The 142,347-nt window shown below is 53.9% G+C and overlaps 2 protein-coding genes across 3 annotated transcripts in view; both read right to left on the bottom strand.

Moving 5' to 3' along the window:
• The window catches only part of PARVG (parvin gamma), a 20,330-nt gene extending 7,658 nt beyond the window's left edge, over positions 1-12,672 (bottom strand). The window contains exons 1-9 of the mRNA XM_068561572.1: positions 12,594-12,672; positions 10,958-11,022; positions 9,535-9,637; positions 8,825-8,965; positions 7,876-7,991; positions 6,653-6,708; positions 3,785-3,807; positions 1,605-1,663; positions 1,315-1,383 (exon numbers count right to left, since the gene is read on the bottom strand). Coding sequence (XP_068417673.1) covers positions 1,315-1,383; positions 1,605-1,663; positions 3,785-3,807; positions 6,653-6,708; positions 7,876-7,991; positions 8,825-8,965; positions 9,535-9,637; positions 10,958-11,022; positions 12,594-12,672 — 711 coding nt within the window. The remainder of the gene's footprint in view (positions 1-1,314; positions 1,384-1,604; positions 1,664-3,784; positions 3,808-6,652; positions 6,709-7,875; positions 7,992-8,824; positions 8,966-9,534; positions 9,638-10,957; positions 11,023-12,593) is intronic.
• Positions 12,673-24,022: 11,350 nt separating this feature from the next.
• PARVB (parvin beta) lies at positions 24,023-140,558 on the bottom strand. Of its 2 annotated transcripts, XM_068562080.1 has the most exons (13): positions 140,369-140,558; positions 81,272-81,361; positions 77,691-77,761; positions 63,498-63,600; positions 55,716-55,856; positions 53,887-54,002; positions 50,668-50,726; positions 47,833-47,852; positions 41,277-41,338; positions 38,716-38,784; positions 33,769-33,870; positions 28,327-28,399; positions 24,023-27,061 (listed from the first exon to the last, which is right to left on the bottom strand). In XM_068562080.1, exons 1-13 carry the CDS (start codon positions 140,481-140,483, stop codon positions 26,985-26,987), a joined length of 1,098 nt encoding a protein of 365 aa, XP_068418181.1. In that variant the 5' UTR covers positions 140,484-140,558; the 3' UTR covers positions 24,023-26,984. The 2 variants fall into 2 exon arrangements, with proteins under 2 accessions (XP_068418181.1, XP_068418182.1); XM_068562081.1 differs by lacking the exon at positions 33,769-33,870.
• Between the last annotated feature and the right edge of the window lie 1,789 nt (positions 140,559-142,347).

The following is a 142,347-nucleotide window of genomic DNA, read 5'->3' as shown; positions in this document are numbered from 1 at the left end:
CACAAATGTATTGTTTATTATGTGTAGATAGTGTGTCAGGTAATACACAAAACGCCTGGATGCTCATCATCTCATTTATTACTCACAGTTCTATGAGGTTGGCATCCCTGTACCCATTTTAAAAGAAGAGGAGCCTGAGGCTCAGAGAAGTCCAGGTCCAAAGCCACACAGCTAAGGTGGAGAAGGTGTCCTCAGAGCCCAGGAGCAACACGTGCCCATCTGGCTTCAGAGTCTGCTATCTCCACCCTGCAGTGTCACCACACCACGTCACACACAGACTTCTCACGTGGCCGCCGTGCGAGGTGGTGATGGAGCACAAACTCTGGCCTCAGCAACCTGGGCTTAAATCCCAGGTCCACCAGTTAACCGCTGTGTGACCTTGGACAAGTTAATTAACCTCTCTGTGCTTAATGTCCTCATCTGTAAAATGGGATAGTATCAGTTCCCACCTAAAGAGTTTGTTGGGAGGAGTCAGTGAGTTAATGTATGCAAAGCACTTTGCTCAGGGCCGGGCACATAGTGAGGGCTGTATCGGCTTTAGCTACCGGGCACAGGGGTATAGCAACCCCGTTCCCCGCTGGCTAAAGTCAGGCTGTGCCTGAGACATCAGCAGCTCCAGTGACCAGACCTGACCTCACCACCTGCCCCCAGTCATGCCGTGTGAGCAAAACCCACGTGGCCCGAGCCCTGCACCACCACGCCCAGTTAATGTGCCCAGGGTCCAGCAGGCTCCATTGCTGCCCTGAAGGCCCTGGGCTGGCAATTAGCTTCGCAGCTTCTCTGCGCCCCACTGTGTTGAGGGAAACCACAGGGCACAGCATCCTCGTGGGAGGCCACGACCCACTGGGGAAGGCTGACCTCCTAAAATTCTGTTCCTGCCCCAGAACAGTGGGCTGGGCAACTCAGGGAGTCCACAGACACGGGGCTGTGTCGGCACCTACAACCCCTCCTGGCACACGGCACAACCTAATAAACGCTGCGAGCGAATGCAGTTAGGGAAACCTCATGTGCTTTGAGTCTTGGGATTGGATAGACCAAGATTAATTTTGAAAAAAGAGCTGAAAAGTGGTTATTTTACAATGAAAAGTAATAACAGCGTAGACAAACCCCGAGATCCCCACTTCACAGGATCCCCGTCGTGCCCCTGATTGGCAATACCGCCTACCAGCAACATCCCCATTGGAGAAGAGGACCCCAAGGTTCCAAGAGGTGACACACGCCAGGCCACATAGGATGGGCTCAGGCCCCCAGTGCCCTGTGGAACCCCCTCCCCATGCCCCTTCCCTGCCCCAGACCCTGCAGCTGAGTCCCTACCTGGGTGTCCAGATTCTGCACGGACAGGCCCAGGCGGTCCAGCTTCTGGTTGACGAAGTTCACGATGGCCTATCCAGGGAAGAACAAGGGCCCCAGGTCCCCAGCTTGGGTTTGCGACCTTCCCACTTGGGGTCACAAAAAGGCCCCCGCACGGCACCCGGCGCACAGCAGGTGCAGAGTGAGGTCCCGATTCCTTTCCCTTTGCCCCACTCCCATCCCCAGACTCAAGGCAGGTGGGCGGTGGGTGGGCGGGCGGCAGGAGGTACTCTTGGAACTTTGACCTCTCTTACCTCTTTCACAGCGTTCACTTTCTCGGGAGCCAGCTTAAATAATTCATCAAAGACATCCTCTGCAGACAGATCCATTAAACACCTCATTACGATGCTATTATCTTTGGGCCAAACAGGGACATTTTTCCACCAAAGTTTCTCAGAATAACCAGTCTCGAGTGAGATGTAGTTTTATCTCAAGGTTCTTGAATTAAAGAACAGGTCTGGGTCAGAGTCACTGCTCCCCTGGCTGTGTGGCCTGGAGAGAATCGCCTCCCCTCTCTGGGCCGTGTTTTCCTCATCTGTAAAGTATGGCTGATAATAAATACTAGGTGGGGTCATTGCAAATATCCAGTTTGGGAACAGATAACACATTTGTGATGGTGGCTGGGCACACAGTAGGACTTAAATAAACAGTCATCTTTCCTGCCGTGGACACCAACCCTTCCTCTGGGAACTTGCCCTGCCTCCAGCTGGTTCCCTGCTCCACCCACAAGCCCACGGGAACTGCCATAGATGGCTGAGCAGGGACCAGCCCCGCACTGACTCTTGGCCCAGAGGTCTCCTCCGCGGCGTTTGTGGATTGGCAGAATAAGGGCACCCAGCCCTCCCAGAGAGTCTGGACTTTGCTACAGCGCACAAAAGACCAGCGCCCTCCACAGCTGAGTCATGCCCACGGAGCTGCGTCTTAGCAGCTCAGGCCACTGGTCCAGCCTCAGAGGTGCCAAGTCCTCAGACTAACGCCCTTTTCCCACAAGCTGCATTCCTACTATTCGCAGCTATGCAGCTTTTCACCTTCCCCTGGGGAGAATGCTCCCCAGGCACTGAATACCCAAACCGAGTAGAAGAATTTCCCTCTTGATTCTGCCAATCAGCTGCTGTGTGACTCTGAACAAATCACTTCACCTCTCTGTGCCTCAGTTCCCTCATTAGTGAAGGGGGAAAAGTAGCACCAGATAGCATCATGCACGTTAAAATGCCCCATAAACCAATAAACATGGTGGAAACACCAGTGGTCCCTCCCAGACCTCTTGGCCTGTGGTCAGTGAAATTGTGTCCCTGAAGGAGCCAGGAATTCAGAGGCCAATGTGCACTCGGATGGCACAGGCCAGAACAGGATGGACATGCTAGAAATGGTTTTAAGGAAGCCCTTTTCCGTGTCCCTGCCCCTCATTGTGTGACCCAGCCTCATGCAGCCCCCTAACAAACACTGCTCCCTAGGCAACCCCTGTGTCCTCCGGCTGCCCCTCCACACATGCACACACAGACATCCGACCAGCTTCCCTCCTGCCTCCCCTCTCCTCCCTTTCCCCACTCAACCGTCCCCAGCCCCTGTTCTCAGAAGCCCCTCGCAGGTCACTATTTCCTCCTCTGCAGGTGAGAATCCCTTGCCCATACAGCTCTTTGTCCCAAGTGGGTAAGGTTCAAGGAGGAAAAATCATGTTAAGATGGATGGATGATGAATGGATGGGTTGGTAGATGGATGGATGGATGGATGGATAGAAGGATGGATGGATGGGTGGATGGATAGAAGGATGGATGGATGGGTGGGTGAATGTATGGATGAACAGATGAATGGATTGGTATATGGATGGATAGATGGATTGGTATAAGGATGGATGGATGACCAACTGGCCAGGCAGACTAAGGAATGAATGAATGAAGAAGGAAAGGCTGGGTTAATCAGTTGATTGGTGAAGATCTCTGTCACAAAAGTAGCAGCCCAATTGGTGAACAATCACTATTAAGCACTCTGTGCTAAGCACATTCACAAGGTATCTTTTCACCCTCACCACCATTCTAAGAGGTGGGTGCCGTTATTAATCCCATTTTACAGATGAGGAAACTGAGGCACAGACCGGTTCAGACACTTGCCCAAGGTCACGTGGCTAATAAATGGAGGAATTAGTGTTTGAACCCAGGTTGCCTGGCTCCAGAGCCCACACACTGAACACTCCATAGTTGCTGCCGATGGGAATTATAAATCTCTCTACCCATATGAGCAGTATCATAAGAAGGAACAGCCAGCATCCATGGACAGACAGACAGAAGGAGGGACAAACGGACAAGAAGGTTCGAGATACACATAGCAGACCACAAAGGAACTTTGAGCGCACCCAATAATCAGCCTGTCATCATGACATGTTTCTCTCCACACGTATCCAGTAGAAAAAGATTCCCTAAATTAGGAAAGTACTCACTCGAAGGTTGGTCCTTGTCTGTGCTAAGGGGAAAATTGTAGGGGGGAAAAAAGGAAACATATGGTTAAAAAAAACCATCCTCAAACCTGTAGTCTCTTCATATGACAAGACCCGGCAGTGGGAAGGTTGACAAAGAAACTGGGGAGCTGCTTTTTCCTGGCAGCTCTGTAAGCAGGCAGGGCCCTCGTGGAAAGCAAACGGCAAACGAGGTTCAAACCTTCCCCTGAGGCTCCCACACCTAGAAATGTCTGGATTGTGTCCTTTCTGTGGCTGCTGTTTTAGTTTGCAGGGGGCATGTTACACACACAAGAAAAACACACGCATCCTAACTTTAGAGCTGGTGCATGTTTACATATGCACACGCGTGTGTAATCACCACCCCCAACAAGGCACAGAACCTTCCTAGCACCCCCAATGTGCTCCCCCGTCCCATTACACCCCACAAAGGTTACCACTGCTCTGATTTGTCTTGTTGGCCTTTCATTTTGTCTGTTCGTCTATGAAATGAAATTGTATGTACTCTCATGTGTCTGGCTTCTTTCACTCCCTTTTTATTGTTTTCGAGCGGTTTTTCTTTGACTTTGTTGCTAAATTCTCCGCCCCAGCGCACCTCCTAGAAGCAAGGTTCTGGGCCCCAAGTAGGCCGAACTCTCCCTGGAGAGCCGGGCGGCCCCACCGACCGTGGCCCTGGAGGGTGGAGAGGGCAGCCTGAGACCCAGGGCTCAGCACGGAGGCAGCTGCCAGGAGGGGCACACGTCCCTGTGCTGCCCTCACAGACATTTCCGAGCTCATCAGCGGCTGAGAAGGGTGATTTTAGGGCTATGAAGGGAGAAGGGGTGCAGCGCCCATGACCGCTAACTGCACCCTCCCTCTCAAGTTCCCCAAACTCGGACCCTGAAGCTTCAGCCTTGACAGGGCCCCGTGCAGAGTCGCTCAGCGGCTGGGTGACAGGGAGGTCATTTAGCCTCCCGAGTCGGGGTGGGACTGGGGTGGTTCGACGGGGGAGACAAGCCCTCCCCCCAGGGTGACCTTGGGAGGGTAAATGGGCCAACGAGCGCACGGGCCCCGCTGGCAGGAGGGACCAGCAGAGGTCTGCTTCCTCCGCCGTTGGCCATGCTCGGCTCACACACGCCTGGACCACAGACCTTACCCGTCATCAACTGGCAGAGGTTTGAGCCCTTCTCCCCACCCCATCCCCAGTGGACATCCAGGAGCCGTAGACCGGAAGGACCTCAGGGCTGGGGGCGTACAGGAGGGGGAAGGTCCCCTCACATACATCACCTATAACTCTCACAGCAGCCCCAACAAGTAGGCATGGGTCCCCCTTTATCAGAGGCGTGAAGAAGCTCAGAGAGGGGGAGTGACTTGCCCAAGGGCACACAGCTCAGACATGGCTGATCTGGGATTTCAGTCCAGGTGGGGCTGGCTGCCCAGCCTGTGAGCAGAAGAGAACTGAACTCACCCAGCTGGGGTTGCCGAGGGTAAAATGGGTTAAGGGAGCTGAAACAGCCCCGTGCCCTGCACACAGTGGGCCTTCAGTAAGTGTTAGACCGGAAAGGAGAATCCACAACTCTCCTGCAAGGAGCCCACTCTCAGACCAAAACCGGAAAGACATTTGGACCAGACAGGGGTGGGCTGCGAAGTGGGGAAGCCAGGCAGCCACATGTGGCAGAGTCTGGGGAAATACTGCCCGGCAGGGAGAGCCAGGGCCCCTCCGCAGCTCTTGCAACTTTGCAAAGATGAGAAACATTCTGCCTGTACCCAGCAAAGATCCTACAATTCACGGGGCAGAACCAGCCTCCCAAACCCAGGGGCCTGCAGCAGGGCTGGGCTCCCACCCAGGGAACGGGGCAGGGACCTGGGCAGGTGCCCGGAAGTGTGAGCCTACAGGTGGCAGGAGGGAGGGACCCTTGGCTGAGGTCAGTTACAATCTCCAACAAAAGGGAGTCCAGTAATGCAAAGCGGCCGCGTCTCCCTGGAGAGACAACGCAGCTGGGGTGTTGGAGGGCTTGGGTCGGGGGTACGAGGTACATGTATGGTTTCCTTTACCACCCAGGCAGTCAGGAGTTTAGGCCACAGGCCAGCCTGGTCCCGCGCTGCTAAGGCCCTTCTAAAGGTTGAACTGCGGCCTGCAGTTCAGAGACGCCTAATGGGACCCCCTGCTTCTCCCAGACCCCAGGACTCCGAGGCTCTCTTGTTGCCGAGCGCACGTGCCCGGCCCTCGTCCCGATGTGAGTGTTTCCACCTCTGCCATGAAGCACATGCTGTGCAGGTGGGTGTCGAGGCAGAGGGGAGAGCTCGTTGGCTGATGGACTTCTGGTGTCCTGCGTGCGCGGACAGACGAAAGGCCGACAGCTGGCTGACCTGGGCACTCCAGGTCCCAGCCCCACCCCGTACACAGTAGGTGCTCACTAAGCGCTGGTGGTATGAGCGAGCCCGCGGCGCCCTTGCCTCCTGGCACCGGTTGTAAGTTTCACGCCCGGCTGCAGAATCTCCCCACCATGGATGAGGGAAAGGCTTCCCGGCAGCACCCGGATCCAGGTGTTAGGAAACCAGCCTGGGGTTGGGGTCCAGAGACCCCAGTTTCCGGGTCCCTCCTGGCCCCCAGTGCCTGCAGTGTGACCTCGTGACCGAGGGCCAGAGCCCCTTCTGACCCCAGCTCTGCCTGTTTTGCCGGGCTTTGCGGAGGGTGGCGGGCGAGCCCTGTGAGGGCCAGTGCAGGCCCCGCAGCAATTAGAGGGGTCGGCAGAGTGAGGGCCCCTCCCAAGAAGGTCAGGCAGGTCTGCCCCACCCCCGACCCCAGGCCCCAGGCTCCACCGCCCATTCCTGAGAAATCACAGCCGGCCTCGCCCCTGGTCCCTCCCTCACCCGCACTCAGTGAGTTGCTCCACCGCCATCTCCGACTTCAGGCCACTCTTGGTGCTCTAGGAAAGAGAAAAGGGGATGGAAAGGAGGAACCACAGAAAATTCTAGGACCATGCCTGCCACTAGAGGAGACTGTAGTGGCCAAAGCAGCCCCGAGGGACCCAGTTTACTCTGCCTCATCTGCTCCTCAAGGGGGCCTCCTGGGCAGCCCTCACCACTGCGGCCAGCTTAATTGTCCTTCTTCCCACAGGCCTTGAGCCCCACGAGGATGGGGACCGTGTCTGCCTCGTTCCCCAGGTATCCCCAAAGTCTGCCCAGTGCCTGGCTCACAGGGTATCAATGGACACGTGTTCATCTGAATAACAAATGAATGAGTGGGTGAATGAATGAATGAGTGAGTGGGTGGGTGGGTGAATGAGTGAATGAGTGAGTGAATGAATGAGTGGGTGAATGCATGAAGGAATGAAGTCACTTCTGATTTACATACATGTAAACAAAGCCATGACACCGCTCAGTGGAGAATTCAAGTCCAATTCAAGTTTTGAACAAGTAAGAGTGCATTCTCCCGAGTTTGGCTGGACTCAGCGTGTTCTGTCGGGTGGGTTAAAGGGAAGCCGGCTGGCCCCCAGGTACCCAGGGGCTGGGGGAGGGGAGAGCGGGGAGCGGAAGCAGGTGGGGCCTGTTTGTGGTGCTCGGGGTCTGTCTGAGAGAGAAGGCATGGACTCCCGGGGCATCAGCTACAGCAGAAGTCCTGCACGTGCTAGACAGGGAGCGCCCCGTGGGTGGAGAAACCCAGAAAGGTCCCTGGAACCTTTGTCACGCCCATCTGTCGAGGGATGAGACCATCACAGTGAGAGGGCAGGGGCTGTGGCCCAGTGGTGTGGAGACTCCAGAAAGGCCGTGAACAGATGGTCACTTACGGCCCACGTGGTTGCCGTCAGCCGGGACCTTCCTGATGCCTCAGGCAGGTGCCGTCTGCTGAGCAGGTGGGAGTGGCCGGCCCACAGCCCTCCTCGTGGCTTCACTGGCCTCTCAGCATCTCCCGCCCACAGCTCCGGCCCAACCCCCCACTGCTGTCCTGGTGGGATTTGGTGTTTCTCGTGGCTCCCTGGAGCTCACCCCAGTTCAGCCCCCGCCCCGTGCAGCACGCCCCCACCCAGGGTGTGGCGATACGGCCCCGAGATGTTCCGCCAGCGTCAGGCATCCTCCGGCGCCCTGCGCCTTACCTCCATGATGATCACCTCCACCTTGACATTGGTCGGGAGGGACAGCTCCGGCTGGAAGCGCTTGGCCAGGGCCACGAGGAGATGCAGGGTGGCCAGCAGGTCCTTGTTGAAGATGCCTGGGAGGGGAGGGGGCACAAGGTCAGAGCCCTGGGGGACGACCAAACCTGGGGCCACATGGTGGGTTCCTTATCGTCACAACCACCCTCTGCAGGCCGAGGAGCTCTGTGTCCAGCCTTCAGGAGAGCAGAGGTCCGGAGACCTACATTTGGAACCTAAAAATAGTCACACTTTGCCCCAGTCATCCCTCTTCTGCAAGTACAGCCCAAGGGCACAATCCACCCTGTGGACGGGGATTTTAACACACAGATGTTCACTGCAGTGCTGTTTAAACAGCGAAATGTCCCACAGCAGGGCCCTGGGTGAACAAATTGTTAGATTTATGCTGAATGCGACCTGATTCAGGGCCAACATTACAAACGTCAATTACTGAATGTGAGACTTGCAGTGGCAAAGGTAGTGGCAGGGGACCCAACAAAAACCGGGTTTGAAAACTGTTACATCCTCACCACCCAACCTTGGTGAAGCTATTCAATGTCTCTTGGCCTCGGTTTTCTCATCTGGAAAATGGGGAAGATGTAGAGGTTGGAATGGCAGGAAATCATACCAAATGGTTAACGGGGTGGGGCTTTGCACACTCTCATTTCTTACAAGCAGGCACTGCAGATGCAACTTAGCTAAATTAATGAAGCAGGACGGTTAGTGCCCATCTGAAGAGGTAGATGAGGGCGTGTGTGATGCTTGGAACTCAGCAAGCAGCGGCCGCATTATGGACAAGGCTGCGTTTTATCACCCTCGTGCTATGCTTCAAGGCAGCACCCCCCGCACCCCGAGTAGGGGGGCTGTGATTCTGCCTCCCCCCCCCCCCGGCCCCGACACCAGCCCCACGCACTCTCCACGCTCCACTTGGCCTGCGGCTCCTCCACCTGCAGGCTCTGGCCGGCGGCCTCCAGGACCACCGCGAGCTTGCGCCTCTGGCTAGCCGCGGTCAAGGCGATCTCCTCCACGTCCAGCTTGACTCCAGTCAGCTTCTCTGAGGGCAGGAGAAGGAGTAAGAGGGAGAGAGAGGGTGGGAAAGGCTGGCGGGGGGGGACAGTTGGGGCCCCTGCAGGGGACCCACAGCTAGTCTGCTTCCTCCAGGGAGGCAGGGTGCTGCCCTTCCTCACGGGGCACGCAGGCTGCATGATGGGGTGAGCTCTGCCCCGGGCCCACCTCACGTTGACCATCCCTGTGCCCCACCCCCCAGCCTCCCACACATCAACGTGCTTCTCATTCCTGTGGGGCAGGGTGGCCCAGTGGTTAAAGCCGAGACCCCTGGCTCCCCCACTTTCTTCACGGTGAGACCTTGGACAAGGTACCAGTCCTCCCAGAGCTCAGTTTCCTGGTCTGTAAAACGAGCATAGTCACAGGACAGAGTTGTTCTGAGGATTAACTGCACCTGCTCCGTAGCAAGGGCTCAGGAAGCCGTAGCTCATGGGACTGTCCTGCAGCCAGTCTGCCAAGGGCACCGCAGAGGGCACTGAGCAGGCCCCAGGCTGGCCCAAGGGGAGTCGGGACCACCCAGCCCTCCAGGACTGCCCAGCTTTGGAAGCAGCCACTTACGGAAAAGGTGGTGCAGGATGAGTCCGTCGAAAATATCCTCCTCCAGGCTGCGGACCACGATGTGCTCGGGCAGGAGCTCAGCATTGATCCACTCCATCAGCACCTGCGGGCCCCGAGCGACAGCTAGCCCGCAGCCACTCCTCACCCGGCCTCTCACCAGGCTCAGCTCTGCCCTCCTCCCACCAGCCAGCTCCTACCCATCCTTCAAGGCCAGGAAAAGCATCACCTCCTCTGGGAAGCCTGCTCTGATCTCCCAGGCTGAGTCAGGGGCCTGCTCTGGGCTCCCGAAGACCTGAGCACTGCGGGCTATTGTTTGTTCTGTGTAAGGTTTTGGTAATACACGGGCGCTGGTGTCCCGCCCCCTCCCGCAAACTGCAGCAAAGCCCGAGGGCTGTCCCTGGAGGTCAGAAGTGCAGAGAAGCAGCACCCCATCCCTTTAAGGGAGCAGCCCGAGCTACACGGGACTTGGTGGATAAACACCCCAGCTCCTCTGCCCCAGCAGGAAGCCTCCAAGGTGCCCGCTCCATACTGGCTCCCAGAGGTTCCCAGCCGGCTTGAGCTCTGACAACCATCACCTGCTCCATCACCCACCCTGGGTGTCTCCTTCCCACCTGTCTTACTTCCCTGCTCCCCTTCCTTGTCTCCTGCGATTACCTCCCAACTCAATATTTGCACCTGAATCTTTAGTTCAGGATCAGCTTCTGGAGGAACCCAATCTAAGATGAAGTGTCAGCATGCCACCAGGTTTTCTTCTGTGTCCCAGGGCCCAGTAGAGGGAAAAGTGGATGGGGGGGATGGAGAGAATGGGAAGGAGGAAGAAAAGGATGGAAAATGGGCCACAAATCCTCTAGGGGGTCAAAGGTGGTGCAGGCCAGGAGGCCTCCTTGGAGGAGGCAACAGAAAGGCCCCATGGAGACTACAGAAGTAGGGCAGAGGAAAATGGAGGTCCCAAGCCTGTGCCCAGCTGGTCCTACAGCCAAGAAGAGTACCAAGAAGTGGGTGATGCACGCCTATCCCTGCCCACTTCGCCAGCTGTCCTTTGCCCTGGGCAGCTGAGCCAGAGAAGGAGCACAAGATTGGGGGCCAACAACCTGGGTCAAATCCCAGCTCTGTCACTGGCCAGCCATGTGTCCCCCACAGGTCAGGTCACTTCTCCGAGCCTCACCATCTGCTCCCTGGGATGCAGGTGCCAACAGATCCCTCTCAACTGCCGTGAAGTTTGCTGGCATCATGTACGTAAAGGCACACAGTCGGTGCTCAATAAATATCCCTTCACACAGCCACTCAGCAAGTCTCCCAGGGGCCTGCGGGATCGCCACCCACCAGCCTGAGGTCGGGGAGGGGAGGGGGCGGCCTGTGGTCCCCACCCCAGGAAGACAAAAAGACTCCTCCAGAGAAAGAGGGTCAGAGAAGGATGCCACACCTTTTGCAGTTCTTCAAATTTGGGATCCTTCCTGGAAGTGGGTGGCAGGAACTTCTTCTTTTCTCCTGGAAGCAGAGATGAGCATATGTGCCTGGGGACCCTGCAGGCCGCCCCCAGAGCTGGCACCTCGACCACAAGAGGAAATCGGTCGCGCTGCTTCACACGCACACACACACATGCACACACACGTGCATACAAGTGCACTCACACACACACACTCCTGCACACACACATGTACAAATGCATAGATGCACAGACACATGCACCCACACACACAGACACACACAGTCATAAACACACAGGCGCACACACACACACACGCACTCGCACACAGAGACACACACAGACACACACACACACACACCCTGAGCACCAAACCTCCAAAGAGATTGATTTCCCGGACACGCCTCATCCTCTGCACCTCCCTTCCTTTGCCCATGCTCTTCCAGCCTCCCCCGAATGCCCTTCCCCCCTGCATTTCCCTCATGAACACCAGCTTATCCTCAGACACTGCAGTATTTATATTTTGGGAACATACTTAAGTCGAAAACTATTTCTTGTCTATCTGGAATTCACATTTAACTGGGCATCCTGTTTTACCAGGCAACTCTACCCACATACATAAGAAGGAGCCACGGCTCAGATGAGCCCAGATTCCTGGGCTCCAAGGGGCCAGGACAGAGTTCACCGGCATCTGTCTGGCTCCCCCATATGGGCACGACACTGAGGCTGCCTGGCTCGTCCTCTGAGCCCTAAGACCTGGGCCAGCATCTCCTGCAAGTTTAAGAACCTCAGAACCCACAAGGGTCAGGGCCAAGGGGGACCTGGGGATGGGGTGGGAAACTGAGCCACCCAGTGGGGCCGCCTTGCCAAATCCACAAAATGCATTGCCTCTGTGTTCACGTGGCCCAGCTGGAGACGTCTAGACGTTCTGAAAACCTTTGCGTACCACCCAGCCCCGTGTGTTCTGCCGAGAGGAGGGCGGGCCCTTGACAGACGCTTGGGGAGAGAGCGAGCGAGTGTGTGAATGGCCGTGGCCCTTTCCTGGAGCAGATTTCTTGCCAGTCTGCATCATACCATGTTCCAGCTCTGCCTGCCAGAACTCTCAGTATCTCTAAACCAACTCTAAAACAAAAAATAAATATTTTTTCAAATCACTAAGCCCTACCACCCGAACTGCAATTTTCCTCATGATGCTTTCCAACCCGAAACCACTTATAAACCAAGAACGCCAGTTAACGGGGTCAGCCCCGCGACCCTGGACTTGGTGCTCTGCTACGTTACTCCCTGTGCCTCAGTTTCCTCGTCTGTAAAAAGGAGGTAAAAACACCCATCCTCAGAGTAATAGGTGAGGTGCTGCGTATAAGAAGTTCTCAGCACAGCCCCAGCCCAGAGTGCGCACACACAGCAATCAGTACCCTCATTAACCTGGAGGTGTGCGGTTATGTGGGATACGGGGATAACTCTGGGGAAGGTTCCAGAAGCAGGGGGTCAAGTATAAAGCAGAAGGCATAGGCAGAGGCTGGACAGAACCGGGTGTCCAGCTGACAACTTAGAAAAGCAATGCAGTACCCAGCACGGCTTGTTCGGTTCTTACAAGGCAGATCCATCCCCCCACCCCCCGCCGGCCCGGCACCTTGTGAGAGTGTCTCCCCGGCCGGTGGGTCCACCCTCCCGGGGACCTGCAGCAGGTTGTAGAGGGGCTCCGGCTCCATCACTGCCTTGCCGGCCCTGGGGATGCAGGAAACAGGACATCACCATCCGAGTCACTCTAAACTCACTCTGTGTGTCGTTTCCTCCAGACCAGGAGGCACAGGGAGAGAGAGGGTGGGAGCTGGCTTTGGATGGACAAGTCACCGCGCTGCCTGGGCAAAGGGACGGGGCCTCTGGTGAGAGGGAAGCTCGGAGCCGATCCTTGCAGGACACAGGTGCGGAGAAAGGCAGCGACTGAGGTCTCGACCTGGGCAAGGCTTGCCCGGGAGATGGGGTCCTTGGTCGGGTGCAGCGCGGCCAGCCCATGGCCCCACTGCAGCACACGGGAAGCCCACCCACCCTGGGCAGTAGGACCAAGGGAGCAGCCCACTTCTCAGAGCTTCATGGATCTAGAAGACCCTCGGGCTGAGCTCCAGGGGGAAATCTGGGCGGGCCGCATGGAGCCGCTATGGCTGGTTGCGGTGAACACACCGATGGGTGCCATCTGCAGACCAGGAGCTCCTGCGGGGGCGGGGTTGGGGGACAGCAGGCCTGTCCTCTCTGGGCCCTGCGCCTGAGTCGGGGGGACATAGAGAGGCACCGCAGACTGTGAGTGAGTGGACGGGGCTGGCGTGCAGGCTGGGCTCTCAGGGGGGTGGCCTGGCCCTGTCTGGCCCCAATTCTGAGCTCGTCACCCCGGTCTGTCATGGTGGTTTGGGGGTCTCTTTGCTTGCCGGGAAGGGCCAGCATTCCCAGAGCCCACAGGTACCCTTCCTCGTCCTTGCCGGGGGCAGGGGCCAGGCTCCCCCCGGGCCCGGCAGATTCAGAACCTCCTTCCTGGTCCCCTGGACTCACTTCCTCTCCTGCTCGGCTGACGGCCCTGCCCTCCCACTTTCTCTCCTGCCCCCCCACTTTCTCTCCTGCCCCTGGGTCTTCCCCAGCACTCCCAATCCCAAGCGGACATTCGGGGCAGGGGCCTCATGCAGCCGAAGCTGGTGGTCAGCTCCAGCCCCGGGGAGGCCTGGCTGGAGCGGCAGGGCCCAGAGCTGCGGTGAGATGGAAGCATTCGCAGGGCTGTGGCCACCCTGTCACGCTGGCAGCCAGCCTGGGGACACCGGGGCACTGTCTGTGGCTCCGTCCTGCCCTAAAGTGTGGGAGGGGGGAGAACACAGCCATGGGGCCAACTCCATCCCCTATATTACCAAGCTTCCTTTTGGACGGGATTCGGTTCAAAGGGTGTGGCCAGAGGAGAGGAAAGATCTTGGCCTGGGGGTTAAGAGATTGGGTTCCAGGCTGGCTCCTCCTCATTCTGGCTGTGTGACTTTGGGCAAATACCCCCCCCTCTCTGGTCCTGATATTTCCTTACAAGGAGGGGCTGGACTCGATGCTCGCCAAAGGCAGCTGAGTGGACGCAGAGCTGGGAGCGGCCTCCAGCCATCAGCAGCCCCGGGCAGCCCCTTCCCTGACCTGGGCCTCTGTTTCTTCATCTGGAGACTGGGGCTGGCCTTTCTCCCCAACACATCGGATGAAGCTTAGGGGAGATGACAGGGTGGAAAGGGAGACTCTTGGCCTGGCTACACGAGAGGTGGGCAAGGGCCCTTCTGGCTGTCTGGGCCTCTGGGGCGGGAGGAACGGCCGCCTCTAAGCCTGGGTGGCGAGAGGGCCACCGGGGCACAGGGTCTGCCTTGCCGGCTCCCTCCCGGTGGCGGCTCAGCTAAGCCTGTGCTCTCTGGGCTGCGTTTCCACGAGGCCCCTCGGAGCCCTCCCTCTCTCTGTGCGAGCTCAGGCTCCCGAGCATTACGGCCGAGCAGAAAGCCCCAGAGGCGAGGACTCACCTGGCTGCTTCCTCCACGCCAGGAAACCAAGACCACGGAGCACAAACAGTGGTCCCCGGATTCCAAACCAAAACAGGTTCCGGGTTCCCTAGGTCGGCGGGGGCCGCGGGGGCCGGCTGGGAGGCAGGGGCAAGAAGCTCACTTCCTCCGGGGCCTGTGGCTTCTGCCGGGCCCGCCGGGCCGCGTCTGCAGGGAGCTTCCTCCTTGCTGGGCTGTAGGGCCTGATGCTCTGAAAGTGATGCCGCCGCAGCCCCACCGGAAAGCTCTGCCCCGGGGGCCCAGCCACACCTCTTTCTCTCCCTCTCGCCTCCCCAGTACGCAAACCAAGCCAGTTCCTGAGGCCAGAGGCTGGGAGTCGGCTTCCCCCCGAGGCCCACCATCAGCAGACTGTCAGCTCTAGCTCCTCGTCCCCAGCCTGGCCAGGCCCCGCTTCCCCTCTCCTGGACCACGCGGGAGCCTTTAGTAGCTGGACTTACGTGGCCAGCTTCACTCACACCCCACCTCCCGCCCAGGAGTTGTTCTCCACAGGCGACCAGAGGACCCACTTCACATCCCAACTCGCTCAAAAGCCGTCAGTGGTGTCCAATAGCTCTTAAAATGAAATCCATATAACTGATTCACTTTGTTATAAAGCAGAAACTGACACACCATTGTAAAGCAATTATACTCTAATAAAGATGTTAAAAAAAAAAAAAAAGAAATCCAGTCTGCCCAGCTCAGCCCCTAGGTCCCCATGTGACCCGCCAGCTACACCTCCATCCTCATCTCGTATCCTCTCCCGCCCTCGTGCCCTCCCAGCCACACTGACAACCTTTCTATTCCCTGAAGGTGCCACATACCTTCCTGCTTCAGGGTCTTCACACTTACTGTGCCCTCTGCCTAGACGCCCCTACGCCAGCTTTTAAAATGGCTTAGTTCGCGTTATCATCAGCTGAAGTGCCTCCTCCTTCAGGAAGCCTTCCCTAGCTGCCTTATCTAAAGAGTAGATGCTCTCATGATTCTTTACCACAGCTCCGTTAAGGTTTCCTTTGTCCCAGTGCCTAGAGCAACGCCTGGCACAAAGGGGGCTCAATGGATAAATATTGATGGTTACTGTTGCCTAGGTGATCAGGAAGTCTTTCCAAAGGGGAAGTGGGCTTTGACGGATGTATAAGAGCTTGCCAGTTGAAGAAGATGGGTAAGAATGTTCCAGGTAGAGGGAACGTGCAAAGGACTAGAGGAATTCCAGAAGGAGAGATCCCAGGACAGCGGGGCAGACTCAAGCTGGTCTCTAGAGCTTGAATCTTCATGAGCCAGGCTGAAATCGCGAGTTTCCATAGCGACAGGTGACAGTGCTGGGTGACCGGAAGCTAACCACCCCTTCTCTGCGGACAGATCCTGCAGAAAAGGGGGCAGAGCAGATGAGAAGCGTGCAAGCAGGAAAGGGTGGCTGTTCATGAAATGCTATGAAAATGACAAAAGCTATTACTGAGGTTGCTGCTAATATTTGTTGAGTAACTGACGAAGCAAGCGTAATCGTCAGGGCTTTAATTTCACTAGAACCCAGCCTCAGAGGCAGGCGCTTTTATATCCCCACGTTACAGAGGAAGACACAGAGGCGCATGGTTTAGCCTGCCATTCTGATGCACCCACGCGAGACTGGGACTCGTGACAAAATGCAGTGAGAAGGAGATGTGCCTGGACACCCATGTTGCTGGGGCAGGTGCAGTGGGCACAGCGTGGCTACGGATCCCATGCTTGGGTGGCAGCTTCCTGAGCCCTGGATTGCAGCCCAGTAGGTGCATTGCCCAGGGTCCCGGCAGCAAAGAGATGGCACGCTCAAATGCGGAAACTGGAGAGTGTTTAGTAAAGGGACTGCCGGGGCAGGGTTTAGGAAACCCAGAAGACATGGCACCGCACCCCGAGGCTAACAGCATAAGGAGCTGTCCCAGTTCCAAAGCCTAAGGGGGCAGAGGCAGGAATGGATTCCAGAGCCCAGGAAGAGAACAACACATGCGCGAAGAGGGGCCACGGCTAGGGGCTGTGCCTTCCGGTAAAGGATGCAGCCAACCCCCCGTGGCCCAGCAGAGGGGCAGAGCCAGATGGATAAATACCCTGACCTCACTCTCCTCCAAATGCCTTTTTCCTGCCAGGGCCTCCCATTGGTCAAATCCAACTGGAAGTCAGAGGCCAGAAAGCCCACTGATGCAACAGTCCATGAGGTCAGGGTGGGAAACAGTGGCGAGTGGATCTGAGAGGTGAATAGAAAACATCTGGCCCCGAAATCGTGCCTCTGGAGCCAGCCAGCCATCATTCGGGAGCTCCATGGTGGTGGCAGAGGCGGCCAGCGGGCAGCATTATTCTGAGTCACTGCTGGAGGGCCCCCTCTCCAGCCTGCTCCCACAAACTTCCATGGCTCTGTGATCACCTGATTTCCCGTGTTATGTTCCCTTCTGCTTCAGCAACTAAAGTGGTTCCAGTTACCTGCAGCTGAATCCCAATTAACGTAGGATTGGTTACCAGAAATAATTGCAGGCAATGTACCCTCAGGGATGGGGATCTGGAATTGGTTACTAGTTCTGGTTGATTTCAAGACAGTGAGGACCTAGTAACCCTCAGAGAATGAAATCTACTAGGTCAAGGCACACGGTGGCAAAACCGTTACCTGTAATCTCCCAGAGCTAAGTACCTATTAAATCCCTAGCTTTGGCAGACTGCGTTGTGGTTTCCATACACAATATGATAAGCATTGTTTATTCAAGAACTGTGGATGAGTTGTTTCTTTATTGTCATACCAAAGAGTTTCTTCAAAGTAAATAGTCCCAGGGCTTTAAATCCTCTGTCCAGGTGACCTGGTACTCCTCTCTAGTTAAGAGTACCAGGGAGTTCTTATAATGGCCCTAAAAGAATTCCCGTCTCTTGGGGATGTTACAGGGCTGATACAGCTGAAAATCAGATGCAGAATCTAATCCTGTGTGCTGCAGGCTAAATCCACAGCCTCGCCCAGTTTCCTGTGTGAAAGGCAGGGCGTCCTCTGGGGGAAGAGAGGGACTCCAAGGATGGAATAGTCACCTGCAGTTAAATCCAAGCACCCAAGCCTGAATCCCGGCAGCAGGCGCAGCCCTGCCCCCATGGCTGACGGGAGAGGCTCTCCCCTCCCAGGAAACTTTGTAGTGACCTCATGGAGGTCTACCTTGCAGGGCAAGCTGACTCTTCTCACGCACCATCCCTGTCGCCCTCCCAGCCCCCAGACTTAAAACTACAGTCAGTTCCAGCCTGTTCTGGAGGGCAGACACAAAGTCAAACCTGGGGGGTGAGGTTTATATCTTTTTAAAAATGGTAAACATTTGCTAATTTATGTCATCAAAAAAGGGGAAACATGTACGGGAAGGGTGTTGGGCCAGGGAAGAAGAGACATTCTGCACTCACTGATAGAGATGCACTTGCTGGGGAGTCTGAATCCCGGGGCACCAGTGGGACCAGCTGGGAGTGGTTCTAACCCACTTGCTAGGTTGCTTACTGAAAATGGACTTGGCATTGGTCTCCACTGAATGAAAATGGGATGACAGCCATACCCTGGTATAATGTGGAAGGATATTTGAGTTGATTTGTCACATGTGGCCATCTCCCCTGAGAAGACCCAAGGACACATCAGTGGCCATCCTCAGTAGCCCAGGAATGATGCTGGGAGAAGCTGCCATTGAGACGGGCTCCTCAAGTTCAGTGGAACTGAGGTCACTTCAAAATGGCAGAGGCCAAGGGGCAGCCTTTGTTCATCTAAGGCAGGGTGGGTGTATCAGTTAGTTTTTGCTGCATAACAAACCACCCCAAAACTTAGTAGCTCAAAATAACAGCCGTTCTATTTAGCGTGTGATTCTGTGAGTTGGCCAGGCAGTTCTAATCTGGAACAGCTTGGGTGACCTCTGCTGGGCTCTCTCACGTTTCTGTGGTCAGCTGGTGGCAGGTTGTCCAGAATGGCCTCATTCAAAGGTCTGGCCGTGGCAGGCTGGCGGTTGACCACATGGGCTCCATCTTCCAGCGGACCCACTCGGGCTCATTTACACAGTAGTCTCCACGTAAGAAGAGAGAGTAAGCCTGGATGCACAAGCTTCTTCCAAATCTCTGCTGTGTCACATCACGGGGCATCGAGAAAATGACAGAATTTGTTTCGCGTCTTGAACAGGTAAGGTTGCTTGGCCAGGGATGACTGGGAGGATCCAGAAGTAGAGGCTGCAGGGCTACAGCTTCCCTCGGGGTCAGCCCTGACAACAAGGGGAAAGCACCTTGGCCTGTGCCAGTTAAGAGGCTTAGTACCCAAGAGAGGAATACTTTTGCCAGGAGCACACAACCTGGCCGTGAGTGTGTCCTACTGCCACTGGGCCAACGGGTAAAAAAAAAAAGAGGGTTACCATGTGGGATGGGGATGTAAGCCTGATTATTTTAAGGGGAAGTAGGGTTACTGCAACACAGTAGGGGCATGGAGGAGGGGATCTGGAACCCAGGACAGTCTCTGGGGTGCCTCCTAGAACTGTCATGTCATGTGCTAAAAATGAATGGCAACCCAGAGCTCCCCCATAGTGACAGGATGAGGAAAGACTCAGAACCCTCAGAAAGGAAGACTGAGGTCCACCCCCCAAGGAAACAAACAGGGAGCAGCTGAAGTCCTGGTTGGTGGGCGGGGGGAGGCAGGGGTAAAACAAATCTGTAGTGAAAAGTAGAAGAGATCTAAATATAATTACAGCCCATGACCAGCTGCAGAAAGGACAGTAATAATTACCCATACTTCCTTCCTTGCAGAGTTAAACACACATACACACATGCACATGAAAGTGTACATACTCATATACACACCCTGCAGAACATCTCCTGGGTTCTTATTTTCCTGGTAATGTCTCAGTTTTTGATACCCCAATTCACAGAATGATTCTATCTCTCAATACCATTTTTTTTAAACTTGAACTTTATATAGGAAACTATATAATTATTTTATATAATTATATTAGAGTTATCTATCATAGCTACACTTACATAACTATATAAAGTATGTACATGATATTTACATCCCAAAATCTCAATACAGGTTTGGTTGTTTGTTCTATTTTTTAACATTTTACTACGTTTGCTTTTTCTTTCACTCTTTTTCTGAACCATTTAAAAATAAATTGCAGGGAAGGAACTGTGACATGTCATCTCTAAATATTTCAGAATTTATCTCCTAGAAACAAGGATATTCTTCTACGGGACACATACCGTTATGACACCCAAGGAAATTAACACTGAAATAGTCATATTTTCATCCATATTCAAATTTCCCCAATTATTATTATGCTGTTTACAGGGGTTTTATTTTTTTTACTGCAAGATCCAATCAGGATCATAGGTTCCACTTGGTGGCATTTGGCTGTCATGTCTCTTTAGAGTCTTTTAATCTGGAACGGTCTTCCATGACATGAATATTTTTAAAGAGCCCAGGTCAGTTGTCTTGTAGAATGCTAATTTCACCATCTCTGTCATTTCTGGATCTGCTTCTATTGACTAATTCTTCTCCTGGTTATGGGTCACATTCTTCTGCCTTGTATTTCTAGTAATTTTTTAAACTGAATGTAGACATTAGGGATTTTCCGTTGTTGGGAGAATTTCGCTGCATTCCTTTAAAGACTGTTGGCATTTTTCTGGCAGGCAGTTAATTGTGAATTACTGATACTTTTAAAGTTTGCTTTTAACCTTGACCTCCTCAAACTCTGATCTCTGTCTCCTCAATTCAGTGAGACCACTGGGCTCTCTCTGAGCTCCCACCCCTGCACCCCAGTCCAGGAATAACATCCAGGCAGGAAGGCTGGGCAATCGTAAGGTTTACCTCATTTGTCTCCCCTTTTTTTAAGGTTCATAGACCTGCCCTGCCTCTGGTCTAATGTCTGAAATAGTTTTCTCCTACATTTATGCCCAGTTTTCTAATTATTTCTGGTGGAAAGTTAACCCTATAACCATAGAAATCCTTCCCCCATGAGATAATTAGAAAGAAGAGGTACATTTTCAGTGAACAAACATGATAAACATCACCTTAACTAAGTAATCAAAATAAATATCCCAAGAAATAGGATAGATCAACGTGTTACGTCTCCTGATAAGAGGAGCTGAGAAGAACACATAGGTTCTGCCAAAAACGCACAACCCGAATCTAATCATGAGGGAGACACCAGACAAATGCAAGCTGAGAGACATTCTAGAAAATAACTGGCCTGTATTCTTCAGCATCAATGTCACGAAGAGTAAAGAGAGATTGAAGAACTGTTCCAAATGCATTTCTTTGGGGAAAAGGACATTATCTCGACAACTGGAAAAATAGAATTAAGGCCTATAGATTAGATAACGCTATTGCATCAATTTCCTGGTAATGACACTTGTACTAAAATTATGTAAGAGAACGTTTTTGTTTTTAGGAAACATACATCAAAGTATTTAGAGATAAAAGGGCATAACCTATGTGACTTACTCTCAAAGATTCAGGAAAGATAATTATCTAGATAGACAGACAGCTGATACATAGATCTCTATCTACATAGGCTGACTTATATCTAAATACCTGCATCTATATCTATATTGAGAAGATAGAAAGGATCAAGCAAATACGGTAAAATGTTAACATTTATGGGGATTGGGGTAAATATAGGAATTCTTTATACTATTCTGGCAACTTTTCTCTAAGTCTGAAATTATATAAATATAAAATGTTAAACAAGGGACTTCCTCTTTTAGAGGAAGGGGTAGAGTAGTGGGCCAGAACCAAGAAAAGCCCCATTTATGTGGAGCCTACAGACAATTTAAAATACGTGTGGAATTCCCTGGTGGTCCAGTGGTTAAGACTCCGCGCTCCCAATGCAGGGAGCACGAGTTCCATCCCTGGTCGGAGAACTAAGATCCCGCATGCCACATGGTTCGGCCAAAAAATATATATATATGAAAAGAAAAAGGAGGTCCTCACCTTCATCCTTGTTTAGTGTCACTGTAAACGCACGGATTTTTTTGAATTCAGAGTGCTATACTTTCTGATGCTCAATTGTCCACAACATGGACACGCTTTAAGACGGCTCCTATGTCCTGTGACATGTCCCATCACTCTTAGAATACTCCTTCTGGCTTTCTGGCACAATGTCAGTGCATGTAAATAACTGACGTGGTCGGAAATCTCGAGCTACATTCCGAACATGTAGAAAATCAGAATCCCGCACAGGTGTTTGGAGAGGCACACCGAGGGTCAGCAAAGGAGACAGGATTTAGATGTACAATGTGACTTAAACGTTTTACCCTATCATGGCTGTCCTCAGCCCATTGCTGGACCAAGCCACGGGTCCCTCCTAGGTCCGGGGGGGAGGGGGATGTGTGAATCATGGGTCCCAGCTCAAATCCCTCTGCCTCCGAAGTCTCCCACCCCACCTGCATCTCTCCAGTACATCACGGTCTTATTTTCTTCCCAGAACTTGCCCTGTCTGCACCGACCTTGTCCACACACCCCCCCACTCTGCATACCCTTCCACGCTCCAGTTCCCCAGGCAGTGGCTGTGTCCACCCTGTTCCAGGCTGCATCCCCAGGACGTAGCTTGGTACACGGTTGGCCCCCAATAAATACTGACTAAATGAATGTTCAAGCTCCTATCGTGTGGAGCTCATGGGGGCTCCCACATCCCACCGCAGGGTAACGCCTAAGCCTGGTCACTAGTGAGGATAATGACGATTTATTGAATCAAACGATACCCCCAAGAGTGGATTTCCACTTAAAACGAAAGCTGACAAAATCTGAACGTGCCCAGCACAAGACGCTGCCCTTGCAGAAGGAACAGGCCCTGTCCCTGCAGTGTCCGTGACCCTCCCATCAGTGCTGAGCTGGCTCCTGCCTGGGAAAGGCTTAAACAAGATGACCTCAGAAGGCCCCTCCTTTCTCTGAAATTTCAGAGTCTACAAATTCTGCCGAGGGCAGGTGGCATGTAATGTCACAGTTCCCCAGGGACGGGCCACTCGGCGGGGACCCTGACCGAAGCAGAGATGCCGATGCCCCCCACCACCACCCCCAGCAGCATCCCTGTGGGGAGCGGGTGGCTGGATGGGGCGGCTTTCCTTAGAGCACGCCACTCACGCCAGGGGGTGAGCCAGGAAGAATGGGGACAGAACTTATAAAAGCAGAGAACTGGAGCGTGCCCACCTCCACTGCAGGTCGACCTGAGGCACGGTTCTCGCTCCTTTTCCGGAAGTCCTCGCTGCCCCTCCCCAGAGAGCATTACCTCTCCCGGCCACACCCGGGGCCCCTCCAGCATCGTGGTTCTCCCTGGGAATTGTCCACACACCTGTCTCTCTCTCCACGGCTGTGTCCCTGGCCACTTGGACAAACCAGACCCTCGGGGAATGTCCCCTGAACAGGACCAACAAGAAGACCCCTGGAATGTCAGGCACCGTTGCTGGCCTGAAAGAACTGACGTCACAGGACGATGCTTTAGCCTCATCAATATTAATAGATTATCCCATCCAAGAAAACCACAGGTTAGACAGGCTCAAGCGCTTGGCGATTCACAGCAGGGCTTCTCAACCTCAGCATCTCGGACATTTTGAGCTGGGGGACTCCTTGTTGGGAGGAGGGGAGCCGGTCTTGTGTATCGCGTGAGATGCCCCTCCCTCCAAACTGTGTCCAGACGTTGCCAGGTATGGGGGGTGGGGTGTGGGGGAGAACCACCCTGGTCGGAATTTTAAGGGAGGGAGGGGTGAATTTGGTGAGGGGTGACTCTGGAAAGAGTGGGTTAATTAGCTCACCAGCAGTCACACGGGGACAAAGCCGGATGTAAACACAGGTGTCTCTCCAAAGCCCAGGATCTTTCTAGCAACAGTTTGTAATTTTTAGCATTTCTTAATAGCATTGTTGCTTCACCCCCCAGGCTAGCCATACTTTCATAGTCACAATTTTAACCTTTCGTAGAGAAAAGTTAGATACACCTGAAGCATCCCACCACTTCTGCGGGGAGGGTTTAGAGCAGGGCCAGTGTGCAGCCCCCAAGATCTGGCCGCACTGCGGGTCACCTCCGGGTCTCTTGCCCCAACGTGTAAGGAGGGGACCATCTCCCTGTAGCAGCCCTTTCATCCAGCCCGTGCCATTGGCCGCTGGCATCTCCCGCTCTGGTTTGGAACCAGGTGCATGGGCAGACTCGCCTGCTCTGTTCTTTATTATGGCTCAGCCGCAGCTGTGACTCTGCCACCCTCTTCTCCCCATGGCTCCCGCCCATGAAACCCTTGGTCGCAGCCCCCCAGGGCCCCATTCCCCACACAGGGCATGAGCTGGCTCTTTCCTCGTCCAGCTGGCAGCTCCCAGGGAGCAGGGCTGTGCTGGCATCCTGTGGCCCCAGCACCAAGCACAGGGCTGGCACAACCATGACAGCTAAAGGCACGAAAGAAACCACGGCAGCCAGACAGAGGCAGCGGCCTTTTTTGGGATAAACCACAGCACATCGTCTGGGTGCTGCGCCCCTGGAATGCGCCGGCTCCCGCCGCCAGCCCACGGGCAGGTCGACAACACAGCCAGGGTTTCAGTGGCTTTTATTTAATGTCCAGAAATCCAAAGTAAACACTGCTTAAAACAATTAAAAGGACAATAAAATATTGGCACACAAATCGGGGAAGAGGATTCGGTTGCTTTAAAACAACACAGCTCTGTGTCACATCCAGTTAGGACCTTAGGGTGCGTGGGGCTCTGGCCTCAGTGCTTGCATGAGGCCGTGTGGCTGTTCCAGGGGAACCAGAGCTCCAAGCAGGCTCCCCAAAACCAGTGGGGGTGGGTTTCAAAGACACGCCACCCTGAGGACAGTAAAAGGAGGCATTTCCCGGCCTTTGCCCGTCACCGCACAGGCGCCAACTGTCTTGCTTTCACTTAGTCCCTGAGGACGAGGGTCCCTCTTCAGGAGGGAAAACCATTCACTGAAAATGGGGGTCAGTGGAGGAGGAAGGGTTCCAGAACTTTCCTCAATTAAGGACTAAGAGGGAAGCGTTTGCGTTCCAAGGAGCCCCCGGCGAGAATCAAGAGAAAGTTGTTTCTGCTGCTCCAGTTACCCCAAGGTGCTCCAGCATGTGGCACCCCACAGAGGGGACACCCCAGGCCCTGAAACTCGCGTCCTGACAACTGCTGGCCCCAAGCCAACAGGGCCGATGGGTGGACCCCAAGGGGAGTCTCCCTACCGCAGAGTTCACCCTGACTTCTGCCCTGAAACTGCTTCACCAGCCCTCACCTCCACACCCGACCAGGCCCCGCTTTCAATTCTGTGTCAAGGGAGGAGAACGAGACGCCTACAGCCCGAGGAGGCCCTTCACGGGTGGGTGGAAGGCACACCTACACCTGTGCACCAACTTGAAAAAAAATAATTTGGAGACTAGATCACATTCTTTGCTGGAGCATGGCCTTAAACAGTCAGCATTATGACACAAAAGTGCCTGTTTATACTTTTCCCCACATATCTTATCATTCCTGTTACTCTCCTACTTGAAACACAGAGGGCTTGAAGTGGGCTCGCTGAACCCCGACCCCTATCCCCCCACCCAGGGTAACCAATCCCGCCCCTCCAGGGTGTGGAATAGGCTGGAGCCGCCCACCTGGGCTGAAGACCCTCGAGGCTTTTTTCCAAACCCCGACCTCACCTCCGTCATCCCCCCCAGGGCCCCCAGGAAGCAGCAACACCCTTGCCAAGCCCACCTGTGGACAAGGCAGGTGGATGGGTCTCCACGGGCCGCAGTCACTGTGATTCTACGCGTGTAATGAAGGCGGCCCAGAATGTTCCAGCCTCGGCTCTTTTGTTGGTTCTTAAATGTCACCGCATCCCGCAGGAGACACCGTAATGCCATCTTCATTATTTCTTTCCCCTGCTGGGTAACCACCTCCATCAAAACGGCTATTCTGAACCCATCCCCAGCCTGGCAGCTGCTTGAGCTGAGACAGAACATGAAAGTGTTTTCTAAGTCTTGAGCGTTGGTATTCAATTTAATATTAACAACTTCCTCAGGAGCTCTGATCTACAGCAGGAAGGCAAGAATCAAACAGTAGAGAAAGGCCCATCTTGCTGGGGCAGCAAAAGCTGAGCGAACTCAGGTGGTTGGCGTGTCATAAAAACCCCAGCTCGGGAGCCAGGGGTTGGGGGAGGGGGTGACCCAGCATAGGACCCGCCTCAGACCCAGCCTATGGGTCCCCATTTCTCTCCTGAGCCAAGGTGGGCGAGGGCTGAAGAGCGCGCAGACGAGGGATCTCATCTCCTTCAACAGGGTGCCCCAAAGGATGCCAACAGGGCTCCAGAAAGCTGGTACTCGGGGAGGAGAGAGGTGAACACTTCACATCTCCCTGTTATAGGCTGAGCTCTGCCCACCCCCCCCCGCCCAGAACCCACATGTTGAAGTCCTAACCCCCAGGACCTGAGAATGTGACAGTATTTGGTGACAGGGTATTTACAGAGGTAATTAAGGTAAAATGAGGTCATTAGGGTAGACCCCAATCCAATCTGCCTGGTGTCCTTAAAAGAAGAGATTAGGACACAGACACACGGGGAGACACGTGAGGATGCCTGGAGAGGACAGCGTCTACAAGCCAAGGAGAGACGCTCGGAAGGTACCAACCCTGATGACACCTTGATCTCGACTTCCAGTCTCCAGAACTGTGAGAGAATAAACGTCTGTTGTCCAAGGCCCCCGTCTGTGGCACTTTGTTATAGCGGCCCAAGCCAACTAAAACACCGTGCTTTCTAAGGCTTTTTAAAATGCATCCATCCCCAAACAGGAGCTCTGGGACTGGACACTTCCCACCGGAAGGTGTCTACAAGGCCACTGCCACTCCAGAGGCATTGTAGAGCCGATTCCGACACAGCCCACTCGGCCGTAGCAAGAAATAAAGAAATGCCTCAGAAATCCTTCCTCCCTCGGACCGTGGCAGCTGGGTCCTCTGGGTCCCAGGTGTCTGTGCAAAAGCTATATGAAAACAGCATGGAGTGGCCGAGAAGCAGGGATGTGGGTGGACACTTGGTCACAGCTAAAGCTTCTGAGACTTAAGAGTGAAGTTTTTAAAACTGCAAAACGCTTTTTAGTAAAAAGTCCTCACTGCCGAGGAGAGCCCTACCCAGGAGATTCCACGGGGACAGACAAGCCATTGCCACTGCTGCAAAGCTCCATCTCTGATCCCCTGTGGTCACTGACGGCTGTCAGCTGTCAGCTGGAACGCCGGGCGCCCCCTCCCAGGGGTTCTGGCCTTTTTCTTTTCCATCTTTTGATCAACAAGGGACAGCACCCCAGGACACCCCAGGTGAAGCCAGGCTGCAAACTCGAGCACTGGTGTTTGGAACCTGCATTTCAAAAGAGGCCGCCCGCTGCAGAATTACAGGGAAAGGAGGTTAAGGGTATCAACCAGAAAAAGGTGGGGTGGGAGTGGGGAACAACCGCGGGCTTGGCGGGGAGGCCAGGGCACCTCCCAAAGCACCGTCCCCGCCGCGGTCTCTGCTGCGCCGCGCCCGTCACTCCAGGTGCTTGTATTTGGTGAACAGGTTGTAAAGAACCCGCAGGGTGGATTTGAGGTCCAGGTTCACCACATCTGCAGAAGGAAACAGAGACCGTTTGGTGGATGAAAGAGTGCGCCCCAAGCCTTGGTGCCCCAAGCACTTGGGAGACACGTGGGACATCCTCTGTGTCCCCAGCAGGGCACTTCCGCCATCCCCCAAGATACAGACTGCCGTGAGAGCCCCCGGGCCGCTACCCGTGGGGTGAGCACCTGGGATGGCGAGGATGTCATCCCTTCTAGGATTTGCATTGGACAAGTCTGCGTGGCGTAGGGTCTACGACAACCGAGGACACTTACTGGGGACCAAACACTCACAGGCCCTCCTGCGCCAGGACCACGGGCCTCCTGGGGCAGGGCAGGTGGGAGCTGCTGTCCCACCCCCTCAAGGTCAGGCACAGCGTGTGGCCCAGTAAGTCCCAGCCGCCTTGTTTGGTGGGAAGGGGCTCTGTCCTCCTGGAAGTCGGGCACCTGTTTCTTCTCACTTGCCCTGTGAGCTCAGACCAGGGGCTTGGGGAGGGCTATGGGGATCGTGGGTCACAGGACGGAATCCCTGTCCCCGGACGGGTGTTCAGCAGTGGCTGCTGAGCCTCCCAGGGCGGGTGTGTGTGCGGAGGACACCCCGCCCAGAATTCACACCGTCACTGTAGGGCGGTGACTCCCAAAGTGGGGTCCCCGGACCAGGAGCACTCGTGTCACCTGGCCACTTGTTACAAACGGGACTTGGAGGGTCCACTCCACGGCCCCCAAATCAGAAGCTGTGTTTAAGGAAGCCGCCCCCCCCGCCCCTCCCCGGGATTCAGATGCCCATTTGCGTTAGGGATTCCTGGAATAGGTCATTTAACATAGGAGCCAGGTGTGACAGCGAGGTGGCCCCTCGCCGGGGCTCTGCGGGTCTCCACTGCCATTCAGACCTCATGGGGCATGACCAAGCCATATCCCTGCTCACGAGCATTGCCCGGGCATCAGGACATCGACCCGACAGGCATTAAACTGCAGTAAACTTTTAACATCCTTTCCAGACGTGAAGCGGCATCTCTAGTCTGAGCAATGGCACCTGGAGAGGCAATTAAATCCCGAGGCCGTGGAGCAGAGGCCACGTCCTCCGAGTCAAGTGGTTACTAAAGAATCAGCCTTGGTGGCTCTGCCAGCGCAGGCCTCTTGGTCCCCGAAACCCTGAGCACAGGGGACATGTGGGGCTGGGGTCGGCAGAGCCCAGCCTTTGAGCCACACGTGCGGGGCCTGAAGGGAGAGACATGGCTGGCCGGGCGGCCCCTCTAAGACCTGGGTCAGGGTGTTACCTTCGGGGCGAGCCTTGGGCTTCTTAAGGCCTCCGTCCAGCATCAGCTCAAAGGCAAACGACACATTGTGGACCTGCAGAGGAAGCCAGAGTTAGCACCGGGGCCGCAGCTGGTCCCAGGCCCGCCCGCTGCGCCCTGCGTTCCTTCTAAAAGGACGGGATGGGAGCAAGTGTGGACAGAGGGAGGCTTTGGAGTAACTACGCCCACGAGGACCGGGGCTGTCCTGGGCAGAGCGACAGGGTGGGCAGAGGGAGGGTGAGGGAGTCTTCTGAGGGTAACACACATTCACCTGGTGGGCCTCACTCCCCTCACCAATGATCGGGGGCTGCTGGGACATGCAGGGATGCGGGCACAAAGCCTGCCCTCAAGGGCTAGGGGTCCCCAGGTCCCAACACATCCACATGATGACAAGTGACAGTGACTTCCTTTTACAGATGAGGAAACCGAGGCTCAGAGAGGACAAGTCACTTCCCGAAGGTACCCAGCCCCGTGCACCATCCCCAGCATAAAGCAGCCACCCGCCATCTGCCAGAAGGGCCTCAAACGAGCTGAGTGTGACAGCTGTGCTCTCGGCAGGACAGCGGTGGCCCTGGTAAGGGGCAGGCACCTGGACCCCGCTGGAACTGAAGTCAGGCCGCTGGTGGCCGCGGCAGGGCTCTGGTCCTGGCCCCCACCTGCACGGCCCCAGAAGGGTGGACACATCCGCATCCCCACACGACCTCCCCCTCCAGCACTCGGCCCCCAAGGATGCTCGAAGCTCGCATTCTGCTAATGGCTGCCGCCGAGGTTAGACACGGAGCCTTCTCTGCTGTGTTTAAAGTCCACCTGAACCACAGAGGTGCTGGTGATCAACCAAATCACAGGCAGCCGAACGTCGGCTTCGAGCAAAGGCTGGTGCGGGGTGGAGGACCAAAAAATAAAATAAATCACCAGTGTCAGAGCTAGAAGGGACTTTAGGGCTCTTCATAATCGAATACCCTTTGAACAATAACATTTTCATGATTTCACTGCAAATGAAATCAGAAACATGCTAACAAGTTTACCTGCGATGTGGTTTAATAACCAGGAGAAAGACATTTGGCAAAATAACCGTCAGCTAGTCAAGCCCACAGGAGCTTGGGGTACGGCAGGGAAGCATCCAGGCCACAGCGGCACCGGGCTGCGCTCAGAGAAGCAAAGGAAGCCACGGGCTGCTGGGCGTCCACAGGAGCCGGGCCCTGGCATGGGACACACGGCCCAGAGCGGGCTGGGAGGGCTGCACATGACCAGAGGCTCTCAGGCCGTGCAGAGGCGGTGGGGAGACAGGAGTCAGGCTGCCAGAGCCCCACCTGCAGTGCCCGGAGCCGGCCGGGAGGAAGGGCTGCACCGGGCTGGGCCTCGAGCTGGGACGAGCATGGGAAATGGACGGGAGGGTCTGTAATCTCCCCCTTTACAGAGGAGGTCCCGGGGCTAAACGGAGGAGGACATCCGTGCCAAGAAAGGCGCAAGGTTCAAGGAGATGGGGCCAGACCCACCCAAGTCTGGATTCGGAACCTGGGCCCTGTCTCCAAAAGCATCGGCTGACGGCCGTCCAGATCCCCAAATTCATACACACACAACAGGCTCTGAGTGGGGACAGAGTCAAGATGGCAAAGAGGGGGAAATGGAACAAGCGTCAGGTTAGACCGTCAGCCCAGCATGGGAACGGATGTCTTCCGTGGCCCCTCCAGACCTGCAGGATCCGCCCCCGGCACAGGTGTGGAGTGCGGTTCAGTCCATGAGGCCCCGCCCCTGCCCCAAGGAGAGAATAGCTGGGGGAGAGGGGAGCATCCTTCCACGTCCCACTTCTCCGCAGCTGCTCAGCGCAACAGTGACTCGTGTTTTTTTAAGTAACAATACTTTGTAGACTTTTTAAAAGCTTTTATTTTACTTTATTTTATTTATAGATTTTTGGCCACACTGTGCAGCATTGGGGATCTTTGTTCCCTGACCAGGGATCGAACCCATGCCCTCTGCGGTGGAAGCACAGAGTCGTAACCACTGGACCACCAGGGACGTCCCAACAGTGGTTGGTTTTGAGCAAGATTTCCCCTCTGCTTTCTTCTCAGTCAGAGGAAACCGCCAGATAGGAAACTGCCCCCCATCCTCCTCCCATTCTCTCTCAGAGCCATGCCTCGCCACGCACAACTTCCCTGCCCTGGCAGAGAAGCACCCCCAGAGCCCAGCCCCACGGACTGGGCACAAAGAACAGCAAACAGCTCCGGATGAGGATGTGGGGTCACCTCCCTGACCGTGATCGCAGAGTGTGACACACCCCCCAGCCTTGAGCTGAACCCCAAGGCCCTACACTGCTGCTACAAGCCAGCCCACGGGCAGGACCCCAAGTCCTTCCTCTCTGCACTGCAAAGGATTCTCAAACACCTGGCCAGGTGAGAGAAGAGTAGAGGGTCCCGAAAAGGAGCGGGCTTTTCCGGCTCTGCCCCTGCTGACTGTGACCCTCCCCCCATGTCCCCAGCCCCCGTGTGAGGTCCCGATTCCTCGCCGGGGTAGGGAATCAGATGAGGAGACAGAAGGGGAAAGCGCCTTGAAACTGCAAAGCCCTTTCTGGGATTTGCTTCTAGGAATAACCTCCGAGTCTCCAGGACACACTCCGCCCCAGAGAGAGGGACGCTGTGGAATCTTCCAGAAGATGAGTGACGGGCCCAAGGGACCCAGCAAAGTGACTGGCACAGAGCAAGGCTCAAACGGCGGGCCTAAAACAAGAAGCCGTCGGTGGTACCCATGCCTCTGAGACAGTTCAAAGGGGCCGTTCATTTGTTTGCAGGAACCTACAGGGTCGGAGACGTCTGGTCTCGTCTTTTTAAAATCCAGTACAGGGGCTTCCCTGGTGGTGCAGTGGTTAAGAATCTGCCTGACAATGCAAGGAACACAGGTTCGAGCCCTGGCCTGGGAAGATCCCACATGCCGCGGAGCAACGAAGCCCGTGAGCCACAACTACGGAGCCTGCACTCTAGAGCCCACAAGCCACAGCTACTGAGCCCATGTGCCACAACTACTGAGCCTGTGCTCTAGAGCCCGCGAGACACAACTACTGAGCCCACGTGCCACAACGACCGAAGCCCACGCGCCTAGAGCCCATGCTCCACTACAAGAGAAGCCACCGCAATGAGAAGCCCGTGCACTGCAATGAAGAGCAGCCCCCGCTCGCCACAACTAGAGAAAGCCCGCGCACAGCAACGAAGACCCAACACAGCCAAAAATAAAAACCAAACAAATAAATAAATAAATTTGTTTAAAAAAATAAGAATAAAAAAACAAAATCCAGTGCAGTTGTTTAAAAACACAAGCCCACGATGCATCCCTGACTTTGCTCACTGAGCCTCAGTCTCCTGCCGCTGCTGCAAAGATTCCCAGCGCCTCGCAGTCTCGGCCCGGGAATGCTCCGTGACGGTCTCTCTGCACGTGTCACCACTGTCTGGCCACATCTGGACGAGGTGCCTGGGAGCTCGGGCACTGGGACCAGCCTGAACTGGGCTCAGGTCTGTGCAACGGGGAAAGGCCACCACCCGCGAGGTGGTCGGGAAGACCTGGAGGTTAATAACCACCATGGCTCACGAGGAACCTCCCAGCGGTGGCCTGGTGCCACGACTCCCTCTGGGGAGGAAAGCAGAGAATCCAGGGGTGGAAGCTGGGGGCTAACGTGGCCAGATAAGGACCCTCCAGAAGGCCGGCCTCTTCCGAGGAGAGCACCAGGCTGCGCATGGTCCCCGACAGCAGCCTTCCCTTCCTGGCTCCCGATCAGAGGCAAAGGTGGACCCAACAGGCCTCACACCTCCCAGGCCAGAGAGCGACTGACAGAGACTTTCATCCCATCTCAAAGGGAAGGAGACTGAGCTGGGAGGGGACGCCCCTGCCGCTGCACCGAGCCTGTCCTGGAAAGAAGCCCAGCTCCAGACGGCCTGACTAAATTCACCCTTCTTGCCAGCCTTCGTACTCATCTGAACAAAGAAAAGATCTCTCCAAAACAACGTTTCTGCAGCCAGCCACATGGCCGGGAAATGCAAGATGAGCCCCGTCACCCAACTGTCTTGTCTTCTTGCTTCCTGACCGGCCCCGCAGAGCCCTGTGCATCCCCGCTCACCGCGGACGCAAACCTGCCAGGACCTCGCTGATCCGCTCTGATTCCATCTCAGCAGGCAAGACGGCAGCAGCATTTGGCCACGAGCAAACTGCCCTCAAGGTGCCAGAAGTGGGCAGATTGATAAACACTGGCCCTGCTTCCATGTTTCTCTGACTGCTGCCACCCGCTTGCATCGTTTGCCTCCCCAACTCACCGTCTAGTGCTTCGGGAAAATAAAATGACAGATGCTCTCAAGTTCAAGCAATACGGCCAGTCCACGAGCCAAATTTCTAAAAGCGATGCGCTAAATACTGCTGGGAGGGATGGCTGGACCTCGGGAAGCCCTGGCAGGAGGCAAACCACCTGGTCACAAGGGCATCCCAAATGTGAAGGTCATGCCCTTTGACCCAGACAATCCTCTTTGAGGGATTTTCCTAGAAAACAATCCACAGGAATGAAAAAAATATACACACACATACATATGTGTGTGTGTATATATTCAAGACAATGCCTTATTGTTTTGTTTTTAAATAATTTTTTAATAGATTATTTTTTAAATTTATTTATTTTTGGCTGCGTTTGGGTCTTCATTGCTGTGCGCGGGCTTTCTCTAGTTGCGGCGAGCGGGGGCTACTCTTCGTTGCGGTGCACAGGCTTCTCACTGTGGTGGCTTCTCTTGTTGCGGAGCACGGGCTCTAGGTGCGCGGGCTCAGTAGTTGTGGCACGTGGGCTCTAGAGCACAGGTTCAGAAGTTGTGGTGCAGGGGCTTAGTTGCCCCGCGACATGTGGGATCTTTCCGGACCAGGGCTCGAACCTGTGTCCCCTGCATTGGCAGTCAGATTCTTAACCATTGCGCCACCAGGGAAGTCCCTGCCTTATTGTTTTAATAGTGAAAAAGAAACAAGTTGATCGCCCAAAAGTGGGGAACAGGGAGACAGTGACCTCAGAGCCACTCCATAGACTTTGTGCAGCCACTGAAGATGGTATATATAGGAAGCTCATGAAGCAGCAGGAAAACCAGATAGGATGTCCGTGTGTCATGAACAGGGGAGGGATTTGCAACTCTACTGACCTTTGGCCACAATTATTAAAACCAGCTTCGTCCTGGGGGAAAGACCCCGAAGAGAACATGGCACACGACACTTGGATGCGTCAGGCACTGCCCACGGGTTTCCTTCTTTTCCTGCGGGTCACGTCTAATTGCAACACCATTTTCTGGGCAGTACTTATTTTTTGGAGAATGCAGCTAGACTCCAGAAAGAGTGGTCGGGGGAGTCTACACTGTGCCCTTGGACGAGCGTGTCCCGGGCCACTCCCGGGATGGAGACCATGCACGCACGTACCTTCTGATCGAAGCTGTCTGGGGTCAGGTAGAAGTTGTGCAGGGGTACAAAGTAGTCTTCCAGAAGCCCCATGAGCAGAACCAGGTACACGCCATCTGCAAACTACAGAGGGACACGTGGTGATGTTTCTGGGCCACGCACGGAGTCAGTGAATGATCTGCAGCCACTCAAAGGAGGAAAATGTTTTAAAGTAAAAAAAAAAAAAAAAATCCATCCCCGTTGAGGAGAGCGGGCCTGCAGTCGGGTGAAGGACGAGGGTGCAAAGCACGTGCTCGGGATTGGATGTGCTGACCTGTGCGTTTGGGGTGGAGTGCCGCTGCGTGGAGAGAAGCAGACCACTGACCTTGGGGATGACGCTAGCTCCCAACTCTCTGGGTTGTCGTGGGTACCCTGTGGGGCGGGAGGGGGCGAGGGGGGGCAAGGAGCACCCAGCACGCAGGGAGCGCTCCATCAGTGAGCAGGGGCCTGTGGGCACGGTTAATCCACAACCTGCAGGGCGCCCTATGCTTTGGTTTGGGGTTTGCTGCCCTGTTCTGCTTGCTCACTTTGTCAGCTGCCTGAGCTCCTTCTTCTAGCGGTATTCACAGCATAGGAAGAGACCCTCCCATGTCCCGGTGATGACGAGCTTCTGTGTACACCCAGCACGCGGGTCCGTCCTAGCTGGGCCCTAATCAGCAGGCTGCAGCCTTACCCCACACCCCCAGCCCCTCAACCTGCTACCCGGCCCAGCACCACCTCCCATGCGCAGGAGGGGCCCAGGAATCTAGAGCAAAAAACTCTGCTCTTTGCCCGGGCCCCTCACCCCACCCCACTGCCCACCGCCCAATAAGCCAGGACAGGGAGCAACTGCTCCTTTTACAGATAAAGTGATGGAGACCAATGAGGGCAGAACAACTTGCCAGAGGGGAGGAGGGGACCAAGGCTCAGGAGGCAGAGCCTGGTCTCTGGGACATGGACCAGCCCCCCCACCACCCCCGGGGCGGGGCAGGGGAGGCAGGACCCGCCCATCCTCCCAGAGGGCAGACATGGTATCTCTGAGGTCTCCTGTGGATCGAGGACTCGTGAGGACCCCAGCCTCCAGGTTCTGGAACTGTGTGGTCCAATAGGGTAGCCACTGGCCACGTGTGCCTAGTGAAATTTTTTACGCAATTATTTTTTAACTAATTAATTTATTTGGCTGCAACGGGTCTCCGTTGCGGCACGCGGGATCTTTCGTTGCGGCGCACGGGCTTCTCTCTAGTTGTGGCGTGGGCTCAGTAGTTGCGACATGTGGGATCTTAGTTCCCCTGACCAGGGATTGAACCTGCTTCCCCTGCATTGGAAGGCGGATTCTTAACCACTGGACCACCAGCGAAGTCCCTTTACAAACTTTTTTGAATGATGTTGACTTATTTCGGTAAAACGTACATAACACGAAATGTACCATTTTAACCATTTGTCAGTGTGCATTTCAGTCATATTTTGTACATTCACGCTGTTGTGCAACCAATCTCCAGAACTCTTAAGTTTAAATTTTAAAAAATTTAAATAAAATACAAAATTCAGCTCCTCAGTCACACAGGCCCCATTTCAAGTGCTTGACAGCCACACGTGGCCAGTGGCTACTGTGTCGGATGGTGCAGTGATAGAACGTTTGCATCGCTAAAGGAAGTTTCACTGGTCAGCCCTGGGCTAGAAGGCTGCACGCAGGACAGCTGGGCAGCTGCAAGGGGCCGACACCCAGGAGGCTTTCAGCTTCCTGAGACCAGCGACCGCAGCGGTAGAAAGAGAACCTGCAGAAGCGAGGACGGTTTTATTAAAGGCAACAGCGGCAGCCCCCCCCCCACCCCCGCCCCACCATCACAGCCAGGCGGCCAAGGATAAAAAGTCAAAATCACAAGCATCCAACATCAGAAAGCCCTGTCCTCTGGAAGGGGAAGGGGACGCTAAGAAACAGCCCAAGGCAGAGAGACACACGATCATAATGTGTGAACGGGCAGGTCCTTCCTGGGGAGAGCGTTCCAGACCCTGGTTTAACGTGATCTGATTGACCCTTTGCCTGCGTTGTCACGAGGTTTGCGCTTCCACGCCATGCAGACGTCACTTACTCAGCTCCTGTTCTGGCCGACAGTGCTGGTGGAATGTACTGGCAGCTCTTGCCCCCTCCCCGGCGACACTGAGCCAGCGCACGCCCAAAACCGCTCTCTCACCAACACTGAGGCATTTCCAGGGAAACAGAAGAACCCGTCCCCATCACCTACCGGGAGGCGTGGGGAGTGGGTGCTGAGGCGCCAAGATGCCTGGAGAGCCTTTGCTGATTTCCAAGGCATCTTCTAACCCACCCTGGGACCCCCGTGTCACAGGAGTGTGGGAGAGACGGTCACGCAGAAAGGAAGGCAGGGAAGGGATGGGGTACCCAGGAGGGTGAGGGCCAGGCGGAGTGGGGAGGCTTATCAGGAAATAAGTGGGACCCTCGGTTTTCACACGCGCGAGAGCATTGGTCCTCCGACGGGGTGCCCTCACTCAGAATCCACAGTGCGGCTCTGCAGGAGACAGAAATCCCCACGGAGGCCCTAAGACACCATCACCGCCATCTGCATGCTCATGTATTACTGACCTTTCAAATGCACTATCTCCATTCCAGTGTAAACATGTGGGGAGAAGTTCAAAGAGGAACTGGCTCAGTATCACAGAGCTAGGAAGACGCCCACAATATAAAAGTGGTTTTACAGAGAAAGGAAAACACACACACACACACCCCCTGAGCAGGAATTTGAGCCTCTGACTTCCAGGACATCAAGACTTTAATGATGAACATATTTATAAAAATACCCAGATTCCTTTGCCACAAAAGGAAAAAAATCTGCATTTCTATGGCCAGTGATCTTTCCTGGTGGACCACTGGTTCAAAATATTTTTAAGATATTACTTCATATTGTGTGGTGATAGAAAAAAAAAAATGGGCATACTGAGTAAATAGAGATCAATGCAAATTGAAGTTTAGAGTCTCAGCCTAAGATGTCTGGCTATTAATACTGGTGTGCAGGCCCACCTGGGCAGTGACAGTCGGAAAGAGTTGGCGACAATGTGGGTTCTCAACAGCGCCAGTGAGAGTTTCAGGCGGGCAAAGCTTCCTGGGCCCTCCGTGTTACCACGGAGAAATGCTCTAACGACCCCATTTCTAGAAGTTTATCCTAAGGAAGCAGACAAGGGCACAAACAGCTGTGTGCAAAGATGCCCGCTGAACAGCTATTTACAAGATCGGCAAACGTCCCACCACGAGGGCTGGGTTTAATGACGCACAACACAGCCTTAGAACAGAATAGAAGGCGGCTATTAAAAGTGACAAACACAGACAGACAGACCAGACAACACAAAAAGGACTAGACAGAAACACACACACACTCACACAAAAACATGCCCACACTATTTAGTAACAAAAAACACTTTACAAAACAGCTGTACAGTACGATCCACTGCCATTTCAAAAAATACACTTACGCAGACAAACCATCTAGAAAAACACACATCCAACCATTAACTGTAGTTCATTACCTCTGGAGAGGATGACGGGAGAGTTTAGGGGGAGTAGAAAAAAGGACTATTGCTTTTCAATGAGTACACTTCTGGACTGTTAATATTTCAAGCCGCAAATAATCAGAGGCTAAATGTGCAATTTTTTAGTAAACGGATAAAAAAATAAGTGTGTTTGGAAACAATGCACAAATAAATATACACATTAAAAACGGACCATTCGTCTTTCAAACACAGACCTGTGCTGCCCGCAATGAGCTATCCGTGTAGAGAAATGATGTGGAATAAAATCCCCAGCACCGCTAACTCTGGGTGATGGGATTATCTCTGGGTGATGGGATGATTTTTACTCGTTTTGCTTATCTGCATTTTCAGACATTTCTACAATGAACCTGAATTACTTTTTTAATTAGAAAAGCAAATGAGAAAAGTTAAAGAAAGAGAAAGGAATGAATGCAATCACCCAGGGGTTTGAGAAGGATCAGCTGTGCATTAGAGAAATCGGCACTGAGAACTCAAAAGACGCCAAATTCAAGCACCCAGCTAATCCTGGGGAAATTATATTTTGTCTTTAATGCCTGCTGAGCGCTTAAAACATATTTTCACGATGGTGCTTCCGCTCTGAGTCGGGGTGGGGAAGTACACTTTCTATACTTACTGCAGGAGAAATACTTTGTGCGTATTCATTAGAGGGATATTAGCAAGCATTTGCTAGGTGCCAGCCGCCGTGCTGCGTGTAGGATGGCCACGGACAGCAGAAGAAGAGGGGGCCAGGACATTCCAGACTGAGGGACCCGTACACGCAGAGGCTCTTTGGTGGGGCTGTGATGGCACCTTGGAGGGTGTTATGCTTGAATTGTATCCCTCCCCAAAAAAAGATGTGTTGGGATCCTAACCCCCAGAATCTGTGAGTGTGAATTTATTTGGAAAACCAGGGTCTTTGCAGAAGTCCTCACGTTAAGATGAGGTCATTAGGGTGGGTCTTAATCCAACGTGACTGTGTTTTTACAAAAAGGGAAAATTTGGATACAACACCCACAAGAAGGCCGAGATTGGGATGAAACATCTAATGACCCAAGGAACGCCAAAAAGTACCAGCAAGCCACCAGGAGCTGGGGGAGAGCCTGGAACAGATCCCCGCTCAGAGCCTCAGAAGGAACCGGCCCTGCAGACACCTTGATCTGGGACTTCTGGCCTCAGGAACTATGAAGACATAAATGTCTGTTGTTTAAGGTACTAGTTAAGGTAGCCCCAAGAAATTAAGACAGAGGGTCTGGGAGAAGGCCAGGATGGCTGGGGCTGGGGCTATTTTGGCTGTGGGATGGGCATTCCTTGTTAGACAAACACGCTTTGTTCACACGGCCCACCGGGGATCAGAAAGCTGGCTGAAAATGACACCAGACAAAGTGTCCTTCAGCCCAGAACACAGCTTACCTGGGTCTCTAGTTCCGTCACCTCCAAATTCAGCTTGTTCAGGTGCTTGTTCACAAACGTGATGAGAGACTGCAAAGCAAAGAGACACGGGAACCGTGAGCAAGAGATTCAGCTCCCACGTTGGGGGACAGATGTGACATTTGCCATCACTGGCTTTATGAAACGCTTCCATAATCTCCTCTGTTTGCTAAAATAAAATGCTCGTGTTTAAAACAAAATGTTCTTACAATAACCCTTGGTTTTAATGGGATAATGCCTAAATCTATCCCAGCTGGAGAAGAAACGTACATCTCTGTCCCCCAGCCCATGTGCACACACGCGATCCACACACATACCGTATTTAACAACCCTACAGAAGAATGATCAGTGCCCTCAAGAAGGATATAACTGTCAGGGGGAGATAAATGCTTAAATGTAGGCTAGATGTAACCTTGAACTACAAAAGACTGAGAGAGAAAGGCTGCCTGGGGCCACACCCATCACAGTGTCCGTAAAGGAAGAAACGCCAGAGATTTTCTGAGCCCTGGTTTATATGTACACGGGCCCACTGGCTTCTCCTCTCTGGCAAAAGTTTAAAGCTTGCCACGTGTAACTCTTCTCGGTAATCAAACCCAACTTGCATGGAAACTCAGCACCAACCCCACCTCTGCCTACCCTGGACATGATGTCATCCCTTTTTCATTCCACCCCAATCTACCATGTGCCAGGCACTCTGCTTCGTGCTAGAGACACGAGACAGTAACTAAGACAGAGCCCCGCCCTGAAGAGTCTGAGGCACAATTCTCCATATACACACCCAGTGGAGGCCACGGAGAATCGAGAGAGACAGCAAAGCCTGTGAAACACACAATGTCGGGGCGGGGCGGGGGGTGTTGATGAGAAGTGTGTGGGTCCCTGGAAGATGTGGCGCGGGGGGGTAGCATCTGAGCTGGGGGTGAGCCAAGTGGGAGATGAGAGCGTGGGGAGAGGGCAGAGCAGCCTCCCGGGCCACGTGCACACGTGCGAACCCGCCGGCATCTTCCGGCTGGGGCTGGATGTGGGTGGGATGGGAGAGAGTTGGAGGGACCTGGAGAGGTGGACGGGAGCCCCGAACACAACAATTCCCAGTGTGGGAGTGGGAAAGGGCCAGACTGGAAGCAGGACGCTGTCGGGAAACTAAAGGATTTTGTCTTGGTCATTGCTGGGGTCCCCCCAGCAATCCTTTTCAAAGAATAAATTAGCGTCAGATCTACTGAAAGACAACATTACTCCACATCACATTCAACACCACCTAGCGACTATCTACTTCGAGCCGGGCCCTCGCTCAGGGTGGTCGCATTGTATTCTCACAGCGGCTGCCTCTGTCCTGACAGATGGGAAACCTGCCGCGAGGGGTTATAATCTGCCCAGGTCACACAGCTGATAAGTGGCGGGAGGGGGGATCGTGGCAGATATGACTCCTCTTCTTGTGCCTCCACTGAATGCGTTCCGTCAGGGTTCTGGGGGTCGGATGTGGCCGGGGGTGGGTCGGGGGCAATGCTCTGAGGCCCCAGGGTATGTCGCTCATGACCTGAGAATGCTAAGACACGGCTCCGCCCCAGAAGGACCATTGGGATGGTTCTGCCAGCCTTCTGCAAAGTGCTTCAAGAACTAACAATCTCATTGTCCCAGCCTGGACCAACATTTTCCAAACGTGGGTTCCATGGGAATTTAGTATGTTCTATCCCCAAATAAATAAACTGATCTCACTACGGACAAACACGCTTGGAAAATGCTTCCTACCAAGCCCCCTCTTGGAGAATTGCAAAGCATGTCAGCCTATTAAAGGCTCCGAGAAGTCCTGCATTAAGAAATCTGTGCGGGGAAACTGTCCAAGACAGAGAGCTCTCTCCCCAGGGTTAAGGGCTCAGATTTTACAGGCTCAGATCCATCCCACCGCTGCCTTCCTGAATGGGAGGTCTACAGATGCTCAGATAACTCGATGTGCAGTGAGTCTTGATTCCTTTGGAGGGAGAGCAAGGCTTCCGGGCAGATCCCCTTGGAAGCTCGCTATTCCCCAGCCCGACTCCGGAGCCTTGTTCACACGGTTTTGTCCATCCGTAGACTGACCAGCAGCCTGCCTGGGCTGAGGAAGGGCCTCCCCTTTGTGCTCCCGTCTGGGAGAGACGCGCCAAATGCAGCTCAGAACAGCTCTGCTAGCAACGCCTGCTTGTTTACCAGGCACGTCGTGAATGCAGCTTCAATGTAACGAGACCAGCACGAGCCAGCAAGCTGACACGCTGAAAAACATTTCCACATTGAAAAAAAGCCTTGGTTCGGAATGAACCGCCACCGGTGCTGGTGGGGTAATTCACTCCACAGCAGCGGGGTGGGTGGGCAGGAAGATACCCAGAAGCAGAGACGCTGAGTTAAAAGGTGCTAATTTTATGCACTGCAGTTACGCTTTTGAATAATTACACTTCAATCCATGTGGCAAACATTTCAGAGATTTCAAACATTTTCCCACCTTCTTCCCTGCATGGAGTTCATGCCGTAAGAAAAGCCCAGAGACAGAGGGAAACACAGCCCGATGGAGAGCTCACCTTCTTCACGACACTGAGCTTGTCCGGGGCGTGGTCGAAGAGCGTGTCAAAGGCGTCCCGCTCTGCAGAGACACAGAGAAGGGTTTAAGGAGACACGGGTGCTGCTCTAATCCCCGCCCAGCCCGGGGACCAGGCAGCTTCTAATCCCTCAGATGTTCAGCCTGCCTAGAATCCTTTGCATTCCTGCCAGAACCGAGGGGCGGGTGCTGATGGGGAGCAAAATCAAGGAAAAGATGCTTTGAAGGGTCCTTCTAACTTGGTTTCTATCTTTCAACCTACAATACGGGGGTAGCGTTTGGACAGCCGCCCCCATCACATCCTAGGACTTGAGGCGCCCTTGCCTCTCTCCCTTTCCCCACACTCCTTGTCTTATTGGTAAATCTTATCGATAAATCTGACCACCTCCCCCGCTGGTCATGGCTGCCACCCCCATACAAGCCCCATCTCCCCTCACGGCGGGGGTGGGCAGCTACAACTTCCTGCTTAATTGGTCTCCCTCCTACACGCCCAGCCCCTCCCATCCATTCTCCCTCGCAGGCACAGTGAGCCCCTTAAAGTGTAAAGTGGATCATTTCTTGCCCCTCCTCATCCCTGCCCTGACTAAAACTCTCCACCGGCGTCTCATCATTCTTAGAATAAAATTCACTCTCCCTCTCATGGGCCCATAGGGTCCAATGAGCTCAGCATCACCTCCCCCGCCAACACACTCGCCCTCCCTAACCTCACTCTACCCACCAGTTTCCCCCTGCTCCTCCATCACACGCCCACCACAGGGCCTTTGCACCTGCTGTTTACCAGCCTCACCTCCATAGGTTGCTCTGAGATGTCACCTCCTCTGAGGGACCTTCCAGGACCATCTGCTTCTAAAAGAGCACCCCACTTCTGCTATCTGCCTCTTACCCTGGTGCAATTTTCATAGCACCTGTTCGCTACTTGAGAGCACATTTTATTTTTCTCTGCTGGACTGTCAGCTCCTTGCAGGCCGGATCACCATCTCACTTGTTCCCTGCACTGTCACCAGCCCCAGAACAGCGAAGGGCCCACAGCCAGGGCTCAGAACAAAGGAAAGAGCCAAGAAATCCTGCTCAGAAACCCTCTCCAGCTGTTCTCCCTGGCGTGTCCGCCTCTGCTGGAACATCTGCAGGGCCTGAAGTGACCCGTTCCACCGTGTCCCAGGGACCTTCCTTCTGCCAGGGACCCCGACCCACTCTAACTGCCACTCGTGGGCCCAACCATGTCTTCCAAATTAACACAGGATCAGCCCCTTCGCTTTCAGTTGTGAGGTCACCGGAGGCCGAGGCAACTGGACAAGACAGGAGCAGCGCTGGCTGGAGGCCGGGGGCCTGGTTCTAGACAGACGCTGCCATGGCAGGTCACATGGGGGCAGAGCCCACTGTACCCTGGAGCCCAGGCAGGAGGGCTGAGGTCTCCAGGGTGGATACAGGACCGTGGGGAGTCGCTGCCAGGCCCAAGGGGCTGGGGGAGGAGGGCATCTGGAAGGCCCTGGGGCCCCCACTCCTGTCCTCAAGGAGCCACCCATCCCCCCAAGCTGCCTGGGGGTGGTATACGCTCAGAGGACCTCGGCCAGCAGAGACGCCCTCTATTACTTGCTGGGGCTTGGACCCAAACACTAGCATGGAGTGCTGGGGCGCTGGGGTAGGAAGACCCCTCCACGTGTCTGGAGGGGGCTGCAGCCCAGAACCAGAGATAACCCAGGGCCTGCTTCAGGACCACGCTGCCTGACCCAGGGAGAGGGGTGTGGGGAGAAATGACAAAGAGGAGGCAGGTCGGAACTGGGTGAGCCAGAGCTGGGGCTTCTGGAGGAGGCATCCCAGCCATTACCCCGAGGCTGCCCCAAAAGGCAGGCACTCAGCATCCGCAGGCCAGGGCCCCGGGAGGCGGCTCACGCCCTCGTCCAGCCCAGACCAGGCATCCTCCGACCAGGCATCCTCCTCCCCGGCCTCGGGGGCGGGCGGCAGGAAGGAAGGTGAGAGGCAAAGAGGAAGGCGTGTGTGTGGTGTGTACACACACGTGTACACATGGGTGGGGAGTGCATTTGGGGAGGGGCATGCCACTTCTTTCACCTAAAGGCCAACAGCGACCAAGAGGCCCGGCCCTGCAGAATTCCCTCATCCAGCTTGTCTACCGCAGCAGCTGTAAATTATTTTTATAGTCATCTAAGTCAGATTATACTCAAAAAGACAGTCTGCTAGGAGGGGGTGGGGGAAAGCTAAATCTTTACAAAGCAAAACACAAACTTTAAATGCAGCTTAAGAAAACCCCCAGGAAGAGAGCAGCCTTGACGTCAGCCGGGTATATTTAGCTGGGCCACCGCTGGGCTGGCAGAGTCAGGGCGGCAGGGAGCCATCGCAGGGTCTGGAGGCCAGCGCCCCTGCACCCCGCTCACCTGCGCCCGGGGGATTGGATGGCACCACGGCCGGGCGGTGTGTGTGGCCTTGGGAATGAAAACAGATCCAGCTGAGAGCCTGGTGCCCGTGGCTTAGGCAAAGCGCCTCCCTCCGTAAGGCCGGAGTGAAAACAGTCCCAAGGCTCACCGTCAGTGTAAGAATCAAGCAAGATGGTGAATAAAGGGCCAAGCCACTGCCTGGCAGGTGTGTCACTGATGCTCAGTTCACTGATGCCTTCTCATCCAACCCTGCAGTCACGGGGATGAACAGGGAGCAATCCCGCCCCCGGGAGGGGCACAGGCTGGGGGAGACAGTACAAAAGCACGGGTACCAAAAAGGCCAGAAAGATGCAGAAAGCGGCCAAATCAGCCAGGGGCCCCCAGTGACTACCCAAGTTCAACTTTCAGGGATGCTTAGTTTACTCCAAATAAAGTGGTTTTTGATTGAGTCAACATTTTTTAAATTGGAAGATCTGTCCAAAAGTTCTGAATTTCTGGACTCTCTTGAAGAAACGGAAGCTGAGGCAACAGTGAACCTTCTTCCCCCCACCCCCAGATCAACGAGCCGCCCGTGGAAGTGGGGGCACAGACTCCCCCGTTTGCCCCAGACCCCAGAACTCCCCACCGCACACAACACGGAGGCTGAGGGGCAGCCCTTGATCATTCGATATTCCAGCCACTTCCTTCTTCCGTGTGACCGGCCTGCTCTCTGAGGCACCCGAGCCTGGGGACGTGGACACAGCCCCGGGGTCAGAGGAAGGCTTCACACGGGAGCCGCGACGTTTGAGCCGGGGCTCGCTGGGGCAAGAGGAGGAGCAAGGGCGTCCCAGGCAGAGGGAGCAGAAAGCCAAGAGTGGGTTCCAGAGGGTGAGGCCTGGGGGGGAGGCTAAGAGGGCTGGGTCCATCGGGAGGGTGAGGAACTGTGGAGGGTGGTGACCAGGAATGGCGTGATCCAGCTGCGGTGTTAGCAGAAATGGGGAGATGTGATGGGGAGAGACCAGGGGCTACAAGGAGACCAGGAAGAAGAGGAAGAAAGCTTCTCCTCTCTTCTCCCCAACTTCCTGAAGCCCGGGAGGGGGAGGGGCGCCTGCGGAGGAGAGGCAGCCAGCAAGCCCGTTGCCATGGAGATCAGGCTGCAGCTTCCCAGCTCCCCTGGGGAGAGAAGGGCCTCCCATCCACCTCAGCCAGGACAGTGATGCCAGCAGGAGGCGGGGAGGGGGAGGGGGGCTCCTGGGGGAGGTGCAGAGTGGACTCCCCCATCCCCCACTCAGAGTGCTAAAGTGAGAAACCGAGGCCGAGAGCTTGGCTCCTAGTGAAGCTACCCGACCCCTCAACCCCTGCCTCGGGCAGACATTAGCCAAGCAAAGAGGGTCTGCCTGTTGTTCTGGAAGCTCCTGGAATGCGTGCGGCCCAGGGCTGGGGATGCACTCGGGGGAAGACATGCTCCAGCCCACAGGATGCTTACAGCTCAAGGGCCACATGTGAAGGGAAAGAGCGAAGGGCCAAGCGAGGGTCCCCGACTGTCCAGACCCCCTGAGTCTGGCAGGCAGGGCGCAAAGCAAAGTGCTCCCAGTGAGCAAAGAGATGAATAAAGAAACAATTAAGCAGGTGGGCGGGGGGTGGCAAGCCAGGGGACGGATGGTGATTCAGGCCGGGGGGTCAGGGAGGGCCTCCCTGGTAAGTGGAGCTGGAGGAGCTGAGGGAGTGAGCCATGGAGGGATCTAGAGGGAGAGCATTTCAGGCCGAGGCTACTGAGAGTGCAAAAGCTGGAAGGGGGGGCTTCCCTGGTGGCGCAGCGGTCCAGGAAGATCCCACATGCTGCGGAGCAACTAAGCCCTCGTGCCACAACTACTGAAGCCCGCGCGCCTAGAGCCCATGCTCCGCAACAAGAGAAGCCACCGCAATGAAGAGTAGCCCCCGCTCACCACAACTAGAGAAAGCCCGCGTGCAGCAACGAAGACCCAACGCAGCCAAAAATAAATAAAATAAAATAAAGAAATTTAAAAAAAAAAGCTGGAAGGGGGAGCCCCGGGGTGCTGTTGTGGGTGACAGACATGCAGGGGGAGCGAGGAGGCCAGAGAGGAGGGGTGGTCTAAGGGGGTCTGGGGGGGCCCCGGCAAGGGCTGTGGCTTTAGCTTACGGCAAGCTGGGGGCAGTGAGAAGATTGAGGGGTGCAGAGGAACCAACTCGAGGGACCATCAGGGTACCAGCACCCCGGAGGGAGGTGATGGGGTCCGACCTCAACCTCGGCAGGGCCGTGGGGCTCTGGGGGCCCCGAAGGCTGCTGTGGGAGAAGGGCCAGCGGAAGCTGCCGCGTGTCTGGGTAACCAGGAGGCCTCGGGGCCTGTGTCAGCAGAAGCCGAAACTGGGGGCAGATGAGTTGCCTGTCACCCACTAATTGCCTGTTTGCATTTCACGAGCATGGGCGGCCTGGAAAGTACTGAGAACGACTCCAGACTCCTCGGCCTCTCAGGGTGTCACAGCCCCCAGTGCTCAGCCATCTCCGCTGGCTCTCAGAAAGAGCCACCACCCCGTCCACCAGACCCTCAGGGGCCCCTTCTCAGGGCTGCCAGGGCCTTCCTGGCCGAGCTTCTACCCCTCTGCACGGGAGGCCGCGCATAGCCCCCAGCTGAACTGAGTCTCCCCGAGCCCCCCAAACCTCAGACCAGGCCCATGCCACCCATGGAAGTGAAAACACCAGAAAACGAAGCAACACTTAAAGATGCTCCAAGGGCCCCGCTCAAGTCAACTCTAGGCCTCGACAGGCCCATGGGCTCTGAGCCCCTCCATGCAGAAAAGACAGGGAAGCGACGGAAGGGTGCTCTGCGCCCCCCTCCCAACGGGCCCCCACCCAGACCCAGGGCAGGGCCAGGCCGCCCACGTCGCCCACTCTGTGCGCCCCATGCCGCCCTGGGAGCTGCCCTCCCCACCCTGTCTGCGCCCTCAGCAACTGGACAAAGGAGGCTTCCTTTCCTCTCCCTTTTTAAATGTTTTTTAATAATAAAGACATTAAGAAGAACTGAATTGCTACTTTAAAAAAATAGTGAAGACTGAATTTGCCCAGCGCGGCTCAAGAACTACTTAAGAAAGCTTAAGGACATGTAATTGCTGCATTTTCTCTGGTTCGAGACTTTTGAGAACTAAAGAGCCGCATCCCCTCTTTGTACACGAGGGGCAGCGGTGCCATCCGTCCCCATCATCGCCATGAGGTCACAGAGGCCCCGTGGCCAAGCCCGTGGGTGCCTCTGGGGTGCACCCCTCACCCCGAGGCCCCCGCAGCTAGGGACCAGCTCCGGCTGGCAGGCTCACAAGGCACGGGGGGAAACTTCTGTTTGGTTTCCACTTTTCCTTCTAACAGCCGCACTCCCCTCTCTGCTCCCTGGAGAACACGGTATCTGGGGGGGGTTGAGGGCTTCTTGTTTTGAAATATTCCCCAAAGCGGTGAGCCTGGCTCAGGCTGCTTCTTGCTGCAGCCAAAAGCTTGGGGCTTCCCATCCCTAAGGGCCTATACACTGCCACAAGCTGCCCCTTTATTTGCCATCCCTCGCTGAGATGAAGATGGGGTCGTGGGTCTTTTAACAGGGCAGGGAACAGTTCTTTGGGAACAGCAAGAGTTTATTATTACTAACAGTAACAGTCATAGAGAAACTAACACGAATAGAGAGAGAGTCGGGCCCTGGGCCAAAGAGAGTGAACATTTATTGTCTCACAAAATCCTCTCAACAACCCCGAGGTCCCATCTCACAGATGGGGAACAGAGAGGTGAAGGAGCAGGCCAAAGGTCACCCAGCTGGGACCACAGCCAAGGCTGCCTGACTCTAAGGTCTGTTAAGCTGGAGATTTTAAGGTGGAAAACTATATACGAAAATACATCCCATAAGGAAGCTCCCTCCGGCTAGCTGACTATGCTCTATATTCACTGGGACATCGCCGCCCTCCCTTTTCCCCTGGTTCACTCCCTCCACCGTACTTTGCTTATCCCCGCCCAGGCTCCCACAGCTCTGAGAAGCAAACCACACGCCAAAACCCACCCAGGGCCCTGCTGCCCCTGTGTGACTGCGTGAACCCCGGGGGCTTCCTGGGGCAGCCCCGCAGTGCCCAGCAACCTCAGACTCCCCATCTCCTCTCCCCAACCCCTGGGTTACTTACCAAACCGACCCATCATCATCCTGCAAACAAGAACAGAGAGAACCATCAGACGGGTTGCTCAGAACCCCGTTTAATTAGCAGCACGGTAGAAGGTGGTGGAGGTGACCGGCAAGTCGGAGAGCCCTACTGCCCAGTCGAAGGGTTGTTTATATAAATGTAAGTCACATTTTGATAAATTTTCTCCCGCTCTAATTACAAACGAGAGGGGCTTATGTGGATCCTAAATGTTTGCACAAGACCCGCGGCAAATTGCCATCATTATTTAAACCACCCCTTTAATGCCATCTGGGGGCTGTTTAATCATGGAAGTGGTTAACGCAGAGAGCATTTTAGCAGAAAACGGGTCTTCTAGCACCGTGAGTTTAAACCTTGAGTTTAAACTTTAAAATACAAGGGTGCAGATTACCCAGAGGTCCCATTTCTGGGAGTGAGCATGATGTACTTCCAGGGAATCACAAAAGTAAAGGACGCTGGAGAACCACAGGCGGGGCCCTGGTTCCAGGTGAGAGCTGAAACCACAAAGGACAGGCGGCTGGTTCCTCCTTGAGGATCTGAGATCACGAATGCCCGGCTCCCCTCTGTGTACTAGCGTCCTGAGAGGCAAAGAGACCTTTGCTTGATCCCCAAACCCCTCTAGACTCAAGTTCTTTGCCTCCATATTATTTAACAAATAGTCTCTCGAGCACCTACTACGTGCAGGCCACGGAGATACAGAAATAAACACCGCATGGCCCTGCCCGCACGACGCCTGATGGTGAGAGAGACTCATGAGCCCACGTTTCCACACAGCCCGTGTGCACCAGAAATGTGACATACAGCAGATGCTATAGGAACTAAAAGGAAGGCAGCCACTCCTGCTTGGCAAACAGGGAGGGCTTCCTGGAGGAGGTGACCCATAGGACAGAGCAAACCTGGAGCCTGGGAGACCAGGCAGGAGGCTGGTTGGCCTCTGCTGGAAACCTCTCTCCACTCTGACTTCGGGGTGCTCCCCTGCCCCCGAAATTTCCTGAGGGTCACACGGCACTTCCCACAAGGCCCCTGGGCTGGGTTTCACATTTCTACAGACACAACCTCTCTTGACAGCTAGACCGCCAGCCCTCAAGGAGGGGAACTGCGTCCTCTCAGCCTCTGGGCGTCCAAGCAGGCCCTGTGGGTGCCGGGTGCTGCTGTGAATCGTTGAGGCCACGCTCCGAGGGGCCGGCTCTGGTGACAGAGCTCATACTGTCCCCCGCCGCCCTCTCAGGGCTCCCTCAACCTCTGCGAGACCGGGAAAGCCAAGCACAGCCTCTTCCCGTTGCTGCACACCCCCCAACATGCCCCCCACCACGGGCCTGGCCATTGCCCCCTTCGGTGGGCCATCTGCCTTCCCCCTCCCATCCAGGGTGACCACTGACTTGCTCTGACCCACAGAAGGTGGGGACACAGCATGCGGGGGTCCAGGGACCTGCAGCTGCCCTCTCACTCTCTGGGGACCCTGAGGGCACCGGGGAGGAAGCCCAGATCTGTGAGGACGAGAGACACAGGGAGGGACAGTGGCCCCCACCGGCCAGCACCACCCACCAGACTGCTGACCCCCTGTCAGCAAATAAAATGACCGCTGTTTTAAGCCCCTTGGGTTGGGTGGTTTGTCACACAGTGATGGATAACTAAGATGCCAGCCCACCCCTGACTCCCCCACGCCGCCCTCCTCCCGCTCCCGAACGGGCCGAGCGGGCTGCCCGAGGCCCCCCGTGCCAGGCTCAGCATCACGTCTCCAACCCCCTCCTGTGGGCCTGGAACAGATGTGCACACACGTCAGGCCGCACGCCAGGCCGCACGTCTCTCCCATCTACCTGACAGCTCCCACGCCGGGAGCGGTTTCCTGTGTCAGCTCGCTTTTTGAAAGACCATACATGAATTCATGACACAGTAATTAATCACTCCGTGAACTGAGCAGGTGGGTGACCTGAGACGATCAATTTCCAATGCTCTGTTTCATCTGAAACAGGTTTAGTCGGGAGGCACAAAGGCGGTGAATTTTAAGGATACCTCACAGGGTATGCCTCCTAAAAACCACACGCAAAATAGAGCCATTTGATTTGCTATTTTCAACAGATCTGAAGCCTTTTAGACTTCTTAAAAATTGCCCTCTGGCCTCCTCTAAGAGGCAAGGGATGGCTCAGGACTCTCTCAAAGGAAGATTCTAGTTTAGAGGCGTGGCTCCCTCCCTCTGACGGGGCTAAGACAGACGGCTAAATAAATCAGGACAACAGGTCCCTTGGAACATTCTAGACACCTCTCCCCCACCCCCTCTCTCAACATTCTTAAAGCTCACCTTCCAAAATAAGGAATGGCAGTCCAAAGTCTTTGGAGAATAACTTAGTTCCAACATTAAAAACTTTGAAGTGTTTAGCATACCTACCATATGAATGTTCACTGTTTTAAATTTCCCCTCATCCTTTTCTTCCTTATAAGAGATTTTGAATGTGCTCAGTTATATTTTTCTTTGTTTATTATTCCCTGTCTCTTTCCGGAAAAGATTTCAGGCAGCGTAAATAAGTTCCAATTCCTATGTCACACATATTTGCTCATTTTTCTATTTGGGAAGAAATAAAAGATCTAGAATTTCTCATTTAAATACCAAACCAAACTGCTATCTTGCCCTTCCTCAGCAAAACAAAAACACAAAAACAAAACAAACTTTGAAGAAAGTGCACGGAGGATAGAAAGCTAGGGTAGACGCTTGCGATAAAATCCCATCTCAAGGTCAAGGGACATGGAGGGGAGAACGGCCCCCCGTGTGCGCGGGTCCCCGGCTGGAGCAGGGCCTGAGGGCAGAGCAGTGGGTCCACTTACTCGGTGGTCGTGGTCAGCTCCTCCGTGACGTGGTTGGAGTGCAGCAGGCCTTCCCGCTTCTGAAAACCCCAAAATGAACAAATAAATCAACACCTGGGCAGACAGACGGAGCAGGAGGGCAGCTGAGGCCGTGTACAGATGGCCCCGGGGCCGGGAGACCAGCTCGGGGACAACAGAGAACCAAACAAAGGTTCGGCACCACACCTGAGCTATGCTCAGGGGGTGGACTGCAGGGGACCACACGGGTGACCCTTTGGTGGCTGGAACCTGCCCCAGCCCCCCAGCCCCTGCTCTCCTGCCCTCTGAGAGCTGGCAGCTGTGGGAGGTCTCAGGAGAAACATCCCCGCTCCCAAAGTACTCCTCGACGCCCTGCAGCTGGGAAAGGCGAAGAGCGTGAAGGGACATACGTAACACGAGGGAGGCATCGGATGAAATAACACACGTGCACTGGGTTGAACAGGGTCCCCCCGGAAGTCACGTCCATTCAGAACCTCAGAATGGGACCTCATTTGGCAATAGGGTCTTCGCACATGTAATGAGTTCAGATAAGGTCCTAACGGACTAGGGTGGGTCCTCTCCAATGACTGGTGTCCTTAGAAGAAGAGAAAATAGAGACATAGGAACATGGACCAGAGGGAAGAGGCCACGTGATGATGAAGGCAGAGACCGGAGGGACGTGTCCACAAGCCCAGGACAGCCGAGGGTGCCAGCAGCCGGCAGAAGCTGGAAGAGGGAAGGAAGGACCCTCCTCTAGAGCCTGCGGGGGGACCCTGTCGATTCCCTGATTCGGACTTCAGGTCTCTATTATGTGAGAGGACAAACATCTGTTGTTTTAAGCCACCCAGTTTGTGGGATTCTGTTACAGCAGCCCTAGGACACTAACACGGTGTGTGACACACCTGTCCCGGAGCCCGGTAGGTACGGAGAAGCAACGATGGCGGGGGAGAGGAAGGAGGCGGTGGTGGTGTGCCCCGGACCTCACGGTGGAGCGCGGCAGCCTGCTAACCCAACCGCCACCGTGAGCCCCTACTTGAATGACTCAAGGGACGGGGGAGCTCACTACCTGCTGGGCAGCCCACCTGGATGCCTCTCGAGATCCAAGATCCCCAAGCTTTCCTGAGCTCGGCCTCCCAGGGAACTCTCACCACTGGTTCTAGTGAAGGAAGAGTAGCCAGGCGTCAGGGGCCGTCAGCTTTCCCACGGCCTCACCCTGGTTGACTCTCAGGAGCACCCACGGGGGACAGTGGTGGGGGAGGCCCAGAGACATTCAATCCACTTATCCACACATCAGATGTGCATCAGGCACCCACTAGATACCGGGCCCAGGGCTGGGTATGGGGCAGACGAGGCTGAATATTTTAAATTTATTTATTTATTTATTTATTTTTGGCTGCATTGGGTCTTCGTTGTTGCGTGCAGGCTTTCTCTAGTTGCGGCGCGCGGGCTTCTCATTGCGGTGGCTTCTCTCGTTGTGGAGCACTGGCTTTAGGCGCTCGGGCTTCAGTAGTTGTGGCACGTGGACTCAGTAGTTATGGCTCGTGGGCTCTAGAGCGCAGGCTCAGTAGTTGTGGTGCACGGGCTTAGTTGGTCCGCGGCATGTGGGGTCTTCCCAGACCAGGGATCGAACCCGTGTCCCCTGAATTGGCAGGTGGATTCTTAACCGCTGTGCCACCAGGGAAGTCCCAAGGCTGAATATTTTAAGTCTGTAGTAGAATCTCAATTTTTTGAGGAAAGCGTTGCAGCTCAGGAAAATCACGTGGTTTCCCAAGGCCACACTGCCAGGTAGCAAACGCGACCCTTCCCTCACTCCGTCCCTCCACGAACTGACACACTTCTTACATCTCCCCATCTCAACTGGATAACCAGGCGTGGAGGGACAGGCCAGGGGCAGCTCTAAGACCTGAGACCAGCCAGACCCCGGGGGCCTCCCCTCCCTGCTTCATCCCACTCTGGGAGTGGCCCAAAGAGTCCTCCTGTGACCTTGGTCAAGGAAGGAAGCGCCAGCGAGTGTTTGCCCGGGCAAGTAGGACGTTCTGCAAACCCCAAAGATTTTCTTGGACCAAAGTGCAGGCCTGAAAGGCAATACCCCGATTACTGAGCTCCAGAGTGTTCCCAGGGCCCAGAGTCTGACGTACGTGGGTTTGGGAACCATATTCTCATGTGTCCTTGGGAAGCCTTTCCCGGCCGACCGTCCTGAGTCCAAGACGAGGGTGGCAGGAATGGTCCCCTGTCCCTGACACCACCACCGACCACAAACACTCCCCTTTAGGAGGCAAATGGGGCCAAACGGCAGGTAACCCTCGCCTGATGCCAGAAAGGAACATTCCTGCCCATCAGGTCGGGGCCAAGCTCCCGGGGTAAACGGAGGGGTCAGACGGCTTCGGAAAACACAGGATCAGCCAGAGTCTTGCAGACCGCAGAGACCACGGGACTGATAAGTTTAAAACCCAGAGGAGAGTGTGGAGCTGGACATGTCCAGGAACAGAAACACGAGAGGCATCCATGGTCCGAGCGTAACCTCAACGCTCTGGCAGAAGCAGCTGATCCTTAGGACCCGAGCCCACTTCACTTTCCTCATCCAGTGTCCCCGGTAACCAGGGAGAGGGGACCAGGGACACAGCAGGTGCTTAATACACGTTTACTGGACGAGACTGCACACACAAAGCCAAGGCAGGATCTGTGCCCCTGAACGCAGGGGAAATCGACAAGAAAGGTGTCTCCACCTCCGTCAGAAGGACCCTGGCTCCCAGTTACATTTTTCCAAGTGGAGCAAGAGAATCGACCCTCAAAGACGTGATGGGGGATGATGGATGTAACTGGGAGGGAACAGAGAGAGGCTGTGATTGGGGTATTGGGGTATCTGTTTCATTCCGCTGGTCTCAGCCCTCTCCAGTCAGTAATAAGCTCATTCAACAGGCCTGAACTCTGGCTACTTGGCTTTGCAGGGAAATGAATGCTCTTTTCCAAAATGTGGAAAAGTAAACCTCCACGTACTCATGCCTTTGCATCTGCCTCTCTTCAAATCAATGCCATTGTTCCTGCGCCATCATTTACTCTGGAGCCAGAGTAAGGCATACATTTCGTCAAGAGGAAAAAAGAGAAAGAAGGTAGCCTCTTAAGGGGAAAAAGAAGAAAGCAGGCAAACTAGAGGAGGAACGAGTGCCGGAGCCTCTGGGGCAGAGCCGCGGGCAAGCCGACTGCCAGGCTGGCGATACTTACCCGTACGACCACCACTTGCACGGAGACGTGTTCGGGAAGGCGGATCGGGGCCCGGAAGTGCATGGCCAGGGCCACGAGGAGGTGGAGGGTGGCCACCAGGTTCTTCCCGTGAATCGCTAGTCGGGGAGGGAGGAAGGGGGCTCCTTTAGATCATGAGACAGGAACCCCGAGCCCACGTCCAAAAGGCGGTGAAACCAACAAGGACCTACTGTATAGCATAGGGAACTATACTCAGTATTTTGTAATAACCTATAAGGAAAAAGAACCTGAAAAAAAAAATATATATATGTATAACTGAATCACTTTGCTGTACACCTGAAACTAACACAACATTGTAAATCAACTATACTTGAATTTAAAAAGAAAAAAAGGGGCGGGAGGGGGGAGGCAATAAAGATGCTGAGTGAACATGAGACCTCAGAGGAAAACCACGGGCAGAACCACAGGCCATGGAAAAACGGAGAAAAGTTGATGAGCAGCCTGTGTGAATTTAGTTCTGGCTTCTAATTTTTTCTTTCCTGTTGACCTCAGGTGACTTATGCAACCACTTTCAAAAGCATGTTGTTTGTAAAAGGAATGAATTGGGTGGTGAGGAGAGGGGATGAGCAGGAACATACAGTCGGCACAAGAGAAGGGAAAAGATCGGGAAAAACAGGTCAGCTGGGCACTTACCCACCACAACAATGTGCATTATTATCTCGGGTGCTTAAAAGTTCTCCCTCTAGGCAATCAACCGTCTACACAGGGAAGGCTATGCAGGGCAAACGGTGCTTGGGGGTGTTAGACGTGCCTCCTGCCCCACCCAGGGCCCTGGTTGCCGTCCCCGGCCACGAGCTCTTCTCCAGGACGTGGACGGTGATCATCACGCCGTCCAGGGCTTTACTGACTCCCCTCCCCCAGCCCTGCAACCCGGGAGGTGGGCCTGGGTCTGTCCTAGGTCTCGATGCCAAGAAGCCAGGGGTGAACCTGACTGCAGCCTTGGTCTCACCCAAGAACAGTGGCCCTTGGCGGCAGGGAGAGCAACTCAGCCACTCCTGACTGCCCTGCCGTGGGGACGGTGCTGGGGAAGGGCAGCAGGACAAAGCCCTTTCCAGCCTGTCCTGGTCAGTGCCTCACTTTTCCGGGTTTACGTCCTGCCGGGAAGTACTGTGATGCCACGTATTCCTAACGCAAGTGCTCTCTGAGACATACACCGGGGGCCGGCCTGAATCACCTTCTGAGGACCCACCTCGGTGAGTCACCAGTAGCACAGCTCACTGGGTGTTGGTGCCATTGGTATCCGGGGTGGAGGGTCCTTCCAAGAACCCCACAGAGCTTCTTCTGTCTTATAACCCACATCCCCACCCTTCCGCTGGAAGTTTCTCTTGATCCAGAAACGGCACCTCTCCGCCCTGAAGCTTGGGGAAACCAGAGCACTGCGGGCGTGACCAAGTCCCTTACTGACACACTTCTCTCCTGGCTCCCTCCCTCAGGGCAGGCGTGTGACCGGATTGGATACACGCGCTACCAAACGTAAAACGGATGGCTAGTGGCAAGCGGCCGCATGGCACAGGGAGATCAGCCCAGCGCTCTGTGACCGCCCAGAGGGGTGGGATGCGGGGTGGGAGGGAGACACAAGAGGGAGAGGGTACGGGGATATACGTACGCGTATGGCTGATTTCCTTTGTTGTACAGTGGAAACTAACACACCATTGTAAAGCAATTATACTCCAATAAAGATGTCAAAAAAAAAAACAACCCACAAGGCCAGACAGGAAGACGAATGACACGTCAGGAAGCTCAGAGGCCGGGCCCCCCGCTCCCCCTCCCCCATCCTGGCGGCCACTCACAATCCACGGTCCACGGGAGCGCCCGGCCGTGGGGCCGCAGCAGCTCCTGCACCGCCTCGAGCACCGTCTGCAGCTTCTGCTTCTGCCCTATCTCGGACTGGGTCACCTCGGCCACGTTCAGCTTGCAGTCTGCCAGTTTTTCTGCAACAAGAAGGACGAGGGCAAAAGGCAGAGTGTCAGGAAGAGCTGGAGGGGCTCAGGGCCACCTGGTCAACTGGCTGCACTGAGGTCTCCCCATCCTCTGTGGGGCTGCAAAGTGGAGCCGATCATCACCAACAGCGGGGACTGCCAGGAGGCTGAGCCACGGAACTCTGAACTTTCAAGTCACTCCTCCTCCTTAGAAAATCACTCCAGGGGGCGTCCCTGGTGGCGCAGTGGTTGAGAGTCCGCCTGCCAATGCAGGGGACATGGGTTCGAGCCCTGGTCTGGGAAGATCCCACATGCCGCGGAGCAACTAAGCCCGTGCGCCACAACTACTGAGCCTGCGCTCTAGAGCCCTCGAGCCACAACTACTGAGCCCGCATGCCACAACTACTGAGCCTGCGCTCTAGAGCCCGCGAGCCACAACTATGGAGTCCACGTGGCACAAGTACTGAGCCTGCGCTCTAGAGCCCGCGAGCCACAACTATGGAGCCCATGTGCCACAACTACTGAAGCCTGCACGCCTAGAGCCCGTGCTCCGCAACAAGAGAAGCCACTGCAATGAGAAGCCCGCACACCGCAATGAAGAGTAGCCCCCGCTCGCCGCAACTAGAGAAAGCCCACGCGCAGCAACAAAGACCCAACACAGCCAAAAATAAATAAATTTTTTTTTAAAAAAAGAAAGAAAGAAAATCACTCTAGGATGAAAGGGGGGCGGGGAGTTCAAGGATTAAAGTGTGGGCGTCCCACTCAGGAACAGCATATGCACAGAGAATGAACAAGATGATTCAAGGTGCAGCTGGGAGGTAAGGAGGTGACCTGCGGGGAAGGGACCTCTAGAGGTGAGGAGGCTGGGCCAGTGGGTTCCAGAGGGAAGAGAACTTTGGTGAGAAAATAGAAAGGGCCTCAGGGGTTGCCTCAGCCTCCTTGCACTCGTACGCTCCCAATTCTTCTTTCTCTAACAGCTGGACCCCACGGTAAGAAGGATTATGAGATATTCAGAGACCTGCGACAATTTTCTCACCAAGAGTGAGTGGGGAGCAATCTGGAGGAGCCAACGAGCACGGTCACATCTGCTCAGGATTCAGTTACTGAAGCTGAACCCCAGCCCCAGCCTGTGCGCCTTCACTCCCCTCCCGAGCAGAGCAGGAGGAACGCCTCACCCCACACCCGCTAAGGGGCAGGTGAGGAAGGCTCCCCAGGCGTCCCGCCTATTCATTCATTCCAAGACTCGGGGTTCCCCGATCTATCTCCTCTGCACAACAACAGAAGCCACGTCGCAGGACATGGCGAGATCAGGACCCGGGAGGGTGAGGACAAAGTGCTGGGCACGGAGCCTGACGTGCTGCGAGCCTTCGGCACAGAGCTGCTGCCAGCGGCACCGATGGGAAGGAGATGGAAGGGCAGTTGAGTCCGGGCTGGGCACAAGTACGGCTTCCGTTTGGCAGGCGGTCCCCAGCAAAGCTCTGTGTAAGGCGTTTTCTCCGGAGGCCCCTGCCCCTTCAACACTGTCTCCCCCCGCCCCCTCCCCTCCCTCGAAAAGAACAGGCAGTTTCGACATCCCCCCTTCAGGATCCTCTCATTACACAAAAATATCGGCTGGGCTCAGGGTACTCCAATCAGTCACTCATACATTCGCTTACAAAACAGTTACTGAGCACCTACTGTGCGCCAGGCACTGTCCTAGGACCAGATGCAGCACAGACACGAGAGACAGAGCTCTAGTGGGGAGTCAGGCACACCTGAAGAACTTCAGCTTGGGGGGCAGGGAGCGCTCGCGGCAAAACAAAGCAGCTCAACAGAGGATGGAAATGATTCCTGTTTATGCGTTTTGATTTCCCCATCTGTATCTAATAGGTCTTAGCTGAATAATCCACAGCTGTCTGCCCATGTGAACCCCCTGAAAATACATAGCAGGTCCCCAGGTGCTCAAAAGCCAGGCACAGGATGGAGCAGGGGCCCCTGCGGAAGGAAGGAGGGTTGCAGAGAGCCAGGTGGTCCTAGAGCCTCGCCCGCTGGGAGAGACGGAGAGCCCAGCACATCTCTGCTGTCCCTGCCGCCAGCCAAACCTGGTCGCCATGACACCGGGGGGAGGAGGAGTCGTTGATGGAGAAGGGAAGGAAACGGTATCAGCCTGCTATAGCTGCCGTAACAAAGTACCGCAGGGTGGGTGGCTTAAACGGTGGAAATTTGCTTTCTCACAGTCCCGGACGTTAGAAGTCCAAGATCAAGGTGTCAGCAGAGTTGGTCTCCCATGAGGCCTCTCTCCTACGCTTGTAGACATCCTCACCTGGTCTCCCCTCTGTCCGTGTCTGCATCCTAGTCTCCTCTTTTTTTTGGCTGCGTTGGGTCTTCGTTGCTGCGCGCGGGCTTTCTCTAGTTGTGGCGAGAGGGGGCTACTCTTCGTTGTGGTGCACAGGCTTCTCACTGCGGTGGCTTCTCTTGTTGCGGAGCACGGGCTCTAGGCACTTGGGCTTCAGTAGTTGTGGTACATCGGCTTTGTAGTTGTGGCTCGCAGGCTCTAGAGTGCAGGCTCAGTCGTTGTGGCGCACGGGCTTAGTTGCTCCGTGGCATGTGGGATCTTCCCGGACCAGGGCTCGAACCCGTGTCCCCTGCATTGGTAGGCGGAATCTTAACCACTGTGCCACCAGGGAAGCCCTCCTCTTCTGATAAGGGCACCAATCTGACGGGTTGAGGGCCCACCCCGACTTCATTTTAACTTTAAAGACTCTGTCTCCAAATAAAGTCACATCCCGAGGTCTTACGAATTCTGCGGGGGATGCAACTCAGCCGATAACAGAAACCAAGGAGGCTGGCCATGCCTGGGTGCCGCCTGCGGCTGCGTCTCAGGTAACTCCCCCGGGTGGGAGAGAACGAGGTCCTTGGCCGCCCTCATCACCAGCATCACTCTGCCCGCTGATGGGGCTGCAGGGGCAGCTCAGGGTTTTGGCATGGCCAGGACCCCTATCTTCCTAGCATGCAAAGAGACAGAGGAAGATGGGGCGGATTCTCAGCAGTGGCTGGAAAACGTGAGTGATGGCCGAATGCGGGGCTGTGAACACTTACTACACAAGGAAGGGCTTGCCTTTCACAAGGAGAAGCGTGTGCCATGAGTCAGAAGCAGGACAACAGCCAGCCCGGGAGCTGCCTCAATGCTCCAGCGTGGGCGTTGTCACTGCCCACAGGTGGCTCACCTGGACAACACTGCAAATGCAGGAGAGTCACACCCCCTGAAACTTGCCCTGGCAGAGGGTCTGGCAGCTGCCCCCGGAATCCGCTCTTAAGGAGAGGGGCACATCTGGGGGCCTACTGGTGACTCACAGCTGGCCAAACCCAGAGGTCTGGGCTCTGTCCTCATCGCCCTCACTCCTGCCTTCTCCTCCTCCTCTGTCCCTCCTGAATGCAGTGCTCCCCCAGCTCCTCCTCCCTCCTGGCTGGACCCTCCAGACGTCTGTGCTGGCCCTTCCTCTGACCACTGACCACCCCCCCGGGCCCAGTCCCCAGACCTCTTCTCTCTACAGATGCACAGAGGTCAGCTTTGGCCTGGCATTCAGCCAAAATCTCCTATTTCGTTTTAGCTTCTGCCTTTGAAAAGTAAAGAGCTGAATGCCTCCATCAGTATCATTCCTGGCAGCCCTGGGCCCCAGGATCACATGATCACGTAGGTTACTAATGCATCTCATCAGTGTAACAGCATCATTAATACGACCAGGCAAGACCTTGTGATGTTCTGTTAATATCTGGATATTCTCTTCCATTGTTCTCTTCTTCAAACAAAGTGCTATGTCAAAGCACTTGACACACAAGAGACTTCAGAATTGCCTATCTAGGAGTACTTATGCAAGATATTCAAACAGGATGGAACTGCAACTACTTCACAATAAAGAGGCTGCCTGAGCCAAAGTCAGCCTCTTGTTAGACCTCACAGATAACAAAATGGACGTAGCAGGACTCAATGACAACCACAGCCACTGCAGAGCAAGTACCGCATCTGCTGGAGCCAACTGAAGAGGGGACCAAAAGGATGTGCCTTGAGCAGGCAAGGCTTTCTTACAGGGTACCTGCTCTAAGATGCCCCTGACACTCTACTCCAGGGAGGGCACTGGCATCATTTATAGGCGTCTAAGGCTGAGATGCAGATGCACATCCAGAGCCGGTCCTGTGATCCTGAGAGACAGACTTCCACGACCACATCGCTAGATCTAGGCTTAGGGTTACAAGTTTTTCAAGTGACTGGGTGAGTGAAGCCACAGCTGCATGCAACAAGAATCAGAAATAAAAGTGTAAGTGAGCACAACACTCTTTTTTTTTTTTAATAGATTTGTTTTATTTATTTATTTTTGGCTGCGTTGGGTCTTCGTTTTTGCACGCGGGCTTTTCTCTAGTTGTGGCGAGCGGGCGCTATTCTTTGTTGCGGTGCGCCGGCTTCTCGTTGCGGTGGCTTCTCTTGTTGCCGAGCACGGGCTCTAGGCGTGCGGGCTTCAGTAGTTGTGGCACGTGGGCTCAGTAGTTGTGGCTTGCGGGTCCGGTAGTTGTGGCTTGCGGGCTCATGGGCTTAGTTGCTCCACGGCATGTGGGATCTTCCCGGACCAGGGCTCGAACCCGTGTCCCCTGCATTGGCAGGCGGATTCTTAACCACTGCGCCAGCAGGGAAGCCCCAGAGCACAACACTCTTATGTCTGCTTCTGAAAATATTAGAAAGTATCTCCTCTGGGCAGTGAGCAAAGCAGCAGTTCAAAGGACTGTTTCAATAAGCAAGCATTGTCACCAACAGCCAAGTCTTCAAGTCCAAGAGTCAGAGGGAAGCTAGGTCTTTACATAGAGAGGTTGGGAAGCTGATAACCCAGGGCAGCTTCACCATCAGTAGAATCCTTGTGGACAGTGCCAGCCTAAGAGCCACGCCTCCTCCATCCTCCTCTGCTGAAATAAGTGTCTGTCATCACACATGGCTGGTTCAATGACCTCGAGAGCAAACTAGCACTTGACAGTGCTGAGAACGGCTGGACCAGCGAGACACTACGAAACAACAAAGCTCCAACCAACATTTTTAATAATAAAATTGTGACAGCTACTAAACGATCTTGATAACATTTCAGATTTATTCTTGTACCAAAGAAGTTCATTTTAAGATGGGGGTTCTCAGCTTAGATGAACAGAGACTTAATTCTTGACCCACGGCATTCAGCCAAATACTGAATTTGGAACACCCCCTCCGGGTGAGGCCACCCGGTCCCACGGCATTGACCATCTCTGCACTGCTGATCTCCACCCTTACCCCGCAGCTGACTCGGGCAGGATGGGTATCAGCCCTAGCAGAGGCAACACCCACTTCCTCATCGCCGCCCACCACGCCACTCCCAAGGGCTTTCTCATTCACCAGCTGTTCAGGCCACAAACCTGGCCAGCAGTCTTCATGCCTCTATCAGCTTGAATCTCCCAAATATCCTCCACTTCCATCCTGGACCGAGCCTCTTCCTCTGATGCCCGGGCTGCTGTGACAGCGTCCTGACTAACCTCCCAGATCCCCCTCCTGACCCTCCTCCCCATTCATTCTGTACCCAGAAGCCCAAGCAACCCTTTAAAACGCTAACTCAGGCCTTGTCACGGCCCTGCTCAAATCCTCTAGCGGCTTCCTGTCACTTGGAATAAAAGCCTTTGTCCACGAGGACTGGACGTGATCTGGCCCCATCTGTCCACCCCTGCCACCTGCAGCCACCTTTCACTGCTCTTTAAACACTGCAGACACTTCACAGAGTCTCAGCCTGGAATGTTCTTTCCATGACAACTGTGCAGAAGCCTGCTTGGATGTCAGCTCCCCAGGGGGGCTGCCCCTGACCGCCCGGTCCTTCCACCCGACCCAGCCCTGCTGCCCCAGAACCTCTCTGATTCTCTCCCTAGCGCTTGTCACTCTCTTAAAGCAGAATCTATTTGTGTTTTAGGTTGAGCCACCACACAATAGTTCCCTTTCTCCCCTCTGCCAGAACGGGTGTCGGCAGTGGGGCATGGGGACTTCCTCCCTCTTGTCACCACTGCATCTCCACACCCGCCACACAATAGGCCAAAGGATATTCATTCAACCAATGAAGGGATAACCAAAATAAACACAAAATCTCCTCCTTCCTGACGTGCTTTTTGAGGACTGACTGAACAAGGACAAAACAACGTGTGGGCCGTCGATCACCATGTCCTCAGAGCCAGGTACGTGACACGACCCTGCAGGTTTCCCTCCAAGATCGGACCGTCTGTTAAGAGCCGTTGTGCTGAGTGCGCAAACTGCCCGCAGGGACCCGGGACTGAGGAATGACACCGAGGCTGAGCCAAGGCCACAATCTGGGCAGCGGCAGGGGTGCGTCCTGTGGGTCAGCCCTCCCCGGGATGCTCCTCTCCAGCCCCAGCCCCTCCTGTCTGCTTTCCCTCAGTATCTCTCTCCCACAACAGCACCCCCCAAACTCCAGGTGCCTGACTCGGGTCCCCCAGCACATCCCTGTGGAGCAAAGCATGATCCCACCCCTGTGCTGGCCCTGCCTGGAAGGAGTGGCCCTCCAGGCGGTCTGCTGGGAAGACCCTTGCACAGGACAGTGCTGGTCTGTGGGGTCATTAAGGGGTGAGGAACGTGAGAAGAACGGGCCCAGGGAGCAGGTCTGCACCCCACCAACGCTGGGGGCAGGGCCTCCCGGGGACCTTTAGGAGGTGAGTTATCCTAACGGACAAGGGGACACTGAGGCCGCCAGGCCACACGCACGGATATCTGGGGACCCTGAAAATACATCAGAGCTTCCTGGGGACTGAGAGACTGTTCAGCAAACAGTCCCTCCTGGAGACCGTGGATGGTGCTGACGTCCAACAGACCCAGACAAATACTCACCTCTCCAGTCCCTTTTCACTTCCTATAAAAGGAGCCCACGTCCTTGTAGGTAGGAAACGGCAGGGCTTTATTCACTCACTTGGTCAACGCATGGTTACCGTGTGCCCGGTGCTCAGAGGAACTCGGGGGACCCACTGGCCCTGCTCGTACTCCCCATTTCTTTGTCTTTGTTGTGTTGTTGTTCATTACCCCGTACTGACTCCAGGCCCTGTGCCCGGCCCCATGCTAAGTGCTCTACAGATGTTACTTTGCTGAGGAACTCTGTCCCCAAGGGACAGACATAAAAAGAGCATCCGCAGTCAGTCTCCCTCCTCGCCACTCCCCTGCCACCCCCCATCTAAATCATGCCCCTGAAGGGCACGGCTGGGGGCCACCCCCTCCAGCACCCTGGCCCTGGATGGGCCTGCACGGGCTGGAGGTGCTCACAGTTGGACGGGCGCAGGCCAGCCCGGAGGGCTGCCCCAGAGAGGAGACGGCGTCCAGTTCGTGCCCCATCTCTGTGCTCCCCTTGTACGCATGCATCCAACAGCAGAGGCCACAGACGGTTCTGGAAGCTGTGCATGACCCGCTGCAGCCCCGTGGCTGGGAGCTCTGGCGGGACCCCCACCCGAGAGACGACGAGAGGGCAGGTGACCCGGGGCCCCAGGGGCCACCACCTGGGAGCCATGGGCTCAGGGCTGCGGCTTACAGACGAGCGACCGATGTCGCCATGTAGAGAATCTTGTGGTCCAGCCCGGGGCCACCCCTTGGGGTGGCCGCCCTTCCCGTGCACTCACCCAGGAGCTTCTGCAGCACCTGCCCGTCGTACAGGTCCTCCTCCAGCTGCTTTACGATGATCCTCTCCTCCACCAGCACGTCGTTGACCCAGTCGATGAGAACCTGCGGGGTGGACGGGCGTTACGGCCTCGCTCGCTGGGGCCAGGAGGGCCCAGGCGACGACCAGAGCAAGCGCAGGAACAGAGAGCTGCTGGACACCGAGACACCCCCAGTGCAGGGGCCAGGAGAGCCCGAGGGGATAGGCAAGCTTCTCCCACCCAGGCTGCCGGGGCTCCCGCGGGATTCACAGGAGGACTGGTGGAGGGCGGCACCGTGGGGAGACTGGCCTCCTCCCAGCAGGGACTTGGGTACGTGTGGGAACTCAGCCAAAGGAAATGATGATGTCCACCACGGCATGCGGGAGGGCGGATCAAACGAGGAAACGTCAGTAACACTGCCCGCCATGGCCCGAGACAGCACAGGTGAGCCATAAACCTCCACTCCCGTCCCTCCCTTCATATCTGCGCTAAAACCATCCCTGATAGCCCTGAGCCTAAAGCTGTGGACAGAAGGGGATCCCGAGTGGCTGTTACTGACAAGCTCTGAGAGCCTGCTCCCAGCGGCACCCTAATTTTTTCAAGGCTTTATTGAGATAGAATTTACATTCCACACAATTCACCCTTTTAAAGTGTGCAGTTCAGTGGTGTTTAGTATACTCACAAAGTTGCACAACCATCACCATAATCCACTGAAGCACATTTTTCATCACCCCACAAGGCAGCCCTGTATCATCAGTAGTCACTCCCCCTTCTACCCTCCCCCACCTCCTTCCAACCACAAAACCATTTTCTCCATGGATTTGCCTGTTCTGGATACTTCATATGAAAGGAATCACGCCATACGTGATCTTTTGTGTCTGGCTTCTTTCACTTGTCATGATGTTTTCAAGGTTCACCCAAGTTGTAGCACGTGTCAGGACCTCGTTCCTTCTTACAGCTGGATCCTTTGTATGGAGAGACGTGTTTTACGGATTCATTCACCAGCTGATGGACATTTGGGTTGTCTCCACTTTTGGGCTGTTGTCAACAGTGCTACTATGAACATGGACGTACAGTTTTTATGTGGACACACGTGTTCATTTCTCTAGGCCAGCCTTTTCTCAAAAAGTTTTCCTTCAATTCGCTGAGTAATACATCATAACAGAAGACAGCTTCAATCGTGAAAATATCTATGGAGAAATAGGGTTTCCACTGAACAAAATTCCATTTGGCTGACGCTGCTTAAGGCACTTCTCAGCAAAATGAAACGGATGCCTGAACAGACTTGATCAAAGATATACGTATTACATGGTTTCCCTGTGCAAGCAAAACCAATAATACTAACTAATTGGTCCCAATAACCTCCTGGAAATGGGCACTGATTGGCCCTCTCAGAGATAAACAAAAGGACACAAATCCAGACTAGAGTATCCTCTGTCACTCTCTGATATGGATGCCACCTGCAAAATTGGCCACAAAGCAAATTTCTGTGAAATTTCTATTTTCCCACTAACTCAAAAACATTAAATCAGACACACAATCCCATGAAGAACAGAAGTAAAAGTAAATTAAAGGGAAGATTGGAGGAAGAAAGAGGTGAGCAGCCCTGTAACCGAAATTGGGGTCCGGCTACTTGCCGCTCAAAAGCCAATAAAGAGGCAAGGATAGTGGAAAGGAAAGTTTGCTTTATTTTGGATGCCAGCAACTGGCGGTGGGAGAGGGTGGACGTCTGTCCGAAGGCCGACTCCCTCCCCCAACAGTGACAACCAGGGGGCAAGAGCTTTTATAGACAGAGGGAGGGGGCTACGTGCCGAAACAGCACAGGCAGCTCTGACAGTCATCTTGAAATTGGTCATTGGTGGTCTGACCAGCGTCCTCTTGATTGTTTTAACTACAACTACTCTTTAGTTCCAGGGTCAGTTTGTTCCCATTTCCTTGAGGCCAATTCTTGGAATTGTGGCAGCTTCTGTCATGGCTACAGTCTGGTCATCATGTAGTTAACTTCTTCCACCTGGCGGGGGTTTCACTACCGACAAGACAGCTCACAGGATACGTGCGGCTCAGAATATTATCTGTAGTCCTTGGGGAGGAACTAAAGGTCCTTGACTATGCTTAATGACAAAACTATTATTTAGTCTCGTTAGACTGTTTTCCTTTGTTTCTGCATTTTCTCACTTCTCTGGTTTAACCTTTGGCTAAAGTTTGTCCACAGACAAAAGGCAGGCGGAGCACACGGAGGTGGGGGGAAGGACCACAGCGCCCTGCTCCATCTCAGCCCTGCGGCATTCTGGTTTTGCCAAAGCCATTCCCGAAAGGTCGGCAGGATGGAGCTGGCTCCAAGCTACAGCCCTGCTCCATCTCCCTCCCTGGGGGGCGAGCATCCTGGGAGGCTGGGAGCTGGACCTCCCCACCCAGCTGCCTTCTCTCCCACCTTCCAGCACCTTCTCCCGTCACCCAGCTCCCACCCTCCTCTCTCACCACCCTCCCAGTTTCCTTGTGTCGGGGGTCCTCCTTGACACCGCCTCCTCCTCTGGATCTTTAAAGGGCATCACCCTGGATGGCTCCTCCTCCTTCTCTCCACCCTCCTCCAAGGCCAGCTCATGCCCTCCTACGATATCCAATGCCCCCCCGTCCCAGAAACCCCTAAACGTCCAGCGCCCCCCACCCCCCGCACCATCCTTCTGCTCGGGTGTTCCATGAGCATCTCTAACTGAACTCGCCCCTGCCCCTCCTCAAACCTGCCCCTTCTCTGAGAAGGAAACAGGACCCCATCCTCCAGCTTCAGGAGCCTGGATTTCACCCCTTCATCCATTCAGCCCACTTCTTAATTGCATCCACTTCCCGCCATCTCCTTTCCCACCGCCCTTGTCCAAACCTCCTTCCCGGGCCACTGCCACAGCCCCACCAAGCACCCTGCCTCTTCACTGGTGTTTTTCAAATCCCCAAGCTCCTCTCTGCCCCAGGGCCTTTGCATGTGCTAGTCCTTCCACCCTGAACACACTCCCCTCCGTCACTGCCGGGCCAGCCCTCACTTATCCTTCAGGTCCCAAGCTCCGTATCATCCTCTGACCTCCCCCGACCCAACCCAGGCCACATCCCTTCATCATGGCTCTCACCACACCCAAGGGCCTTTTCCCCCGACCCCGTTCATGTTTGCAATGGGAATACATCTTCGTTTGTAACGATCTCCCTGCTGGACTTTAAGCTCTGTGAGGGCAAGAACTATGACCTCTTGTTTGTGGCTCTGTCTCCAGTGCTCACTGCCTGGCACTGGAGCTCCATAAGCAGGCAATGAGTTCATCAATTAACTTACTGAGCATCTACTATGTGCCAGGCTCTGGGGATAAAAAAGACGAGAGAGGTCTCTGTCCTTGAAGACCTTACCTTCCAATCAGACATTAAAAGACAAACAAATAACACACACTTCCAGGCTGTGATCGATGTTATGGAGAAAAATAAGTCAGAATAAAGTGGAGAAACCTGACAACCACACCTCCGCCGGGTAATCAAGGTCAACGTCACAGTGATCAATCACGTTGTCGTGTGTGCCCTGATGTGATGGGATGAATGCACTTCACTTCAGTGGCCCCCCTCCCCAAACCCATAACCACAGTCTAATCTCGAGAAAAACATCAGACAAACCCTAATAGAGGGGCACCTGACAAAACCCCTGCCCAGTCCTCCACAAAACCGTCAAGGTCATCAAAAACAAGGACAGTCTGAGAAACCATCACAGCCCAGAGGAGCTAAGGAGACAGGCTATCATGTGGGATCCCAGGTGGGGTCCTGAGACGGAGAAAGTATATCTAGTAAAAACTAAGGAAATGTGAATAAATGGTGGGTGTTAGCTAATAATAATGTATTAATATTGGTTCATTAATATAACAAACGTACCACGCTGGGGCTTCCCTGGTGGCGCAGTGGTTAGGAATCCGCCTGCCGATGCAGGGGACACGGGTTCGAGCCCTGGTCCAGGAAGATCCCACATGCCGCGGAGCAACTAAGCCCGTGCGCCACAACTACTGAGCTTGCACTCTAGAGCCCACGTGCCACAACTAGTGAAACCTGTGCACCTAGAGCCTGTGCTCCACAAGAGAAGCCACCGCAGTGAGAAGCCCGTGCACCGCAACGAAGAGTAGCCCCGGCTCACCGCAACTAGAGAAAGCCCACATGCAGCAACAAAGACCCAACGCAGACAAAAATTAATTAATTAATTAATTATTTTAAAAAATGTACCATGTTGATCTACGATGTTAATAATGGGGAAAATTGGGTGTGGAAATATGGGAACTCGTACTATCTTTGCTATTTTTCTGTAAATTGAAAATGGTTCTTAAAAATAAGTCTGTTGAGAAGAATTAGGCAGAGTTTGGGGATGGAGAGGGCAGAGGGGTCATGGGGATCAGGGGGTCAGGGGGCCTCTTGGAGGAGGTGGCGTCTGGGCAGAGACAGGAAGGAGGTGCAGGATGAGCCCTGTAGCCACCTGGAACCACCTGGGAGGTCAGGGGGTGGGGCTTCCAGGGCCAAGAGGGGCATGGGGGCGGGGCCAGCCCTGGACTCTCACCTGGGCCAGGAGGGGAGGGGGCAGTGGATGAGACGAGTGACCGTGGGCACTAGGGGGAGTGGGGACTGGACGTGGGGACCCCAGAGGGGCACAGGGAGTGGGCTGGGGAGAAGCAAGGTTTGACCCTGACCCTGGGTACGGGCAGATGCAGAGGGGGAGCTTGAGGAAGGAGCTGGTGAACGGGCATCTCGGTGGATGGAGCGGCAGGAATGGGGGAGGCGGGGCAGAGAGGAAGACGCCAGGCCAGGGGCTGTAGGTATCCATGAACGAAGGGGAGAACCAGGAGGGGTGGCGGGGCACAGTCGGCAGTACGAGGCGGGAGGGGGGTCTGGAAGCAGCTGGGAGGATGCCTGCCCCGTCCAGGCCCCGACATCACGGAGCAGAGACCCACCTAGCTCTCCAGACCCCAGCATCCACCCTTCTGGGCCCCGGTTACACGGCCAGAAACAGCAGATTCGGGATCACAGCCAGACCTGCCCCGTACCTTCACCTCTCCAGCCACCAGCAACCAGACTCCTCGCAGGAGCGCCCTGACCCTCGGGCCCTTAATTCCACAAAGCTCTAGGAATCTGCTACCTTGGCCTTTCATCAGGGATTTCACAGCCGCTATTGGAGCTGAGTGGCAGTATTACACTCAGCTCAACGGCTCTCACTGAGCGCCTTCCTGGTGCCAGGACGTGGGGACAAAGGAGGCGCGTCCCCCGCCCTCCGGGAGTCCAGGTCCAGCAGGGAGACGCAGCAGAGAGAGATGAATGGTGAGTAAGAGCCATCACAAAGGATTCTGACATGAGGGGTCACGTGGCCCCGGGAGCAGAGGAAGCGGCCTTCAAGGGCGGGATAGGAAACAGCTGAGCAGAAAGTGGGTGCCCGGGGCGTGGAGCAGGCGGGGTGGCGAGATCCGGGCCACGGAGGCGTGAGCCACTCTCCCAATGTGGACCCGGCAGGGAGGCCAGGAGGGGCCGGTGCCCATCGGAGGACGGAGCTGCCGCCCAAACAGCCTCCACACTGGGCCTGTGTGTGCTATGTGACCCAGCAATTCCACTTCCAGAAATTTCTCCCAAGGTACCAATCCAAATGTGCTCCTAGACATCTACCAACTCGGAAATGATTTCAAATTTTGTGTAGGAAAAGCTGAATGCACAAAAGAAAAAGCCTGGAGGGACACGAATTAAAAAACTACCACTGCCTTCTGTTTGATTTTTCTGTCTTCCAGGTTTTCAGCAGTATATATTACTTTGGGAATTAGAAAAAATAATAATAGATGCCACTTATAAAAATTAATCACTATCCAGATGGCTCCTTTGCCGAAACTGACAAGCAAATCCTACAACGCAAATGGAAAGTCAAGAGACCCCCAAAAGCCAAAACAATCTTGAAAAAGAAGAACAAAGTTGGAGAACTGACACTTCCTGATTTCAAACTTTCCTACAAAGCTAGAGTATCAAAACGTGTGATACCGGCAGAAGGACATAGAGGTCAATGAAACAGAAATGCGAGGTCAGAAATAAACTTCACATTACAGTCAACTGACATCCATAAGGGGGCTAATACAATTCGATGGGGAAACAAACAGTCTTTTTAACAAATGGTGCTGGGACAACTGGATATCCACATGCAAAAGAATAAAACTGAACCGTTACTTTACACCATATATAGAAATCAACTCAAAATGGATCAGACCTCAGCGTAGGAACTAAAACTATAAAACTCTTAGAAAACATGGAGGTAAATCTTCATGACCTTGGATGAGGTAATGATTTCTTAGCTGTGACACCAAAAGCACAAGGAACAAAAGAAAAAATAGATAAACTTGACAAACAAAATTTAAAACATTTGTACTTCAAAAGATACTATCCAGAAAATACAAAGACAACCCACAGGATGCGAGAAGATTTTGCAAGTCATATATCTGATAAAGGATTTGTATCTAGAATATATAAGGAACACTTAAAACTCAGTGATAAAAAGACAAATAACCCAATTTAAAAATGGGCAAAGCACAACTACTGAAGCCCGCGCGCCTAGAGCCCGTGCTCCACAACAAGAGAAGCCACTGCAATGAGAAGCCTGCACACCACAACGAAGAGTAGCCCCCGCTCACTACAACTAGGAAAAGCCCACGCGCAGCAATGAAAGACCCAACACAGCCAAAAAAAAAAAAAGTTCCTTCCTCCCCCAAACTGTATGACCTTCAGGTCAAACAAACTTTGAAAAAAAAAAAAAAAATGGGCAAAGGATCTGAATAGACATTTCTCCAAAACAGATATACAAATAGCCAATACATGAAAAGATGCTCAACATCATTAGCCATCAGGGAAATATAAATCAAAACTACTATGGCATACCATTTCATACCCACTAGGGTAGCTATAATCAAAACGACGAACAGTAAGTGTTGCCAAGGATGTAGAGAAATTGGAAGAATTTTCATACACCCATTCTTTGGGGGATGTAAAATGGTGCAGCCACTACGGAAACAGTCTGGCAGTTACTCAAAAGGTTAAGCACAGAATCACCAGATGACCCAGCAATTTCACTCCCAGGTATATACCAAAAAGAACTGCAAACACAAGCTCATACAGAACCTTGTACACGGATGTTCATAGCAGCACTATTCAAAATAACCAAAATGTGGAAACAACCCAAATGCCATCGAGAAAGAATGGATCAACACATTGTGGTCTATCCATACAATGGAATATTATTCAGCCATAAAATGGAATGGAGTTCTTTTTTTTTTTTTTTTTTTGGCTGCATTGCGTCTTTCTTGCTGCGCACGGGGGCTACCCTTTGCTGTGGTGCGTGGGCTTCTCATTGTGGTGGCTTCTCTTGTTGTGGAGCACGGGCTCTAGGCACACGGGCTTCAGTAGTTGTGGCTTGCAGGCTCTAGAGTGCAGGCTCCATAGTTGTAGCGCACGGGCTTAGTTGCTCCGCGGCATGTGGGATCTTCCCGGACCAGGGATCGAACCTGTGTCCCCCGCACTGGCAGGCGGATTCTTAACCACTGCGCCACCAGAGAAGTCCAGGAATGGCGTTCTGATACCTGCTACAACATGGATGAATCTTAAAAACACTATGCCAAGTGAAAGAAGCCAGACACAAAAGTCACGTATTGATATGTTTCCCCTTCTATGAAATATCCAGAATATGCGAATTATAGAGACGGAATAATTCTTTAGAGACAAAGTGGTTGCCAGGGGCCAGGAAGGAGGATACACGACTGAGTGCTGATGGTTATGGGGTTCCTTTCTGGGGTGATGAAAATGTCCTTGACTGATTGAGGTGATGGCTGAACAGCTCTGGGAGTACACTAACAACCGCTGAATTGTACGGTATGGGAATTCGATCTCAATAAACCTGTTATTAAGCAACGAACCTCTAGAATGCAGGTGCTAGCACCTACCTCTGCAGGGCTATTTTGAGGATGTGGTGAGATGATCTACTGGCCAGTGCTAATCAACTATAGAGATCTACACAGATGTCAGCCTCACCACCCCCGGCTTCTCTGCATGTCAGAAGCCCCTTTCTGATGTACTCAGCCTAACTACCAGCACCTAGGATATGTGGACACCACCCGAGGTGCTGGAGCTGTAAAGAAACATGACCTAGTCTCTGCCCCACGTGGGCAGTTAGGTGTCACAGCTGCTTGCTGGTCCTCCCACGTCCCTGTGCCCCCCCAAACCAGCCCCGGGAGTCAAACACCATTTCGCACCCCTGCCACCTCTCTTATCTTACCTCTGATCACCCTCGTTCTTGCTGTCTAGGCTCCAGCCACGCTGCCCGCCCCCCACCCCGTCGCTGGCCTTCACACCTGCCAGCACGGGCATCCCAGGGGGCCTCTGCACTTGCTGCCGCCCTAGGTACCAACCAGCAGGTCTCCGCTCAAATGTCAGCTCCTGACCACCCCACCAAAAACAGAGGGGAGAAGAAACCACCCTGCTTCTTGCTTTAGTTTCCTTCAAAGCGGTCATGCCACCTGGAACCATACTCATCCGTCCCTCGACATGTCTGTCTCCCCAGGTGGACCGCCAGCCACTCAAGGCCATCACCGCAGGGGCTAAACTAGGAACAGACCCACGGAAGGCGCTCAAATCAACTGCAGGGCTGCCTACAGACCTAGAAAAGCCTCTGGGGCATGCAGACATTCGGTTCTAGAGGCTGCCTTGCCCAGAGCAAGGTCCTGTAGGAAAACACACAAGAGATGTTTCTGCTATGAAGAAACTAAAACTAAAAATCCCATCTGGATCTCTGACCTGGTCAAAGTCCAAATACGGAAACAACAGACAGAAGGGGATGAAAATCACATTTCACGCAACGGGCCACGGAGGTCAGCTCTGGGAAAGCAAAAGCAAATCCACCGCCCAGTTTCACTGCTGCCCCCGCAAAGATGCAGTCCCCTCCTGGCCACCACCAATCACCCTGCCCTTGTACTGCCCAGGTCATCCGTCTTAATCTTCTGTTTCACAGGAGACTTTTTAAAGATGGCACCCGTCCTTACTTTTAGGGACGTACTCATTTGCAAACCCCGAATCCTGCAGGCACGTGTCTAGGTCGTGTATTAATGATGCCCTCGGCACAGTGCTCTTTGCATAGACTTTTCACAAGCTTGCTTTAGCCAGAATAAAAAATTACTTCCCCCTGAGTTCCTTCTAAATGATAATCAGGATCTGCAGCCTGTCTCCCCCAAAGCTATGACAGTTATGTTTTAATCACTTCCAAACAGGCTTGTCGTGGCTTAATGCACTGAGGACACAGGCAGGAGAACATCCCGGCCAGGTGCAGTGCCAGCCGCATCACCGGGCATCTCCACACAACGATGATAGCACCGTCTTCTGCCCAGAAGACCATCTTTGTGCAGCTGACTTTCTTCATAGGGGCAAAGGGAGGGAGAAAACAGAACTTAACAACCCGAAGGAGCCTTGTCCAATAAACTGGGAGATGAGATGTGAAATCTGCTTGTGGGGAGAAATGCGTACCCCGGTGACGACACGGCCAGCCTGCCTTGGACCAATGCACCCGCAAGTGTGGAGGCCCCTCCCTGGCTATTCACTCTGGAAAGCACGAGAACTGCCATTCCCTCTTTCAAAGATCATTAAAAACATAAAGGATCTCATCTGTAAACTGCTATCTTCCCCAGGCAGCACCAGCTGTTCACCCTGTTAAGAGATTCAGGGCACTCCTGGAGGATGCTAGCGAAAAGGACCACAGGACAAACACCTGCATACAGGAGACAGGATTAAGTCTTTCAGCTCCTGAGCCCACAGGATACTCACTTCTAAACTTGAACCACAGACGTGCCCACGCACCTCCCTCCCAGCTCTGCCCTGTTTGTGCCCATGTTCCAGCGCCCGGCACAGCACCTGCCAGACAGCAAGCGTGTGGCATCCAACGTCACCCTCATGCTTGCAGACAGGCACGACTGTTCTCCTGCTTTAATCCGAGCCGGGATTTGAATCCAGGGAGCCGATTCCAGAGCCCATCACACCCACCCGTTCACCCCCTCACACTGCATTACACACAATAGATGCTCGAAGAGAATGTTTCAATGAGCGGCCTCATTCTTAATGCCTGGCTTAGCCCGAGCCAGGGTTTTTTACAGGAAGCAGAGAGCAGCTCACAATGTTTTAAACACCAACAGTCCTGAGGCAGGAAGGTCAGTGGGGGTAAGTCTACAGAGAGAGACAGGACAGGGGCCAAGAGAAGAGGTAACGAAGTGCAGATGATGGAGAACAGAGAAGGCAAGCCAGGGGACCGACCGTGCTAACTCAGAGAGGTCCCGCTGGTCCCAAGACTGGGACGTGGCCAGTGGTCGGGATGTCAGCCAGACCTCACCCTGACAAGCTCAGGCCCGCACGTGGTCCACACCCTGCACCAAAATCAACCTGCGCTTCTCCTCGGCTGATTTTAACCAGTGTCCTTGGAATAAGCCATAACCGTGAGTATAATTGGAGTCCTTTCAGCAAAGTATCAAACCTATGGGTTGTCTTGGGGCTCGCAAACTTACAACCGGCATCAGAAGTGGCGCTGGGCTTGGGGGAAACGGCCTTTGCAACCTCACACCCAGGTGGGCAGGTGCTCAGCTTGCTCAAGGAGGGAGGGGCAAGGAGGCTCGGGGGCTGGAGCGCTGGAGTTGGGGGGGTGGCGGGAAGTGAGGCAGCAGGGCCGCCAGCCCGGAGCACGTCTAAGGGTGCCCGGCTCGGCGGCACCCCAAGGCAGGCCATGCATAGGCAGCTCACCCCTGACTGCGCGCGCAGGCTGCCTGGCCCTGGGGCCAGCGCCTCCCCACGCCAAGAAAAGGAGGTGCTGACAGCCCCCTGTCGTGCGTGAACCCCGACTCAGGGATACGCTGAGCCTCCCCCTTACCTGACAAACGAGAACCACCCAGAGTAGCCGGCGCTCAGCCCAGGCATCTCCCAGACCCCCACCAACACGCGTGCGTCTCTGTTTAAAAGCCCTGTAGTTAGTGAGAACTAGCATTTCACATACATCCCCTCCACGTGCCACTACAGCAACCAACGAGCCACAGACAGACAGCCTGATGGCACTGTCCTGCTTGCTGTGTTTATGCTTATTTTGGAAAATAAGCCACCAGCCTCGAGATACGATTTGCAGTCTGAGGGCAGGGGGAACCTTCCAGAAATTGCCCATCTCCAGGCATATGTGCTCCAGGCTGGCGGGATGGCCATGGGAGCAGACCTCTATGTGTCTGGCAGCTGGCCCTTCCTGGAAACTGGCAAGGCAGCAAGGCCGGCCCTGCCCCCAAGCGGACGGGGACCCTCAGCTACAGCTAAGGGATGCGGTGATTTAGGGACAGGAGATAACTCGGCCTGGTGTACTCGTTCCTTCGGCTGCTGTAACAAATTATCACCAATCTGGGGCTTCCAAACCACCAGTGTGTTCCCTCACAGTCCTGGAGGTCAGAAGTCCAAGATCAGTTTCACTGGGTTAATGCCAAGGTGTCAGGATGGCTGATTCCTTCTGGAGGCTCTAGGGGAGACTTCCTGGCCTTTTCCACGTTCTAGGGGAGCCCACATTCCTTAGCATGTGGCCCCTTCCCACATCTTCAAAACCAGCAGCGTGGCATCCCATTTCCATCCTCATGTTGCCACCATCACCTGCAGTCAAATCTCTCTCTGCCTCCCTCTTATAAGGACACTTGTGAGCCCACCAGACAATCCAGGGTCATCCCTCCCTCCACACCCCTAACTTAATCACATCTGCAAAGTCCCTTTCGCCATATAAGGAGGTAACAGTCACAGGTTCCAGAGGTTAGGACGTGGACATCTTTGGGGGCCATGATTCAGCACACCACACCTGGGTTCCCCAGGAAAGAGAGCCCAGGGCCAAGCTCACTGCTGCTGCTTTTGGGGGGACCATAACCCCAGACTAGCAAGAGTGAGGGGAGAGGGAAGGGAGGCAGGTGTGCCCCTGAGCCGCCCGCAGCTTCGGAAGAAAACCCAGCCGACGCCCAGCACACAGCCAACTTCCTGTGGAAGCACGGCTCTCAGAACTGCCCGTTGGGGGAAGAAAGGGAGAGGCGTGCATTCCCACTCCCTCCGGCCCTCAGTCCTACCTCACCCCACAAGATGTTAACGTCCGCACTCCCAGCCCCTCCAGCTGGCACACTCCCTGCCCCGGACGTGGTCATTCATCTGAACCCGGAATCCTGGGCAGGAGGGGCTGCCAGAGCCTCCGCAGGTCCCGTCGGGCCGGTCCCGGATGCAGAGATGCTGTGGTCCCTCTGTGTGGGCTGATAAAGGACATGTAGCTGCCCAGCCCTCATCCGGTAGAGGCCAAAAATGCCTGTAGTCTCCTGAGGCAAAGCGGCAAAGCAGAGGCGGGTAGGGCCGAGTGAGTGAGTCCAGGAGGAGCACGGAGCGGATCTGGATCCCGTAGAGCAGGGAGGTGACTTGTTCATCTTGCAGCCCCGGCCGGGGTCCAGCACAGCTCCCGACCCTCAACCGGGGCTCAGCGAATAAGGCATCAAACGGACAGACTCATTCAAGACCGGACACTTCACTGGTTCAGAGCGTAACCTGGGGGTGGGGGAGTTACTTCTCCCGGAGTCCCCGTATTTAGCATTTGAATTGGTGGCCTGAGTAAAGCAGAGGGCCCTCGCCAGCGTGGGTGGGTGGCATGCAATCCAGGAAGGGCCTGAATAGGACAAAAAGGTGGAGGAAGGCTGGACTCGCCCTCTCTTTGCCTGGGACGTCCAAGTCCTGTCCTGGGCTCTCAGGCCCTCGGACCAGCTTTCCTGGTCCCCAGTCTGCAGAGGGCAGATCATGGGACTTCTCAGCCTATAATCACGTAAGCCAATCCTTATAAATCTCTATAGATAGATACAGAGAGAGACAGAAGAGATAAATATAGGGAGAGAGAGAGAGATAGACAGATGGAGAGAGAGATAGAGAGGTAGAGAGATAGGGCCATGTCCTGTGGATTCTGTTTCTCTGGAGAACCCTGACAAACACAGGGCATCCCCTTCTACTACTTAAATATCGCCCGTGGATAACATTTTAGTGGCTGAAGTGCAAGGTTACTTTTCCTCACCGACAATCTTCTGTTCAGAATAACAAAGTGGGTATTCAGGAAAAAAAAGAAATCTTAACAAACTAGGCAATTTAAGTTGCTCAGAATCAACATTATGGGGTGGGCCTGAAAACAGACATTTTCCATTTCAATTTTTTAAAAGCTACAACTTGCAAAGGTTTTGTTTATCCTGAAGGAGCCCTCGTGAAAAGAAAGTCACGCCCTCGTCGGGCCCAACCGCAGTGGTTAAGGTGGAGAAACTTTTGAAAAAGCCCTTTTCATAAGGTATGTGTGTGGCACTGCCCTAAACGGCGTCTGCACAGCCCAGGTCCGCTGGCCTCAGGGCTCGCAGGTGAGGATGCTGTCAGAGCCCTTGCCGGCCCAGGGATTACCTCTGACGCCCTGCTGCGGTTTAGATCAGAGCAATCAAACTGCAACCCAAGCTCGGACACGGGCTAACGCTACGAATGAAGCCTCACCGCTAAGCCGGGCTCGAGAGACCAGTGGGGAGAGACGCGCAGCCGCCATGGCCCCGAAGGAGCCCAGAGCCAGCGGCCCGGGCTGGCCTTGCTTCCCTGACTTTCCGGAACCAGGCGGCCATCCTCCGGCCTGGACGGTCCCCACACGTCCAGACGCTGCAGAACCTGACGGCTGCCCAGTGCAGGGGCACCAGCACCCAATGAGGATCCACAGGTGCGGCCAGAGGGGCCCACGTGCCCGCTTTTCAGAGTTTCCTCTGAACGCCGCCCCTCTCGCTCCAGAAAGAGTTTGAACGCCTTGAACCCGTCTGCAAGGCACCGTGAGCGTTCACTGCAGCTGTTCGTTCCAAGTCTTAAGAAAAGGGTCCCCGCATAACTGGGTCCAGCACATGACGGGGAGGCCCTCTCCCGTCTGAGAGGCCCTGTGCGGCTGGGCCCCTGGGAGATGCTCCCGGCCGCCCAGCCTCTTCCTCCATATCCCTCCACCAAACGCAGCAGTAAGACCCCGTGACCAGCCCCCAGCTTTGCTCCTTTGGCCCACAAGAGCCTGAACCCCAAGGTCTGACCCCACAAGAACATCCCAGCCGGGACACGCGTTCTCACCTTGACCAGCTCCTTGAACCTGGGGTCGTCCCTGGACGTGGGGTCGATCACCGTGCGCTCTTGGTTCTCCTCTGCGGGGACAAAGGACAAAGGACAGGCGGGTTAGCGTCAGTGGGCGTGGCCGGATCCCCTGGCACAGATGGGGGGAATTGAGAGCAGAGACCCCGTGGTCCTCTCAGTGAGCAGCCCTGCAGCCAGTCACACGGCCCAGGCAGAAGTGCCTCCCAGGAGGCAATGGGGCATCCACCCGCATCCTTCAGGAGGGAGGGGCGTGCACACAGGCCTGAATCGGAGCTGTGGAAAAGCCACTATTAATAAACCCGGGGAAGACCTGTCGTTCACCGAGAAAGCTCGCCACTGCATAAGGTGATACGGACAAAAATATTAGAAAGAGCAGGGGAATAAAAGGATGTTTCACAGCAAAGTGTGTTTATCCATCTTCTGTTTCTGTTTATCTGTTTGTTTTTCCCTCCGTGTCTGGCCTTGATCCATGGACCGCGGGCACCAGTGAGCTTGTACAGAGGGAGTGACGCAGTGGTAATAAGTGGACGGCAGAGGGGAAAGACCCACAGACACCAGACACGTGGCAGAACAAAACTGAGCAGGGGTGTTAAAAGGACAGAAAAGAAGCACAACCTCTGGGCCCTAGGACGGGCAGGCAAAGATGACCAGGGTCCTGGGGCCCACACAGGCTCCCACGGCTAGGACCCTGTCCACGTTGGTGGGAATGAAATGGCTTTGAGTGACAGAGGCTTCACAACAGCAAAAATTCTTTTTTTTTAAAGTTTATTTGTTGTGATTGTTTATGAGATATTTCTATTTTTTTTTTAATTTATTTTATTTATTTTTGGCTGCGTTGGGTCTTCATTGCTGTGCGCGGGCTTTCTCTAGTTGCGGTGAGTGGGGGCTACTCTTCACTGCGGTGCTTGGGCTTCTCATTGTGGTGGCTTCTCTTGTTGCAGAGCATGGGCTCTAGGCGCACAGGCTTCAGTAGTTATAGCGTGTGGGCTCAGTAGTTGTGGCTCGTGGACTCAGTAGTGGTGGCTCACGGGCTCTAGAGCACAGGCCCAGTAGTTGTGGCGCACGGGCTTAGTTGCTCCGTGGCATATGGGATCTTCCCAGACCAGGGATCAAACCCGTGTCCCCTGAATTGGCAGGTGGATTCTTAACCACTGCGCCACCAGGGAAGCCCAACAGCAAAATTTAAAACCTGACAAAGTGGAAAAGCTATTTTTGGAGTCGCGCTGACGTGATGCTTGAGAGAGATGCTGCAGGTAGCCTGCAGGGGACCACACTGGAGTTCCTTGTGGTATCCCTGCTAAGGCCCTCTGCAGCCTCCTGCCACTCCTGGGATCAAGGCCACATCCTCCACGTGGCCCCCGAGGCCCTCTGCAGCCTCCTTCCCAGCTCTCCCCAGCACCCCTGACCGGCCCGTCAGCAAGCCTCTCACGACCGCTGGCCACAGGGCCTTGGACATGCTGTTCCCTGTCCAACACCCTCTCCTCCCACTTCACATCCCCTTCACCCATCACTCTCAGCTCCAGGTGCTGACCAGGGTCGTTCTTATCAAGGTCACAAGAGCTTCAGGGGCCAGCAGAACCTTACAGAGCAAACGGAAGAATGCCAACTCCCAGCCCAAGAGCAGCTATTTAGAAAAATGGTAAAACAGGCAGGTGAGGGTCCCGGGAAAAGCAGGTTCAAGGCATATTGACAAAACAATAGCCTGCCACACGTTTACAGTAAATCTATTTTCTAGCACTCCTGTTGGTCTACAGCAGGGTTCTCAGCCGGAAGCAATCAAGTCCCCTGAACCCCCATCCCAGGGGACTCACAGCAATGTCTGGAGACGTTTCTGGTTGTCCCAACCGGGGGGGCGGGGAGGGGAGAGTGAGTATGCCAGGGGAGCCTAGTGGGTAGAGACCAGGGATGCTGATCAACACCTTGGCCCCGCTATAAAGAATTATCCGGGGCTTCCCTGGTGGCGCAGTGGTTGAGAATCTGCCTGCCAATGCAGGGGACACGGGTTCGAGCCCTGGTCTGGGAAGATCCCACATGCCGCAGAGCAACTAGGCCCATGAGCCACAACTACTGAGCCTGCGCGTCTGGAGCCTGTGCTCCGCAACAGGAGAGGCCGCGATAATGGGAGGCCCGCGCACCGCAATGAAGAGTGGCCCCCACTTGCCACAACTGGAGAAAGCCCTCGCACAGAAACGAAGACCCAACACAGCCATAAATAAATTTATTAATTAAAAAAAAAAAAAAAAGAATTATCCGGTGCCAAATGCCCATAGCGCGGGGTGGGTGTGGGAGAAACCCTGTTCTGAATCACGGTAATTTCCAGACAGTGTTCACCCCCAGTTTCTCCTGGGAGAGGGTCACTTGCCTGGGCAGCAGCTGTGACCAGACTGAAGACAAAACACAACAGCGTCAGTGAAGGGTCACGCTCTTCCTAGAGCAGAGGGGAAGCCACCGGGGACCCCGGCGGCACCTCCGAGCCCGTCCAGCGCTTGGCTGCAGGTCGGCCGCCTGGACGTGCGTTTGCATTTCTTCCCCATCAGCTCTTGCTGGCCTGGCCTTGTCGTGGGAACCACAACAGAGGCATCAACCGGGACTTCCCTTTGAACCAGGCAGGGTTTGGAAAGAAGCGGAATGTTCTGAGACTGCCTTCCAGATCCATCGGATCCCAAAACACGTTTTAAGGCAAGTGTGTCCAGGCCGTCACCTCATCAGTGCCGGCTGGGGTGCGGTCCTGAGGAGGTGAGTGCAGGGCCGGTACCACTTGGCAGGTCCCACCTAGCAGGCCCCTGGCGTGGAGGCCACTCCGGCTTGTGCAGAGATGGGGGGTATGTTAATCGTGTTTCTTGTTTTCTGTATTTACTAATGTTTTGACATCTTGGGGCCTTGGGGACCCAGAGGGACTCCCCTCTCAGAGCTAGCTGATTCCCAAAACAGCAAACGTGTCCCCTGTGAGTGCCTTCCACGTGCAAACAACCAACCCAGAGCCCACACTCCCCAGACACCTCTCTAACTGAACTCACACAGGGCTCTTACACGCCCAGCCAACAGCCCCTGCCCTAATCACCTGGGACCAGGTACAGACAACTCGGGGCAGCCCCTGTGTCCCAGAGGCCCCTGAAATTACCCAGACCAGCCGATCCAAACCTGCTGATTAACCCTGCCTCACTCACTCCTTCCTGTGAAAACCACAATGAAGGCTTCTGCCCATGCTTTCCCGTCACTCCTTCTGCCTCCTGCCCGACCCTGCTGCCCTCCCCGTCACCTTGGGAACCGTGAGTTTAACAAACCACCTTTTCAGTGGCAGTCGGCTCCTGATCCGTTGGCCTCATCATACTTAAATCACAATAAAACTGACATCTGCAATCATAAAGGCAGTAACCTACAAGGGAAGGCTTGCTTTTTTCCTACAGACTTTTTAAAACATGACCTTGAGCTGAGAGCCCCATGTGACGTCAGAGTCTGATCAAAAGGCCACGAATGCTCCTCTTCAGCCCCTCCCAGACCAACCGCAAGCTGGGAAGCTCAACTCGCCCACGACAAGGAGCTGGAGAAACCGATAATACCGAGCAGGGTGTCTTCAGGGTGGATCTCCACCGAGGCAGGGGACATCGGCAAGTTGATGGCATTTTTCCCTTCTTCCTGCAGGTCACTCACTGTCAGGCAGAAAGAGAAAGGAAAAAGCCAGTTAGTATAAATGGAATATTGTGGCCTCACATGTTGGCAGTGGAAACAGAGAGAAATCAACTCCTGTTTTTTAAGCATTTAACAAACATTCCTAAATGGCTGGTTGCCCAGAAAGAGTCCAAGGAAAAATGCTCCGAACCAAGAATACATTCTGCAATTCTTCACCCACGCCGGAGAGTTCCTGATTCTCACCAAGCCCGGTCAGGCTGTTTTCACCGCTCTTTGCAATACATGACTATGCCATGGAAGCTTCTGGATGCTTCCAGATCCACCCAAGGCTGCTGAGATGGACGAAGCTTGGATCACAGCGACAGGGCCTGAAAAGGGCGGGCTCCCCTCCCCCTCCCGGACAGCAGTGTCCTTGGCCGTGGACTCTGGGTGTGAAGACCCTCCCGGCTCGCAGCAGGCGAGGCAGTGCCGTCGTCTGTGGCCACATTCACGGGACAGAATCCGGCTGGTCTGACGCTAGGTAATGCCCAGGGTCGGGAGCAGTGAAACACACAGCAGAATCTAATAAACCGGATCCGGATACTTGGAGTTGGGAGTGCAGGACCGTGTCTAGAGGGCAGACAGGGTGCCGGGGGCTGGGGAGGAGGACGCCCTGAACAGTCGCAGGGACCGCAGGGCTGGCTACGCGATGAGAGGGGCGGCCTGGATGCCATGGTGCAGAAAGGATCCCTCGCCCCCCGCACTAGACACCTTCCAGGAAAGCATCTCGACTTACACTGGCCAGGGGGCCATCCCGGGACACCGGGGGCTAACAGCGCATTTCTTCCCCCGGCCATAACTGCATCGGACTCCAGGCTCCAGCCCCCACCCAGTGGGTGCAGGGGGCGCTGGGCACCTTTCCAGCCCTGGCTGAGAACTGCTGGGTGACAGTCCCCGACCACACGCCACAAAACCAGCCTCTTCCTCTGTGAGCTCCAGTGACAAGTGCCCAGCCTTCCTTCTCCTCTTTTTTTCTTTTTTTTTTTTAAATCGTAATTGAATTACAACGTTGTGTTAGTTTCAAGGCCTTCTCCTCTGTAATGAAATGTCCTCAGAGGTGTAAACCTACTTCCTCTTTCAATACTGCAGTCACCTCGAACCTTGAATATCTCCAATTCCGGGACCTGAGGGTACAGGGGACAGAGTAGCAAGGGGACAGGACATGATGGCCTTGGGACAGGCAGGCCAGGGTGACCCAACCCCAGGCACGTCTGGCAACCTCTCTGCCTGTTTTCTCAAAACGTCGGGTCCCCTGGAAGGACTTAATGAAACGATGAACATCAGGTTCTGAGGCCGGAGCTGGGCACACGGTGGGCTCCCTGGACTCAGCCATAGACCCAGCTTTGGGGACAAGCCACCCTCTGTCCCTCACAAGGAACACGACAGTGGGGCCCAGGACGTTGGGTTCTAACATCAGGAAGGCCCTGATACAGGACTGTGAAAATATGGACTCTCTTGCACACCCACGTCCTACAGCAGCAATGACTTACATGATTCACAGACAAAAGGTGGAAACGGCCCAAGCGTCCACTGATGGATGAACGGATAAACTAATATGGTCCATACACACAATGGAATGTTATTCACCCATAAAAAAGAAGGGAATTCTGACACATACTACCACGTGGATGAATCCTGAGGACAGTATACTAAGTGAAATAAGCCAGACACAAAACGGCAAACCCTGTATGATTCCACTTACAGGAGGTCCCTACAGTCAAATTCACAGCGACAGAAAGTAGAATGGTGGGTGCCAGGGGCTGAAAATAGGGGGAAATTATGGGGAGTCAGTGTTTAATGGGGACAGAGCTTCAGTTTGGGAAGATGAAAAAGTTCTGGAGATGGAGGGTGGTGATGGCTACACAACAACGTGAATGAACTGAATCCCACGGAACAGTACACTTAAAAAGGGTTAAAATGGTACATTTTATGTTATGTATATTTTACCACAATTTAAAAGAAGAGGGAAGAAAAAATGGACTCCTCCCAACAATACTCCAGTCTGGAGGCCAGCCCTGCACCTGGAGACAGACACAGTCTCCCTGCCGCCCCAGATCCCAGGAGCAGACCCCACGCACAGCCATCTTTTGATCCCCAAATCCTTAGCTTAACTTTGTGCAAGAAGCAGACACGTGTTAAACACCTTCACGAGCAAATGACTTGGAGACGCACCCCGCCCGGCCCCACTCCCCATTCCAAAGATCCCCTCCGGTCACTCAGTCCCGCTGAGAAAACAGACCAAATTTCAGCAATTATTTTTACTACATAACAAGTTACAAAGAGTCTTCTAACCAGCAAAGGGCTTTCCAAGGCAGAAAAGGGAAGGAGGAAAAGGGGATTTTTCACAAAAGTTCTCGCATATTCAAGAGGCACGTACGTGAACTGTGCAAGGGGGTGGGTGCGGCAGCCGTGGGCTCCTCACTCTGGTTTCCTGGGCCAGCGTCACAGAAGGAGGACAGAAAGGCCAGGGAGGTCCCTTCCGGTCAAGGCCGTCTGCCATGGTTATGTTCACGGCCGAGGAAGAACAAAAGACCCTGGCTTCACATGAGTGAAGGGTCGCACAGGTGGGCTTCGGGGGCACAGGTGAGCCACACAGGTTCGTCCTTACTGTGAGCCCGTAGCGCCTCCCAGGAGCCCCAGGGCTGCCACGCGGGTCATCCGCTGGCCTGGACACGGGCCATGGGCCAGAACAACTGGTGGTAGATGGGGGTGCGGGGTGCAGAGATGAAGACATGCTTCCAGGAGCCCTGCTGCCTGGCCTCAAAAACAGGGAGCATGGAGGAGAACAGGAACGACATTTTCAAAGCAGAGAAACTGGGTCACATGAAAACAGAGAAATTTCCACACCGCCCTTGCAACATCAAAGATAACACTAAACAGGGCCTAGGATCTCTCGGCTTTAATAGATGAGAAATGCTCTCACAGACCCACCCAGACGGCACATTCCACAGGCCTGTTAAGCATAAAGCCCGGAGGAAAACAAGGAGGGTCTGTGGCCACGAGCCCAGGGTTCGAATCTCTCTGTGCCACGTGCTGGCATGCGGCCTCCAGCAAGTCCCTTCACCTTGCTCAGCCTCAGTTTCACCGTCTGGAATGCGGGGGTGGCAGCGGTACCTACTTCACAGGGGCTTCTGAGGAATAAGTGAAGTTCATCCCAGGGAAAACCAGGGAAGGCTTCCTAGAGGAAGCAGTAATTGAACTTGGCCTTGAAAGAAGGCAAGAATCCCGGAAAAAGGGACTTTGGGACTCCATGCAAAGCCTGTGGGTGACTGATCACAGCTGGGATTCCGGAAGCCCTCTGTGGCGGCCACGTCCATGCTGAACCACAGCGGGGTCCAGTGAGGCCTCTTCGGAGCTCTGCTATTGTTCACGGCCTGGGTTCCCTGAGGGACACGGCCCCTTCACTGAGGAGCCTTCAGCTGAAATCTGATTATGGTCTTCTGAGGGTCAGTCCAGGGTCTGGAAGGAGGGGCTCCGCTTGGACCACAGCTTCTCCCCGAGGACCGCACTCTGCCAGGTCAGTGGCTTTTCCCTAATCCCAGGAATGTCTTGGTTTTGAAAGTACTCGTCCATTTGCCAGAAAGTCAGACACTTCAATGACTGGAAATTCTGACTATCTTGTGTCACAGAGAAAGATCCAGGGGCACCTGGTGTGCACAGCGGGTGTGGGTGTTCAAAGGACCTGGGGCTCGATGTGCCGGGGCCGAGGATGCATCATGGTCCTAAGCGTCTGCCCTTGTCCACCCTAAACCCAACAGCCAACGTGTTCCCAAGGCACCCAGGTTCACCTTCCCGCGGTGACACTCTGGGCCGTGGGCCACACGGGGACATGGGGGTGGGGAAGTGCCGGGAGGGAGAGAGGCTGGAGGAGACCCAGGGAGAGCGTGTGACAGCTCCAGTGCCCCTCTGGGGACAGCCACGCCTCGCTCAGCCCCGGGGCGCAGAGTGGGCTACGCAGACCGCGGCTGCCAGATCTCAGGAGCTTTCCAAAAATGCTGGAAATTTTGGGTTTTGTGTAGAATCCCCCAATTTATAAATGTGAGCAAGTAATTCAAATTCTGCGGGCCAGCCAAGGGCCACCGGTTTGCAACCCCCGGTCACAGTAAAAGTCTAACCCACATCCCTGCCTGTCAGTGGGAGAGGGCCACTAGCGTTTCCTGAGCACCTACTACGTGCCCAGCACCTTCTCTGTCTTCTGTTCATCTAATCTCCTAACAAATCTGTGAGTGAGTGGCTGGTCCCGGCTTGGTCAATGCTGGGCCAGCGTCTATCAGATGTGAAGGCATCTGATATACACCAACCATGAGTCCTAGAGTCAGGACTGAGCCCAGTTCAACCTGGTCTTCACTCGCTATGCTCAGCTGAGTCCTACCCACCTTCAAGCCTCAGCTTGCTGGCCGCCTCTTCCAGGAAGCCATCCTGGGTGCTCCCCTCCCATCCCAGGCTCCCCTCTGCCCAGCTCACATCATGCAGTCAGCCCTGTAACTACCTCTTTCCTGGACTGCCTGCCCACACCAGTGCTAACTCAGCTCCTGCACATAGTAGGTCTTTATATCTGAGAGGCAGCACGATGAAGGGCTTAGAAACTGGGAGCCAGTCTGCTGGTTTCAGATCCCAGCTCAGCCACTGACAAGCTGGGTGATCCTGGGCAAGCTACGTATTTGCTCTGTGCCTCAGCTTCCATCTGTGAAATGGGGCCTGATACACCCCAAACACACAGAACAACGTCTGGCGTGCGGTACTCGCTCAGTAAGCGTCAGCTTCCAGCTTCTGCCGAACAGAAGGAGACGCACGTGTTTCCAAAGCCCGTTCTCTTTCCATCACTCCACCCAGAGACCGGGCAAGGTTTAAAAAACACACCACCTCTCCTGATTGGAATGACAAGCGCACAAAAAGGAGGAAAGAGAATCAAAATCTAAAACCTCAAACGTCTCACAAACAGCCTGCCACTTATACCCCAGGCCGAGCGCAAAGGTTCTATCCTTGATCTTTTTTTTTTTAAATCTTTTTCTTGGTATGGGTTTCGCTTATTTATTTATTTATGCCCAGGCTCTTTCCCCCTCAAAAAAAGGCTTTTAGACAGTTTTCTGTTTTCTTTTTACATTATTAGGAAAACACAACTCTGAAAGCAGGCTGCTTTAAAAGAGCAAGGCTACCCGCAAGGGAAAGCACAGATCGGAAAACACAGAGGCTTCTCTCTCCATGAGGGGTGCCAGGGCAGGAGGGGGGAATCACCACGCACCCCCTGCAAAGATGGGGTGCGGAAAGCTCTCTGGGGCTCACCTGCGGGGGGGGGTTCGGCGAGGATAAAAAGACCCCATGCTGGGTGAGACACGGCCCTTGGAGGCTGAAGCAGTGACAACTCCAGAGAAAACCCCAACAAAGACAGCCGCGCTGCCCCTACCCAGCTCCACAGCTAAAAGAAGAACTTGGCAATGGCAGGAAAGCTGCCTCAATTTTGGACACTTAACCAGCCCTTTTCAAGACGTACCCACTTCCAGCTACAACTGATCCTACTCAAAGAAATGGAGTGGTCCTCAGAGCTGCCAGGAAAAATAAAGGAGGATAAAGGAAGGAGTGTCCCCACGTGAGTTCACGGCCCCCAGACCCCTGCCCCCTACCACCACCCCGCCCCGGGCTGGGGAGGGGGAGTTGGGATCAACTCCATGTGTGCAAGAAGGACCTGACAAAATCTCTGTTAAATGAGGCTTTCCAGGCTTCCCCGGGGAGGGAGAGCTTTCTATGAATCTCCACCACCCATCTGCGTTCAGAGGGATCGCATCTTTGCAGAAGTTCACAATTTATCAGAATAACTAAATTCATCAGCCACGAAGGTCTTCTCAACAGAGCAGTTCTTCTAAAAATAAACCAAACTGTACTTCATGTAAAGATCTCACAGCTCAGTGGAGTGAAAATAGGGCCCAAATAAGATCTCAACAAGAACGATGATATACACAGACCGGACAGCGGGGGTGTGAGGCTGTAGGACAACCCTTCCTGACATCCAAAGACAAGGTGATCAAACGACCCACTAATCGCAATTCAAACGCATCATCATCCTTGTAAAGGCCTTGAGATGCGAGGCCCGGCCCTTCCCAGGAGGTCAAGACTCCAGGCTCTGTCTCCCAGATTCCTGGGATTGCAGTGGATAGATGACCGCATCCTGCCCGGGGTAAAAGGCAGGGAGGGCTAACCGCCCCGGAGACAGCAGCTGCCCTTCCTGACCGGGATGTGGGGAAAGAGTGAAATTACTTTCAGTGAACCATGTAGCAAAACATACACGAAAGAGCCTCTTAACCTTTAAAGTGGCAGATCTGGTATGTTTTTACTGAGGGAGAGCTTCTGGCCTTGCCATGGGGATGTCAGCCCATAGTAATGAGCTCGCTATATTTATGTACGTTTAACTCGCTGTAATTTCTCAGCGGAAGATGAGATTCTGAACTGCTCTGACAAGACCATGGGAATAAGAAAACACCATGGCTGTGAGGATCCCTCAGCCTGAACATCTGATTTATGGTGTTTGCTCTGCTGGGCCACGAGATTCCATGCCATTTCTTGAGATGAAATAAGTTGAGAGGCTAAAATAAATATGTGAGCATTTCAATAAGGCAAAACGCAAAGAAGGTCAACAGGCATTAACTGACCCCGCATCATGAGCTGACAGCTAAAGATCTGTCCTGTTCAGGCAGCAGCAAGCCTCGGGTTTTACAGGATGCCGATCTAATGAACACTGATAAAGGCCAACGGAGCCGGCCCTGGTGCTGGGGGAGTCTGGCACAGGGTGCAGACATATGGAAGGAGGTGTCCTGACCACTTCCACCCAACAGCCTGGCCTGGCCCCTGGCACAGAGAAGGCTCTTGAGGAACAAACGTACAATTAATTAAGTGCAATACACGTGATGGTGTTGACTTTTTTTTTTTTTTTTGGCTGTGCCACACGGCATACGGCATCTTAGTTCCCCAACCAGGGATTGAACCCATGCCCCCTACAGTGGAAGCGCAGAGTCTTAACCACTGGACCACCAGGGAAGTCCCGGTGTTGACTTTGAAAAAGCAGGTTTCAAATAATACAGCAGGATATTTATGTAAAATACAGAATCAGAAAACTCAAAACTGGGAATTCCGTGACAGTCCAGTGATTACAACTCTGAGCTTCCACTGCAGGGGACACAGGTTCGATCCCTGGTCGGGGAACAAAGATCCTGTAATGCCTTGCGGCACAGCCAAAAAACAAACAAATACATACTTTTAAAAAAAAATAAAACTGAGAACTATGTATTTTTATGTGTACACAACTAAATTCAAAGAAAAAGGAATGAAAGGATGTGCTCCAACATGACAAGAGTAGTATCACCTCTGGGGGGATGAGTGACGGAAGGAAAGGAGGATATTGGGAAGGCTTTGTCATGACTGTGTTCATATGTTAGTTGTGAAAATTAAAATAAAGTTAAAAGAATAGACAACAAATAGATGCTCTACAGCAGGGACCCAAGGGAGGTGACAGCCAGTTCTACAGGGAAGGAGACCAGAGGGGGCAGCAGGTGAGGCTGCCTGTGGAGCTGAGCCTGTCCTGAGGCGCTCAGCCCCTGGGTAGGTTTCTAAAGGCAGAGACGCAGGACTCAGAGCCCAGGCCGTGAGCCATCCAGGTCTGATGGTCCCTATCTGCCTTAGGTGAAGCCTTGGCCTGGAAGCCTCAGACCCTGGGCTTCCTTGAGGGAGGGTCTGCAGGGAGAGAGACCGTGTGTCTGCTGCAGAGATCCCAGAGGAAGTCACAGAGGGCCACACGGGCCACGCCCGCCCGAAGCAGTGAGTTTGCGGCGTGGAGTCACTGATCTCCCCCAGGCAATTCCATCCTCACCTCCAAGTTCAGGAAAACCGCTGCTTCTGAATGCAACGGGCATCCACACAGCGCAGAACCTAGGAACCGCCTCTCCTCTGGATCATTTTAGCCCATCCGTGCTTCTACCGAGCAGGTCAATCCGTAGCATCTGTCTCAGGTGACGCTGAGGCAGTGCAGTGCCGCCTGGGTGTGCCTGGGGAAGTTGTGTGAGGGGAGCTGAGGGCCCCGCGTCCTCGGGGAACCCAGCACGGGAGACCTGTAGGGTAGGAAAGGACCAGCTCTGGGACAGCACCCAGGAGCGACCCCGTCTCCATGGGGACCTCCCTGTCATCTCCCCTCCCATCACCGGCGGGAACCAGCCTGGGAGCCTTGGCTAACCATTCACCCTCCTAAACGCTCAGCCCAGACTCCAAACGTCAAAGCACTCAGGCTCCCAGGGGCTAACGGGCGGGTTCTTACCCAGCAGGTCTGGGGAGGGTCCAAGATGCAGCATCGTTATCCAGCCCCCAGGTGACGTTACTGATACTGGTCCACAGACCACACCTGAGTAGCAAGAACTTAGAGGACATTCCCACGCCCCTCCGCTCCTGAAACCCAAGCTGGTAAGCGACCCTGTGTTCCTTTTAGAGATCGACACAGGGGCCACGTTTCAACAACTCCCAACCTGGCCAGCACCCGCCGCGGCTCCGGTATTCAAGAAAGAAGGACTGGGGGACTTGCCTGGTGGCGCAGTGGTTAAGAATCCGCCTGCCAATGCAGGAGACACGGGTTTGAGCCCTGGTCCGGGAAGATCCCACATGCTGCGGAGCAACTAAGCCCGTGTGCCACAACTACTGAGCTTGCGTGCTGCAACTACTGAAACCCGTGTGCCTAAAGCCCGTGCTCCGCAACAAGAGAAGCCACCACAATGAGAAGCCCGCGCACCACAATGAAGAGTAGCCCCCGCTCACTGCAACTAGAGAAAGCCCGCGCAACAACAAAGACCCAACGCAGCCAAAAATAAATAAAATAAATAAATTTAAAAAAAAAAAAAAAAGAAAGAAAGAAGGACTGGGCGCCCGCCTCACACGCTACCGTGCTAAGCTCCCACGACAGGTGAGGTCTTCCCTAAAAGACTGAGTCACACCCGAGCCGGCCCAGCTGGTCAGGGATGGCTCCAACCCACTTGAGGCCTGCGGTACCCCCAGAACTACATAATCTCTCAGCTTTCGGTGGGATCAAAGGAAAGCACAGACCATTTCCTGCCTGTGGGGAGAATCCAGAATTTCATTCTTTCTCCGTGAATCCCTGTTATCACTCTTGAGCCAAATGCAGAGCTGCCCTCTCGGCAGTAATAATAAATGCGTTCACCGGCCACCCTGGCTTCTCCCAAGACCCTCTAGTTTAAAGGGCTGGTTCCCACGTCCCAGCAGAATGGGTTCAACAGCAGAAATGGCTCTGGGATGCAGGGGAGGCTTGGGCTTTTCCCGGCAGCACTGCCAGCCTCAGGGGACACAGTGACAACCTAAAGGGAAAGAGAAGCTGAGAGAGGGAACCACACATCACAGCCCCGACCACGCAAAACGACTCATGCAAAATGATAACTCGATTCTAGGACCAACATGTGCTCAAGTGCAAAGAGGAAAAAGGCAAGGACCAAGATGCTAGACCTAGGACCAGCCTCTGCAGATTTTGCATCTCGTGTCCTGTCCTTAGGGCAACCAGGGGATCTCTCACCAGGAGAGCCAGTCGGCCTCCCGCAGACTCTGCCGTGGCCTCTTCCCACCCCGAGCCAGCCTCTCCCCTTCTGCAGGTGACCAACTGGACTCTGCTGTCCCTCCTCCCAGCATCCATGTGCCCTTCCTCTGGTCAAACAGGACTCAGCATCCCAGACCTCAGCCAGTGGGCACACTGCACTCTCCAGAATACAGTCAGGGATGGGCTTGGCCCAATTAGAGCCAACAGAACAAGGAGAGTTTCCTAGGAATGCAGAATGACAGGCACTCTTTCCCTCTGGCCTTGACCCAGAAAGGATGCAGGTGGAAGCTGCCCCCCATCGTCTTACCAGCACACAAACCCTGGAAATGAAGACACTGGGTCCACAGAGCTAAGAGGACAGAGCTTAGCCAAGCCAGCTGTCTGTTGGATCAAGCCTTACCTGAGGCTGGCCACCTCTGGACCTTTCTGTCAAATGAACCAATGAATGCCATTTTGTTCTTAATCCACTTTGAGTTGGGTTTTCTGTCATTTGCAGACTGAGTGTCGGGCTATCACTCCCTGGTATAGAGCACCCCAGAGCTCCTACCGGCTCCAGGGTAAAACCCAAACCCCTCAAAGGGGTACCTGAAGACTCCTGATGAACAAGCCCCACCTCTCATCGACCCAGATGCAGCTCCCACGCTTCTGCATCACCTTTCAATGAGGCCATTCCTTTGCCCCCACTATCCCCACCACCTGAAATGCCCTTTTCGTGATATCTAGCCAATTCCACCCGTTCCCCAAGATTCTTCATTAAAGCGTTCTCTGTAACCCCACCCCCTGGGCAGCATGAGGGCCCTTCCTCTGGGTTCCCACAGCTCCCTGCGCACGTGACAGCTACAAACCCTTATCCCCCCACAGGAAGTGGTGGGGTGTGCCCTCCGCCCCGCCCCCGCCGAGTGGCCAAACGCTGATCAAAACCCAGCACGTGACAAGCATCCGACAAACATTCACAGAATGAATAAATGACTGTAAATGCGTTTACGTAGGCAAAATGGAGCCGAAGAGAGAATTTAGGTAAGAGGCACAAAGTCAGAAGTACTGGGAACAGGCCGTTCTTGCAGAACATTCCACCTCCAGCCACTCGGGTGGAAAAAGAGCATTCCCATTAAGGCTTACATTAGCCTGGCAGTCGTGGGTCACCAAGAACCCAATTACTGCAATGGGGCCGTGCGGAGGGCGAGGCCTCGAGAGGAAGGACTCTGCTCTGCAATCAGGGACTTACCGGGACAGGCCGCCGCTGGGGCAACATTGCCAAACCTCGCCCACTGAAGCGAGCTCCTGCCGGCCAAGGGCGGGGTGGCGGGGGGGCACCAGGAAGGAAGCGGTCCCCCCCATTCCCGGACACTGGGTCTTCCGAATACCAAAGGCTGCTTAGGTCTAAGTATGGAAAAGGCTGGGGCTCAGAAGCCAACGCCAAACAGATGATTCCCTCCGAGCAGAAGCGGTCCTTTTCCTCCCCTTTGCCCTGCGTGATCAGAAAAACGTGAGAACCACAGAAAAACGAATTGTCTGTGGGAAGGAGAACAGGAAGAAAGACTTCTAGGTGATCCTTCAATGTCAGGTTTACCAAATAAACCACCCGGCGGGCAGAAACCAGGACACCGGAGGAGCCCCGGGCTTCTTGCTCAAAAAAGAATGGCTGATCCTTTAGGGACGAGCGATGATTTGGTCGGTTTTTCAGACGGAAAGCAAGCGGGTCAACTTCTTCAAGTCACCTCTCAGAATGCATCAGGTGGAAAGAATCCCTCGGGGGCCTGAGACAGGGGATGGATCTGCGGACGGCCAGGTGTCTGCTCCTAGTCTCACCCTCCTCCGATCCATCCCCCACAGTGTCTCCAGACTTCGTCCCCAGAACGCAGGCCGTGGGGTCACTCCTCTGCCCACGGGCTGTCCTGACACTCCACCACTCCCGAAACAAAACCCACACCCTTCCCCCCGCATCGCACCCCCTCCTCCAGTGCAGAGCTCAGGGCCAGGCTCGGTCACCCCTCCGGGCCTTTGCCAGCCGGTGCCCCCTCCAGGAGCTCCATGTCCAGAGCCTGAGCCTGGAGGCAAAGCCCACTGCAAACGTCCCCTCTTCCGTGGCCCTGTCCCTCCTCCAAACCCCTGGCCCAGGGTCGCGGACGGTGCAGACAGAATAGCGGAGAAGGGGAGGTTTTGGAGGACTATTACATAACATCCTGTGACCTTGGGCTTTAAGGCCTTCCGTCTTTCACCATCGCTCCTCTGCAGAGGGGTTAGAACCAGACCTGTCGTCGTGACGACTAACTAAACAAGATGGTGCATCAAGCACCAGTCACGTGGTAAATGCTGGGTCTCTCCCTTCTTGTCCCACCACCCGCACCTGCACTGGGTAACCGGAGGCGCTTGGTGTCCCCGAGTCACCCACTTGACAAGTTTGCAGGCGCACCAGGCACATGCCAGCTGCAAGGTCAGACAGCCCCTGAGCTCCTGGGTTTACCAATCTAGCAGATGTGCGGATGTCTCACTGCTAGATTATAAACTCCCAGAAGGGGACTTCCCTGCAGGGGATGCAGGTTTGATCCCTGGTCAGGGAACTAAGATCCCACATGCCGCGGGGTAACTAAGCCCGCGCGCCACCACTACTGAGCTCGCGTGCCTCAGCTAGAGGGCCTGCGCACCACAAACTACAGAGCCCACGTGCTCTGCAACCCACGCGCCACAACTAGAGAAAACCTGCATGCCACACTAGAGAGAAGCCCGTGCGCCGCAACAAAAGATCCCGCATGCCGCAACGAAAGATCCTGCATGCCATAACTAAGACCCAACGCAGCCAAAAATTAAATAAATAAATAAATAATAAATCTTTTTAAAATAAAAAAATAAACTCCCAGAAGGCAGAGTTCAAGTCTTATCACCCCTGTGCCCCCAGAGGTGGGCCCCGCACACAGAGGAGACCCTAGAAAAGTATGCTCACCTGAACAGAACAGAATCAAACCAGATCCCGAAAGCCTGAGTTATCTGCCAGCGTCAAGGGTGAAACACCCTCGCTAATTAACTGTTTGGGATGACAAGGGGCCACGTATCCCCACGCACCAATTCTCGAAGAATGCAGACGTTGAAACACACCCCCGCCAACTGCAAACCAGGCGTATCTAACCTCGAAGATCCTGAATATACAGGTCAGACATCACCACAAACATCTCGCCAGTCGCTGAACATTTAAAACAGACATGTGCATTACCCCACTCCTCTGACGAATAGCTGGACCACACTCGTGAGGCCAGTGTCCCCCGAACCCTCGGGTTTTCTCAGCCCCCTTAGCTCAGGTTCCTGGCAATCACGGCACCCTGGCCCCACTGGTCCTAACCTGATGGTGGATCCTTTGATGTGAGCGCTCTGTCCCCTGGGTTTGGGGATGGCCCATCTGTCACATGTCTACCAATCAATCATGCTGGTTCTAAGTGAGTAGTTGAAAGCAATTTCAGTCACTGGTCATGAAAATCTATCATTAGTTAATGATAATGGAAAAAGAGTCTAGAAAAGGGGCATCCGCCTGCCAATGCAGGGGACGTGGGTTCGAGCCCTGGTCCGGGAAGATCCCACATGCCGCGGAGCAACTAAGCCCGTGCACCACAACTACTGAGCCTGTCTGTGCTCTAGAGCCCGCAAGCCACAACTACTGAGCCCACGTGCCACAACTACTGAAGCCCGCGTGCCTAGAGCCCGTGCTCCGCAACGAGAGAAGCCACTGCAATGAGAAGCCCACGCACCGCAACGAAGAGTAGCCCCCGCTCGCAGCAGCTAGAGAAAGACCACGCAGCTACGAAGACCCAACACAGCCAAAGATAAATTAATAAAATTTTTTTTAAAAAAGAGTCTAGAAGAGGCAGAAGGTGGGAGCAGAGGGGTGCTCTGCTCCCCTCTGCTCAGAATTATAAAAAAAAAAGCCACATCTCTTTTACATATAGTAGTGTGTATCTGTTAATTCCAAACTCCTAATTTATCCTCCCCCGCCCCCGCCTCTTTGGTAACCATAAGTTTGTTTTCTATGTCTGTGAATCTGTTTCTGTTTTGTAAATAAGTTCATCTGTATTACTTTTTTAGATTCCACATATAAGTGACATCATATGATATTTGTCTTTCTCTGCCTGACTTACTTCACTTAGTATGATAATCTCTAGGTCCATCCATGTTGCTGCCAATGGCCTGAAACCAACACAATATTGTAAATCAACTGTATTTCAATTAAAAACAAAAAAAGTCACATTAATGTCTTGTGTTTGTCGGTCACGGTTCCGGCCCCTCGGAGCCAAGCTGTGTGATGTGTCCCACCCACGGGGAGATGGAAAGAAACCTCAACAGGACCAGCCCGATGAGGTTAACACCCTCACAGAGAAAAGCGCTTCATAAGAGAAAACAGAAACAGCAGTGGGGAAAATAAGCCCGGTGAAGCAAGTTGGGCTGCTTCCTGTGCCGTGAAACTCGTATTAATTAGCCTGATCGCTACTGTCTCATCGTATCCAGGCAAGCCCAAGGTGTGCTCTGCTGAGAAAATAAGAAGATTAAATCATTAAGTCATTTTAAGAAAAAGAACCGATTCTCTGTGCACCTGCGCCGAAACAAACGCTCCACCGGGAGAGAACTTGGGACCCGCAGGCGGGAAACGTCAGGAGCACGGCGCCCTCTAGCGGCCCATCTGCCCCTGCAGATGCGAGCCAGGCACGGCCTGCGAAGGTTTCATCTCAACAAGAGAATCTGCTGCAGGGCAGAGGGGTGCCTTCCAAAGGCAGGCGGCTTTGGGGGCGCTTGAAGCCACGTGCCCCTGGGGCTGGTGGCTCCACCCGGAATGGATGCGACACTCAAGGGAACAAAGTACAAGGACCTTCGGGACCCACTGGGGTTCCCGGGGATGGGCCTTTGGAGGGAGGGCCCCAAAGGAGCAGGTGGGAGCCACAGGCACGTGGAGACTCCCTCCCTGCCAGCCAGGACCAAGCCAGGTTCCCCAGCCCCCCGACCCCCAGCCCCCACTGCCCCCTGTTCCATTCCATTCCTTTCCTTCCCAGCCTTATCACGTTTGAGGCCCGCTTGCGTCTGTGCTACTGGATTCGTGTCCATAGCTCCGTAAGGGCAGGCAAAAGGCCTGCCTGTCTCCCCAGCTCCCTGCACAGGGCACAGCCCACAGGAAGCAGTCAGTGACACTTGGCGAGTTAATGGTGAATAAATGAATTCATAGATGAATGAATGCATGTTGCAGAACTCTAACATTCCTTTCTGGTGTTTCTTTTTGGAACTCGTAAGAGCTATTTTCTACTTCTTTGGGGGCCTCTATGGTAGGCTGAATAATGTCCCCTGTCTCCCAAAGATGTCCACGTCCTAATCCCTGGAAACTGTGACCTTACAAACAAAAGGGACTTTGCTGATGTGATCAAGTGAAGGATCTTGCGATGGGAGACGACTCTGGATTATCTGGGTGGACCCAGTGTCAACACAAAGGTCCTTACCAAAGGGATGCAGGTGGGTCAGAGCGAGAAAAAGGCAACGTGACAACACAAGCAGAGAGAGACTGGAAGATGCAGGGCTGCTGACTTTGAAGATGGAGGAGCCTCTAGAAGCTGGAAAAGACAAGGAAAAGGATCCTCCCCCGGGGCCTCCCGAAGGAGCGTAGGCCAGCCGACACCTGGATTTTAGGACTTAGGACCCCCAGAGCTATAAGATAGTAAGTCTGTGCTGTTTTAAGCCACTACATCTGTGGTAATTTCTTACAGCAGCCGCGGAAAACTCACGCAGCTTCGAGGCAGCCCCAGCGACTCCATGTCGTTTCAAAAGGCCCAGAACGTTCTTTGGCTGCACCTGCTTTACTGAGCACCTGCTCCGCACGAGGCGCCAGGCTAAGCTCCGAGGGCACAACCGTTACTGAAACAGGCACGGCCTCGGTCCCACGAGCAGCACAAAGAACGCATCCGATCAACACCGAGGATGAAAACACAACTGTCCCCACGTGTCACTCACGTGACAGTGAAGCCGAGGAGGTTGGCTGCTTAATGGCGAATCCACTAAAATGTACTCACTTAGGTGCAAAAATAGCAAGACAGCCTCACGATCGGCAAGATCTGAAGTCGCTTCTCCACCAGTGGCTTCTCAGCCCAGCGGCCTCAGGCGAAGGCTGAGTCGGGGGTGGTGGGGGGTCAAACCCCCACCACGCTCCTCCTCGGCCTGGAGTAGCCAGGGACATGCTAATGGCTTGACCTCTTCAGCCACAACTGTGCTCCACAACCCCTCCCAGCCCTGGACCTCTGTGTGTCCTCTTTGTCCCGGGAACACCTGGCTTCTCCATCCTGCCAACATCCTTCCAGGAGTCAACCCACCAGGTCCTCAGGTAGCAGACCGGTCATTTTCAAATGCTTGCAGGGTCCACAAGCTCATGCGCCTGGTCATCATTCAAGTCACTAAAAACAGTAAGTACCAGCCCAGACGTCAGAGTCATCGCCAGGGCTCTGGAGCCGGGCAGGCCCGTCTACAGTACACCTGGCGTGGGGAGCACGTTAGCAAACCAATGGAGAAAAGGATGCTCATCGCAGGAAATCAACTGCCTTTTGCTGCGTCCAGATACCTCCCTCCCTTCTCCCACGTGTGCCCCGACACGAGAACGCTGGCCAGGGAAAGAGGCGGGACTCACTCGGTAGTGAGGATGCAGGTCTAACTACCCATCTGGGTGTGTGACCCTGAGCAAGTTCGCTTCTCCCAGGGTTGGTTTTGCCATCAGTAAAAATGGGGACACCACCTTAAGGGAGGGCTTCTCTGGAAGGAGGGGAGAGACCTCCTGCCAACCATGTTTGACAGCTTCGCCTCTGAAGGATGCAAGCAGGACTTGCAGGGCGTAGGGCCAGGACCCAGGGCCCGAGCCTGGGACTCCAATCCGGTGCTCCCACCACGCAGCTCTGCACGACGGCCCCCGACTTTCAAGGACACTGCTGTTTGTACTTACGTCACAACTAACGGCCTAACAAGCCCAGATATCTTTTCACCACCCATCAAACAACTGCTTCCCCAGCTGTAAAGTTTAACTACCTGTCCATATTATCTCTGACTTTTAAAGTTGTGAGCAGGCCACCTTCCTATCAACGCAAAGAAGCAAGGAAGCCCTGCAGTTCCCCAAACACCTGGGCAAGTTCGTGGCCCCCAGGTGTCCACCCGACGCCTCCCTTCTCATCCCCCAGGAGGACCCCCGCCAGGCCTCGCGAGCCGACTGAAACCTTCTGTGGGTTGCCCCGGCACTCTGGGAGCAGGCAGGTCTGGAAGAGCTCACCATGCATCATAGGGTGAACTGAACTGTATCCCCCAGAAAGACATGTCGAAGTCCTAACTCCTGGTGCCTGTGAACGTGGCCCTATTTGGAAATAGGGTCTTTGCAGATGTGATCAGGTTGAGATGAGGTCATTAGAGTGGTCACACTAATGACTGGTGTCCTTAAAAGAAGAGGGAGGGAAGACGACCACGTGAAGACAGAGGCCGAGACGGGAGTGGTGCGGCCACGAGCCAAGGAGCGCCCGGGAGCTGGAAGAGGCGGGCAGCATTCTACCCGGGAGCCTCCAGAGGGACCACAACCCTGCCGACACCTTGATTTTGGACTTCCGGGCTCCAGACTGTGAGAATACATTTCTGGGACGTCCCTGGCCGTCCAGAGGTTAAGACTCCACACTTCCACTGCCGAGGACCCGGGTTCAATCCCTGGTCGGGGAACTAAGATCCCACAAGCCGCGTGGTGCAGCAAAACGAACGAACAAACAAACGGTACAAGAGAATACATCTCTGCGGTGGAAGCCACCCCATCTCTGCGCTTTGTTCCAGCGGCCCCAGGACACTAAGACCCCAGGCTGCTCCAGGAGGGCACCTGGCTGCACAGGACAGTGGCATTCAGCACGGCGTCGTATCACAACCATCACAGACAGTGACAGGCCCGGCACGGCGGCCAGGCCACCCACGAGCCACCCACGAAGGCGCCGGAGACGGAGGGAAGGGAGAGGGCCATGATGTGTTGACCTGCGTCCCGTGGGACCGACAGGTCTGTGAGCGCTCCTGACCCGTGTCTTCCCCTGAAACGGGGCAGGCACCTTTGGCTGTTCCACCTCACAGGCGGCACACACCGTGGGGATTTAAGGGCATGTGCACGGACCACCGAGCAAACGTGTGTTTCTGACCAGGCCTCCGGCCAGTGTGGGATTCACTGACCCCTCCCTCCCGCATGGAGCCAGTCCCACAGGGCGAGGTCCCAGCGTCCAAGACGTATCCCGGGCACCAGTGCGTGGGGCCCTGAGCACTCGGAGGGCACCTCTGTGTCTCACCAGCCCCCCAGGGTCTCCAGGCCTGAACGAGGTGAACACAGGGCATTTCTGGGCAGACGGGCTGGGTGGGCTCCGGGCAGGCTCACAGGGTGAGGACTGCGGATCGGTGGCAGTGTCTACAAGGACAGGGGTCCTCCTGACGCAGCTGCGTGGAGGCCATTCCTCCAGGGAGGCTCAGCACCCTCCCCGCTTCACCCCCCGCTCCCTCCGCAGCGCCCTCTCCAGGCCCTGCCCTCCGGGCCTCAAGGCTCCAACCTTAGGGAGTCTGGGCTCCCACCTAGGCTCAACCTCACATCCCAGTTCAGCACAGCCCGCCCTGCACACCTGCCAGAAGGGCAGCAGGTTGTTCAGGAGTTAGAGGTGAAGGATAAAGAAAGAGTGCTCCATCCAGACAATGGAATATTCTCCAGCACTAAACAGAAATGAGCTACCAAGCCACGGAAGGACATGGAGGGACCCAAATGCGTATTACCAAGCGAAGAAGCGAATCTGAGAAGGCTACATCCTGTGTGATTCCAACTCCACGACACTCTAGAAAAGGGAAAACTATGAGGACAGTAAGATCAGGGGTCGCCAGGGATTGGGGGAGGGAGGGATGAATAGGGAGAACACAGAGGATTTTTAGGGCAGTGAGTACAGTACACCCTGTATGTTACTGTAAGGGTGGATACCTGACATTATACATTTGTCCAAACCCATAGAATGTACAACACCAAGACTGAACCCTAATGTCAGCTATGGACTTTGGGTGACACTGACGTGTCAGTGTAGGTTCACTGATTGCAACTAGTGCACCACTCCTCTGGGGGGCAGGGGGAATCGGGGAGGCTGTGCGTGGGCGGGGCGGGGAGGTATATGGGAAATCGCCACCCTCTGCTCAATATTGCTGGGAACCTCCTAAAACCCATCTAAGAAGTAAAGTTTCTTTTTTTTTAAAAAAAAAAAAAAGAGCAGCAGGGGACCCCTTCCGGGTCACAGGGGGTGCAGGTGTGTGTGTGTTCTGGGCCGATCCTGGGCACCCAGGTACCAAGGGCCCTGGACAAAATGGTCAGCGGTCGCCGGGGGTCCTCCCTTCCCTTGATCCCCTACTCCTGGGGTGGGAGGTCAGGCGGGGTTCTGGCGGAGGTCCTAAGGACACTATCCATGGAGGCAGCCTCCTTCCAGCTCCGTGGTTCTCAGCCAGGGACAGTTTTGCCCTCCAGGGACGTGTGGCAGAGTCTGGGGACACTGGAGGCAACCACATCCGGAAGCAGGGGGTGCTACTGGCATCTGGTGTGTAGAGGCCAGGGCTGCTGCTCGACGCCCTGCCGTGTCCGCCACCCCCCGCCCCCTGGGGAATCATCCAGGGCAAAACGTGCAGGGTGCTGAGGCGGAGAAACCCTGCTGGGCCCGACTCGGGAGCCCAGAGGCCGGACAGCCAAGGGCTCCCGACACTGCACAGCCGTGCGGCACCCACAGGCAGTCCGGCACCTTCCTTCAGCACCTTCACACAGGTCGGACTCCCACGGCACCACGGCCTTACGCTCCCCACCTCCTGGGGTCAGCATGCGGCTTAAACCCCATCCCGGCTGTCCTGGCTCTGCAAACCGTAAGTGCCAACTAAGTACAGCACGAGCAGCCTTCAGCCTCAGGACCAAGGTTGGGCAGGGTCCCTGTCTCCAGAGCCTCCAGCCCCCAGGGAGCCCACAGGGTGGGTCTCCTTGGCACAGAGGGCAGCCTGGACTCCTCCATCCCTCCGCTTTCCAGCCCGGTATGGACACAAGGTGGGGGCCCGAGGGCAGGGGTGAGCCCCGCAGCCGTGTCCACCCACCTTTGCTATCTGCTCTGTGCCAGCCACTGGCAGACAGTAATCGCCCACACACCCTCGCGAGCCCGGCCGGGGGCTGCAGCAGGCAGCTGGGAGGCACGGGGACCAGGCGGTGAGCGATGCTCCCACAACCTGCACCCCCTTCCTTCCTAGGGGGCCAGGTGCTAGCAGGGGTCCTCGCTGCTCTGCACCACAGGCCAGGACCAGCCCGCCCTGGTCCTCGATCCCTGGGGCTGCAGGCAGCTCAGCCGCTTGCCTGAGGCCCTGGCCTCCCACCTCTGGTTGCCCTGGCAACTGGGCACCCTCCCTCCCAAGGAAGCCACAGGCTCTGGCAGGGTGAGAGCTCTGGACACTGGTGACAGCTGGGGGTAGGCATGGACAGCCGGACCAGCCGAGTGTGAGCCAACATCCTGACTGGCCCGGACAGCTGCTGCCCGGAGGCTCCGCTGACCCGAACACAGGGTCACAGAGCTAAGGTCACGGACCTTCTTCTGTCGGCCCTGCTCCCCCAGGTCAACAGAGTGGACCACGGAGCTCAAAACTACAGGGCTTGTCCCAACGGGGCCAGGCTTCCTTTGATCCATCTGCCGGAAGCCTCGCCCCAGCTTTGAACGACCAGCCCCTTCTCACGCTTCCGGGAGCCCTTCCGAAACGCCCACCCCAAAGTCCCCTGGGTGACTGGCACAGCACCCCACTTCGCCCCTGCCCCAAAGTCATCACTCTGTTATTTTATGTTTTGATAAATTGTCTGTCTCGGGAACCCTCCTACACCGCTGGTGGGAATGTAAATTGGTGCAGCCGCTATGGAAAACAGTATGGAGGTTGCTCAAAAACCTAAAAATAGAGTTGCCATATGATCCAGCAATCCCACTCCTGGGCATATATCCGGACACAACTATAACTCAAAAAGATACATGCAAAAAAAAAAAAAAAAAAAAAGATACATGCACCCCTATGTTCATAGCAGCACTCTTCACAACAGCCAAGACATGGAAACAACCTAAGTGTCCATCGACAGAGGAATGGATAAAGAAGATGTGGTATATAGAGAGTGGAATACTACTCAGCCATAAAAAGGAATGAAATAATGCCATTCGCAGCAACATGGTTGGACCTAGAGATTATCATACTACGTGAAGTAAGTCAGAAAGAGAAATGCTGGAGTTGAGTCTTAAAGGAGCCTGGCCCACAGGGCAGAGAGGGGGTGCCAGTCTCCATCCTCACATTCCCAGCGGGTAGCGGAAGTGGGTTCTTTTGCCCTGGGTCGTCCTGTAGCAGGAGGCTGGCTAACCATATAGTATCACTTACACGTGGAATCCAAAATATGACACAAATGAACTTATCTGTGAAACAGAAACAGACTCACAGACACAGAAAACAGACTCGTGTTTGCCAAGGGGGAGTGGGGTGGGGGAGGGAGGGATTGTGAGTTTTGCATGGCAGTTGCAAACTATTATATATATGTATAACTGAATCGCTTTGCTGTCTAGTAGAAATTAACACGACATTGTGAATCAACTATACTTCAATAAAATAAATTTTAAAAAATAAATAAAAAATAGTCTCCAGCTTGAACAGACAGTTCCAGAGCACAGGGTCCTTTGTCTGTACCCTCAAAGCCCAGCTCAGGGTCTGACACACAGTAGGCCTTCAACAGACGTCCTCTGAATCCCGAGTAAAATACGTATCCTAACCATACCTCCTCTCCCTCAGGGTTGTGGACTCGTGACAGAACACGTAAAATGCCAGGCACGGGCCCTCAGCAGATGCTGGGCAAGTACGTTGTGAGAGTTTTGAGGACCTACTGTGTACGAGCTGGTCATCGGCATGGCTGGAGGGGAGGGAGGCGGGCCCTGAGCCTGTTCCGGACCGAAGCCTGCTGGGGCCCACCTGCTTCCTCCCTTTCAGAGGGATGTTCCCTCCCCTCCCGGGCCCCCTCTGTGCCTTCTATGAGCGATGAAGGCTTCTGTTGAAGTGTACCCCAAGTTTAAAGGAGTGTCCCACTTCCCCAGCTGCATGGAAACATCTGTTGTGGAGGAAATAACGGGAGGGACACACTTCGTCTCTTGGTTCCCTTTATTTGTAGTTGGTGACTGAGAGGTCAGAGAGGCAGGGGATGGGGAAAGTAGGGGCGGCTATATGAATCCACTTATTTTTTACTTTATTTTTTCCAGCTTTACTGAGATATAATTGACATATAACATTGTATTCATTTAAGGTGAACAATGTGTTGATTTGATACATTTATATATTGCAAAATGATTACCACCATAGCTAACACCTCCATCATGTCACATAATTACAATTTTCTTTTTGTGGTGTGAACATTTAAGATCTGCTCTCTTAGCAGCTTTAAGTATGTAATACAGTTAATTAACTATAATCACTGTGCTATACATTAGATCCCCAAAACTTATTAGTCTTGTAAGTGAAAGTTTGTACCTTTTAGTGGCTATATTTTTAAAGCAACTATGTTTTTCAACAAAGGGCACCATACACAAATAGTTGCAAGTTTTAGGTGTTAAAATGCAAATGTAGAAGGTTACTAAATCCATTCTTTCTTTTTTTTTTAACTTTTTATTTTATATTGGAGTATAGTTGATTAACAATGTTGTGTTAGGGACTTCCCTGGTGGCGCAGTGGTTAAGACTCCACGCTCCCAATGCAGGGGACCCGGGTTCGATCCCTGGTCAGGGAACTAGATCCCACATGCAAGCCGCAACTAAGAGTTCTCATGGCACTGCTAAGGAGCTGGCGAGCCACAACTAAGACCCAGCACAAATAAATAAATAAATATTTTTTTAAAAAATGTTGTGTTAGTTTCAGGTGTAAATGTAAATTTCCTCCACTCAATAAAAGAAATCTGTTTTTTTTTTTAATGCACATTTTCCAGTGTAACCATGATGGGATTTGGCTCTGTCTGCACCTGTTCATTCACTCATCCAACAACCACTCAGTGAACATATCAGGCCTGGTGCCAGGCGGGCTGGGCAACGACTTAGACACAGGCCCTGACCCAAGGGCCTCAGGGTCCAGGACACAAATAATGGAGGTATGTGAGGATGCTGGGGACCCAGAAGGGAATGTATGACAGCCCAGGCAGGCTTCCTGGAGGAGGCAACCTTGGAGTTGAGTCTTAAAGGAGCCTGGCCCGTAGGGCAGCGAGAGAGGGTGCCAGTCTCCATCCTCACGTTCCCAGAGGGTAGGGGAAGTTGTTCTTTTGCCCTGGGTCGTCATCCTGTAGCAGAACGTTGGCTAACAAGCTGGGAAGAGAGAGGATGCTTCTGAAGTCCCTCTCAGCAAACTGCCAGCTCTTCATTCTCAAGTTCCCTTCTCTTGTCCCATTTCGTGCCTAACTTGAAGTCCCCCAACCCAGAAAGGCCTGCAGGGTGGGGATGGAGACCACGGGCCCACACCAGGGAGGAAGGAAGTCTGTCTCTATCAAGGGCCTGCCCACCCCACATCTTCATATATTAGCTCACTCAGGCTCCCAGGGACAGCGGGGGACAGGGGTGCCACTACAGACCAGGGAACGGAGGCCGGACATGCAGGTGACCTGGCCCAGGAGGCAGCTAAATGCTGGCATTCCTACTGGAACCAATCTACCCAGCTACAAAGTCCTCTCCACAAAATAAAGATGTGGGGAAGTCACAGACGCTTACATCTTAGAAAGTTCTTACAGTCTTGGATCCCGTAGGCAGGTAATTAGTAGGGAGGGGGAGGTGGAGGCAGAACAAAGCAGCAGGCGGCAGTGACACAGAAGAAGAGGCAGCAGCTGATTGGCTCTCTCGCTCTGGGCAGGCAGGGACGGCCTCAGGGGTCCTTGATGGAGCAAGTGGGCTGCCTCCGTCATTGTCATTTTACTGATTGGAAAGATAACGTCAAGGTCCCATGGGTAATAAGGAATGGAGTTGGGATCTATCCTGCAGATCCCACTAGTAGAGCAGCCAGAATAAATACACATTCGTTGACTTGAGCCCAAGCATAACTTCTGTGTCCTCATACACAGCACCACCAGCCAGGAAGGAGGGGACAAAACACATGGATGACGAGAGCTATTCCAGAAAAGGCCTCCGAGTACAAAGACAGAGCAGGGTGGCTGATTAGCAGGCCGGTGGGGGGGGGGGGGTTGGGGGGCAGGTGGCCACAGAGCCACAAGGGAGGGGGAGCTCTCGGCTTGGGTCCCCGAGCTTTCACAGCCTGGGGATCCCTCCCTTTCCTAACAGGAGACTTAACAGACCTCCTCCTTGCATCAGCAGTTGTACTTTTCAGATGGAGAAAACACACTGCAGCACAGCTTTTAAATTAGTTTTTTGAAGTCCAACAGAACCTGAGCAAAACTGGAAAATGGCAGTATATCTATGAGCAAGATCCCTACTTATCTGGTCCCCAACATTATGTCCCCAAGTGAGTTCCACAGACATGGACGTTCACAGGTCTTGTATGAATTAAGCCAGGGTCAAGGGACCGGAGGAAATACTGGGTGAAGCAGAGCTAAGCAGGTGTCTTTTTCTGCAGGACTTCTCAGATCCTTGACTGTGCCATGTACCTTGTGATTCTCCCAGGGGAGGGTGGAGAACTCAGTAATCCACCCCCTCGGGAAGAAAATGCAAGAGGAACAAAGTCCATGGGAGTTCCAGGGGTTAGGACTCCGCGCTGTCACTGCCAAGGGCACAAGTTCAATCCCTGGTCAGGGAACTAAGATCCCACAAGCCATGAGGCACGGTCAAAAAAAAAAAAAAAAGGAACAAAGTCCATCATAGCACCGGGAGAGCAGACAGGGTCTGCCCCTCCATCAAGCACCAAGGCCCTTCATCCCCCATCCCCTCCTGGCACTGCCTGGGAAGGGCCACTTGGCCTGGTTCAATCACTTTGTGCTTTTTACTGTAAAGTCTCTTGTCCTCAAAGAGCTGCTTCAGAGTGTGAACTAAGATTCTCCCTGCACTCAGTTTCCTTATGCCCCTCCCTCGATTGCTGGTGTCTCCCCTAGAAATGTCCCCACACACCTACGTGAATGACCAAGACAAAAATAAGTCTGTGTCCTTGAAGGAAGGGCTACCTTGGTCACCTGCAAACCTGGGCACCAATGTTCCTTTCTTTAAGGAAACAGCAGGCAGAGCCCAGGGAGGATGTGTGACCGATATTCCATCACACGGGAAGGAGCACATGGGGGAGCCGTCTTGGTGTCAGAGGCACAGGAGCATTTGAATAACTATCATCTCACTCTGTCCCCCAGCAGGTCCCAGGGAGATGGCCTTCAAGCCTCAAGCCAAGGTTAAGAGCTCCAGCTAAACTCCGACTCCCATTCCCATTTGCTGTGTGACCTTGGGTGGGTTAGTTAGCCTCTCTGTGCTTTAGTCTCCTCTGCTGTAAAATAAAGTTGTTATGCGGACTGCACGAGACAAAGCACATAAAGAGACTGGGATAGTCCCTGGGGCCAGAGAGCTCGGCACACATCAGCTGTACCGCTGTCCCCATTTCACAGGCAGGAAAGCCGAGCATCAGAGGAACCATGCCAACTGCCATGATCGGTGTTAATCAGGGCAGACCACCCGACACAAAGCCCCTTCCACTGATGCTGCCTCCGAAGAAAAGGCAGAACGAATCTCTTATCCAGTGACGACAAGAAGAGCTAGATGCTGGCCAAGAACATCCAGTTTAAAGGGAAAGATGGAACCCAAAGGTCATTAAAGAGAAATCCATCGTATCAGACAGCCCTAAAAAAATCTTAATTGCAACTTGCCCCTGAAAATGCTCCCAAACGCTTTCCACATGACCCACCAGAGTGCTGGAAACTTCCCAACACGCTTCATCCTGCACATCAAGCGCCCGTCCATCTGGGCCAAGGGGGATACCAGGGCCCCCTTTTCCCACTGTCCTCACATCACATCCTTGCCACCTTCCTGGGGAAAGTCAAAGGGCCAGTCCAGGGTCCATCCTGGTCTAAATGACCTTCCCCCCATAAAGCAGAGAGGGAATAAGGGCTGGCCCGGGCTTAGCTTCTGCTGCAAACGATGAGAAAGAAACCGGGGAGCACTCACTGGTGAAGCGGGTAAGTGCAGGTGAGCCTGAGGCCAGCGGGGAATCGGCGGGGAGACGAGGAGACGCACGCCAGGTCACATAGGGGCGCGGGCAAGGGATGCTGCCGTGACTTGCAATTCGAGGGAAAGGCCCCTTTTGGGTGACTTTGAGGAAGGCCACAGGGGATCGAGCTGCCGGGAGGACGGGGTTGTTTTTACACGATAAGACACTGCTAACCACAAAATATTATTTCTATCTTTGCTGCCAACGGCTTCACGGCAAGCTGCTCCCCAGGAAACAAACCCACAAGGCAAGAAGAAGGAAGGAAGGGAGTATCCATTCCTGTGTGTGACTTCAGACGTGTTTGTCTGGCTCAGCAAAAAGCTGAACAATAGACCTCGGCCTCCGATAAGGCTTCGATCTCGGCCTGGGCCTGGAGACCCGGCCGCCGGGCAGGTGGACGGGAGGGTCAGAGAGTGGACTCGACCTGGTTCCCTGTCCCAACCCCAAAGAGAACGCAGAACGCAGGCCCGCGTCCCCACGCCGCATCTCCTGGATGCCGACCGCGTCAGGAGGACCGGCGCTAACGAGGAACTCTTGTCACCCCGTTTCCACGACAACAGAAATCAAATACCAGAAACAAAGCCGTAGCGGGAGCTGAGGCCGCCCAAACTGGCAGATTTGCTTCCTGTAGCACTGGCTTCTCAGGGTGGGGGGACAGAGGAAGATGCTAGAATAGGGAGGGAGGGTGCAGAAGCAGAACCACACCCACCTTTGCCCAAAACTCCTCCTCGATTTGGCCACTGGACACACTGCTTGGCCTCAAAGCTGAGCCAGTCACCTACCAGCTGGGTGACCCGGGCGGGCCACCCATCTGTGCCTGGTTCCCTCGTCTGTAAAATGGGGTGATAACAATGACCAACCCCATGGGGTGGCTTCAGGGATAAATGCATTTGTGTGGTTCCTGGTAGGAAGCACTTCTCACTCCTATTTATGACAGTTATTAGCAATCCCCCCAGCTCCCGAGGGAAATGCATGCTTCCTGTAGATGTGGCTTGAATGACCAGGCGATCCCCAGGTTTGCTCAAGCAGGGAGTATGTGAGCCCAACAGGGACGCTGGTACCCGGAGCGGGCCCACCACCAGCAGGGGCTTCGGGGCAGCGGGCAGTCACGGGACACGGCCACCTGCTCCCAGCGCTGCCCGGTGGACCCACCCGAGCCCAGGCAAAGGAATCAGCAGCACAGGATCCCCCCAGGCTTGGTGCAAACCAACGGTAATCCAGAGTCGAGACCTGGGACCCGAGGCAGCAGCTGCGAGGAACCCAAGGCCGATACGGTCCCGAAGCTGAGCGTGATCTAACGGTTCCTCTATGTGGGCCACCTGATGAAGGAGCTTGTTAGGGGTGAACTGTGTTCCCCCAAAATCCACGTGTTGGAGTCCTAACCCCCAGGACCTCAGAAAATGACTGTGTTTGGAGAGAGGGCCTACAAAGAGGTGATGAAGGTTAAATGAGGTCATATAGGTGGGCCCTAAACCCATGTGACTGGTGCCCTTACAAGAAAAGGAGATGAGGTCACAGACACATACAGAGGGATGAGCACGTTGAGGACACAGTGGCGACACCATCCCTAAGCCAAGGAGAGAAACCAGCCCTGCTGGCACTTGGATCTCGCACGTCCAGCCTCCAGAACCGTGAACGAACAGATGTCTGCTGTTTAAGCCCCCCCAGGCTGTGGTACTTCGTTACTGTGCCCGAGGACATGACTCTTCAGCTCAAGCAAGACGAGGGCATCCTGTGGGCGCTCAGAAAGCAAGACCCAGGACAGCCACGTCCGAGAGTGCCAGCGCCCTGCGGAGGTCTGCACCCAGAGGACAGCTGGGGCGGGAGCAGGGGCATCTCAGCACCTCTGCGCCTGCCAGCTCGGCCAAGCCAATGCCCGGAGCCAGCACCCAACTCCTGGGGGGCAAGAATAACAGAGGGTCGGTCACGAAAGGAAAACTGCCCAGCTTTTAAAGGAAAACGGTTGTGCTTAAAAAATTATAAAAGAGGGCTTCCCTGGTGGCGCAGTGGTTGAGAATCTGCCTGCTAATGCAGGGGACACGGGTTCGAGCCCTGGTCTGGGAAGATCCCACATGCCGCGGAGCAGCTGGGCCCGTGAGCCACAACTACTGAGCCTGCGCGTCTGGAGCCTGTGCCCCGCAACGGGAGGGGCCGCGATAGTGAAAGGCCCGCGCACCGCGATGAAGAGCGGTCCCCGCACCGCGATGAGGAGTGGCCCCCGCTTGCCGCAACTAGAGACAGCCCTCGCACGAACCGAAGACCCAACACAGTCAAAAATAAATAAATAAATAAATAAATAAAGTAGCTATAAGAGCACCCAAGCCCTTACATAAAAAAAAAAAAAAAAAAAAAAAATTATAAAAGAATCAGGAGCCCCACGCTGTCATCTTAAAGAGTCAGGTTTCGACAATTTTAACTGCAGGGCAGCTCTCATTTCATTCATTCACCATCTATGCATCCAGAGCGTCCTACCTGTGGGGCACTGGGGATTCTGTGATGCTGGGCCAGGCAGGCAAAACCCAGCTCCCCATGTGCCATTTTTAGAGTAAAATAGGGGGCTGCACATTCATTATTTCATTTGACCCTCATCACAGCCCCCTAAGGCAGCCAGAAAGAATTCTTGTTACCATCCCCACTTAATGGATGACAAAACTGAGGCTGGGAGGGGTGAAGCAGGCTGCTCGAGGTCAGGACCCCAACCCAGACATGCGCTGTGCACCTACTATGTGCCAGGCGTCACTCAAGCCCAGGCACAGCAGTGAGAGGACAAAGGCCTCAGCTTCAAAGTGGGAGGAAAGTCAATCAGTCAGTAATTACGGTATTTCCGAGTGTGGTCCGTGCTATGCAGACAGGCCAGGGGACGGAGGCGACGCTTTACTCAGATAATTAATTCAGACTAGACCAAGCACAGGCTAACTGCTTTGCGGGGTTTTTTTGCTTTTTCTTTTTGTTATAATTTTTATTGGGTATAGTTGATTTACAGTGTTGTGTTAGTTTCAGGTGTACAGCAAAGTGAATCGGTTATACATATATATATATATATATTCTTTTTTAGATTCTTTTCCCATATAGGCCATTAAAACAGAGTATTGAGTAGAGTTTCCTGTGCTCTACAGTAGGTCCTTATTAGTTATCTATTTTATATATAGTAGTGTATATATGTCCAGCCCAATCTCCAAAGTTATCCCTCCCAACCCCTTACCCGCAGTAACCATAAGTTTATTCTCTTCTTTTTTTTTAATTTATTTATTTTTATTTTTGGCCGCGTGGGGTCTTCGTTGCTGCGCGTGGGCTTTCTCTAGTTGCGGCGAGTGGGGGCTACTCTTCGTTGCGGTGCGCGGGCTTCTCATTGCGGTGGCATCTCTTGTTGCGGAGCACGGGCTCTAGGCGCACGGGCTTCAGTAGTTGTGGCTCGTGGGCTCAGTAGTTGTGGCTTGCGGGCTCTAGAGCGCAGGCTCAGTAGTTGTGGCGCTCAGGCTTAGTTGCTCCGCGGCATGTGGGATCTTCCCAGACCAGGGATTGAACCCACGTCCCCTGCACTGGCAGGCAGATTCTTAACCACCGCGCCACCAGGGAAGTCCCAGTAAGTTTATTTTCTATACAGGTTAACTGTTTCTTCCTGTTACAGGCAGGTTACATCCATTTCAATACAATCCATGAAAAGCCAAAGAAGTACAAGTTCTACCTTTTTACTGAAACGTTTCTGTCCGGAAGGAAGGCGCTTCTCTACCCCCTTCTGTTTGAATCAATCATGGGCACTGTATTGGCAATCCCCCAAGTGCTAAGTTCTAAAAAACAACACATTAAGTTGAAGGACAAAAGATGTCAGGAAAGAGGGTGACCTGGATGGTGACTTCAAAGCAGGTGATTCCACTGGAGCCACCTGCCTGGTACACAGCAGGCGCTCGGTACCTGTTGGCTGCCTCAGCATTTTCATTCTTGCTAGCGGTCTCAGTGAGGATGGCCTCCGACAAGCCTCTCGGGGGCCAGGATGGGCGCCCCCAGAGGTGCTCCAGGGGACTCACCCGGCGCCACCCAAGGAAAGCCGGATAAACGCCACCCTCCTCCTCCGCCAATGCCCCAGTCGGCTCGTACAATCAGTCACACCCGGGAAATGAACGGAAAGAATAAGCTGCAAAGCTGAGTGATGTTTCACAGCCACATGCCTCCAAGCCAGGGACCCTGCCAGCCCTGCCCCGGAGGTCTGCCCCCCTTCAAGGTCATGCCCGTCAACCTCCAAGGGCCTCAGGATCCGAAGCTCCAGACGCTCCTAAGCACTAACCCCAGCCTCAGGGAAGCTCCCTGAGCCTTTCAACAAACCTGAGTCCACAGGTATTTCCTGTGCGCTGTCTGCCCGGCTACCACAGCCTCCTGCTCCAGGTCATGTGTGATTCCCTCCTCAAAACACACGAAGGGAAAAGGAATCCGAGACTCCAGGGCTGGGAAGACGAGGCCGCCCGGGTGACAGGCCCCTACACAGGACCGCAACCGTGACTGAACTGTCACCGAGCGACCAGGACGGCGTGGCTGCAAGCTTGGGGGCTGGCGGTTCCATCTCGATAAGGAGCAGCTACGGCCGGGTCCTCGAGAGCACAGACCCTGTCCTTTCTTTTTTTTTTTTTTAATTGCAGTATAGTTGATTTACCGTGTTGTGTTCATTTCTGTTGTAGAGCAAAGAGACCCGGTCCTTTCTGAGTGTGGATCCCCACACAGCAGCCTTGGAGAAGTGAACGGACCAGAGGCGGCTGTGAGTGACAGTGCTGGACCGCCCCACGCCCGAGGGCAGGGCCTGACCCTGGGACCCCCGCGCCCCAGAGAGCCCTCTCCCAGCCGGCCACCCCCCTCTGCCAGCCTCCAAACCACGACGCCGAGAGAGGCCCAGAGGAAACACAGACGCTTGTCCGATAAGGTACGGTCCATCCTCACTGTTTGTGGTTTCTGTATTTGCAAGTCCACCTACTCACCAAAATTATTTGTAACCCCCCAAGCGGTCCTCCTGGCACGTACGCGGTCATTTGCAGACACGTGCGTGCAGAGCAGCCAAAAATTTGAGTGCCTGATGCACGTGTTCCCAGATGACATTATTCCACTCACATACGATGAACAAGCATCCTTCTCACGGTCCAGTTAGTGCCACGTTTTGCATATCTTTGTGCTTTTTGTTGGCGATTTCACTGTTTAAAACGGTCCCAAGCGTAGTGAAGTGCTGTCTAGTGTTCCCACGTGCAAGAATGCTGGGATGAGCCTTCTAGAAGAAACACATGTGTCAGATGAGCTTCGTTCAGGCACGTGTCATAGTGCAGGTGGCCTGGAGTTCAACGTTACTGCATCAGCAATACGTATTAAATAAGGTGTCTTTAAACAGAAACACACGGAAAAACAAGGTTCCATGGATCAGAAACCTCCCTCAGTGTTTGCCCAGGAGGAGAGGCTCAGCACCACCCGAGAACACAGCTGCCATGAAGAAGAGGAACGACTACTTGAGAAGGAATGAACCAAACCGGCAGCTCACTCTGGCCAGCTGGTTCAGCTCTTCCGCTGCTTTCCTTGAGAGACATCAAACTGTGTCTCCCTGGCCCATGCTCAAAGAACCCAAGTTTATTCCAACTTCCAGGTAGGTAGGGATGTCTAATACAGCTGTGTCACCACATGACATTCACCCAGTAAGTCCCATTGGGCGTAACTCACACCCACACCTGAAACCCCAGGGTTTGGACCCCGAAGCTCCTGCCTTCACCCACCTTTCTCACCACCAATTTCCTTCACCTGTGGCTCAGCCCAGGCTTCTCCTGCTCCAGTGTTTACAAGTTTCTCATTGAAGGCGGTTCCTCTCGCCCCAGACACTGCAGCTAAAGATGCTCCCGTGACAACCAGCCACGAAATTCTCACGCGACAAGCCACCTTCCGTTTCTGAACGTCCTTTCCACCTTCTCAGAACATAAGCAAGAAGGTCTCCTCCCATGACAAGTAGAGAAGGCGTAGCAGTGGAGGAAAATGCGACCTGAGACAGCATACCCACACCCCCATCGTGCTAAGCAGCACACCACAAGGAGAGTGACAAGTGCTATTTAAAACCAGGTGACAGGGGCTTCCCTGATGGCGCAGTGGTTAAGAATCCGCCTGCCAATGCAGGGGACACGCGTTCAAGCCCTGGTCCGGGAAGATCCCACATGCCATGGAGCAACTAAGCCTGTGCGCCACAACTACGGAGCCTCTGCTCTAGAGCCCGTGAGCCACAACTACTGAGCCCACGTGCCTAGAGCCCGTGCTCCGCAACAAGAGAAGGCACGGCAATGAGAAGCCCGTGTACCGCAACGAAGAGTAGCCCCCGCTCGCCGCAACTAGAGAAAGCCCGCGTGCAGCAACAAAGACCCAACACAGCCAAAACTAAATAAATAAACAAAATTTTTAAAAAATAAATAAGTAAAACCAAGTGACAGCAGCCTGTGCATCTGTTGAATAATGCATCCTCTGTACCTGTCAAACAAGCAAAGTGAGACTTTTAAAAGGAAGAGATGTACGACATCTCCTTTTCAGCCAGTACAATCGACACCAGTGCAGGATATTCTGGATTTACACCCAACACCCACATTTTGTGGCGATGGCCGTCTCTTCACCCCTAAGAACAAAGATGGGACACAATGCCAGATCGTTGAATGTCCTGAGGTGACAGTGAGTGGAGTATATGTCAGAGAAAACGGCTGTTTGTCTTCTGGCTGGAAAAGGGTACAGAATGAAATTATAAAGCAGAAGTTAACCTAAAAGGGCTTATCAGTTTGTAAGCTGTGGGCCCTGTACACACACAAGCCTCACACACTCTTTTCCAAAGGAAAAGAGAAAGACCAATTCTTCTGCTCCCTTTTCCTTCAAAACCAAGAACAGTTTTCCAGACGCACCATGGAGTGTGCAGAATCAAGATGAAATACGATCCACCATGTGTGTACCATTTATCCCCACTGCTCTCTCTTCTAAGAAAATAAGAATAATAGTAATAATAACTAAAAGGTTTTAGACACAAAGTGTAGGGGACTATGGGTTGAATAGGGTACCCCCCCCAGATTTCACATCCACCTGGAGCCTGTGAATGTGACCTTATCTGGAGACAGGGCCTTTGCAGATGTAATCAAGTTAAGATGGGGTCGTCCAGGATTCGGGTGGGCCCCACTGGTGCCCTTATAGAGGAGGGAAATCTGGAAACAGACACACACAGAGGGAAGAAGGCCATGTGAGAACAGAGGCAGAGATCGGAGGGATGTGTCTACAAGCCAAGGACACCAATGACTGCCAGAACCACCAGGAACTAGGAAAAGGCAAGGAAGTGTCCCCCCACTCCTAGCCCGCCACCCCCAGGACCCCAGCCGAACTTCACACACACCATAATCTACAAAGTGGGGCTTCCCTGGTTGTGCAATGGTTAAGAATCCACCTGCCAATGCAGGGGACAAGGGTTCGAGCCCTGGTCCGGGAAGATCCCACATGCCGTGGAGCAACTAAGCCCGTGCGCCACAACTACTGAGCCCGCGTGCCTAGAGCCCGTGCTCCGCAACAAGAGAGGTCACCGCAATGAGAAGCCCGTGCACTGCAACGAAGAGTAGCCCCCGCTCGCCGCAACTAGAGAAAGCCCGCGCACAGCAACGAAGACCCAACGCAGCCAAAAATAAATTAATTAAATTAATTAATTTAAAAAAAAAAACCTACAAAGTGGGCATCCCAGTTCTACCCACTGGCTCCTGAGTGTGGCTAAGGCAGGTGCGGCCTTGAGACAGATCTGCTCAGAGTGCTGAAAAATTCAGGCTTCGGACCACGGGCATAGATGCTCCTTGCACCCCTCCCGGGACACAGTGTGCCAGCTCACTCTGGGCCTCGCTCTGGGCTGAGATCCAGCACGAGCGTCTTCTCTTGTCTCCGGACGTTCTACAAGCACACAGACGATCTTTAGCAGCCGTTACTGCTCTACTGCCACTTCATTAGTTTCAGAGCCAAATAATCCCATTATATATGACTTGATTGGCTTGTAAAATTACCCTTTGTTCTAACAAATATTTATTGAGCATGCCACCATGTGCTATATCCTGCTTGGTACATTACATTTTTCCAAAAATAATTAACTCAGCTGACGATCAAAATCCCCTAATTTAATCTGCTCTTAAATGTGTTTAATTTTCCCTCAAATGGAACGATGAGCTTACAAGCCGAACATTTTTGGCAGGTTGAGAAAAGCAGCAAAAAAGTGAGAAGAGAGGACTTCCCTGGTGGTCCAGCGGTTAAGACCCTGAGCTTCCAATGCAGGGGGCGCAGGTTCGATCCCTGGTCGGGGAGCTAAGATCCCGCAAGCCGAGAGGCACAGCCGAAAAAAAAAAACAAGAAGAGAAACTACCAGCATCGGGCCCGTCCAACAAGCACTCCGCCACCCGAGCTCACCCAGCTGCCTCTCTGGGCATCTTACATGGTCACCCGCACACCCTGATGCTGTCCCATCACCTGCTTCGGAAAACTGGCGAAGGCACAGAGAGGTACAGTAACTCACCAGGGGAGATCAGGAGGAGAGCCGGGAGCCGGGCACCGAGCATCAATCAGCTCCCGTCCCCGTCTGCCCCCCCGGCCTCAGATCAAAACTCGGCCGGAGCAAATCCACGTGCAGCCCAGGCACCGCATCACCCTCTCCTGAGCTCCACAGTGATAGTGGTCCAAGGAGGGATGTGACACTGAGTGCCAAGGTGGGCGGCGCGGCTGCCCGGCAGAGCTGGGCTGAGCCGTGGGCGACCTCGAGAGTCTTGGGGGGCGTGCACAGAGTGGCTCCAGGCACGTAAGGTTCAAAGTCAGGCAAAGCCCCAAAACGTAGAAGAGCATGTGCATGTGTGACCACACGGCAAGGAAAGGCACAGGTGCTAATGGCAGTGGGTCCCCTCTGCTGGGAGGGAGAGGCCCCGAGGGGGAGGGGTGCAGACAGCATTATCAAGCCGAGTGGTAGGACCGTGGGTACTTTTCCATTATATTTTACACTGTACACATGTAGACCCTTTTGTAAGTGCAATATATTTCACAATAGTTTTTCATTTTTTAAAAAACTGTGGTAGGGACTTCCCTGGCGGTCCAGTGGTTAGGACTCCACGCTTCCACTGCCGGGGGCAGGGGTTCGATCCCTGATCAGGGATCTAAGATCCTGCAAAGTTCACGGTGTGGCCAAAAAAATAATAAGTAAATATAAGATATAAAATAAAATAAAATATTGTGGTAAAATATACATAACATTTACCATTTTTAAGTGGACAGTTCAGTGGCATTAAGTCCATTCACACATTCATCACCACCCTCCACCTACAGAATGCATCATCTTCCCAACTCTGTCCCCATTAAACAATAATTTCCCCTTTCCCCCTCCCCCCAGCCCCTGGCAACCACCACTCTACTTTCTGTGTCTATGAACTTGACTATTCTTGGTGCTCACGTGAGTGGAATTACACAGTAATTGTCCTTTTGTGACTGCCTCATTTCACTCAGCATAATGTCCTCAAGGTTCATCCGTGTTGTAGCCTGTGTCAGGATTTCCTCCTTTTTTAAGGCTGAGTCATATTCCCTTGTATGGAGAAGTCACATTTTGCTTAATTTCTTCCATCCATGGACATATGGGTTATTTTCACTTCGGGGCCATTGCTAGTCAAGCTGTGTCACGATCTGTTTTTTAACGTCCGATTTCCCAAGAAGGAGGGAGCTTGGGAAAAGACACACCAAGTACCTCCTGGGTACCAGGCCCTCCATCCTCTCACACGGAAAGTAACTGTGGTTGCTGGTCTACAATGTCCACATTACGCTCTGATACTCACTTCAGGGGGTCCCTGCAAAAGGCACAGGTAGCAATAACAGAATATGTTAAATGGCCGTCTCTCTAAGAACCTTCTAGAAAGTAGAACTTGTCATACAAATGGGCTTTTTTTCGTTGTTGGTTTAAACCAGGGATTGGCAAAGTGCAGCCAGTGGGCCAAATCCAGCCCACCACCCACTTTTGTAAATGAGCTCTTACTGGCACACACCCACACCTGTATATTTATGTACCGTCTTCGGTGGCTTTCATGCTACAAAGGCAGAGTTGGGTCGTTTCTATAGAAACCAGACGGCTCACAGAGTCTCAAGTATTTGGACCTTTACAGACAAAGATGGCTAACTTTTCAATGATTAACGAAAATCATAACACAATCTTTTAATATTTTCAAGGCGTGGGGGATTTAGGGCTGGGGTGATAGCAGGAACAGGAATTCTTTCTGCATTCTCGGAACCGGGTGAGGAAAGCAGGCTGAAGTCCTCCGTCTCCCCTGGGTCTAACCAGCAACATCTGAGCAAGTCAAGCATGGCCCGCCGGTCCCCATTCACAGCACCTCTCGGGCGACAGGGCTTTCGTGCAATGCGTCCAGATTAACCTGACTTCTCCCTGCGACCTTCGAATTTCACTCACAGACGCACTGGCTGGAGAACCAGGCAACCGGCAGGTCAGAGGCCAGCTGAGACTGTGTTCGTGTCCTGGGGCTGCTGCAACAAACGCCCACAGACCGGGTGGCTTAAAGCAACAGACATTCTCACTCACAGTCTGGAGGCCAGAAGTCTGGGATCAAGGTGTGGGTAGGGCTGTACCCCCCCCACCCCGGAGGCCCCGGGGAGGACCCTTCCTGCCTCTACCTAGTGTCTGGCTGTGGCCATCGGTCCTTGGCTTGTGGCCGCAACACTCCTAACCCTGCTCTGTCCTCACACGGCCTCCTCCCCTCGTGGGACTGTCTCTCCCCCTCCTCTTCTAAGGGCCCCAGTCATATTAGGGCCCATCCTACTCCAGGATGACCTCGTGTTTACTTACATCTTAATCACATCTGCAAAGGCCCTATTTCCTAAAATGGTCACATTCACAGGCCCCGGGGATTAGGACTTGAACAGCTCTTGGAGGGACACAATTCAACCCCATAACACAGATCTTCATTCATGTTCCTTTCCGGGCCCTTCTTGGTCTGCTGACAACATTCACATAAGCAAAGTGCTTCCTGCGGACTTCCCTGGCGGTCCAGTGGTTAAGACTCCGAGCTTCCACTGCAGGGGGCGCAGGTTCAAACCCTGGTCGGGGAACTAAGATCCCACATGCCGCGGGGCGTGGCCGGAGCAGGGGGGCGGGGGGAGGGAGGAGAAAAAAAAATAAAAGCGCTTGCTGGCCTGAGTTTCATTTACTAAGTGCAGAGCTGACTATCCACAGGGCTCCTGCCATTGAGAGCGGAAGCGGGTAGCTGCCCGTCTCCCTTTCCCGCTGGGGTAGAGCTGGACGCTCGCGTGGCCACGCCCACGCGCTCCCATCATCTGCTCACGTGCTCGCTGACCTGGCACAGGTCAAGCCTGTGGCCAAAAGCCCAGGGATGGAGTCACTGGCTATATCCAGCTCCAGCTGGGCCAGCAGAACATTCTCCACTTTGTCATTAATCCCCCAGTGCCTATAAACAGCCCGAGTGCTGGGACAGCTTTTCTGGGCCCTCTCTCTCGCTTCATAAGAATTATATCTATTTTGCAGCAGGGAATTTGCAGCCACGAAGCACGTGTCTTTGATTACATGGCACCTGTCACACGAGATCTTTTCTACTAACCGACAGAAGGACCTTTATGGCTAAAGTGTCACAGAAGATCTATGCTTCTCCCTGCGTGGCCGTTACTCAGCACAGATGGAGCTTGGAAGCCGGCGGCACGGGGGAGAAACACAGGCCGCCGGGGACTCGATTCCACAGATTAGACAGTAAAAGCCAGACACCTGGCCCCCGCAAGGGGCGTGAGCGTGGCACAAGCGGAAATAAATCCCCGCCTGCCCCAGCCTTGGCTTCTCTTTTCACTCCTCTGCCCAATGCGCTCCTCCACACGTGCACCTGGCGACAAATGTGTGCACACTTAGAAGACAGTTCACAAGGCCCTTTCTCATACGTTATCGAGTGTAATTCTTCAAGCAATCCAGGAGATCGGTGAGGGAGGCGTTGCCATCAATCCCCTTGTTCGGAGAAGGGAACGGGCTGAGCCCAGCTCAAGGTCACCGAGCTAAGAGGGGACAAGTGACCCAGCTCTTGTCTCCCTCTTCCCATCGATCTGCACACAGAGTCTTAAAGGGTGAGGAACATCGCTGTGGGACAGGGGGGTTTGGGGATTTCTTTTTTTTTTTTTAATGTGGACCATTTTTAAAGTCTTTATTAAACTTGTTACAATATTGCTTCTGTTTTATGTCTTGGTTTTTTGGCACGAGGCATATGGGATCTTAGCTCCCCGACCAGGGATCGAACCCGCACCCCCTGCACTGGAAGGCAAAGTCTTAACCACTGGACCGCCAGGGAAGTCCCGGGGACTTCTTTTTAAATAAGTTTAAGAAAGCAGAAAGGACTAAAAACAGGGACTTCCCTGGCAGGAAGTCCCCTACATGCCGCAGGGCTACTGAGCCCGCACGCCACAACCAGAAAGCCCGCGCACCACAACTAGAAAGCCCACGCGCTACAACAAAGAGACCACAACGAAAGATCCTGCATGCCGCAACTAAGACCCAACGCAGCCAAAATTAATTAATTAAAAAAAAAAAAAAAAGAAAGAAAGGACTAAAAACATACCCCAAATCCAGGGAGTAGAATCTATGCCATAGATCAGGGGTCAGCAAACCATGGCCAGTTTTGGTCCCTGGCTTAATCTGGTTAATAAGCTTTATTGGAACACGACCTGGCCCATCGGTTTAGTATTTCCATGGCTGCTTGCTGGCTACAAGGGCAGAGTTGAATAGTTGCCACAAGACTAAGATATTTACTGTCTGGCCCTTTGCAATAGAAGTTTGCATACCCCTCTGTGGATGATGGCTGGGAGGAGGAGGAAGGAATTTGGGCAAGTCCAGCCCCGGGCACACAGCCAGGGCCTTGCGTGCCCATGAAACTCTGCGCTGGGCTCATTCACGGTGGGACCATCCAGATCCAATCCCCGCTAGAGACAAGCAGAGGCTGAGTCAGGTGCCAACTGCTCAGGCACTAAACTCCACTCGCTCCGTGTTCCAGACGGCTGAGTCCGCGTCCTGGGCAGAAACCTGCTGCCTTTAATAGGAACAAAGCACCAATTTGAGTCTGATTTCCAGCTTGAATCTCCAGGGCTTCCACAGTCCCCAAAGTTCCTTGCAACGCGCTCGGAAATCGTGCTTCAACTTGGATCACTCCAACACCCAGGACAATAAAAGCAATCAACGGGGCCACCACAGCAGTGGGTACGCAGCCTCAGAGGGCCTTTTACCGCTGGAGAAGTCAAATCGACCTCTGCACTCTGTGTGTCCCCTGCTCACATTTTCACTGGGTGGATATTTTTACCCCAGTTCAAAGTGTGGAACAACATCCAAACTGAATCAGACCGGAGCTAACCTTGACAAATGGACCTTCCATTCTCGGCTAGTGCCTGAAATGAGGAAAGGCGGGAGAAAAGGAGCCCCTTTTACGCTGATCGTCTATCACATTCACGGTTGGTGGCCTTCATTTTGACACCCGCGTACACTGAGCTCACGTAGGACCTACAGTGAGAAGACCATTCGACAAGAGACCTCGCTCCCGCCCCCTCTCGGGGCCTCAGTTTCCTCATCTGCAAATGAGACTCAATTCTCATTTGATCTCTTTGGGGAGGAGGCATAGCACAGGACACAGCCTTGGAGCCAGAGAGCTGGACCTGCAGCTGGAGACCTCGGTGCTGAGTCATCCAATCTTAAGCACAGCCCACTGCCCGCCCCAGCGACAGGATGGAACACACAAGATAGGACATGATGCTGAGGGTGCACCTGTGACCTGACTCGGACTCGGGGGCGGGGGGAGGGGAGGCGGGGCCCCTGATGCTGGGGGGGTTGTGAGCTACACATGCAGGACAGGGTCGCACCAGGGCCAATCTCTGGGCCAGGCCTCCCCAGACCAGCCCCTTCTGTCTCTTCTAAGGCTCACTTACCTAAGCCAAACCTTTCTGCTTGAAATTATGCAACTGCGTCTCTGTCACTTACCACCAAAACGATCCTGACCAGCGCCTCTCTGGCTCAAAGCTGAGACCTCTCCCTCCACAGGGAAGTAAAAAGGATTTCTTTTAAGTCTCACCCCATTCAAATGCAAGGCCCCAGACCTGGTTTGTCTTGGTTTGGAGGTTTTGTTTTGTTTCCCTTTGGTGGGTTTCCGGAAGAGGCTGCTCTCACACATCTCTGGGACGGGAAGGACCCTGAGTGTCAGTGGGGAGATGGACACCCATGACCAGGGCCACACCCTGCTCCAAACAGCAACCCCTCCCGGCACCGAATGCCCCCAAGTTCACAGCCCTGCTGCCCTCCTGTCTCGCTGCAGCAAAGCTCCGTTACTTGGGACTACTTTGCCAGGCATCTTCTGTAGAAACAAATACATCTTGAAAGAGGAGGCCCAGAACGGAGCAGGCCTCCCCGTGGTGCGTGACTGGCCTGGCACTGATCCTCGAGCTGAGTGGACAGTACCACCTCTGCCAAAGGTGGTCACGGCCAGAGAGGGGCCCGGGACTCACCAGTCACAATCCTGGCCACTCCCTCCATGTTCCAACCAGACACTGTCTTCCTATCCTAGGGCTGCTGTAAGGAAGTACACAGGCTGGGCAGCTTCAACAACAGAAGTGAATTGTCTTACAGTCCGGAGACTGGAGGTCCAAGATCCAGGGCTGGTTTCTCCTGAGGGCTCTCTGCTGGTCTTGCAGACGGCTGCCTTCTCCCTGTGTCCTCATTGCTTCCCTCCATGTGTGTCTGTGTCCTGATTTCCCCTTTTTATAAGGACACCATTCACACCGGGTGAGGGCCCACCCTATGACCTAACTCTGACTTAATTACCTCTTTAGAGACCCTACCTCCAAGGAAGGTCACACGGAGGCAGCAGGGGTTAGGACTTCAGAGCCTGAACTTGGGGGGGGGCACAACTCACGACCTTCTTCCCCACTCGCCTGTCAGCCTTCCCACGAGCTGTTCCCTCCGTCTGTCCCCACCCTTCCTGCTAAATCCAACTCAACCTCCAGCTCAGAGCCCAAGTACCACCCCTGCAGGGGCACCTGCCTCCCCAACCCCCGGCCAGGGCTGGACCCACTACGTGTGCTAAGGTCCCCTCGTCCCTGGGGAGCATGGGGGGGGGTCTGATCTGTCTGTTCTGGGCCCACCTGGAACAGGGGCTGTGCCGGCACATTCCAGGCTCTATTCCCGAGGCTGCTCAACTAAGGCATGAATGAATGAATGAATGAATGAATGACTCATGGCATTTTCACAGTAGTCCCTATAGAAGGCGGCGGAAGAACCACAAGTCTGCCCCATCCTCTCTCAGTCACTCCCCCACATGTCGTTAAAACCACACCCTGGAGTGCCCGGGGGCCCAGGTACTCTGCTGAGCTTCCAAGGTATCGTCCACAGCGAGGAGTGGGCAGAGGCTCACGTGCATCCCAGCTCCTCCCGGACAAGCCATGGGCCCCTCTCCTCTCCGTCCTTTCTCCTCATCTGCAAAATGGGATCACAACACGCCCACACCCAACACGCTGCTGTGAGGACGGAGGAGTTGATAAGTGTGCAGTGCTGGGGAGGGTGCTGGCTCAGAGCAGGCACCCAAGATGAGAAGGAAGACAAACCACAGCTCCCGCCAGGCCGCCCTACGGTCAGGCTGTGCTCCAGCCCTCCGTGTAGGACCTCGCTTAATCCTCAGGGCCATCGGAGATCAGGCCGCCACCCCCCGCCCTCACTGATAAGGTCCCTGAGGCTCGGTCCGCAGACTCTGGCCTTGAAACCCAGCAGGACCCTGCGCGGGTTCCTGGGTACAGAAACCCTGTTGCTAATCCAGGGAGCTTCTCTGGTCCCGTTAGTCTTGCCTCGGGTGGTTTCCTGGCTGCTCCTCCCTTGATGAACAACTGTTCGAACCTGCCCTTTGGAACTCAGGGGAGGTCATGGAGGCTGGGGTCTTGCCTACATGAAACGGGGCGGGGGAGGGGGCAGGGATAGAACAGCTTCCGCGCCCAGGAGCCCACAGGGTCCCGCTCGGTTTCAGCCTCAGCTTTCCAGTCCCAGCAGCGCCGTCCTGAGCCCGTGAAGGAAACGAGCCGATGAGAACACCCTGTGGTCCCGCCAGGGATTCCGCAGAACCGTCCTGTTAGCACACCACTCCGGCTGACACGACCAGGGTAGTAAGTGCCCTCTGCACCTCTTTTAATCAGGTGTATCCCAGGGGCGGCAAAAGGAGATAACGTGTCACCAAGACAGCCTGCCTCAGCTTCACGACTGTCAACTGCACCATCCTCTGTGCCCAGACCCCCGGCCTCTATCAGACTTGCCAGGTAGCCACTTGAGAGCTGACCTGGTCCACCTCCAGGGACTTGGGCTCACCCCCTCCTGCAGTCGGCCCCACATCCCCGCTGCCATCGGCCAAGTGCAGCCAGGGGCACGACCTCCCCTGGTTGTCAACGACATCCAACCACGAGGGTGAGGCCCCAGCAAAGTGGAAAGAACCAGGCAAGTGGGCAAGAGATAGGGGCCCTGAAGTGCAGGAAACAGGCACTGCTCGGGCTGCACGCTCAGGTAAACACTGGCATACAAAGCAGTTCCATTTATAACAGCATCCAAAGACACAGATCACCCAGGGACAAATCTAACCAAGGAGGCAAAGACTTGCACACTGAGAACTACATAACCCCACGAAAGGAAACTAAGGAAGAAAGACCTAAATAAATTGAGAGACATCCGTGTTCATGGACCGGAAGACTTAATACTGTTAAGACAACGATACAACCCAATCTCGAAATTCAATGCAACCCCTATCAAAATCCCAGTGGCAATTTCTACAGAAACAAAATATCCACCCTAAAATTCATACGGACTCTCAAAGGACCCTGGATAGGCAAAGCAATCTTGAAAAAAAAAGAAGGACAAAGTGGGGGAAATTTACTACAAAGCTGCAGACAGTCTGATGATGGCATAGGCTAGACACACAGACCAACGGACTAGAATAGAGCCCGAAATACACCCACAGCCGATGGCCAACTGGTTTCCAGCAAGGAAGCCAAGGTCATTCAGCGGGGAATAAAGAGTGGACAGCAAGAGCGAGGGGGGCATCAACACCACGAGGGCTGGGCCAGCGTCCAGGGCAGGGCCACTCCACTGGTCGCCCGTCCCACCCTGGTAGCTGGTCTTGAGGGAGCTCAGTAAATGCGCTGATGAACGACCATGTGCCTGGAAGGCTGAACGATTAACGAATAACAATGAACAAACCAGAGAGTTGAGAACCCGGGTTGGAGCACCGAACACCAGAGCCAACGATAAATCCCTCAAAAGTACTCAGGCCCCTTAACACCCACCGACTCATTCCCCTTCCCTGCATCTCTCAGGGCAACGTTTGAAAATTATCCTCTTGACCCCGTGGGTCATAAAATCAGTTCTGAAAGCTGTGACCAGCACATTGCTCTAACGAAATGAAACAGAATCAAATAGAAAAAGTCAACGTGCTTCCTGGAGGATACCCCATCCTCCCCCCGCCCCAGGTTAAGGATCCCACCTTGGAAACATGCAAGGAAACTGATCCATGATTGGAGGGAGACAGGACAAGCTCTGAGCTCGGGCTCTCAGCCGCTCACTATTTTTTTTAACAGCTTTATTGAGATAGAATTCACACCCCAGGCAATTCGCCCTTTTAAAGTGTGCAGTTCTACATGATTTTTGGTATATTCAAAGTTTTGTAACCATCACCACAATCAATTTAAGAACGTTTGCATCACTCCAAAAAGAAACTCTGGATCCATCACGAGTCACTCCCATCTCTCCTGCCCACGGTCCCTGTCAATCACTAGTCCAGTTTCTGTCTCTGTGAATTTGCCTACTCTGGACGTTCCATATGAATAGAGTTGCACAATAGGTGGCCTTTTGTGTCTGGCTTCTTTCACTGAGCATCATGTTTTCAAGGTTGATCCCTGTGGCAGCCTGTATCAGTACATCGCTCCTTTTTATTGCCAAATAATATTCCACTGCATGGATAGGCCACACTGTGTGTTTCCATTCAGCTGTTGATGGACATTTGGGCTGTCTCCGCTTCGTGGCAATCACGAATAATGAGCAGAGACCTGGCACAACCCTAAAACACACATAACTCTCTTCAGTGGCAACACTCACACTTTGCTTCTGATCAAGCCAGCCAAGCGTTTACGAAAAGGATGTTCTTTTCTTCCGAGGGGTTTTCAAAACAAGAAAATTAAAAGCAGCCTGCAAGTAGGGCTCTCAGAAAGAAAATCTAAATAACCATTGTAGAAATGTGTCCTTGCCACGGGGCCTGAGCGAAAAATAAAACAAAACCAAGCCGAGTTGCACACAATAAGATTGAAATTCTGTGTGCAGCTCCAGCAAAATTTCGAATCATTAAAATCTCATTATACTAATAGTATGTTTTCTAGACCCACTTAACTAAAACACTCTCTTCCCCTAACAAAGTGCAGACATCCTCCGAAGCAGCAGCAGCTCAGGGAGTCTGAGGAGAAAGGCGCAGCTCCCGGGGCACCGTCTTCCGTCCCATCCCTGCACCTGTGTGCAGCCTGGACCCAATCGGCCGACTGGCAGAAATGACACTGACCGGGCTCTGACTCCTGAGTTCTCATCCCTTCACTTGATTTCTTCTCTCAAGTTTTCTTAAATGGAAGCAGCTATCCAAATAGGTCATGATGGTCTTATTATATTTTATTATTTCTGTCCAGTTACCACCAGCCCATGGCCTTCTCTTTCTGCACCTCTTCTGTATTTGATGGATAAAGTGGGGGGTGGCCGCAATGGTAATGATGATAATGATGGCTAACACCTATGTAGAGCTTATTATGTGCCTAACCCAGGCATTTTCCCCAATTTTTACAATTACCATTTTCAAACGTAGAGAAACATGTAAAGAACTTGACCGTGAACACCTGTACACCCACTGCCTGAAGTCTACCACTAACATTTTTCTGTAATTGTTTCATTATGTATCCATCCATCCCTCTATCTATCCAGAAATCTATCTGTATTAGTTGCCTGTGGCTCCCTTCACAAATTACCACAAATGCAGTGGCTTAAAACAATATAAATTTATTATCTTATAGTTCTGGGGGTCAGAAGTCCAAAATCGGTTTCACTGGCTAACATCAAGATGTCAGGAGGTCTGTGCTCCTTCTGGAGGGTGTAGGGAGAATCTGCTTCTTGGTTTTTCCAGCTTCTAGAGGTGCCCACGTTCCTTGGCTCGAGGCCCTGCATCACTCCAACCTCTGTTTCCATCGACACACCTCTCTCCCTTACACTGACCTCCTGCCTCCCTCCTGTGAGGACCCTATGCCCACCTGGATGATCCAGGACCATCTCCCCATCTCAGGTTCCTTCACTTAATCACATCTGCTAAGTCCTTTTTACCACGTTAAGGTGATGCAGTCACAGGCGCTGGGTATTGGGATGTGGACATCTTTGGGGGCCTGCCACACCATTTTAATTTTTATGTATTTCAAAGTAAACTGCAGACAGGGATACCTCTCCCCCTAAATATACACATCACTAACTAGAGTAGTGTTTATTTATAATCCTTTTCTTCTCTCTAGTTAAAATTTGCATACATTGAAATGCACATTCTTCAGTGCACATTCAAGGGGTTTTGACAAATGCGTGCCCCTGTGTCTCTTAAACCCCTATCAAGATAGAGGACATTTTCATAGTCACAGAAGATTCTGTCCCACCCCTCCCCAGCCAGGCCCCATCCCACTCCAGAGGCAACCACCAGAGATTAGCCGTGTCCATCTAGAACTCCTTCTCCTGAGAAACGGAGTCACAGTATGTACTCCTTGGGTCTGGCTTCTTTTGCTCGGCACAGCGGTTTTGAGAGTCACTGTGTCGCATTTGCTGGTACCTGCTCCTTCTCATGGCCCAGCAGCCCCGCCCACCTCTCCATTCTCCTGTTGATGGGCAGCTGCCTCCGGGTCTTAGTTATCCTGAGTAAAGCTGCTATGAACATTCTGGTACAAGGCTTCGTACGGACACAGGTTTCTGTGTCTCTTAACTAAATATCTCAGACTGGAATTGCTGGGTCACAGGGAGGATGTAGGCTTAGTTTTTCGAGACACTACCAAACTGACTTCCTAAGTGATGGCACCACCGTAAACCCCTCCCCCCAGCGTGTATGAGCGTTCCAGTTCCTCCACATCCTCGCCGAGTCCCGCTGGGATCATTTCAGCCATGCTGGCAGGTGTGGAGCGTGTCCCTCTGCTTCTAATTTGTGGTTCATTCCCCAGGCGACTAACGATGCTGAGGCCAAAGTCTTTTCCAGACGCATGCTGGCCATTTGTGCATCTTCTCTGATGCAGCGTCTGTTCAAACCTTGATTCTTTTATTGTGTTGTCTTTCTATTATCGGTTGAAGGAGTCCTTTATATATCCTCGACACCAGTCCTTTATCAGACATGTATTTTGAAAATTGGGATAATGGTGATTTATAATAAGAAATATATATGTTTTATCCTCATCCGAACTCCTGGCCCCAGCTCCTAAAACCCTAGGCATTTCCTAAGTGATGAGAGTGATAAAGATGTCTTATGTGAATGAGGTAACTTTTGGAAAGTCCCTAGGTAACCTAAGGATGGAGGCTGGTTGCCAGGGGAACCAACCATGTGATTAGAGAGTTGGTACTTTCCGGCCCTCCCCCAAACTTCCAAGGGGGAGGGAGGGGCTAGAGATTGATTTGGGCAATCTCTCATGGCCAACGATTTAATCAATCGTGCCTACGTAATGAAGCCTCCATAAACGCCCAGAAGGACTGGGTTCAGAGAGCCTCCGGGTCGGTGAACAAAGGAGGTACTGGGTGAGTGGGGCGCCCCTTTCCCCACACCTCGCCCTGTGCGTCTCATCCAGCTGCCTGTTCCTGAGTTATATCCTTTTATGATAAACCGGTAACCCAGTGAGTAAAATGCTTCTCTGAGTCCTGTGAGCCTCTCTAGCAAATTAATCAAACCCAAGGAGGGGGTCGTGGAAACCTCTGATTTATACCCAGTCGGTCAGAAGCACAGGTAGTAAATAACCTGAACTTGGGATTAGCATCTGAAGTAGGGGGCAGTCTTGCGGGACTGAGTCCTTAACTTGTGGAATCTGGTGCCATCTCCGGATAGTGTCAGAACCGAACTGATACCAGAGTCAGAGAATTACTTGGTGTGGACAAAAAACCCACACACATCGGCATTGGTGTCAGAATCACAGCTGGTGATCAGAAGTGGAATTGGTACCCGAATCATGGGAATATTTTCTCCCATGCTATCGCCTGATCAGGCCCAGCTGAATTTACATCATTTCATTTAATAACTCACTCAATTCCCCAATAACCCTATGAGTTAAGTACTCTTTACAGAAGAGGAAACTGAGGCTCAGGGTAGTACCTTCCCCCAGGTCAAAGCCCCAGAGCGCAGCAGGATGAGTTGCAACCTTCAAAGGTGGGTCCCAAGTTCAGGGGCCGTAACCACTGCACAGACTGCCTCTTGCTCACTCAGCAAATACACAAAGACCACATTAAGTGGCCGAGAGCATTTCTTATCATCTCTGGAGAAGAGATGATGACACCCCGGGCCGGGGGACCCAGGCTAGCGGGAGACAGTCACAGAGCCTACGACCTCTGGCAGGAAGGCACAGGACGTGGTGGGCGATCGCGCAGCGCAGGGCCCCCACCTGCTGGAGGCTGACATTTAAGCCGATGGGGCAGAGGGAACAGCACACGTGAGGGCCCCCGAGCCAAGGAAGACGGGGGAGACTGGCCGAGAGCTGGGCAGGCAACGGAGGACCAGCGGGCACCTGGACCAGGTCCTGGAGCGGGCACCAAGCCGCAGGGGTTCTGTCTTCTTTCTGCAAATGCCAACGAGTCCATTCAGCACAAAATGGATCTCATTAGTCTCCTCGGGAGCACCTTCCTCCCACCAGGGCTGAGTGCATCTCAAATGCCAGCAATGATAATGACTTTACTGTGAGCCAGCTGGGAAGCCTACTCGCATTTGAATCACTCTTCCAGTTGACAAGGTTGGTGGAGATTAAGAACCAAAGCTGCCAAGGTTTTAATCTCACCGGCCAGCGGCCAGCGGAGTGACCTCCTGCAAAGGACTTCACTTCTCTGGGCCTCTGTTTGCTCATCTGCAAAATGGGAATAACCATGCAGTACCCACTTCTCGGCTTTGGGTGGGGATTAAATGAGTGGAGGTTAGTGCCGTGCCTGGAACACCACGGGTGCCAACAAGCCTCGGCCACGAGCACGACCACTGTAGACTCCATTCTGGGTGGTTTTTTTTTTTTTTTTTCTTTTAACTTTTCCCTCACTTCTTCTTAGTTGACCATCTATTAAGCTTGTATATATCACGTATGGATTCGTTCAGGTCTTACTTTGAAAGATAATATTAATTTTCAAAACAAGAGAAAATAGAGGGATGAAGACACTTCCAATGAGGTTTTGGGAAAGACGTCCCTCGAAGTCCATTTACACCAACAATGAATTTCGAACACCACAAGCATGGTGTCCCCTTCCCCAGCCTGCTCAAAGGATGCTCTGTCCACATACTTAAAGCAGCGCCTGGATGGTTCTAGCAGACTCCACGGTAATGGGAGAAGCAGCAAACACTGAGGGCGGCTGGGCTTCCATCGAACCAGACAGCTGCTTCCGGGAGTGCTGGACTTGAGCAAGCCCTAGGACTTAGGAAACGTTCCGCCCCTCTTTAGCTTATTAATAACTTAATATTGGAGTAAAAGCTAGATCCTTTGGAACTGTAATTTTTTAAATGAAAGTATGAAAACGCCTAACTTATGAAAATGACAGGCGTCACCTATTAAGATGGTCTTACTTGTGGAAACCAACATTCCTGACCCGCTCTGCTTTACTAGCAACTAAAGGTTCAAAGACCCAGACCAAGGACAATCATTTCAAAACGCCTAAGCTTAACGAGCAAGCATTCAACTACTAACTAACGTGCAAGCCTAAGAAACTGCTCCGATTTGCCTAACGTTCTGCTTCCTTAGGCTGCTGACAAGGACAGAGGCCGAGGTGGGTGAGGTAGGCGAGGATGCCTGCTGAGCTGGTGTCACACTCCAGGACCACGGCGCCCCAGATCAAACGCCTGCTGCTCTGCAAACACAGGAACTTCCGTTTCTCTGCAGTGCACACTTCAAGGGAGCGTGCACAGTGCTTCCTGGTCACAGTGGTCCAGGACAAGAAGTAGGATCCCAACATTCCCCAAATGCAAATAATTTAAAGCATTTGTGTCAGTCACTCTGTTACCACCCGCCAACTAGCGCCTTCATGAGACACATTGTGAAAGAAGCTGCCAGACCTGTCGACATGATACAGGACCAGAGAGAGAAGAGGTTTCTATTCTGGGGATGACAATCAGTCAGCAATTAACCTTCCCATATACACGGCAGGCTTGACTAATTAGTCCCAGCGTTCTTTCCCCCCCCCCCACACCCCCATCCAGATGCAGCCTCAGAATCCTTCTTAACACAGGGGCGGACAGCCATTATCGGTCGAGCTCTCGGGTGGAAACGGCTTGCCAGCCCTGCCCTACCACTAACCAGCTCTGTGTCAATACCTCACTTGTCAACATTATCAATAACTAACACTTACTGAGCACTCAGTTGCTGATAAGACCTTCATCACATTTTATCCTCACATCACCTAAGGGCAAGTGCCACGTGGGCTGGTCAGGCAAAGAGGCTGAGAAAGGCGGAGTAACAGACCCGCAGAGCAGGGATGTGAGCGGAGACCCGGCTCCACCCACCGGTGTGCAGCCTCCCTCAGGGACATGCTGCCTTTCTGGGAAACAACGAGCCCTCGTGGGCTCGGAGACACAGAGCTGGTATCTGCCCCACGTTTCCCCGCCTCACAAGTGAGGAAGTGAGGCCCCAAAGCTTTAACACTCAGAGGGCGAAACACATAGCGGCAAAAGGGGATTCCACGGCCTGCCACCCAGAGGAAGTAGAAAACGAAAGGACCACTGGCTTCCCAGGGCCGATCACGTGACACTTCGGTGACATGAGCCCCAGAGACCAGGTCATGCCGGAACCTGTTGCTCATTCCATTTTTTCTTTTAACCAGAAAGCGGTACCTCCTTTAATGTTACCAAGAAGCAGCATCTACAGCCATAAAAAAGAATGAAATAATGCCATTGGCAGCACCGTGGATGGACCTAGAGATTATCATACCAAGTGACATAAGCCAGACAGAGAAAGACAAATGCCAGGTGATATGGCTTATATGTGGAATCTAAAAAAAAAAAGGATAGGGCTTCCCTGGTGGCACAGCGGTTGAGAGTCTGCCTGCCAATGCAGGGGACACGGGTTCGAGCCCTGGTCTGGGAAGATCCCACATGCCGCGGAGCAGCTGAGCCCGTGAGCCACAATTACTGAGCCTGCGCGTCTGGAGCCCGTGCTCCGCAACAAGAGAGGCCACGACAGTGAGAGGCCCGCGCACCGCGATAAAGAGTGGCCCCCGCTTGCCACAACTGGAGAAAGCCCTCGCACAGAGATGAAGACCCAACACAGCCATAAATAATAAATAAATTAATTTAAAAAAAAAAAGGATATAAATGAACTTTATTTACAAAACAGAAAGAGACTCGCAGACATAGAAAACAAACTATGGTTACCAAAGAGGAAGGCGGTGGGTCGGGGGGGGGGGGGGGGGGGGGGCGGGGATAGAGATAAATTGGGAGTTTGGGATTAACATACACCCACCACTATATATAAAACAGATAATCAACAAGGACCTACTGTATAGTATAGGGAGCTATATTTAATATCTTATAATAACCTATAATGGAAAAGAATCCGAAAAAGTGTGTATGTATATATATATATGTGTGTATGTGTATATATATATATAGCTGAATCACTTTGCTGAACACCAGAAATTAACACAACATTGTAAATCAACTATACTTTAAAAAAAAAAAGGTAGCATCTCAATGAGGCAAAAGCCACCAAAAGCTTCTAGAATTGATTGCAGTTCGTATTTATATTCTTTTACCCCAACAGCACTGAGTACAGACTAGCAGATTAACACCACTAGGCCAACATATGTTTATAAGGTACTCTTAGACTTACTAATGTGTTTCTTCAGCCTCTACATAATATAGTAAATAATAAATATACTCAATAGGAAGTAAAGCCATTTTTCATCTGAAACCTAAAATGTCAAGTGTACGGCTAATGCAAGGAGAAAATGTGCTTTCTTTGGGTACCTCTTTCCTGCGATGGAACTGCATATTTGAAAATAAGAAAATAGCAGGGTAAAGGTACCTTCCCTCTGCCAACCACAACAGGGGAGAAATCAATCACATGGAGCACTTAAAATCCGCTCACAGCAGGCGCTTACCCACTTACATCTTCTAACCATCCCTTAATTATTCTGACGACTGGGCAGGGTATGCAAGGGTAAGCAACTTCGGGATGTGTGATAAATATTAATTCCATGGGGTGGAGACAGGAATTCAAAGCTGAGCTCCTCTAACGAGTGTGAAGTTGCCAAGGCGACCTGACTCTCTGGGACCACGCAGGTATAACCAAGATGCTAGGAGTACCACAGAGAGTTAGCTGTTCCTGAAAGGTAAGGAACATAAAGTCATCACTCCGGGCCCAGTATCACCGTTTCCATTCTCTACTGAAGCAAAGTTTCCGAGAGATTTCAGTAGATGGCCAGGAAAAAAGCCCAGTGTGGGACACGCTGACGTGCCTACGTGTTTCTCTCTGAAATGCCCCGGGTGCATCTGGACAACGGTGGAACAAGCAAGGAGAAGTGCTGGATTTGAAGATTATAATCAGAATAATAATCAAAGGAAACTTGACAAAGCCGCACCAAGCCCCCTGAAAGCCACCTCCTCTCAGCCAGAGAGAGGAAAACAGAACAGTGGTTTCCAGTGACTTCCTCAGGACTGCCTGCATTACAGGAGCCGACAGACGGTACCTCCCTCTCTGACCAAGAGCAGCCTCCACGGACAGAGGCAGCCCTGTTCAAAGAAGATGCCTTAGGGTTTGCAGCAAGAAACATGGCAGGGTCTGCAGAGAACCTCCCAGCCCACCGGATTCAAATAGGACCTACATTGACTTCTCTTCCCATAGAATATTCTAGAACCCATCGTGTACATGGCCCCGGCCCCTCACCTGCTCACCTCCCTCCCCTTCTTTCCAGCCACCCTCTTTCCCTTCTTGTAAGTTAGGAGTCCAACCCACCCTAACCGTGATGGGTAGTCAACTTCCTGAGGGTAGATCATCAAGGCGATCACGTGAGCAAAGAGGGACTGGAAAGGCAAAGAATCCCCAAAAAGTCCCACCTCCCTGGCCAAAGGAGACCAAACTTATTACAAATCCTTTCCCTACATCTTGCAGCAAAGAAGGATACTATCCCATTTTTATTTTCAAAAGTAAGTGGGAGGGTGTGCTGAGATCTGCTTAAAGAGGATGTGGAAATCACCTCAGAGTCTCTATGTGCCCCAAAAAGTTCTCTATGCAAACACCCCAAACAGCCAGAACTCTACGCCTCCCTAGGTGCCTCAGCCCCGAGAGTAACTAAGTGGGAGCAGGGTCAGGGGCCTGGAGAACCAGCCCTCACCTAATCTGTTTCTATGCAGTTCCTTCCATCTCAGAGTGGCCTCTGGGCTGCTGCCTCTGCATCTCGCCCTGCAGCTGCCACCTCCTCACCTCTCAGGAATCCTGCTGCTCCCAGCCCAGCACACTGCCTCCAGGAAGCCCGCCCTGCCTGCACCTACGCTGGAGCTGCTTCCCCGCCAGTCACCCCACTCCAGTCCATTCGACACCGGCCTCTCTAAAGTAGCTGAGATCAGTAACTGGTGCCCACTGCTCCCACGTGCAGGGATGACAGGGCCCAGTGACCACTCCATCTTGCCCCGAGGCTGACCACGGCCCACACACCACACCACAGTTCGGCCACTCTGAACGGCCTGCACTTCCCCAGCGGGACTAGCTGGGGTCTCCTCCAGGGCCCCTCCTCTTCTAATTCCTAGCCAGCCTTTACACGCAACCAGGGGACCACTTCCTCCAGCCAGAACCCAGAACCCCCAAATCCCGGGTGTGTGTCTCCCCTGGGTGTCCATCACCACACCGGCCTGCCCCCTCCTCACAGCGCCCACAGGCTCCTGAGGACAGGCCTGGCCCAGGTCACCGCCTGCCACCAGCCCCCAGCCTGCCAGGTAAAGATTCTTTTCCCTGTGTCCTTAGGTCTTCGGAGCTCACGGGCACCTCCTCCCTCTGCCGTCCTGGGACGGGGCGAGTGGGCCTTCACCTTCTCCTTCTTATCTACCACCCGAAACAATCATGTTTTATCTTTTTTTTTTTTAATTTTTATTGGAGTATAGTTGAGTTACAAGGTTGTGCTGAAGCAATTATGGAGGATTTGATTGCATTTCCTTTGAACCTTCACGAAAGTTTTCCATTTCTTCTCACTCTCCATCTCCAGAGAGGGGTGTCTGCCAAGGACATCGCATCTCCCCCCAGGACCCCCACTCACCAGGTGACTCCATGTTTGGACCACAGCTGCCTGGAACCGGCTGCCCCAGCCATGTGTGCCCGGCCTAGTGTGCCCGGTCCGGGGGAGCCGTGCGGATTCTCCCCCTCGAGAACCTGAGTTGAGGGCCCCAGGCACTGCGCGGAGAACGGGTTCACGGGGTGGCGGGGAGAGGCTCTGGGGGGCATTTCCAGACCCTGGCAGTCGAGGGCCCCGAGGAGCTGCCCCACCCCCTGAGGCTGGTCAACCTCCTCCTGGTTCTGGAGACACCTCAGGAAAGAGACACCAGGTTTCCCCACGTGGGCACTGTTATCCGACACTGGGTGTGGCTGTCCAGTGCGTTATGGGATGTTTACCAACATTCCTGGCCCCCAGGCACTAATGTCACCAGCATCCCCACCCCAGCCCAGAGGGGACACTGCCAATGTCCCCTGGGGGCAAAATCATCCCCACCTGAGAGCCACTGGTTTAAATTGCCATGAAGTAGCTACGGGGTAAGGTTGTGTTTCCTCAACTGTAAAACGAGGGGAACACCTGAGTCACTGTGCTGTACGCCTGCACCGAACACAACATTGTACATCAACTATATTTCAATAAAAATTTTTAAAAATACTGCTATATTTTATCCTATAAATAGATCAATAAATAGATAAATGAATAAATAATAACATGAGGGGAAAAGTCCCACCTTGCAGGCACCTCTGTCCGGGTACTCTTATTACAGAGCAGTGCTGAAGTGGGATGGTATTTGGGAACAACACGGCGTCTACGCAGCTGATCACTCTGGAGAGGACGGGGAGAACTGAAGGGAACGCACAGGGGTTAACAGTGGTGGTTTAAACTGAGATTCTCTCCTGGAAGTTATTCAAAGCCCACAGAAGAAACTTAATACCTTCAGCCCTCAGTTCAAGGTCGCAGCCCACTGGTGTCTCTTTAGACACCAAAAAATTCATGAGGTTTCAGTCAATATCTTGCTCATTTACCTCCATTTCTGCATCAAGCGCTCAGAAGACGACCCAGGTCAAGAGAACCAGAAGACAAACTACAGAGAGGGAGGAAGTGTTTGCCAAAGACACATCTGGCAAAGGATTTGTATCCAAAATATGCCAAGAAGTCCTAAAATTCAACTAAAAGAAATCAAACTTGATTAAAAAATGGGCCAAAGATCTGAACAGACACTTCACCAAAGAAGAGGTACAGATGACACACGAGCCTAGAAAAAGACACTCCACATCGTAAGTCATTAGGGAATGAGAACCAAAAACTGCTCTAAAAAATATATTTACAAAAAAAAAAAAAAGCTATGGACACCAAGGGGGGAAAGGGCGGGGGGGATGAACTGGGAGATTGGGATTGACATATATACACTAATATGTATAAAATAGATAACTAACAAGAACCTGCTGTAAAAAAAAAAAAATTAAATTAATCAAATTAAAAAAAAAAAAAAGGCAGTCAGGGAACAGGAACGTCCTTAAGGCTTGTTTTCCTCGGAAAAGCAGGAGGGACAGAGCCTCGAGGCTCGGCTGTGGCAGGTTTGGCGCTGTGCAGCCCGGTGCCAGTCACTGGTGTCTGGGCAGAGGGCGGAGGCCAAGGGCAGGCAGGGGCCTCTCATACAAATGGGCGGAGTGGACCCCATCCCGCCCCTTCCATCCAGGGCCTCCCCGTCCCAGAGCTGGCCGCCCGCCTCTAAGGACTTTACACAGCAGCTGGGGCATCCGTCCCTGGGGCGCCCCCTCGGCCCCGTCCTGGCCCGCTGGACCCGTGGGGCTGTCACCCGTGGTCACCAGGGGGCCCTCGCGGGGAGTTTTCCTCTGTGCAGCTCCAGTAAAATTACCGAACCACTTTAATGAGTGGCTCTTAACAGTCCCCAGGCCTTCTAAGGGGAGCTTTGGGGTTTTTTAAGTGTTCCTTGCCACTTTTCCCAACACCCCACAGTTCGTCACAGTTCCGTTTTCTAAACCGGGCCAACACATGACACGACTTGGTTCCCAACCATAGAACATCAGCCTTAATCCACGGGCACTTCCTGCATGGGTTCCTCCAAACCTCAGAACACATTTCCTAACATGACCTCCCCTGGAAGGTGACAGGACATTCACCCCAACGCGTCCCTCCGTGCCTCTCACAGCCACAAGTTCTGCTGACCCGGGCAGGGGTGAATGCCCCCGGCGCCCCCAGATCTCTAACTCCTCGGCAATGCCGTCCTCGTCCCAGCATCCTGCCCCCGACCTCCACCCACGCTCCTGAATTCACCGTGGACTTTCTAACAAAAAGGAAACGAAACCCACTGTGCAGCTGGCAGCGCCCGGCACACCTCGAAGCCTCCTCTTCCTGATGGGTCCCTGGCAGGCAAATGAGCGCCTCCCCACAGGGGCCCGAGCTGGGCCAGGAACTGCTCCAGCTCGTGAACCATGTGAATGGCAGGGAGGGCAGGTTGCCAAGGCAACAGGCCCGCAGGAATACTGGCAATTCTCAATCACTGAGGACCTCATTCTCCAGCCTTCACACCTCGGCCTCCCGCTCCTGACTCCTTCCCCACTTCCCGCAAGACCAGACAGAAGCCACTGAGCCCTTCCAAGGCCAGTCCTCCCTGAATTCCTGCATGCGAGCCCAATTAGTGTTTGTGACCTTCTGTTTGTATGGGGGAACCCCTGAGGGTGCCAGGCACCCCAATCTTGAGAAACGAGGCAGGGGACCCAGCTAACTCACACACCAAAGCAACAACAGCTGGGACTTCCCTGGCGGTCCAGTGGTTAGGGCTCGGGGTTCAATCCCTGGGCGGGGAACTAAAAGCCCACAAGCCACGTGGTGCAGCCAAAACAACAATAACAACAAGAGCTGTACCATGGAAGCATCTCTCTCCTGCTGTTTTTGTGCCTATTTTATTCCTCACAGGATGACTGTGACTATTGTGATTCTTGTTATACTTAAATTAAAGCAGATCGGCCCTCGATTTGCTAGGCGCACGCTAGTTCATGAAGGCAAGGACAGGCACTTCGCTTTGGAGCTTGGGGCCGGTCCATGAGTTCAGGAATGTGCTCTTCGTACTGCAAGAGCATAAATCTCACCTATAAAAAGCTGTCATCCTCCGGAACATTCTGATGACTTGCTATTCTGTGAGAGATTGCTTTCCTGGTTCCTTCAGGTCTCAAGCCAAACGTCACCTGCTCTGAGGCTTTCCGTGGGCATCCGTCTCATTGCACTGTTACATCTTCCTCCTAGCACATATTATTACAGCATGATTGGTCTGTTTTATTTATTTATTACGACTGATTCCCTGTTCCATGAAAGCGAGGGCCTTATCTATCTTTTCTTCCTAGGGTCTCACAGCAGGCAATGAATGAATTGGAAAGGGTATGACATTCGTGTTTATAACTGTCGTAAGGTATAAAGAGGAACTGAAATGATTTTGGTGACGGTGATGAGGACTGCAAGTGAGACAGTCGAGACCGCAGATCAGAGAAGCAGCTGGAATGATCAAGGGAAGGGTGAAGGCCATTTACCATCTTTTCGGAGGTGTGACTTGATAGAGATTGACACAAGCCAGTTTGGATCCTAAACGTCAGGCTTCAGAGAGGAGGGGCTCACTCGCTTGGAACAACTTGTTGACTGAAAAAACTGCACAACCTACAAGTTGAGAATTATGTTTTATTCGGTGGGCAAAACTGAGGACTTAAGCCCAGGACACAGCATCTCAGATAGCTCTGAGGGACAGCTCCAAACAGGCAAGGGAGGAACCAGGATACGTAGAAGGTTTTCGCAACAAAGACCAGGTAATCGGAACATCAAAAGATTACTGTTAATTAAAGAAAACCAGATATCTCAAGGAATTTAGCACTTTTCTATGTATGGGAAGATGCAAGAGTCTGGGCTCACTGAAATCATTCCTTTGATATGCACCTCAGCTACCTGGGGCCAGCATCCTGTGCTTTCTCATCCTGAGTCTCCTCGGGGTGCATCCATGCGGGGTGGCTGCAGTGCCTGAGGGCTTGGCAGTTCTTGTTTCCACCCTGAATCTCCTCAGGGCTCACCTTCCGGGATGGTTGTAGGGGCTCAAAGGCTGCAACATCCTTTGTTCACTGATATGGCAGGCAACATTTTTTCATTGATAAACTAAAGGTGAAAGGCCCTGCCCTCAAGGGACTGAATCATCTAATTTGGTAAAAGCTTCCCTGGTGGGAAATGCATAGGCACCCCTCCCCCCGCCCCCACACACACAAATCCCTGGGCGGAAAGTGTGTGGGAGTACGCACATCCCTGGAGGTAAAGCATCACAGGTATCCCTAGGAACACACACCTCAATGGGAGAAATTAATACGGGGAAACGTGTGCCTCGCAAGTATGTCCTTGGGGTACACACGTCCCTGGGGGGTACACTCATCCTCCAGGTACAGGAAGACTTTCTAAAGCGCAGGTCAGGCTCGGGTGGTTTCAGGCAGCGATCCCCAAACGTTTTGGCACCAGCGACCTGTTTCGTGGAAGACAATTTTTCCGCGGATCGGCGGTAGGGGGGAGGGATGGTTCACACGCTAATGCGAGCGACGGGGAGTGGCAGATGAAGCTTCCTGCTGCGCGGCCCAGTTCCTAACAGGCCGGGGACCAGTACCAGTCGGCGGCCCAGGTGTCGGGGGCCCATGGTTTAAGGAACTCACTGCACACCCCTGACTCCGGATCCTCTCTTGTCTAATGTCCTGCCTGAGGCCAGCTCCCACCAGCCTGTTCACGGCCACCGCAGTATAACTCACCCTCTTACCCACAGGGAATCTGGCCCAGGGGAGGAATCTCTGGGCCAGAACAAAGGAAAACTTCAGTAATGCAGCCCTGGGAGAGGCCCAGGAAACAGCCGGATTTAAAGAACACAAACAAGAGGCCAGAAGTCACATCCCTCACAACTCTAAAAAAAACTTTTAAAAGGTAAGAGGTGGTAGGAAGTTTTTGAGAATTATTTTCGTGGACACGTGGAGTCAAAAATGGAGGGGGCTCCGTAGTCCTTGCCGGCGGGCCTCGCAGCCTCTGGCCTGCCCGCTCTGCATCCCTTTCCTTTCTCCCCCCCCCCCGGGGCTGGGGCCGCATCCCGGGCAGAGCACCGCACCACGAACACCAGCGGGCCCCGGGCCTTGCCCGCTCAGCACTGGTGCCCAATAAATGCTCATCGAGTGAGTGGTCACAAGGGCTGAACGAGCTGGGCCTGCGGGCGGGGAAGGGGGCTCAAGAAACGGCGACTCAGGCGGCGGTGGGCGCCGGCCCGTCCTCCGCGGACCGGGGGCTCGCCCCACATTTGCTCAACATCCTGCCCTCAGCAGGAGCTGGCGATGCGCGTTTAGATGGCGCCGGGAGCCCACAAGGGGCTCCGCGAGCCGGCGGGGAAGGGGGGTGGCCAGGCTCGCGGTTCCCGAGCCGGCGTTTAAAGGTCTCGGAGGAGGAACGAGCGAGGGTCATGGGCTGTCCCGAAGGTCACGGCTGCGCGCTGCGCGGGCCGGGCGGGCGTAGGAGGCCGTGCGCGCGGGTCCCGGCGGGTCTCGGGCCGCGTGGCCCCGGCTGCCACGCAGTCGGGTCCCGGCGGGACCCGGGGCGGCATGCGCGCGGGCGCGGGCGCGGTCGGCCACCCGCCCGGGTCCGCGGGGCGGGGCGCGGCGCGTGCGCGGCAGGAGGCAGGAGGCCGGCGGCCGGCGCACTCACCCTCCTTGGCCTTCTTCTTCCTCGCCAGCGTGCCGCCCAGCTTGCCCAGGAACGACTCGTCCTTCTTCATCCTGTGGGGCCGCAGGGCGGGCGAGCGCGGCGGCGCGGAGGACATGGGGGGACGCGCGGGGACCCCGGCAGCCGGGCGCGGGCGCAGCGCGTGTGGGAGCCGCCCTGGTCGCCGCCGCCGCTCGCCCCGGGGAGTGGCCGGGAGGGCGCGGCCCCGGCGCCGGCCCCCGCCCCGCGCCCGCCCCCGCCCCTGGCCCTGCGGAGCCCGCCGCCAGAGGTCGGCGCCGTCTCGGGCTCTGCGGTCGCCGCTTCCAGCCCGCGGGCCGTCGGCCGTTCCCACGGTGCGCGTCACACTCACTCTCAGAGTGAAGCGGTGGTTCCGCTCCCAAGTGCCGCCGCCGGGACGGACCGAGGGCTCGCTCTGCCTCCTTTTGTCCTACACGTTTGAGCCCTGGGCTCAGCCGGCTCCCGGGGGTGGGGGGCAGCGAGGCAGCCAGGGCCACCACCTTCGCGCAGCCGATGTGCATCAGATAACCGCACAAATAGGTCATTTCACTCGCTGAGCTTTTACCCACAACCAGGCTTGCGGCTGGGGGAACACTTGTGACCTATCCCTGCCCTCTAGAAGCTTGCAGTATGGTGGGCAATGCCCGCACATAGTACCCTGTCCTAGGGGAGCTCAGGATGTTTCCCCAAGAGGTGATGTGGAGACACAGGAAAGAGCCCTGCTATGGAATCAGGGGTAGGCGTTCAGGTGGAGGGAGAAGCAGGACCAGAGGGGACAGTGTGGGAGCTCCAGGGAGGAGAGAGAGAAGAGGACAAGGCAGGCCCTGTAAGGGCTGGAAGGCGGGGAAGGGGTTTAAGGTGGAGGTGACGTGGTGGATCCGGGTTCTACAAAGTGGACTCTGGGTGATGTCTGACCGTGGGCAGGGAAGGAGTAAAGCCAGAGGCAGGGAGACCAGTTCCGAGGTCCCGGTGACTTAGGAGGGGCGTGAACAGTTTCTGGAGACGCTCATAGGGGGAAGGAGCCCCAGGCTTGGGGTGGGAAGAGTTAAGGCTGCTTCCCGCCGGGCCCAGCAGGCCGCGTGGGGTCCTTCACCAGCAGATAAGAACTATCAGAGGAGGTCCGCTGGGGAGGAGCGGGGAGTCTAGGTCCACACGTGTGGTTAACAGTGTTTTCCACCTCCCCTGGGCTGGCTCATGGCCCCACAGCGCTCTGTAACTCCTCCAGTTCCCATCAGCAAGGGTTTCTGTTGGCCGAGCGGTGCCAGGCCCTGTCCTCCTGCAGGGATGCACTGACCGCAGGGGCAGAGCCTTGCCCTCCAGGAGCTGGTGATCCAGGGGAACGTGCACGCCCCGAAGTTAGGAACCCAGCGAGGTGGGAGGGAAGCAGGAGGAGGAGAAGGTGCGGGAGATGAAGGGACACGGATGCCCTTATTCTCTCGAGGGAGAAGATTCAGGATGGAAAGGGAGAATGCCAGGGAAGACCCAGGCACCTGGGAGATGGGAGGGAAGCCAGGGACGCAGGCTGCCCGGTGTGACTAGGTGAGCGGGTGAGGCCGTGAGATCAGTGACCCCGCACAAGGAACCCTGAGCCGCTGAAGGGGTCTGAGCAAAGGGTTGATGCAGAGGACGGTTGAAGCACAAGCCCCAGCCGGAGACCAATTCGGAAGCTACTGAAATGGGCGAGGCCAGAGTTGCCCGTGGCAGAGGGAAGGAAGAGATGAGAATGAACTTTCAGGGACTTCCCTGGCGGCCCAGGGATTAAGACTCTGTGCTTCCACTGCAGGGGGTGCGGGTTCGATCCCTGGTGGGGGAACTAAGATTCCGCATGCATGCTGCGCAGTGCAACTAAAAAAAACCCCCCCAAAACAAAAACAATGAACTTTCAGGGCTGCAGACCACAACATGTGGGGAATAATTGGAGGCTGGGTTTAGGGACAGTGAAGGGTCAGAGGGCTCTGAGGCTT

Source organism: Eschrichtius robustus, chromosome 13, assembly GCF_028021215.1.
Source record: "Eschrichtius robustus isolate mEscRob2 chromosome 13, mEscRob2.pri, whole genome shotgun sequence".
NCBI classification, from domain to species: Eukaryota; Metazoa; Chordata; class Mammalia; order Artiodactyla; family Eschrichtiidae; genus Eschrichtius; species Eschrichtius robustus.
Note: the sequence above shows the minus strand (reverse complement) of the source record. Positions and strands in the feature narration are given on the sequence as shown.

Bases quoted from the DNA above. Each gene is read 5' to 3' on its own strand.
- PARVB (XM_068562080.1), bottom strand. From the start codon at position 140,483: ATGTCCTCCGCGCCGCCGCGCTCGCCCGCCCTGCGGCCCCACAGGATG. The intron at 41,339-47,832 runs GTAAGTAACCCA...GTGTCTCTGCAG, and splicing joins GATGATGATGGGTCGGTTTG to AGCGGGACGCCTTTGACACG. The intron at 38,785-41,276 runs GTGAGCTCTCCA...TTTGCTTTGCAG, and splicing joins AGCTCAGTGTCGTGAAGAAG to TCTCTCATCACGTTTGTGAA.